At 45.0% G+C, this 124,403-nt stretch overlaps 6 protein-coding genes, 1 long non-coding RNA gene and 1 pseudogene across 11 annotated transcripts; 4 read left to right on the top strand and 4 right to left on the bottom strand.

Moving 5' to 3' along the window:
• Positions 1-19,547: 19,547 nt before the first annotated feature.
• On the bottom strand, positions 19,548-45,609 carry LOC142851290 (NXPE family member 3-like). Of its 3 annotated transcripts, XM_075975177.1 has the most exons (7): positions 45,367-45,446; positions 38,510-38,887; positions 37,536-38,278; positions 36,559-36,641; positions 31,663-31,728; positions 24,550-24,762; positions 19,548-21,266 (listed from the first exon to the last, which is right to left on the bottom strand). In XM_075975177.1, exons 2-7 carry the CDS (start codon positions 38,510-38,512, stop codon positions 20,734-20,736), a joined length of 1,641 nt encoding a protein of 546 aa, XP_075831292.1. In that variant the 5' UTR covers positions 38,513-38,887; positions 45,367-45,446; the 3' UTR covers positions 19,548-20,733. The 3 variants fall into 3 exon arrangements, with proteins under 3 accessions (XP_075831292.1, XP_075831286.1, XP_075831295.1); XM_075975171.1 differs by lacking the exon at positions 38,510-38,887 and having other exon boundaries at positions 45,367-45,609; XM_075975180.1 differs by lacking the exons at positions 31,663-31,728; positions 38,510-38,887 and having other exon boundaries at positions 45,367-45,608.
• Positions 45,610-52,124: 6,515 nt separating this feature from the next.
• Positions 52,125-56,128, top strand: LOC142840475 (tudor and KH domain-containing protein pseudogene; annotated as a pseudogene).
• Positions 56,129-62,768: 6,640 nt separating this feature from the next.
• Positions 62,769-66,690, top strand: Lamtor4 (late endosomal/lysosomal adaptor, MAPK and MTOR activator 4). Its single transcript, XM_075975162.1, has 4 exons — positions 62,769-62,865; positions 63,303-63,383; positions 65,977-66,094; positions 66,365-66,690. Exons 1-4 carry the CDS (start codon positions 62,863-62,865, stop codon positions 66,460-66,462), a joined length of 300 nt encoding a protein of 99 aa, XP_075831277.1. The 5' UTR covers positions 62,769-62,862; the 3' UTR covers positions 66,463-66,690.
• A 368-nt stretch (positions 66,691-67,058) lies between these two features.
• Positions 67,059-71,441, bottom strand: Trappc14 (trafficking protein particle complex subunit 14). Its single transcript, XM_075975152.1, has 11 exons — positions 70,855-71,441; positions 70,506-70,601; positions 70,277-70,406; positions 70,081-70,167; positions 69,815-69,935; positions 69,567-69,714; positions 69,155-69,237; positions 68,905-69,068; positions 68,252-68,406; positions 67,914-68,107; positions 67,059-67,785 (listed from the first exon to the last, which is right to left on the bottom strand). Exons 1-11 carry the CDS (start codon positions 71,263-71,265, stop codon positions 67,632-67,634), a joined length of 1,743 nt encoding a protein of 580 aa, XP_075831267.1. The 5' UTR covers positions 71,266-71,441; the 3' UTR covers positions 67,059-67,631.
• A 918-nt stretch (positions 71,442-72,359) lies between these two features.
• Gal3st4 (galactose-3-O-sulfotransferase 4) lies at positions 72,360-79,189 on the bottom strand. The gene is made up of 3 exons (XM_075975142.1): positions 79,062-79,189; positions 78,561-78,864; positions 72,360-73,692 (listed from the first exon to the last, which is right to left on the bottom strand). The coding sequence occupies exons 1-3, from the start codon at positions 79,184-79,186 to the stop codon at positions 72,691-72,693; spliced, it is 1,431 nt and encodes a 476-aa protein (XP_075831257.1). The 5' UTR covers positions 79,187-79,189; the 3' UTR covers positions 72,360-72,690.
• On the bottom strand, positions 72,360-87,992 carry Gpc2 (glypican 2). Of its 3 annotated transcripts, XR_012910755.1 has the most exons (12): positions 87,663-87,975; positions 86,844-87,002; positions 86,214-86,536; positions 85,416-85,496; positions 84,616-84,778; positions 84,236-84,366; positions 83,933-84,079; positions 83,713-83,852; positions 83,457-83,626; positions 79,062-79,376; positions 78,561-78,864; positions 72,360-73,692 (listed from the first exon to the last, which is right to left on the bottom strand). XR_012910755.1 is itself a non-coding variant. In XM_075975132.1 (10 exons), exons 1-10 carry the CDS (start codon positions 87,826-87,828, stop codon positions 82,285-82,287), a joined length of 1,740 nt encoding a protein of 579 aa, XP_075831247.1. In that variant the 5' UTR covers positions 87,829-87,992; the 3' UTR covers positions 81,614-82,284. The 3 variants fall into 3 exon arrangements, 2 of the variants coding, with proteins under 2 accessions (XP_075831247.1, XP_075831252.1); XM_075975132.1 differs by lacking the exons at positions 72,360-73,692; positions 78,561-78,864; positions 79,062-79,376 and adding an exon at positions 81,614-82,544 and having other exon boundaries at positions 87,663-87,992; XM_075975137.1 differs by lacking the exons at positions 72,360-73,692; positions 78,561-78,864; positions 79,062-79,376 and adding an exon at positions 81,630-82,544 and having other exon boundaries at positions 86,844-86,976; positions 87,663-87,734.
• LOC142851260 (uncharacterized) lies at positions 84,743-85,472 on the top strand. Its single transcript, XR_012910756.1, has 3 exons — positions 84,743-84,781; positions 84,883-84,998; positions 85,455-85,472. It is a non-coding gene; the product is annotated as an uncharacterized LOC142851260 (long non-coding RNA).
• On the top strand, positions 86,867-118,437 carry Stag3 (STAG3 cohesin complex component). The gene is made up of 34 exons (XM_075975122.1): positions 86,867-86,994; positions 89,506-89,658; positions 91,072-91,174; positions 92,555-92,674; positions 96,662-96,758; positions 97,663-97,739; positions 97,955-98,159; positions 98,564-98,715; positions 101,595-101,668; positions 102,473-102,596; positions 103,106-103,204; positions 103,403-103,482; positions 103,779-103,886; positions 104,097-104,211; positions 104,358-104,463; positions 104,648-104,751; positions 105,022-105,114; positions 105,232-105,321; positions 105,576-105,776; positions 106,086-106,156; positions 106,247-106,334; positions 106,937-107,014; positions 107,098-107,190; positions 107,313-107,481; positions 107,591-107,727; positions 108,480-108,581; positions 109,957-110,105; positions 110,294-110,422; positions 110,511-110,668; positions 113,763-113,943; positions 114,126-114,227; positions 114,488-114,569; positions 117,776-117,847; positions 118,049-118,437. The coding sequence occupies exons 2-34, from the start codon at positions 89,516-89,518 to the stop codon at positions 118,055-118,057; spliced, it is 3,711 nt and encodes a 1,236-aa protein (XP_075831237.1). The 5' UTR covers positions 86,867-86,994; positions 89,506-89,515; the 3' UTR covers positions 118,058-118,437.
• Positions 118,438-124,403: the final 5,966 nt, after the last annotated feature.

The raw sequence follows: 124,403 nt of genomic DNA, 5'->3' as shown, positions 1-124,403 counted from the left end.
TGTGTATGTCTGCTGGCCAGAAGAGGGTCACCAGATCTCATCATAGATGGTTGTGAGCCGCCATGTGGTTGCTGGGAATTGAACTCAGGACCTTTGGAAGAGCAGGCAATGCTCTTAACCACTGAGCCATCTCTCCAGCCCCATGCTGTAAGTTTTTACGTCCCAATAAACCTCTACGCCGACACAATAATCCAAATCAAACCAAATTAGAAAAAGCCCAGGTATAATGGATGCCGACGCTCCGGGGTGGCCTTCCAGGCCCCCCAGGGATGGAGATGGGAAGGAAGACAAAAAAAACCACTTGCTCGGTCTCTGGGAGACAGTTTAGCCCGTGGGAGTGGTCTTGACCCTCTCTGGGAAGGGGTCACCGTTTGGTGGGCTTTTTTGAAGGTGGAGTCTGGACTACAGGCAACTCCCAGGGGAGGGGCCTTGGGGCGGAGCTTTCTACTCAAGCATTCAAGACTTCTTGGATAGATGGGTGTCAGGGCTGGGATGAAGCCTTAACCTAAACACATACTAGCAGTCTGCAGTTTGAGTCTGCAGCCCACTGTCCCTCCCCAGCTCCTGTCCCATGTCACCCAGAAGCCCAAAGGGAGACTTCACTTGCCCCTTGTAGAGCTCTGCTTGTTGGCAGCCGACTTCGAGCTGCTTCGACCTGAAGCATGGTCACCTGAGGCTTTTTGTTCATCTCCTCCATCCTGCTGACTCCCATTCTAATCAGCTGACTTCCCTCAGCCGCCCTTACCACCATCAACCCATTTATGTCCTCATCTTCTGGGAAGAGAGAGGTGACAAGTTGGCTGGCTTGTCACCCCATGTCGCCCTTGGCTTCACTGAAGCAGCCTAGGTAACCCAGACAACACACGGGTCACTCCTTCACTCGCCTGTAGCATGAAGGCCGGCTTGTCGAAGTTTATGTCCTGCCCAGTTCTTGTAGCTTATATTAAACCATTATTCTTATCTTTGTTAGCCACATGGCTCGGTACCTTTCTCAGCAGGACAGTTCACATCTTGCTTCTTTGGTGGTCTGGGAGCTTCCTGTTTCCCAGAATCCTCCTGTTCTCATCACCCCGCCTCTATTTCCTGCCTGGCCAATCAGCGTTTATTTAAAACATGATTGACAGAATACAAACAATTCTCCCGCACCACTTCCCCCTCTTTTTTTTTTTTTTAAACAAAGGAAAATATCCATAGTCAATTTGTTGGGAATGTGGGCGTAGTATTCTAGGCTACTTCTGGCTGATTGGGGGCACTGATAATCTTATGGGGACCTAAAGAAAATTTAGAATTATCATCAAGTCCTGACTGGAGTATCCTGTGAGTCCTGATCATCTCAGGCAGCAGTCTTGAATCTGTTCTGGATGTAGAACTTAGACATCTGGGCCATCTGTTCCTACCAGAGATTTCTCAGGTGATCTTTCTTGATCAAACCTGATTTTTCTTAGCTCAGAATGAATCCACAGCCTCTCATTTCCTGTGGAAACAAAAGCAAATCCTTGTAGTAATATGGGTGGCAGGGCTGCATCCCCAACACCCCAGCCGCCTGCACGGCTAGCTTATGCTCCGAAATACCAACACACAAACTGTATTCATTTAAAAACTGCTTGGCCCTTTAGCTCTAGACCTTACAGGCTAATTCTCACATCCCAATCAACCCATCTCTAATAATCTGTGAGCACCGGTCTTACCAGGAACGATTCAGCATGTCTAACCTGGCTGCTTGCTTCATCGCGTGCGTCTGCCTCAGAGAGCAGAGCTCTCACGTCCGCCCAGGAGAGGGGAGCATGGCGTCTCTCCTGAGGCGTCTGCTCCCGAGAGGAGAGCTGTGGAGTCTGAGCTCACTTCCTCTTCCTCCCAGCGTTCTGTTCTGTTTACTCCTCCCACCTATCTTCTAACCAATGAGGACCAAGCAGTTTCTTTTTATTTAACCAATGACCTTCCTCCATCAAATCCTCTTCTCCCAAGTAACATACCTTTTGAATTCAATTTTGAAGCCAAGGTATTTTCAAAATACCTATCTTGGATTAATTCAGCAGCATTTATAAGCAAATATCTTTTAGCAGCTCTTGCTCCTTCCTCAGCATTCAAACAATTCAAAGAGAGCATACTAAGCATACAGTATCAAGATTCTCTGTGTATTTTCCATCTTTATGTGGCTTTACTTCAACCTGTATTTCTTTTACTTTTACTGTTAACTTTTGGCTTTAATCCCATTTCTGGGATTAAAGGTGTCTGCCACCACACCTTGAAGTTACAGAGGTCTGTCTTCCTCTTCCTTCTAAGCTTTGGGAGTAAAGGTGTGTGCTACCATACCTTGAACTCACAGAGATCTGTCTGCCTCTGCCTCCCAGGCATTGGGGTTAAAGGTATGTACTACCACACCCAACTTCTTTCTTTCTTTCTTTCTTTCTTTCTTTCTTTCTTTCTTTCTTTCTTTCCTTCTTTGGACTTTAACCTTTAGCCTGAATATATTTCTAACACATAGTAAACCATTTAGAGGTTCTTTTCATCTTTGAATCTATCTTTACTGTATATCTCTCTCTTTTTATGACCACGTGAGCCTTTAGTTTACTAAGCAATATGGGTAGGATTAAAGCTGTGGCTTTGAAGGCTGGATCCAGCCCATTCCTTAGCTTTATGAGATTCCAGCCTCGTAGCTGAGGTACCGGCCAGAGCCCTGTTTACTGCCACAACTCTACAGTACTTCAAGGTCCTTGCCAGCAAGCAAGATGCAATGCTCTCCTGCCTCAAAGAGTCAGAGTTTGCACTGGCAGGACAGCACAGAAAGCCAGCATTTTAAATGGCGCAGCTTTTTTTTTCCTGCTACCACTGTAAAACAGCTTTTATCAACACCATTTAAGTATTTTGTGGCAGGACCTCTTAAAAGATCTACAAGGTTTTGCAACTAAAGCTGAATGAGGAAGCCTCTCTTAAATGAGAGTGCTTGCTTGCCTCTAGCAAGCAGAGCAGACCTGAGAAATTGCTGCTACGAAGAAAACATGCTTTATTCTTTTCCAAGTTTTCTCAGGCTTTCTGTGGATGCAGTTATCCACGTGGGCACCATTCTGTAACACAAAGGCTGGCTTGTCGGGGTTTATGTCCTGCCCAGTTACCCACAGCCAGCAATCCCCAAAGAAAATCACACAGAGATCTCTATAAGTTATAAAACTGATTGGCCCATTAGCTCAGGCTACTTATTAGCTCTTGTAGATTATATTAACCCATTATTCTTAACTTTGTTAGCCACATGGCTCGGTACCTTTCTCAGTGGGGTAGTTCTTATCTTGCTTCTTCGGAGTTTGGGCAGAACTGCGGACAGAGCTTCCTGCTTCCCAGAATCCTCCTGTTCTTATCGCCCTGTCTCTACTTCCTGTCTGGTTGATCCACCTATACTTCCTGCCTGGCCAATCAGCATTTATTTAAAACATGATTGACAGGATACAGACAATTTCCCCTCACCACTTGCCCACCCCTATTTCACTTGGAGCCAAAGCTTGACATCTCTCTGACATGTTTGCCTCCCTTCTTGCCTCTCCCTACCCCTTATGTGGTAGCATGCTGTGTGCTGAAGATGGAGGTCCCAAGGACAAGTTGGTCTTTGCCTATGAATTCTGTCACAGAGGCAGTGAGTGGCCCCATAAAAATTGTTTTTCTTTCATCAAGTGTTGCTTCAAATTACTGTACTGTGCAAGGTCAGGTCATTTATAGAATGCCACAAACTGGCCAGGGTGCCTCAGTGTAGGGGGTCACAGGTGACCCTATCCAAGGTTCACAACATTGTGTACTGAAAACCTGAATCCCAGGTCTGCCCCAGAGCCCAGCTTAATATCTGAGTACTGTCTTGCCACTTCACCCTTGCCTCTCCAAGCATAAAAACCAGCCCTGATAGATGCCAACCAGAGTGGCCTCTAGGCCATTGCCCCCACAGTTCCCAGCCTGGCCAGCATTCTCTCCGTCCTTTGATCTAAGGCCCAGAGGACATTTCTGACAGAGGCCTGCTGTCATCAGTGAATGTGATAAAGCTGACTTACCTCAGAGAGGCCAAGCCATGTAGGCCACAGGACCTTTGAAAGTTCTCATAACAAAGTTAGAAAAGTTTTGAAAATTCCCAGCACCTTCCATTGACCGTCTGCAAGACTAATTAGATAATTAACTGGTTGGAACTTCTGAAACTGTCAAGCATCAGAATGTTTTAATGTTGTCTTTAGTCATCTTATTAGCTGTTAGGTTTCAGACCTGGGGCAAATGGCTGAGATGTCTGTCCATTGACCTATCAAAGTGGACCTAACCACTAGGTTCTCCCTGTGGCCCTCAGTCCCTATCTCTTATAGGGCTTTCCTGGCTAGCTTACCCTACCCTACCCTAAATTCTAGTGCAGTGGCTGAGCTGCCCTTCCCCAAGCTTCCCTTCCCTATATAATTAAACAATTTTATCTATCTAGTCCTTTTATTCTACTCTCTTTTGGGCCTTCTGGCTGCTGCACCTGGTTCCCCTCTTCCCTTTCTCGCTTCTCCTCCACCCTCCTCACATGACTCAGGATCATATCTACTCTGGGCTTTTCCATGTGTTCCTGCCTCTGGGCATGCTCTCATATATCTTCATTAAACCTTCTCCTCCACCACTATAATGTAGGAAAGAAATACACAAAATCTCTCAAGTTACCATCATGGTTAAGATGGCGTTCTCTTTCCTTGATGCTTTGTTAGCTATTCTTATCATTCTCTTATGCTTGCCTATATTAATTAGGCTAGCCATGCTGACAATGCATTCAGTCTTGGCCTCCATTATAGCCATTATTTCTTCTTTACAAGTTAGAAGAGAGGGGATATTGGGAGCACAAAAGGTCCTTGTGCTTGCAAGTAAGCACCAGGGAAACCAGGAATGTTAGACACCCAGGATTGCCTCTTCAATGGAATAGAGGTGTGATGACCCTCTGTATGCTGTGAATACCATTGGTTAATAAAGAAACTTGCTTGGCCTGATAGGGTCAGAGGTAGGTGGGGAAAAGTAAACTGAATACTGTGAGAAAGGAGGCAGAGTGAGGGAGATGCCTTGGAGCTGCCACCAGAGACAGATATGCCCAAACCTTGCCAGTATGCCACGAGCCTTGTGGTAAAATATAAAATAATGGAAATGGGTTAAATTAAGATGTAAAAGCTATCCAATAAGAAGTTAGAGCTAATAGGTCAAGCAGTGATTTAATACAGTTTCTGTGTGGTTATTTTGGGAGTCTGGGCAGTCGGGAAGTGAACAAGCAGCCTCTTAATTACAAATTAATGCACCAACGTGGCCAACTAAATTCACATAAAACCTGAAAAAGCTTAAAAAGTAATTTTAGACACAAAAGGAAAGAGTTAAGCATGGCTTCTTGGTAGCCAGCACTGTGCTGGAGGAATGCCACAGCTCCTTTAAGAGAGGTTTTCCTGATTCAGCAGAAAAAAAACCACGCTGTTTTGAAACAGTGGCTTCCTGGGCCATGCCACTGGCACAAACACTGGCTCTTTCAGGATACCAAGCATTTAAATGGGGTTTGTGAGCAGAGTGCTACAACTTGCTTAATGGCAACATAGACCTGCTGTGCGCCTGAAAATGGGGCTGTGAGCATGGCTCACACTAAACAGACCTGGACCTCACCATTTTGGACTAGGCGGAGCCAAAAGACAAAGCAACCTTAGTTGCTGCTTAGCATTTTAAAAAGCACTCCTGGACAGAAAAGAATTTCAGATATACAATAGGACAGATTCAGACATAAAAGGACTCTAAACGAGTCACAGTGTGCTTTAAAAATGTACTTAGGCTTGGGAGAGAGAAGAAAAAGAGTATAGAGAGTTAGAAAAAGAAAGAAATAATTATAAAAATAAAGAAAATTCTTTAAAGAGACAGAGTACAGTCACAGATTAAAGGAGAAAAGATAATAAAACATTAAAGTAATAGAATAAAAACAAATAAGCCATGTAAAGATAGAATATACACAGAAAATTTTGATTATATGTATTATTGGGTTTTCTTTGAATTTTTTGACTGTGAAGGAGCTAAGTAACCAACATATATACTTTAAAGGTTGTCAGGAGCCAATTTCCTCCTAAAATCATTACAGGAACCATCACCCTGGGGAGTCTGCAGAGAACCCCACACCCCTAATTGTGTTAAGAATGGTTCTAATGACAGAGCCTACCCCACACCCAAATTGGCTGTTAATGAGAGCTATCTGTTAGCGGAACCCACCCCACATTCCCAACTATCTAGGGAGCTAGGTGTGTCAACTTCCAGGCCTACAGTGACCTGACTGAAGATAACCTCCTGCCTACGTGACCAACGAGGACCATGTGACCAACGTGAACCACGCGGCAGGAGCCCAGAACCCTGTGCCCATCCCCCAACTCCTTGCCCTATAAAAGGTTGTATCTCTTCCCTAATAAACGGAGGCTTTGACAAACTTTGCATGGCCTTCTTCCTGTCTCCTAGCCCATATCTTCCAGGTAGTGCCTCTCCGTGACCCTGGAATAACTGAACCGCCAGGCGGGCTACTAACCCTAGACTAAGTAGCCCGCCAAGGCAATCAACAGTGGCGCCCGAACCAGCGACTCGGAGCATGGTCAACTATCGGACGACAACGCGCAGTCCCGGGACAACAAGAAGAAAACAGAAGGTTCTGCGGCTGTAGAACTCGGACAGATCTGCAGGACAAGGTAGGCGCAGGCTCACCGTCGTCCAAAAAGATATGGGACTTTCAAGGGAAGAGAAATTTATATAGGAATTTAATCAATCACTCAGGGAGAGAGGAGTAAGAGTCAAAAACAGAGATTCATGTGTTTGCTTGTGGACTCAAAAGGGAGTCCCTCGAGAAGTTAGGGTACAATCCACACAGCTACGCCTGCCAAGCAGGCTGGCTGCTAGGGCTAGAGAGCCTATGTCTTTAACCCCCTGCCACATGGAGCGAAAGCTGACAGGCAGGTTTGCTATACAGGAATCTAGACTCAAAAAGCTGCAGCTTCATTTAGGACAGTAAATATGCTTCTTTTCCATTTTAAAAATCTTGCTTCTTGGTCAAAAATCTTTAGTTTGTAGGTACATAAGTTTATATCTAAGGTAGATTAATTTCAGTACTGTGTTTCTGTAAAAAAGTTTTAAAATCAAAGATTGTGATATATTCAGAGGATTTTTAGAATTGTTTAGGCTATCCTGAGTTTTTATTTCTTTCGTATAAGGTTGGGGATTGTTCTTTTGAGTTCTATATTGTTCTTTTGAGTTCTGTGAAAAGTTTTGCTATAATTTTAATGAACATTTACATTAAATCTGTGAATTCTGTGAGGAATGTTGCTATAATTTTTAATGGACATTTACACTGAATCTGTAAACTGCTTTCAGTGAAATCGTCATTTTTGCTGTGTTTCTTCTGCTTTCGCAAGAAAGTAGGGGATCTTTCAAGATTTAAAGTTCTTATCCTACAAGTTTTTCCATTTGTACGGCCCACTCTTGGGTAGGAGTCGTATTGTTTCAGCTTGAGGTCCTTTCCTGCTGCCAGGTGTGGCTTCAAGGTGGAATGCTGAGACTCAGGCCTCTTAATTAAATTTATCAAGGGCCAAAGTTACACTCTAACAAACGATAATGGTTAAAAATAAAAAACATTTCTGCCTTCACAGGCAGAGATGACAGGACCCAAAACTTCTGTCCTGTATTCTGTATTTTGTGGTATTCATGAATATTAAAAAGGATGATGTCTCATTTATCCTAGATGTAAAAGAGGTACATCTGGGTTACTTTCAGATTCTAGGCTATGATAAAATGGTTCTGCTATGGGCATGGCTGAGCACGTGTCCTTGTGGTTTGGTCAAACATCTTTGTATTTAGGCCCAAAAGGGGTATTGCTAAGTTTTGAGGTAGATATTTGCCTAATTTAAAAAAATAGACAGAATGAGGGTCCCTCAATGCTGGGGAGACTCTCACTCAGGTCTTGGGATGGCGCAGCTGCCCCATAGCTCGCCAGAGACCATCCTTGCTGAGGTCGCACACGTGGCCTTGGTTGGTGGGGGAGGAGTTCGAACCCCAGTGACCGGGAGAAAGAATTTTTTGAGGAAAGGGGCCACACCCCAGTGGTCTGGGAGGGTCATAAATTCCAAAAATCCTGTGGTGGTTGCAGGAGGACAGCTCTCCTGCCTCGGGACCACTCCCAAGGTTGTAATCCCCTAGTTCCTAAAACAGTACTGTGATAATTGCAGCTGGAAAACCTGTTTTTCCAGGTTAAGGTCTGGCTTTGTCTTCAGCTGGTTCCTAGGGCAGTTCCTAGGGCTGAAGCGGCTAGCCCTGGATTTTTGGTTCTTTTCTTCCTGCTGGGAGAGTCTGGTTTGTTCAGGTTTTTCAATACTATGTGTGATCCAAAGGTGACTGTCAATATGCACTTCCAGCACCAGTTTACACTTCCAGCAATAAAAGTTTTTTCTTTACCCACATTTTCTTAAGCATAAATTGTTAATAATAATTTTTAATCTTGGTCATTTCTACAAGGATAAGATAAAGTCTCAGAGTTTTGGTTTGCATTTCTCTGATGGCTAAAGGTTGTTATGTTTGAGCATTTTTAAGTGTCTCAGTCATTTTTAAGTTCGTCTGAGAGTTTTCAGTTTAGGTCTATAACAAATATTTTTTGGGATTAAAATTTTTAATAACTAATTTCCTGAGTTCTTCATATATTTTTGGAATGGATTTATGATAAGTAAAGATCTTTTCCCACTTGTTATACAAAAAGTTTCTCAGTTCAGGAGATTTATGGTTTCTCCAAATGTTTATGTCACTGAGGCTGTGTTTGAGATGTGGCAAAATGTGCTTCAAAAATTTTTCTCTGTAAGGTTCAACATAATTTTTATATTCTGAGGCCTTTGGCTCATTTAAACTTAAGTTTTGTACATGGAGATGGATGTAGATCTATTTTCATTCTTCTACATGTTGGTGTCTAATGAGGCCAGCATTATTAGTCAAAAAATGCTTCACTTTTCCATTTTCCTATCTGCAAGGCAGAGTTAAAACTTAAGAGGGGGATTGCTTAAAAACTTTTAATTAGATATACAATGGTTAAAGCCCTAGTTATAATATTCTTATGGGAGACCTTGAGCCGCTAGGTAAAATTCTTACAAAAAAAAAGTTTCCAATAGAGAGCTTAAAGAAAGCTGCCTAACAGGTACTCAAGCAGGTAAAGTATACAATAATCAACAAATACAGTATATTAATTATAATTCACCTATGACAAATGTGTATATTAAATGTAAAACTTATTCTACAACAGTTTTATAAAAAAGGCTGTTTATGGCTAAACCTTCTCAGTTTTGCCAGTTAAGATATTAAACTCTTAATTTAAAACAGTAGCCTGTCTAATATAAAAGGGCAGGATAAAAGCTGAAAATTGGTCTGACAAAATATTGACTATGATCAATGTTTCTTATACTAAACAATAGATTCATTGATAATTTTAAGATTGATTCCTGGACAATTGTCTTTGCTCCATTCAAAAGCAAAAACAATAATATTTTCCCAGATCATTGCTACAATTCACACACCTGTATTTTGCTAATGTTATAGCAAAAAAATCCCTTAAAGGATTTTATGCTAAATTTTACAAATGGCTTTTCCAATGGAAGAGCTGCATATATGGCTAATAAAAAAGAAATTGTGGAGCGTAACAAGGCTCCTTGAAAGCAACTCATAAAAGGTTGCAAGCAGATCCTAACGCAAACGGATCTGGCGTGATAACACCAAGCTGACCTTTGCTAAGGCAAGGTGGAAAAGCCCTTGCAATGCATTATGAAAAAACCCGACCTATATATATTTGGGGTCGAGGATATGTTTATGCTTTTTTCACAGAAAGAAAATAAAAGCTGGATCTGATGTCGAGGCTGCAGATGCCCACAGAGGAGTTCCAGAGGAGACTGGGGAGAGGTCCTTGGTCCGGCCTTTCCTGCCCCCAAGGAGAGGAGTGCCTGATAACAGAACCTGCTACCCCACTCTGCAGGGTGTCAATTCTGCCCCTAGAGAGTCCAGGGAGACCCACCTGAGAAGTGCCAGGATGTGCTTCAGATAGCTGACTCCAGCTCACCTCACTCAGGAATCCCACCTGCCCTAAAGCACAAATGCTGAGCTGCTTCTGATGCGGGCTAAACATCAGACAGTTTTAATCTTTGGGACACAAAATTCATTTTAATTAAAATATTAACCTCTCTTCACTTAAGAAGGGGAAAGATTGAGGTTCCTGTCACTGTTGCTCAGAGACTGGAACTGGTGATATTTGATAACAACAATGTATGTCATTGTGCTCTTACTGCAATTGACCTGATACTTATAACTGCTTATAGATGTTGGGAAAAGTTTGACACACGCTGTAGAATGTTTGGGTTTAATGCATATGCTAAGAATTTTAGATTTTGATCCCTTTTACACTGCCCTAATTGTTGGCAGGCAGCACTCGTAATTTCATGTTGGAGTAGGCATTTTGGAAGGAGATATACCAAAAGCCAGACTTAAGGTGAATACTGGGTTTGGAAAATGCCCTTTCTTCTTGTCTGGAAGATGGAGTTATTGGTGCCCAAAATTATATCATTATATTTTGTTTGAGGAGCTACTCACAGCCTTTTCATTAGTGATAGACACAGGGGCCCAATGACGGGAGTTAGTGTGGATCCTCGCCTGAACAGCACACCATACAGAGGCTGTACTGGCCGGCTCAACAATGGCATGGTGCCAGGCACGAGGAATGCCCTCCACATAGCCTAAGACAGGACTCCCTGTGATCTGTTTATTTTAAATCTCGCTAGATACCTTTCATTTGAGGAGCTCCAAGGACGGGTGACTTGTGGCAGGACTTCCCCCAACCTAAGACAGGATACTGGGAATCCTAGGACGGGTAAGGGGGATAAAGACCTGGTCCCCACTCGACCTAAGAATTATAAGGCACCCCTCTGTTCCCAGGAGAGGTAAATTGCTTCACCATTCGAGAGGAGGGTCTCTCCTTGCCCCAGTCACTTCTCCTTTAGATCTGACACCTTGGTTGGACTCTGACCTGATGCCCTTCACTTAATAGCTGCCTGTCTTTATAAAAGAAAGGGGGATCTGTCAGGAGCCAATTTCCTCCTAAAATCATTACAGGAACCATCACCCTGGGGAGTCTGCAGAGAACCCCACACCCCTAATTGTGTTAAGAATGGTTCTAATGACAGAGCCTACCCCACACCCAAATTGGCTGTTAATGAGAGCTATCTGTTAGCGGAACCCACCCCACATTCCCAACTATCTAGGGAGCTAGGTGTGTCAACTTCCAGGCCTACAGTGACCTGACTGAAGATAACCTCCTGCCTACGTGACCAACGAGGACCATGTGACCAACGTGAACCACGCGGCAGGAGCCCAGAACCCTGTGCCCATCCCCCAACTCCTTGCCCTATAAAAGGTTGTATCTCTTCCCTAATAAACGGAGGCTTTGACAAACTTTGCATGGCCTTCTTCCTGTCTCCTAGCCCATATCTTCCAGGTAGTGCCTCTCCGTGACCCTGGAATAACTAAACTGCCCGGCGGGTTACTAACCCTAGACTAAGTAGCCCGCCAAGGCAATCGACAAAAGGTATCTTCAGATTTTGAGTCTAAGGCTATGTTGCTTTGGAAAAGAGGTTCTTCTTTTGTTTCTACAAAGGATGAGAACCTGTGGAATCCATCCAGACTAATGTGGTTTGGTGGACCAAGACTCCCGGAAGGTTGCTGTGAATACCCCCCAAAAATTACTTTGCTCAACAAAAAGCAGGAAGCAGTTTGGAGATAACTACACCCAAATTCCAAAATATTGTTTACAAATGTTTGTTTACATTTAAAGGGGGATATACTATAGAGATTTACATTGGTATGGATCTTGGTTTATTGATACAAATTTAAGGTCAATTTTATTATATGTGTATTTCTGTTTTTCATTAAAGTATTGTGTTTGTGCAGTTCATTTAAAAATGTAATGTATAATTAAGAAATATGTTAATAGAGAGTCATCTTTAATAGTCAAATTTGTATCATGTTAATTAGATTTTCTAGATATATAAAGACGTATTTCAGTTAGGTATTCTTCAAATCTTTCAGAGACCTTCAGAATATGGCATTTAAAGTATTTAAATTAGTTAGGACTATTCATGACATGAGACACATCTGCTCCCGGCAGCACCAATTACCTAAAGAGGAAGATGGGCATTGAAGAGGCTTCTTGTGGAGTTTGCTAGCCATTTGGGTAAGAAACTGCTCTTGACTGGACTGCTTGATATTATGTTGTGTGAACTGGACATGCAGGACCCACAGAGAAATGACTGCTAAACTTGCCTAAAGGTGAGATGATCCTTTGAGGTTCCTGCATCATGAAAGAGTCTGCTAGACATTCTGCAGGATACAGAAGAAAGTAACTGGTAAACTGCCAATATAGGCAGAACTGTCTTCAAAATTTTCTGCTTCATGGAAAAGTATACTGGATACTATGGGCTTGTAGGATGAAGATGGATGCCCCAATGCTATGCAAGAATTTTGGATGATTGTCCAGGCAGCAAGATGTCTCTGTCATTTCTAGAGTTTTGGAAGTTTCTTACAATGCAATTCCTGTTTACTTATGTAATATTACTTCTGGAGTCTTTGATGGGGTTGAAGAATTTATAGTTATAGTTTTCTTTAGTTATGATAAAATATAAAGTAGATATAAATATTTAACTATAATTCTTGTTTAATATCTGTCTTGTTATATGTAATTTTACTATGGTAAATTTAAAGCCTTCCTTTTTTATTTAAACAGAAAAGGGGAGGTGATGTGGGATTCCCCTCTGTATGCTGTGAATACCATTGGTTAATAAAGTAACTGGCTTGGCCTGATAGGGTAGAGTAGAGTTAGATGGGGAAAACTAAGTTAAATGCTGCAAGAGAGAAGGCAGAGTCAGGGTAGAAGCCATGGAGCTGCCAGACATGGTGAAACCTTGCTGATAGGCCACAAGGCTCATGGTAAAATATAAAATAATGGATATGGGTTAATTCTAGACATAAGAGCTAGCTAGCAATAGACTTAAATAGTTGGCCAAGCAGTGATTTAATTAATACAGTTTCTGTGTGGTTATTTCGGGAGTCTGGGCAGCCAGGAAATGAACAAGCAGCCTCCCTACAACAGATGTGTAACCTGTTTCCCTACTCAGAAGGCTGGGAATGGAGGTAGGTAATATTCGAGGTGATCCTTGTGCTATCTATATGACTGAGACCACACCAGATTCTCCCCTAAACTCTTACCATAACACATGTACCCTATCCAAAGAGTCCATCCTCATGGAAAACATGACACGTACTTTGAAAAAAGTTTGATGTAATTCTGCATCTTTGTGCACACAGAAAACTTTTCCCCAAATTGTACAGCACTTCAAGATGCCTAAAATCAACTGCCTGGTGTCAGACTGTGGAAGCTTAAAGGCACACAGGCAACTGAGTCTTGTCGAACTGGACTTCTTATTTGCCTCACCTGCAGAGTTACTCTAAGGACTCTGGTGTCTGCAGAGACCCTACAGAGTGTCCTGCAAAACCTGCTCAGAGAGTAAAAGAGAGACCTCGATTTTTACAACATTTCTCCATGGGGGCTCTAGTATAATACCTGTTCTAGCCGTAAGAGGGGTCCATAGGCAGGAAGTACGTCAGGATGTGTGCTCACCTCTGATTGGATGTGTAAGTCAGAATGTGTGCTCACCCCCAATTGGGGGAAGGCATGAGGTACATAGCTCTGTGGGTTTTGCCTTTATAAGCACCTGACTAAAGTAATTTGAGGCCATTCTGTGGGGATCCCAGGTATGGACCTGGCTAGTGTCCATCCTTCTGGCCAATATTTAATAAAGCTTGGCTTAAAAAATTCGTAGTGGTCTTATTCTCTCTCAGTGGAATTAACACTGGGGGAGGGTACAAGTACTTGCCGGTTTTTATAGATCCTCTCCAGTTGGGTAGAAGGCTGGGGGTCTTGGCCTGAAAAGAGAGTCACAGAAGAGTCTTCCTTGTGCCCCAAGGATTATGGTATCAGTTGGGTAGATTCTGAGAAATGCCTTGCTCAGCTCTGGATATAAGGTGTCACAAGTTTATCCACTGCCCTATGCTGGAGCCTTTACAGGGGGAATAAAAATGGTATGAGTTGATGGAAAAACAATGAGACACCAGGATATTCCTTTCTGGGAGTGTTTGAAAAGAACAGACCCTATTATAAAACTAAGAAACTGAGCCAGGCAGTGGTGGCACACTCCTTTAATCCCAGCACTGGGGAGGCAGAGGCAGGTGGGTCCCTGTGAGTTCGAGGCCAGCCCGATCTACTAGAGCTAGTTCCAGGACAGGCTCCAAAGCCACAGAGAAACCTTGTCTCAAGCCCCCAACCCCCAACCCTAAAGAACTGAAAAACATTATAAACAGCCAGTTAAATGCTTCTTATGAGATTTTGTAAAACTTGCATTTTAGAAGACATCAAATGATTCTACAGGTAACTTGGTTAAGGCAAAACTATTTGCAGACTGGCTAGCAAGTTGTAACTGCACGAACAGCCAGCCTAGAAATGGGCTGTAAAAACACAGGTCTATGCTTTGCAGACCCTAAAAATCTCGTGATTTCCTGATTTGACAGATGCTGTCCGAAGGCATTGTTTCAGATAAGACTGTCTGTTTTGTACTTTGCATTTTCACTTTGAACATTTAATGGGGAAGTGAGAAAGAGATCTGAGACTCTGAAACTTGCCAAATGACTTTTGTAGTCATTATGCTAGATAAATAAAGAGTCTCTCTGCTTGAGAGACACAGCTGCTGAACCCTCAGATTTGCATTCATCCCCTTTTTTCCCCAACACTCCACACCTCCTCTTTGGCACCTGAACACAGCTAAAGCTGGACTTTGGCAATGTACTGCTGGTTTACTAAATATGTTTCTATTGATGATTTATATAATGGGAAATACATTTATTTATTTATTTATTATGTATATAGTGTTCTGTCTACATGTATGCCTGCTGGTCAGAAGAGGGTGCCAAATCTCATTACAGATAGTTGTGAGTAACCATGTGGTCACTGGGAATTGAGCTCAGGATCTCTGGAAGAGCAAGCAGTGCTCTTAACCACTAAGCCAACTCTCTAGCCTTGGAAAATACATTTTAATAAGGACTATGGACTACAAGGAAAAGAGACAAAGACATAAATCAGATAACTGGTATGAATCTCTGTTTGTTTGTTTTTTTGTTCCCACTGGCTAACCACTCTGCTGTCAGCACTGGCTGGGTCTATAATTTTCATTCTGATGAAATTAACAGTGGGGATCTTGCTTCTTCAATTCTATGGCCAATTATGAAAAACAAAGGGTTAAGTCTAATTAATGGTTCTTAAGACCAACTAAACTTTAGAGCAGTGTGAGTCCACAATTTGGCTAACGTGACTGGGGACTGTAACAGGCCTCCAGGTCTCTGTAGGCTCCCAGATTTTATTACAACTGACTCCACGATGGAAGTAAGTTTAGCCCATAAAGCTCAGTTTATAGATAACACCACCTGTCAAAATGAAAACAAAGACCTAACTAATCAAACTTCTGGGAAAGTCTCTAAAAGTACTAACCTTGCTTTTATGGATTCTGTAGTTCTGCTTCTGGCTAACAGCTCCTGTCAACTGAAGTATACCAACCCAGAACATGTTTTGGTTTCTACGCTTAAAAGCTCACCCTTAGAAAGACTCAAGGCTACACCGGGATTTTCCATGAGGATGGACTCTTTGGATAGGGTACATGTGTTATGGTAAGAGTTTAGGGGAGAATCTGGTGTGGTCTCAGTCATACAGATAGCACAAGGATCACCTCGAATATTACCTACCTCCATTCCCAGCCTTCTGAGTAGGGAAACAAGCACATTCCCCAGTCAGCTAATAAAGACTTTCCATTGGCTTAAACCCGAGTCCATTTAGTCTTCTCGGTGGGTACCCAGCCCCAGATATGATAGCGCTGACCTGTAATTCCAACCTGCAAGAGAGGAAGAAGGAGGAGTCGAATCAAGAGTTCAAGGCCATGCTGGTTGTGCTGGCCCACAATTCCCCAACATGAAGCAATCCATTTCCACCCATTTTAATTATGGCTTCTATTCCTGTGATAAAACACCATGACTAAAAAGGAGTTTGGGGAGTGTGATGGCTATTTTTGCTTGTCAACTTCACTATCTCTGGAATTAATTGAAACCCCAAAATGAAGGGGCACACCTATGAGGGACTTTTGATTACTTAAATGGAAAGATGCACTTTTAATTCAGATCTTCGCAGTGGGAAGACATATCTTTAATACAGATCTTTTGAGGTGACGAGGCCCACCTCTATTCAGGTCCATGCCTTCTGCTGCAAGTCTATTTAAGAACATGGAAGAATGAAGCCTTTGCTCTTTGCTTGCTTGCTCCTGCCTCATTGGCAAGTCCATTTATTCCTTCACTGGCAGTAGAGCCTACTTCCTTACAAGTCCAGTGTTTACTGAAGACCATCTGAGACATCCAGCCTAGTGGACTGAACAGCTACTGGATTCTTGGACCTTCCATTCATCAGTAGCCATTGTAATTCACTACACTGTAAGTCACAGCTTGTAAGTCATTCTAATAAATTCCCTATGTGTATATATATATGCATCTAAATCACACACACATACATACATGTACATATATATATATATATATATACACACACATATACATACATGCACACACACATTAGATATAAACTGATTGGCCCATTAACTCAGGCTTTGTATTAGCTCTTATAACTTATATTAACCCATTATTCTTATCTATGTTAGCCACATGGCCAGTACCTCTTTCAGAGGGGCAGGTCACATCCTGCTTCTTCAGTGTCTGGACAGGACTGGGCAGGAATGGGTTTCCTCCTTCCCAGAATTCTCCTGTTCTCATTGACCTGCTTCTACTTCCTGTCTGGTGGTCCCACCTATACTTCCTGCCTGGTTACTGGCCAATCAGCATTTATTTAAAACATAATTTACAGAATATAGAATTGTCCCACACCAACACACATTCATTCTATAAGTTTTGTTACTTTACTCAAGAGAACCCTGAATAATATACTGGGTCTTACTTTTCTCTCTGCCACACATCTTTGACTCCTCCTCCTGTTCCTCCCTTTCTTTTTCCTCTTCTTATTCTTCTTTCTGTATGTTTTGAGACAGAGTATCTCTATGTACCCCTGATTTTCCTGAAACTGACTATGTAGACCAGGTTGACCTTGAACTCACTGAAGTCTACCTTCCTCTGCCTCCTTTGTGTTGGAATTTAAAGTGTGTACCACCACGCCTGTCTTATTTGTCCATTTCTTTTTCTATTTTTTCCTGTTTTTTTGAGACAGGGTTTCTCTGTAGCTGTGGAGCCTGTCCTAGAACTAGCTCTTGTAGATCAGGCTGGCCTCGAACTCACAGAGATCCGCCTGCCTCTGCCTTCCAAGTGCTGGGATTAAAGGTGTGCACTGCCACAACTAGCTTTATTTTTATTTTTTGTTCTTTTGTAGGTGTGTGTATCTATGTGAATGTATGCTATATGTGTGCAGGTGCTTATGCCAATGGAGGCCAGAAGAGGCCATTGTTTCCATTGGAACCGGAGTTACTAGGTGTTGTATAGTGCCCACCAAACTGGGGTCCTCTGCCAGAGAGAAGCAATCACTCAATCACTGAGCAATCTCTTCAGCCCCTAACCCACTTATTATAAGGATTTGTCATGACTTTGTCAAGTCTGCAGGCAAGCAGACATTGATAAATTTTTTTAAAATTAGATTTATTTAGTTGGCTGTGTGTGTATGAACATTTTGCCTGTATGTATGTGCACCACCTGTATGCAAGGCCTGTGGAGACAAGAAAAGGGTTTCAGGTCTCCTGGAACTGGAGATGGTTATTGTAAAATTTTTATGGCCGGATAAGCCTCTCTGCCAAAGCAATAATCAAAATTAGACCAAATCAAACTGAATTAGAAAAAGCCCAGGTTTAATGGATGCCAGCTTTCCCAGGGGTGGGGGAGTGAAGGGGTGGGGGGAGTGGAGGAGTGGAGGGGGATAGGGGTGGGGGCTGTAAGGCCCCCTTGGCAGAAAGATGGAGGGGGCATTGAGGGGGGAAAGGAGAACTGGAAAGACCACATGTTCGTCCTGTGGGAGACAGTTTAAATACCCTGTGAGAGTGGTCTATATCCTCTCTGGGGAGGGGTCACCATTTGGCAGGCTTTCTTGGAGGTGGATTCTGGACTGCGGCAACTCCCAGGGGAGGGGGCTGGGGTGGAGCATCCAACCAAACAGTTACGAGCCATCATGATGGTGCTGGGAATCAAATCTGGCCTGAAAGAGTAGCCAGTGCTCAAAACCACGGAGTCATCGCTCCTGCTCCAATAATTTACTTTTTTCCTTCTAACCCTTTAGTTTGTTGAGGGCTAGTTAGATTAGCACGTGCTAGCAGGGTCCTCGGGGTTCTGTTATCATTGTTGTCTGGACCTAAGCTGTCGCATGTCTCCTTTGGAAATGGACCATTCTTCTTTCTTACACACACAAGTGTCCACAGTGCAGCTACACTGGAGTCCAGGAAATGTTCTCATTTTATCTTTTGTGTGGCTTTGCTTGTCTTCCTAACTTTAGACATCGACACTCTAACCACTGACAGGACTGTGTTTGGAAATCCTGACATCGAGAAGGTAAAGTTAAATGAGATTTAACTTAAATCTTTTTGTTGTTAATTTTATGGTGTTTACATGTATCTGTGTGAGGGTGTCATACTACACTGAAATTACAGACAGTTGTGAACTGCCATGTGGGTGGTGGAAATTGAACCCAGGTCCTCTGGGAGAACACTCAATGCTCTTAACTTCTGAGCTCTTTCTCCAGCCCCTTATCTTAAATCTTAATTTAAGTTAAATGAGATACTTTGTTTTATTTTTCTTCTAATTTGGTCTTGAGTTCTTTTCAGAGAGTCACTAGTACTTTAACCCTGTTTTGAGGCAGCTCCTGTGTATTACATACCCATCACACTCTAGTGTGCAGCTGGGGTGTGGCTCTGTGGTAAAGTTTCTGCCTAGAATCCCCAGGGAGGGGCTAGGGTGTGGCTCAGTGGTAGAGCCCCTGCCTAGAATCCCCAGTGAGGGGCTAGGGTGTGACTCAGTGATAGAGCCCCTGCCTAGAATCCCCCAGGGAGGGGCTGGGGTGTGGCTCAGTGGTAGAGCCCCTACCTAGAATCCCCCAGGGAGGGACTGGGGTGTGGCTCAGTGGTAGAGCCCCTGCCTAGAATCCCACAGTGAGGGGCTGGGGTGTGGCTCAGTGATAGAGCGGTGTCTAACATGCACAGGCCCTGGGATCCAAGCTCAGATTCACAAAAATAAAACAAACAAACAAACAAACAACAAAGGAGCAAAAGCTCAAATAAAAGTTGTTGCGAATATTTCGTCATGGATGTGTGGGTTCACGCGTGTCCGTGAAATGAAGACTCAGAGACACATTGGGAATGAACTTAGCCTCTGTGGCTGCAGGGGCTCAGTCTTCGTGAACTGAGGAGCCTTCCCTTCACCTCCCAGCATCTTTATTTTTTCCTATATTTACACTTTAGCTTGTGGATTTCCATATCTCGAAACAAACTGATAGGAGCCTCTGACGACACAATGCCAGGTGCAAATACCTGATTCATGAGGTACCAAGGTGTTTGGGTTTCCTTTAAAGCAAGTTCTTGTATAGGCCTTGTATCCACGGGAAAAACTCAGTCAAGAGTTCACATAGGAGAACAAAAGGCATTTGTAACACAAAGGAAGTTCTAGGGGCGGTGTGAAAACTCCAGAGCCAGACCAGGTATAACCCAGCTGGATTTTATGGCCAGTGGAGGTTACTTGCTATTCCTCTGGCGCCAGGTCAGCTAGACAATATACCATGAAAAGTCGCAACATCAATTGGGCCGTGGTGGCTCATGCCTTCAATCCCAGCACTTGGAAGGCAGAGGCAAGTGGATCTCAGTGAGTTCAAAGCCAGATTGGTCTACAGAGAGAGTTCCAGAACAGGCTCCAAAGCTACACAAACAGACCCTGTCTTGGAAAACATAAACAAAAGTAGAAACATCTGGATAAGACTTTTAGTTTTTCCCCACATTCCCATCCTGGTTGTGATAGCTGACTACACACAGTTCTGCAAGCTGTTATCATTGGGAGAAGCTATAGGTGCAAGGTGCAAGGGATCTGCATTCTTGCTCATGGACTGCAAAATCTGTTATCAACCTAATTAAACATAAAACACAGGGTGGTTGTGTGGTTGTAATCACAGCACTCGGGAAGCTGGAACAAGGAAGCGAAGGTATGATTTGGGATAGTTCAGTGGCTAAGGGCACAAATATCAGGGTCTGAGTTTGAAGCCCCAACACCACATAAAAAAACCGATAAGAACTTGTGCTGTAAGCCCAGGACTGTGGGTGACAGACACAAAAGGATTAGTGGCTTCTAGCCTAGATCCGGGTTCACCATATACAACCACAACCCATCAAGTAGAAGACACTGTGTAAAATATCATCTCATTTATATAAAATTAGACTTATCTGTGTGGTCCATAGAAAGATGTATAAAATATGGTGACCCGAGTGTTACAGTGGGTGAGCCAGGGGTAGCCTCAGCTACCCATCATTTGCTGTCCACCATTTTGATGGCCCCCACTCAGACTCTGCCTCCATTCATTCTCAGGTCCCTCAGGAGCACTCAGGTGGGACAGATGAAGGACAGGAATAATTCCACTTCGTTGCGGACAATAAGCCTCTTTGGGTGGATGTCGTCCGGTACATCCAAGCTGGAGGTCATTTCCCATGCATCCACAAAGGCCACTTGGAGACCATCAAAGGCAGCGCGGAGGAACCTGTTCACCTGGATTGTGAGCCAGTCACTGCCATACACGGATTTGTAGCCAGTATTGGCCAGTTTGATAACCACCAGAGTACTGGGTTCCCTGTCCAGCAGGGCTTTCACAGCTTCCCGAATCCCTGCCAGTCTTCGAGCAAAGATGGATGGAGGGAAGGTGGTGAAGTGGGCTCCCATACCGAGCACCACCACTGTGTAGGGACCCCCGGCCAGGCCATGCAGAACTCTGGCCACAGAGTGCAAGGAGGCCACTGGAGTGCGATGAGAGCGTAGGGGCCAGCTGTGGGCCCTCCAGTGCAACACTGTCCCCCGAGTTGTGTCCACAGCCATCAGGGGACCTGCCTGGTATTGGACGTGTAGATCAACTGGCTTCAGAGCTGTCGGGAGGAGGAGAAAGAAAATATTAACATAGGGGATTAGGAAGATGTCTCAGATGACAGCCCTGGTGCCTTGAGTTTGAACCCCTAAGATTCATAGGGTGGGAGGAGAGAAACAGCTCTTGTACATTGACCTAGGATCCCCTCACACACATGGTAGCAATGATTGTTCATATAGACATCAAATAAATAAATAAATGTAGTAAAATTTTAATAATAAATTAACATAGGATTGTGAATCATCTTATACAAATAAATGCTCTTCTTCTTCTTCTTCTTGACACAAGGTCTCACGATGTGGTCCTGGCTGGCCTGAAACTCACTATGTAGACGACGGGTCCTCAGAGTCACAGATCTGCTTGCCTGTTTCCCAAGTGCTGGCCTTATAGGTGTGTAGCACTATACCCCGTCTATCTAAAAGTGTATATATATATTTTGAGACAAGTTCTTCTCATGTTGCAGCCCAGGCTGGGCTCACACTTTATACCAACGATGATCTTGCGCTCCTGATCCGACTGTGTCTACTTCTCCTTGCTGGAATTGCATGTGTATCACCCCACCCAGTTTCTACCTTAGTTTTTGAGACACGGTCTCCCTATGTAGCCTTGGCTGACCTGAACAGGCTAGACCAGGCTAGCTTCAAATTCACAGAGAGCTACCTGCTTCTGCCTCCCAGATCCTGGGAGATGTTCCCACACTTGGCTGTTTTGAATTTTTTAAATTATGTGTATGTTTGTGTGTGTCTGTCTGCCAATATGTGCAAGGAAGTGCAGCTACCCAAAGATTCTCTGGTGCTTGAGTAATGGGCAGCTGTGAGTCACTGTCTGTGACCATTTTGAAACAGATATACGGTTTATTCTTATTTTGTATTCATTGGTATTTTGCCGGCATGTATGTCTCCATGAGGGTGTCAGATCCCATGGAGCTGGAGTTTGCGAGCTGCCATGTGGGTGCTGGGAATTGAACCTGGGTCCTCTGGAAGAGCAGCCAGTGCCCTCAACCATGGAGTTACCTCTCTAGGCCCTGTATATGACCATTTTTAATTATCCTTGTACTCACGATCATGCTACTTCTTCCTTCTTTTCTTCTGAGGGTGAGGGGAGCGGAACCCAGGGCCTCTCAGGTGCTAGACAAGCACTCTACCACTGAGTTACACTCCCCTAGCACTTCCTGGATCTTCAGAAGCTAGTGCTCAACACTTGGGAGTGGCTGGTGCATGGCTCAGTGGTAGAGCTCCGGCCTAAAATCTCCCAACAGGCACCGGAAGAGGGGTGACAAGTGGTTGAGTACTATAGTCCTCTAGTGACACACTGGGGTGTTGCTCAGTTCTAGAGACTTGCTATACAAATATGAAGACCTGAGCGTGATCCCCAGATCCCATATTTTAAAAGAATCAGACACAGTGTCTTGCGGTTGTAAATCTAAAGCTGGCGAGGTATAGATAGGATTCTTGGGCTTGATGAGCAGTCAGCCTTGCCATTTGGAAACTTCTAGGCTAAAGAGAGAACTTGTCTCCAAATATATTCTCTTATAAAGTGTGTGTGTGTGAGAGAGAGAGACAGAGAGAGAGAGAGAGAGAGAGAGAGAGAGAGAGAGAGAGAGAGAGAGAGAATGAGCACACTAGCATTTAAGACAAAATCTTCTGTAGCTCGTGCTAGACTTTAACCTTCTTTGTAGCTGAGCATGACCTTGACTTCCTAAGTCCCTGCCTCTGTCTCCAGAGTGCTAGGACTATACGTGTGCACTGCCACACTCAGGTTGCAGAAGTATTTCTAGCTTCACTTATAGGTAGGGACACTGAGACCCTAGCATCTTCAGTATTTTACCATGATCCAATGATCATAGAATGCTTGCTCCTAGTGAGGCTAGGGCTAGTGAGATGACTCATGAGGTAAAGGTGCCTTCTGTGCAAGCCTGACCACCTGAGCTCCATCCCTGGGAGGAAAGAAGCGACTTCTGGAAGCTATTCTCCGACATCTACACATGTTCCATGACATGTACACAGCCTTGCACACACTTATTACAGACACATACAATAGTAATAAAAAAATAAAACATAGCAGGCTGTATCTAAGTATGACAGCAGAAATTGTTTTTGGTCCTCCTCATTCACACACAAACACATGTGGATTTACACAAATGGGCACATGCACACACGTGTGAACATACGCACACATTTTGAATATATACACACATATTCACATGCATACACACATATACACAAGAAGCTGTCTGATGATGCTAGGTAGAAACTCAAGATGACTCTTTTGGATCATCAACCACTGCATTGTTGAAAGGTTTGTTGCGCTGTCCTTTACCTATTTTCATGATCTCTGGCTAACTAAAAAGGAAGGCAATCCCTGGTTATAATGTCATTCTTGCAGGCTGGGATATAGTTTGGCTAGTAGCGAGCTTGCCTAGCATGCAATCCCCAAGTTATATCTGAAATAGTCCAATCTGGGTGTAGGTAGCATATGCCTGGAATTTCAACACGTGCGAGGTGGAGACAGAAGGATCAGAACTACAAGGTCATCCGAAGCATAATTCTAATTAGTCTTAATAATAAAAACCTGGAGTCATATATCAGGGTTAAAGCTGAATGATCAGAGAAGCAAAGGAACAGCCACAGTGACATCTAACCTCTCTAAATCCTCAGATAGAAAAAGGGCTGAGATCCTGTCTATGCCCTACCTTACCACTTTCTCTCTCCGCCCAGCCATATCACTTCCTGTTTCCTGCCTGTACAGATCTTCACACCTCTATTGTTAACCACTACCCTCTGATCTTCAGGCAAGTTTATTTCATCAGAACATGAACAAAATATCACAACAGTTATCTTTGGCTACATATGGAATTCCGGGACAGCCTGGGATACATGAGACTGCCTTAATACACACTTCACACACACTTCACACACACACACACACACACACACACACACACACACACACACACACACAGTTTTTATAACTAACCCCTAGCTGGGCTTGGTGGGGTATGCCTTTAATTCTAGCACTCAGGATGCTCAGGTAGGTGGATTTTCTGAGTTTGAAGCCAGACTGATAACCACAGTGGGTGCCAGGTCAACGAGGAGTACTTAGTAAGACCCTGTCTCATAGAACAAAGCAAAACATCCCACTCCTTCATTCACCCACCTGCCTTTCAGGAAAGTCCAGCATCCTGTCCTACCTCTCTACCAAAGGAGTCTCCTTCAATGTCAGTGTTGCCTGACTTTCCCATCATGAGTCCTCACAGGCCCTCCTCTGACCCCATGGTCACTCACAGGGTACGGTGTCTCGCAGATACTCCCACCACTGCCGAAGGGTGGAATCCCCCATCATGTAGACAATGCGGCCAGCCAGGCAGTTCAGGATGCTGTCCACAGTGGGGAAAGAGCGGCTAGAACAGAACGTTGAGTGCCATCTGTCTTGGTAGTAGAAGCCAGAGGGTTTTGGAGACAGGTGGCCAGGGCGGCATGGGGGCCGAGAGGGCAAGGCTATAGGAGGGAGAAAAGCAGGTTAAAAAACAAACAGAGCATAAACATCTTACAAAATATCAGGCATTCTTTACAATTTTTTTTTGTAAATTAATTTTCATTCACACTTGTTTGTGTGTGGGTGTACGCATGCCACAGCACACACGTAGCAGTCAGAGGGCAGCTTTTGGAAATCAGTTCTTTCCTTTCACTGTATATGTCCGAGGGTTTGAACTCAGGTCATCAGCCTTGGCTACAAGACCAGAGAAAACAAAGATACTTTGCGCATTGAGCCATTTCAATGGTCTAGTCAGGCATGCTTCTGCATACTCTATGTGTAGCTTATCAATGCACTCTTACAGAGCCTGTGAAGTTCTATTATGGTGTGCATGTGTGTGTATGCTCAGGAGCACACATGAGTGTTTCCAATGAGTGTAGCTCATGATTGCCTTAAACTTCCTAAGTACCAGAGAACGGCCTTGACTTCCTAAACCTCCTGCCTGGACCTCTAGAGTGCTGGGACTACAGGTGTGTGCCTCCACACTCAGGATGTAGCGCTATTTATGTCTTCACTTACAAATGGGGATGCTGAGATCCTAGAATGTTAAGTGATTTGCTGTGATTAAGAACAAGGATGATGGAGGCAGGAATAAGAGACCTGCAGGTCCTGGCATGAGTCTGTGACCTCCAAGGGAGTAGATTGGAGTCAGAGTCCTTTGCAGGACCAAGCCCAAGTCAGGGACCTTGGCAGGAGCAGACCCAGACCAGGGGGCATTTAAGGAAATAGGACTGAGCCAGCAACCTAGGCCTGAGCAGGACTGCAGCAAACTCCACAGGACCAGGTACAAGGGAGCAACCATTGAGGGAGTAGGCCAGAACCAGAAACCTCTGCAGATCCAGGCATAAGTCTGGGACCTCTGAAGGAGTAGACCGCAGCCAGAGACCTTTGAGGGATCAAGCCCAAGCCAGGGGCCTCAGCAGGAGTGGACCCAGACCAGGGACACTTAAAGAAAGAGGACTGAGCCAGAGACCTAGGTTGGCCCAGGCCTGAGATAGCGAACTTTACAGGAGCAGATTCAAGGGAGCAACCACTGAGGGAGTAGGCCTGAGCCAGGACCTCTGCTGATCCCTGTGTGAATCTGGAACCGCAGAGGAAGGAAGAGGTGCTGAGCCAGGACCTCTCCTGGAGCAGGCCTAAGGTAGCAACCTCAGCAGAAAAAGCCCCAAGCAAGTTATATCTGTGGGAGCATGCCCAGATGACCCCTTCTATTGCAGAGCAAACCCTGGGAGTGCCAAGCGACTTCTAGAAACACGGCTTGACCAATGGGTGACTGGAACTGTGGCCCTGACTGCACCACAAGGAGCAACCACCTGAGCCTTAGATCCACTGGCACCTGCAAGATTGATCATTGGAGTCACAAACAGCCTCAACTATACCAATCATAGGGCAACATGGGTAGACAAGGTAAGAACACACGCAACACCACAAAGAGAAATGCTACACCAGTAAAAACTAGTGACCCTACAATAGCAGGACTTGAATAACCAAATATAGATAAAACAGAGGAAAATAACCTGAAAAGTAACTTTAGAAGAATGTTTGAGGCCCTTAAAGAGGAAATGAAATATTTCCCCAAAGAAATGAAGGAAAAGACAAACAAAAAATTGGAACACATCAACAAATCCCTTAAAGAAAACCATGAAAAAGAAATCAAACATATGAAAAAAAAACTATTCAAGACGTGAAAACTGAAATAGAGACAATAAAGAAAATACAAGCTGAGGGAATTATAGAAACAAATCATTGGAAAACAATCAGGAACCACAAATACAAGCATAAACAGAAGAATACAAGAGATGGAAGACAGAATCTCAAGCACTGAAGATACAATAGACTCATCAGTCAAAGAAAACATTAAATCTAACAAAACTTAATACAAAATATCCAGGACACCTCAAACACCACAAAAAGACCAAATGTAAGAATAATAGGTAAAGACAAAGGAGAAGAAGTTCAACTAAAAGCACAGAAAATATGTTTAACAAAATCATAGAAGAAAACTTTCCTAACCTAAAGAAAGACGTGTCTATGAAGATACAAGAAGCTTACAGGACACCAAATAGACTGGATCAAAAAAAAAAGTCACCTCGCCACATAATAATCAAAACACTAAACATACAGAATAAAGGAAGGATATTAAGAGCTACAAAGGGGGGCTGGAGAGATGGCTCAGTGGTTAAGAGCATTGCCTGCTCTTCCAAAGGTCCTGAGTTCAATTCCCAGCAACCACATGGTGACTCACAACCATCTGTAATGAGGTCTGGTGCCCTCTTCTGGCCGACAGACATACACACAGACAGAATATTGTATGCATAATAAATAAATATTTTTAAAAAAAAGAGCTACAAAGGGAAAAGATCAAATAACTTATAAAAACAGACCTATCAGAATTACACCTGACTTTTCAATGGAAACAATGAAAGCCAGAAGGTCCTGGTCAAGCGTTATGAAAACATTAAGAGACCATGGATGCCAGCCCAGACTACTATACCCAGCAAAACTTTCAATTACCATAGAAGGACAAAACAAGATATTCCATGACAGAACCAGATATAACCAATACCTAGCCACAAACCTAGCCCTACACAAAGTACTAGAAGGAAAACTCCAATTCAAGGAAGTTGGCTACATCAACAAAACCACAGACAATAGATGATCTCACAGCAGCAAATCCCAAAGAAGGGAAAAACACAAAAAGTAAAATCACCAGCAACGAAAACTATAATAACAGGAGATAGCAATCACTGGTCATTAATATCAAATAATATAAATGAACTCAACTCACCTATAAAAAGACATAGGCTAACAGATTGGATATGAAAACTGAATCCATCCTTCTGCTGCATACAAGAAACACACCTCAACCTCAAAGACAGACATTGTCTCAGAGTAAAGGCTTGGGAAAAAATTTTCCAATTAAATGGACCTAAGAAACAAACTGGTGTAGCTATCCTAATATCTAATAAAATAGACTTCAAATTGAAATCAGTCAAAAGAGACAAAGAAGGACATTTCATATTAGTCACAGGAAAAATTCGTCGAGAGGAAATTTCAATATCGAACACCTATATCCCAAATACAAGGGTATCCTCATATGTAAAAGAGACACCTCTAAGCTTAAATCACACATTGAACCACACACACACACTAATAGTGGGAGACCTCAACACTCCCCTCTCACCACTGGACAGGTCAATCAGACAAAAATTTCACAGAAAAATAAGGGAACTAACAGATGTTATGACTCAAATGAACTTAACAGATATCTATAGAACATTCCATCTAAACATAAAAGAATATGCCTTCTTCTCAGCACCTCATGGAACATTCTCAAAAAACTGACCACATATTAGGTAACAACAACAACAAAAAACCTCAACAGATGCAAAAAAAAAATTGAAATAACCCCATGTATCTTACCGGATCACCATGGCTTAAAATTAAGATTCAACAACAACCCTAATTCCAGAAAGCTCACAAACACATGGAAATTAAACAATGCTCACCTGAATCATCAATGGGTCAAGGAAGAAATAAAGGGAGAAATTAAAGACTTCCTAAAATTCAATGAAAATGACCATACAACATACCCAAATTTATGGGACACAATGATAGCAGTGTTAAGAGGAAAGTTCACAGCACTAAATGCCTATATAAAGAAACTGAAAAAATCCCACACTAGTGAATTAATATAACATTTCAAACCTTTAGAACAAAAAGAGGCAAACTCAACCAGGAGAACTAGACAGTAGGAAATAATCAAATTGAGAGCTGAAATCAGCAAAATAGAAACAAAGAAAACAATACAAAGATTCAATGAGACAAAGAGTTGGTTCCTTGAGAAAATCAACAAAATAGACAAACCTTTATCCAAACTAAACACAAGACAGAGAGACAATACCCAAATTAACAAAATCAGAAATGAAAAGGGAGACATAACAACAGACATGGGGGAAATCCAGAGAATCATTAGATCATATTTCAAAAACCTGTACTCCACGGAAAACTTAAAGGAAATGGACAACTTTCTGGATAAACATCACTTACTAAAATTTAATTAAGATCAGATGAGCAAATAAAATAGACCTTTAACTGCTAAAGAATAGAAATAGTCATCAAAAGTCTCACAACCAAAAAAAAAAAAAAAAAGCCCAGGACCAAATGGCTTCAAGCACAGAATTCTACAAGATTTTCAAAGTAGAACTAATAACAGTATTCCTCAAATTATTCCACATAATAGAAAGAGAAGGAACATTGCCAAAGTCTTTTGAAATAAAATACTGGCAAATTGAATCCAAGAACACATCATCCACTATGATCAAGTCAGCTTCATCCCAGAGATACAGATGAAAATCTGTCAACGTAATCTACCATATAACAAACTGAAAAATAAAAACCACATGATCATCTCATCAGATGCTGAAAAAGCTTTCCACAAAATATAACATCCCTTCATCCTAAAGGTCTTGGAGAGAGCAGGGATACAAGGAATATACCCAAATATAATAAAAGCAATATACAGCAAACAAATATGTAACATCAAACTAAATGGAGAGAAACTCCACCAATCCCACTGAAATCAGGAACAAGACAAGGTTGTCCAGTCTTTCCTTATCTATTCAATATAGTTCTTGAGGTCCTAGCTAGAGCAACAAGATACCAGAAGGAGATCAAGGGGATACAAATTGGAAGAGAAGAAATCAAACTCTCACTATTTGCTGGTGATATGATAGTTTACATAAGCAACCCCAAAAATTCTACCAAGGAACTTCTACAACTCATAAACACCTTCAGTAATGTAGCAGGATACAAGATTAACTCAAAAAAATCAGTAGTCCTCCTTTATACAGATGATAAATTGACTGAGAAAGAAATCAAAGAAACATCACGCTTCATAAGAGCAACAAATAACATAAAATATCTTGGAGTAACTCTAACCAAAGAAGTGGAAGATTTGTATGACAAGAACTTTAAATCTTTGAAGAAAGAAATTGAAGAAGACACCAGAAAGTGAAAAGATCTCCCATGCTCTTGGGTAGGAAGAATTAACATAATAAAAATGGCAATCTTATCAAAAAGTAATCTACAGATTCAATGTAATTCCCATCATAATCCCAGCAAAATCCTTAACAGACTTTGAAAGAATGGTACTCAATTTCAAATGAAAAAGCAAAAAACCCAGTATAGCCAAAACAATACTGTACAATAAAGGAACTTCTGGAGGCATCACAATTCCTGACTTCAAACTCTACTACAGAGCTACAGTCCTGAAAACAGCCTGGTATTAGCATAAAAACAGACAGAAGGACCAATGGAACCGAATCGAAGACCCAGATATTAATCTATACACCTACAAATACCTGCTTTTTGACAAAGAAGCAAAAAATATCAAATGGAAAAAAGAAAGCATATTTAACAAGTGGTGCTGGCATAACTGGATATCAACATGTAGAAAAATGAAAATAGACCCATATCTATCACCATGCACAAAACTCAAGTCCAAATAGATCAAAGACCACAACATAAAGCTAGCCACATTGAACCTCACAGAAGAGAAAGTGGGAAGTATACTTAAACGCATTGGCACAGGAGACCTCTTCCTAAATACAACTTCAGACACTGAGAGAAATAATTAATGAATGGGATGTCCTGAAACTGAAAAGCTTCTGTAAAGCAAAGGACATGGTCAACCAGACAAAACAGCAGCCTACAGAATGGGAAAAGATCTTCACCAACCCTGCATCAGACGGAGGACTGATGTCTAAAATATACAAAGAACTAAAGAAATTGGTCATAAAAAGAACAAATAACCCAATAAAAAAATCAAGTACAGACCTAAACAGAAAACTCGCAACAGAGAAATCTAAAATTTCTAAAAGACACTTAAGGAAATGTTCAACATCATTAGTCATCAGAGAAATGCAAATCAAAACAACTCTGAGATTCCATCTTACACCTGTAAGAATGGCCAAGATCAAAAACACTGATGACAACTTATGCTGGAGAGGTTGTGGGGAAAAGGAAATACTTCTGTATTGCTGTTGGGAGTGCAAGCTGGTACAATCCCTTTGGATATCAACATGGCAATTTCTCAGAAAATTAGGAAACAAGCTTCCTCAAGACCCAGCACTACCACTTTTGGGTATATATTCAAAGGATGCTCAATCGTGCCACAAGGACATGTGCTCAACTATGTTCATAGCAGCATTGTTTGTCATAGCCAGAACCTGGAAACAACCTAAATGCTCCATGACAGAAGAATGGATAATAAAGATGTGGTACCTTTACACAATGGAGTACTATATAGCAGAAAAAAATAACATCTTGAATTTTACAGGCAAATGGATGGAGCTAGAAAACATCATTTTGAGTGAGGTAACCCAGACCCAGAAAGACAAATATCATATGTAATCACTCATAAGTGTTTTTTAGACATAAAGCAAAGGGAACCAGTCTACAAATCACAATTCCAGTGAACCTAGACAACAAAGAGGACCCTAAGAGAGACTTACACATATTTAATCTACATGGGAAGTAGAAAAAGAGAAGATCTCCTGAGTAAATTACGAGCAGGGGGACCATGGAAGAGGGTTGAAGGGAAGGGAAGATGAAGGTGGGGGAGCAAAGAAAAATATATAGCTCAATAAAATTAATTAAAAAAAAGAACAAGAATGATGGGCCATGCCTTTGGGAAGTAGAGTCAGATATCTATGAAGTCAAGTCCAGTCTGGTCTACATAGCAAGTTGCAGACCAGCCAAGGCTATGTAGTGAGACCCTGTCTCAAAAGAAAGAAACAAACAAACAAACAAAAGAAGAACACAGATGGCTGGAGATGCATCCATGTTTGTAGAATGCTTACCTAGTATGTTTGATGCTCTGGGTTCAAATCTCATCACTGAATAAAGCATTTCTTTCAGCTTCTGGCCTGTAACTCAGGAGGTGGAGGGAAAAGGATAAAAACTTTGAGGTGGTGTCTACAAGATGGCCCAGTGGGTGAAAGCATTTACTGTGCAAGCCTGGTGACTTCAGTTCAATTCCCAGGGCCCACACGAATGTGGAAAGTGAGAACTGCCTCCACGGAGTCCTCTGACCTCATACACACCCACCCTGGCACATGTGCACTCATATCCACATCACATATACACATACATAATAATCAGAAACAGATAAGTAATTTTTAAAAGCCATCAAGATGTCTCCATCTCCAAAGTTGATTGAGTTTGATCCTGGAACCCACATGGTGGAAGGAGAAAATCCAATTCTACAAGTTCCCCTCTGACCTCCACACCTTTGGTGTGCCATGCATGGCTACACACACACACACACACACACACACACACACACACACACACAGGTAAAAAATTTTTTCAATTAAAAATGTTCTAGTTCATCCTTGGCTACATAATAGGTTCAAGGCCAACCTGTGCTCCTCAAGCCTGTTTCAAAAGAAAGCAGCAAGTATGCTGGCATGCGCCTTTCATACCAGCACTCAAAAGGCAGAAGAGGGTGGATGCCTGTGAGTTCAAGGCCAGCCTTCTACACACACCACGTTCCAGGCCAGCTAGGGCGTCATCGTGAGACCCTATCTAAAATGACAAAATAACAAAAAGCTCAGTTGAATAATACAAAAATCCACTCAAAACTAACAATTGGAAACAGTGTGAAGAAGAGATGATAATGACCCCCACGCAGACAAAGGATGTGTACCAATTCATGCCTGCACTCAGTGCTTAGCTCCTGCTGTCTCCACTACACACCAAGAAAGGTTGAAGGGGAGCCAAAATGATACGGAGTCAAGGTGCAGGGGGAGCATTGAAAAGATCTACATGACTGTCTGTTCAACCTGTTCCTCCAAAGATAAAACCTGAATCCCAAGAGGTCCCTTCAAAGGAGAGAGAAGGTACCCAAAGAGAGAGGGGAAAAGCTGATGCTGGCAAGGATGAGTAGAACATGGAGGTGCCAGGGCTTGAGAATGCAGCTTAGCTGGTAGGTGCTTGATTGCCTAGTGTTCACAAAGCACTGGGTTTGAGTCTAAGTTTGAATTCAATATTAGGTGATGCTCTGGAATAATCCCTCTGTACACTGTGAAGATATGTTGCTCTCATTGTTAATAAAATGTTGATTGGCCTATGGTGAGGCAGACTTTTCAGGGCAGAGAGAGTGCTGGGGAGAAGAACGTCAGGGTCTGAGGAGCCGCCATGGGATGCAGAGCAAGCAGGACAGGAAGTATGTACGTGAGCTAAACACATCCTCTGGGCAGCACATACATTCATAGAAATGGGTTAAGCTAGCTAAGGATAAACTGAGCTACCGGCTGAGAATTTATAATTAATAATAAGTCTCTGTGTGGTTAATTGGGGAGCAGCTGGCAGGACGGAACTGATCGGTGGTCTAGACGGAAAACTCTGCCTACAAGATGAGGTCAGACTTGAACTCCTGATCCTCCTTATTTCCAGAATGCCAAAATAGCGGGTGTGCACCACACCGTCCCATAGAAGTTGAATTTACCGTTAGTGTTTCAAGAATCCAAGAATAAGAATATAGAAATGTAGATTCCAGAAATAAGACTGTCGAAATAAAGAAATATAAAGTTGTCAGCCTAGGAGAATGAGAGCTGACCGTCAGCAGCTGTCTCAGCAGTTTAAGGATTAACTATTAACCATGGGTTACTCCGCTTTACAACCCATAGTTCTATTTGCAAGGCTGAAGTGGCCCTCTGCAAACTTAGGGTCGCTCTGCAAACCGAGGATCAGCTTTTAGATACTCCCCCGCCCCCGGCCACTCATGACCAGAAATTGATGTGAGCTTTTAAATTATGAGTTAGCTTTTAAATTCTGGGATGTACGTGACTTTTGACTTTTGGGTTTTATATTGTCCCCTACCCTTCCCTGCTTTGTGAAACTGGCAGTCAGGGGAGGTGCAGAGCCTTGGTAAACACTATCAAGGAATGACAGGAAAAGCGAAGGGCTAAATATAAACACTAATTTAAATGAAAAACTCTGTTAATGGAAATTGCAAAGAAGGGTAATTTGTATCTGAGTTTTACCTTGAGATTGTAAAAATTCTTTTGTTATTACCCAATGCTTGCTATAAAAGGAGGAGTTCAAAAACCAGCCTTTGGCGGGGCGATGGTGGTGCACGCCTTTAATCCCAGCACTCGGGAGGCAGAGGCAGGCGGATCTCTGTGAGTTCGAGACCAGCCTGGTCTACAGAGCTAGTTCCAGGACAGGCTCCAAAGCCACAGAGAAACCCTGTCTCGAAAAACCAAAAAAACAACAAAACAAAACCAGCCGTTGCCACAGCCTTACCAATCCATCTCTGACTGTAGTCTCAGCTAGCTGATAAGCTTTTTGTGCTCCATGGAGATTTGTTTTTTAATTTTTTTTAAGATTTATTTATTATGTATACAGTATTCTGTCTGCATGTACGCCTGCAGGCCAGAAGAAGGCACCAGACCCCATTACAGATGGTTGTGAGCCACCATGTGGTTGCTGGGAATTGAACTCAGGACCTTTGGAAGAGCAGGCAATGCTCTTAACCTCTGAGCCATGTCGTCAGCACCTGTTTTTTAATTTTTAATTTTTTTCCTGGAATAAAGTTTGCTTCTGCTTTAGTAGATGTTGGTGGTCTGTCCTCATCTTTGTGTGACCCCTGTGGACCCAACAGTGTTCTTTTTTTTAATCTTAAATTTATGTGAATGTGTGTATGCCATCTGTGTTACAGTTACAGTGCCAGCTGGAGCCAGAAAAGGGGATTGAATTCCCGCAGGCTGAAGTCACGGGCAGTTGTGGGTTGCTCAACAGGAAGCCGGGCAAACACTCAGGTCTTTTGGAAGAGTAACAAGAGTTCCTAACCTTGGAGCCCTCTCTCCAGCCTCTTGCTGTCGCATTCATCAGTCCTGACATCCTTAAGCTTTAAAGTTTGGCTTCAAGGAGGTGAAGGATATGTTTCTATTGCGAATTGTGGAGTGGCTTCAAGAGTTGGTACTTGTAAATTCAGGACATTGTATATATTATATATATATATATATATATATATATATATATATATATATATATATATACAGCTGTTTGTATGTTTATTATAATGTCAATAAAATATTTTTCTTTATTATCAGTGCTAGGGATAGCATCCTGTGCTTTGCCCAAGCTAGGCAAGTACTGCTAGGCTAAAAGTATGCTGTTATAGCCCTAGTACTAACCACTGTACTACACTTCCCTGGCAGGAAAAAATTAAAAACTACAATAAAACCCATCTAAGGGCTGCGGAGCTGGTTCAGTGGGTGATGTACAGGAATGTGCAAGGGTGAAGGTCTAAGTTTGACTCCTAGAACACATATAAACACTGGGTGTGTTGTGCCTGGAACCTAAGCACCTGGGGAGGTGGAGACAACAGATCCCAGGGGCCTACTGCCCAGCCAGTCTAGCTGAAACAGCAAGCTCGGTAAGATTCTTTGTCTCAAAAAATAAAGAAGATCTTTATTTATGTGGCCTTTTGTTTACTTTTCTAGAAGATTGACCTGTTACCTGGGTTCTTCTTTCTACATACACCTGGAACCCTTCCTCCAGCCTGGCAACCAGCTCCTTCCCTGGCATGAGTGGTGACCCACACCTGGGAACAACTCAAACATCTCCGTCAGTGACCATCCATTTTGGGCTTAGAGGGTACTGGAAGCAAAATCAATCTATGCCTCAGCCCTCCAAGGGACTGGACACAGGGATCCCAAGGCTGCGTGGCTGGCCACTGTGTTCTTGTGCCTGAGGCTCTAGACGCCCCCCCCTGCCTCCTCTAGGGACACTGTATCTGGTATACTCCAGAAAGAGCATAAAGCAACTGTGCCCATTGTTCTTTTGTGACTGAGCAGAGTTTCTACAAAAACTTCACAGAGAGAGAGAGAGAGAGAGAGAGAGAGAGAGAGAGAGAGAGAGAGAGAGAGAGAGAGAGAGAACACGTTTTCATGTGAACTCTCAAGTGTCACCCTGAACCCAGCTGCTGGGAGGACCCTACAGATCTTTGTTTTCCCTTCAGACTCACCTTTGGGTTGGGCATATGATGGATATAAGGGTCCATTACTTCTTTGAGGGAGGCATCAATGCTTTCAATTTCTTCCTTTCTGAGGAAGTAGCAAGAGAGAGGCCGGCCCCTCTGAAGACTGTGAGTGCTTGGTGAATAAAGGCAACTCAGTTGGTCACTATGAACCATTGTCCTTAGAACCTCTATGGACAATAATATGTGCACTGACCCTCCCTTGCTTGCTGGCTGTGGCCCGAAAAATCAGAACTAGGTCTCTTCTACATGAGTTCTGTTCACAACCTACCCAGCCACCCTTGGGCTGGCAGAACCCCAGTTTTTCCTTCTCTAATCATTATCAGTTAACAATTCACTGCCAGTTGAAACCACTTGCCTTGCACAAGAATCATAATACAGCTTAAAGTACAATAAAACATGATAGAGAACAACTGGGGAGAACATTCTGACCTCTGCCTGGTCTCACGGACTTCACACAGGAGAGTGAACCCACACCCATACAGCACACACACACACATGCGCGTGCAAACACACATGATTTCAGGAATACACACATATACCATACACAACATACTCACATACTGATATATTTCACACACACCTATATACCACACACACACACACACACACACACATACATTACACACACACACCAAATCAAAAAGCTCACAACCCATCTCAGCTGATGACCATCCTTTCCCCACCCCCATATTCCAAACTCACTCACCCATATTCCTCATGTTCCCAATGGCTGCTGGTGTCACCAGGATGGGAGATATGCCTGAAGGGAGTGGCTGGTCAGTCACGCTCCTGAAGAAACACTGAGCATGAACTTTGACGGAGGTTGGCCAGGTGAAAATTTGATTTGCAAAGAACATACCATGAACGACTGGTTATCTCTCCTCTGCCTAATCCCAGGGCACTACACTAAAGGGAGCACTGATGGGCGACTGTAATAGTTAGGAGGAACACACACGCAAGAGAACAACCTTATCAGTTCTCCAACAGTCAAGATATTGAAAGGGTCATACAGTTCTCTTTTATAATAAACAGAATTTCACAGCAAATGAGAAACTACAGTTTCCTTGGGCACTAGAGCCTAGGAAGAACAATTCATTTTGTTATTGTCGTTACACAAACAGGCAGTAGGGACTACAACAATACCCCTTACCCCAACCCGCCCCACTTACCTTTCTGACACAGTCTGTAAAGCCCACGAGTCCCAGGCTGGACTTGTTTGTATTCACTGTGCAGCCAAGGATGGCCTTGAACTAGTTTTGTTTTGTTTTGCTTGTTTTTCAAGACAAGGTTTTTCTGTGTAGCCCTGGCTGTCCTGGAACTCACTCTGTAAACCAGGCTGACCTCAAACCCACAAAAATCTACCTGCCTCTGCCTCCCGAATGCTGGGGTTTTAAAGGCATATGCCACCACTGTCCGGTGTTCTTGAACTCTTGACTTTTCTGCCCCCATTATAATGCCACCCTCGACCACACTAAGAATACAAGATCACTCTGAGCTGCAGGAATCTCTAATAACAGTGAGATGCCTCCTCAAGTAAAGGGGCTTGGCTGCCAAACCTGACAAACTGGATTTGATACCTGGTCCCACACGGTGGAAGGACAGAACTGACTTCCTCAAGTTGTCTTCTGACCTCCACATAGCTATGGTGAGGACTGGGACGCATTCAGTATCTAGATGTCTTACCCAGCCATCAGTTCTTCATCATGCTGTGTGGTCACCTTCAGGTAACTTCCACTGGAGTGACCGACTAAAGCATCGCAGGGCAGAGTAGAGGGTTGAGCACAGAACCACAGCTCCCCAGAGACCACATCCCTGTACTGGCAGGTGGGCCCTTGGGCTCCAGTTGACTGGGGGTCCACGTTGCAGATCACAGCCTCCTGAGTGCCATTCCTGCCTTGAAAATACCCCCTAAAGTCAACGGTGGCCCGTTTTCCTTTCCAGACCCTCTGTAGGACCCCGACTGCCTCACTGGAGTGGATCAGCCTCACTTGCACCTGGGCCGGTCCAGCCCAGAGCAGGGGGAAGGACAAGAGGTATGTGCCATTCTCCAGATCCTTCACCTCCCCTGGGACTCCTGCTTTCAACTCCCGGCCCAGAAGCTGTGCCCGAAACAGATCTCCACCATGAGTCTTGGGCCTACCCTGGTGGTCCCTAGCCACAAGAATGGCCTCTAGATTACTTCCCAGAGTATAGGTGGCCTGAGCAGGACCCTTCAAGTGGTAGGTGGAGGTTTGGGGACTGGTAGAAGCCAAAAAGTCATCCTTGTCGCCACCAGTTGGAGGCCAGTACAGAAGGCTGGTCAGGTTGGTGAGTTTTTGAGAGAGAGAGTTCCAGTTGTTGGGCTCAGAGGCATGTTTAGAGGCACGATGGGGTAGTGGAATCCAATGGTTCATGGGCTCAGGCCAAGACATCATGAGATAGAACACCTGTGGGAAAAGAAAGAGGGATATGCCAGTGTGTTGTGTGTGCCATATTTTCTTCCTGGAAGGAGGTATTACAGTTGGCCAAGTAGCACCCAGCAGTCCTATCTACCTATGTTGTTCTATTTGTCATCCATAAGCCTGGCATTTGGGTCACCATGACCATTATTTGAAAGAAACAGTTCAGTACTGGGTTGATACTGTGCTCGAATTTCTGGGGAGTCCTACTGGACTCACCATATGTTACCAGGGAAATTGAAATTGGGCCCCACTCTGGAATAATTCTTCTTCTTCTTCCTCTTCTTCCTCTTCTTCCTCTTCTTCCTCTTCTTCCTCTTCCTCTTCCTCTTCCTATTCTTCTTCTTCTTCTTCTTCTTCTTCTTCTTCTTCTTCTTCTTCTTCTTCTTCTTCTTCTTCTTCTTCTTCTTCTTCTTCTTCTTCTCTTCCTCCTCCTTCTTCCTAATCCTCCTCCTCCTCTTCTTCTTCCTTCCTTTTTTCCCTCTTCCTCCTACTTCTTTAGACTTATATGCATGAGTGTTTTGCTTGCATGAATACATGTATACCACAGGCATCCTTGGTTCCCAAGAACAGAAGAGGGCATTGGATCACCTGGAACTAGAGTTACAAAAGGCTGTAAGCTGTCATATGGGTGCTGGGAGCAGAACCCTGATACTCTTTCTATAACAGACAGTGTTCTTAACCACTGAGCCACCTCTCTAGCTACAAATGCCTCTTAGTTTTTTTTCTTTTTAAACAATCTCTCTCTCTCTTTCTCTCTCTCTCTCTCTCTCTCTCTCTCTCTCTCTCTCTGTGTGTGTGTGTGTGTGTGTGTACACAGACAAACTATTGTACTTGCACACTATGGCCTGTATGTGAAGGTCAGAGGACAATTTGTAGGGTCATAGCTCTCCTTCTACCATTTCCGGGATATCAAATTCAGGCCATGACAACTAGCTTCCTTACCTGCTGAGCCATCTCGCTATTCCCAGTGTTGGCATTATCTGATGTGCTGGAGAACAGTAGCACTGATGCTTACAGACTCTGTAACTCAAGCACTCAGGATCTCATTGTGTACACTGCGCTTGGGAGGCAGAGTTAGGAGGAGCTCAGCCTGGTCTACAAAGCAAGCTCCAGGACAGCCAGAGCTGTTACACAGAAAAACCCTGTCTTGGAAAAAAAGAGAAAGAAACAAGGTTTATCTGAGTTTCTCTGACTGTCCTAAGACTCACTTTGTAGACGAGGTTGACCTCAAACTCAGAGATCAGCCAACCTACATCTCCTTAGTGCTGTAATTAAAAGTGTATGCCAGCATACACAGTACAGTAATTTTTCAATAAAAAAATTTAAATAACCAAGAAATCTATGACTAGATCCTCTACTGACTTATTAAGAAAACAAATAAAATCACTTTGGAATTGCTCTATGTATTCATAAAAATGATTTAAGTGACAATTGATAAGTAACAATATTGGTAAGAATAGAAAGCAACCGTATCTCTCAAGTTATATTAATGAAAGTTGGATAGCTATTATTTTCATCTTTTAATGTATGTGTATGTTAGGACAAAGCAATTTATCTCATAGGTAAATACTCAGTGCTAAGGTGTGGTATTCACTAAGATATATGGGATAGAAAGCTTACTGTAAGTTGGGCAGTGGGAGGAAGAGGCAGGCAGATCTCTGCGAGTTTGTGGCTAGCCTGATCTATGGAGTGAGTTCCAGGACAGCCAGGGATATACAGAGAAACCCCGTCTCAAAGAAAAGAAAGTTCACAGTAGCAGCATTGAAGACCCCTCCTGGCTATATCTCAGTTAATAGAGCGACTGTTTAATATGCACAAAGTTCTGAATTCTACTTCCTGGTGTGGTGGTGCCTGCTGCAATGGCATCCCCAGGGAGAAGAATTCAGAAGGATGAGAAGTTCAAGGTCAGTGGTAGAGGTCTAGTATACGTGAGGCTCTGGATTCCAAACTTAATACTGCCAAACGTTAATGATGGGGGGGGGAGCTGAAGTTGTTCTTATATAACTTGCTATATAACAAGTTTGAGACAAGCCTGAGAAACATGAAGCTCTTATCTCAAAAAAAGGGGGGGGGATCCCCAAACTGAAAGTAACACAAATTTCTTTCTTTTAATTTTCCTGCTTTCCTTTTCTAGTTTTCTTTTTCTTCCTTCCTTTCTTTTTTCAAATTTTCTTGTTTTTGTTTTTCTTTCTTTGTCTTGTGAGACAGTCTCTCTGCACAGTCCTGGCTGTCCTGGAACTCACAATGTAGTTCAAGATAACCACAAAAATCAGAGCTCTACCTGCCTCTACTTTCTGAATGCTAGGACTAAAGATGTGTTCTTCTATAACAAATTTCTACCAACAATACGGTGGTTAAGTGAATCATGGTATATCCATAAACTGGATTGAGGTCATGAGACAAAATTAACAAATAACAACTTCACATAGTAACATAGATGCAAAATGTATAAACCTCATAAAACATGGTGCTCATTAAAACATGGTTTCTTATGACTTTTCAAAATTAACAATACTATTATAAGTCGAAATGCTGGATACCTTGGTAAAAGAAAGAAATTCAAATCTGTTGATGATAGTAATTTTCTTAATTTTTATTTTTCTTTCCTCTTCCATCTCTCTTTTTTATTAAAAATTTATTTCATCTATTTATTTATGTGCATGTATGTGGCGGCACACATTTCACAGCACATATGTGGAGCTCTGGGGACAATGTTAGAGAGCCATTTCCCTCCTTCCGCCATGTGGGTCTCAAGAGACTGAACTCAGACCACCAGGCTTGGCAGCAAACACCTTTACCCCGAACCACCTCACCAGCCCTAAGATTTTTTTATTTTATTTTATTTTATTTTGTTTTTAGAAAAGGCTCACTATGTAACATTGCCTGACATGGGACTTATTTTCTAGACCAAGCTGGTCTCAAACTCAGAGATTCATTTGCCTTTGTCTCCCAAGTGTTAGGATTAAAGGCATGTGTCGCTATGCCCAATCCTCTAATGTTTTTGTTAAGATTTATTTTTATTATGTGTTTGGGTGCGTTCTGCCACATGTGTGAAGATGTCTATGGAGGTCAAAATTGGATGTCAGATCCCTTGGAACTGGAGTTATAGTCAGTGTGAGCGGGAAAACATGACCGCTGGTAATGAACTCAAGTCCTCTGGAAGAGCAGCAAGTATTTAAACCTCTGAGCTTCCACTCCCTCCTATTACTCTGTTATGTGTCCCCCTCCACTTCCAGTTGATCCTCCTTCTACTTTTCTCTGCGTGTGTGTGTGTGTGTGTGTGTGTGTGTGTGTGTGCGTGCTCGCGTGCCTCTGTGTGTCTGAATTAGTTTAATTAAGGTGAATAACAAGCGCATAGGCAAATTTCCCAGAGGCTCCACCACTGAAGGAAATCTCTCCTCACAGCTTCCCTTAACAGCCTGTAGATTCAGGGAGAGGAAAGCTCTTCTGAGCTGCGCTCCAGTGATTACACTCATGAGTGCTTCTCCTCCTACCTTGGGCGTTTTTGCTACAGATCTTAGGAACTGGCCTAGGGCTTGTTCCATAGGTCAGCCTCCAACTCATAATTCTCTTTCTCTGCCTCCCAGATGCTCAGACTCTACGTGGAGGGCCAGCTCTAGCTTGCCTGGGTTATAGTCACGTAGGCGCATGTCTTTGTTTTCTCTTTGGACACTAGATGTACGTTACAGCTTAACTCCTTTTAGTATGTGTAAAGGTTGAGGGGATGGCAAAGAAGTTGACATACACCTACAGAATGGAAAAAGATCTTCACTAACCTCACATCAGACAGAGGACTGATCTCCAAAATATATAAAGAACTAAAGAAACTAGACATCAAACTACCAAATAATACAATCAAAAAGTGGGGTGCAAGCCAGGCGGTGGTGGTGCACGCCTTTAATCCCAGCACTCAGGAGGCAGAGGCAGGCAGATCTCTGTGAGTTTGAGGCCAGCCTGGTCTACAAGAGCTAGTTCCAGGACAGGAACCAAAAGCTACGGAGAAACCCTGTCTCGAAAATCCAAAAAAAGAAAAAAAGAAAAAAAAGTGGGGTGCAGATCTAAACAGAAAATTATCAACAGTAATCTCAAATGACCAAAAGATACTTAAGGAGTTGTTCAACATCCTTAGCCATAAGGGAAATGCAAAAAATGACTCTGACCCAGGCAGCCCGGGTTCGACTCCCAGTGTGGGAACCAAAAAAAGAAAAAATGACTCTGAGATACCATCTTACACCAGTCAGAATGGCTAAGACCAAAAACACCAACAATAGCTTATGCTGGAGAGGATGCAAAGTTAAGAGGAACACTTCTCCATTGCTGGTGGAAGTGCAAACTTGTACAACCACTCTGGAAGTCAGTATGATGGTTTCTCAGAAAATTGGGAATCAATCTACCTCAAGACTCAGCAATACCACTCTTGGGCTTATACTCAAAAGATGCATACTCATTCCACAAGGACATTTTTGCAACTATGTTCATAGCAGCATTATTTGTAAAAGTCAGAAGCTGAAAGCAATCTAGGTGCCCCTCAATTGAAGAATGGATAGAGAAAATGTGGTACATTTACACAATGGAGTGCTACTCAGTGGTAAAAAAAAAAAAAAACAAAAAAACAATGACATCTTGAAATTTATATGCAAATGGATGGAACTAGAAAAAAAAACATCCTGAGTGAGGTAACCCAAACCCAGAAAGACAAACATGGTATGTACTCACTCATGAGTAAATAGTAGATGTAAAACAAAGGCTAACCAGCTTATAGTCCATGACCCCAGAGAAGCTAGGTTATAAAGAACTCTATGAGAGACATTCATGGATCCTCCTGGGAATAAAAATTAAACAAGATCTCCTGAGATAATTGGAAGGAGGGAGGGAGAAGGGAGGACAGAAGAAGAAGGGGAGGAGAGGAGGGGAGAAGTGAAGAGAGGGGGAAAACATGAGGGAATGGGACGGACAAGAAGGGGGAAGGACAGAAAGGACAAGCAAGGAAAGAGATAACTTGATTGAGGGAGCCATTATGGGGCTAGCGAGACACCTGGCACTAGAAAATTCCCAGAAATCTACAAGAATGACCCCAGCTAAGACCCTAAGCAATAGAGGACAAGGTGCCTTTACTGGCCTTCCCCTGTAATCAGACTGATAACTACCTTAATTGTTGTCATAGAACTTTCATCCAGCAACTGATGGAAGAGATCCACAGAGATCCACAGCTAAGCATTGGGTTGATCTTCCAGAGACCAGTCCAAGAGAGGGAGGAGTGAGAATATGAGCAAGGGGGTCATGGCCATAATGGGGATACCCACAGCAACAGCTGATCTGAGCTAGTGAGATCTCACTGACTCTGGATTGATAGCGGTTGAACCTGCTGAGTGTGGGGGACAGTTGTGTGACTTGGGCAGTTTGTGGGGCCACTGGCAGTGGGACCAACCAGGATTTATCCGTAGTGCTTGATCTGGCATCTTGGAGCCCATTCTTTTTGGAGGAAGACCTTGCTCAGCCTAGATATAGGGGGAAGGGTCTCGGTTCTGCCACAAAGTGATGTGTCAGATTTTGTTGACTCCCCATGGGAAGCCTTACCCTCTTTGAGGACTGGCTAGGGGCCTGTGTGGTGGTGGCGGGAGGGAAGGCAAAAGGAGGGGAGGAAGTGGAAACTGGGATAGGTGTGTAAAATGAGAAAAGATTATTATTTTTTTTAAAAAAATCAATTTTAAAAAAAAGAAAAAGAAAAAAAAGAAGCCTGCACTTTCACACAACACAAAGTTGCTATGGAAGTGAAACCAGAAATCAACATCTTTTGAAAGAAGGAATTCATCTTTTTTAAATCTCTTTCACTCTTTCATTGTTCCCAGAATCATGTCCGATTTGTCTTCTAATATTTTAAACCATTCATTTTCTAGGAAAGGTTAGAAATCTACATTTTCATGCAAAAAGGTCTTGCTGCTTAAATACCAGCAACACCCCATGAGTTAAAATTTCGGTTTTGACAGACAGACAGGAAGAGCCTCCTCCCAGTCTTGACTTTTTCTTGTACACAGCTTCAAAGAGGAAACACTGGGTCATGCTTCTTGCTTTTGCTCCAGGAAGGGTTTAATTTTTTTCTTATTTACGGAGTCAGTTTCATACACATCTACAATGCATATGAACCGTATTCACCCCCGTTCTTGCCACTCATTCTATCACCCTCACTAACCCCTTTACTCACCCAGTCCTGTGTGTGTGTGTGTGTGTGTGTGTACAAGACCTTTTCTGTTCCCTGACTTTATTTCCCTCCAGGCTAAAAACAGAAGCAGATACCAAAAGACTTTGTTCTCTTAAACTGGGACAGAGAGAACAACTTCTAAAGTCAAGAGAATTGAGAACTCGAATTGCTGATGTGGAACAGGGCCATGACCGTCTCCATCAGAGCCACTGTGATGACAGGCAAGCCAGCCTCAACAAGGGCCAGTCAGTCTCTAGACTTTTGCCGGTGGAAGAACGGCTGGGGGACAGTCATTAGATCCTCCCCTGGAATTCAGCTGCCCCCACCCTGAACCTTTTCCAGTTCTCTGCAGTTCTGCTCCAGCTTCTCACGGTGTCTGGAGGTGCTGGAACATAGAAGGTGGCAGCTGGAGCAGGGACAACTCCATTTATGCAGCTATAGGGAAGTTGTTTGTGGAGCCCATTTGTTGATGTGGTTGTTTGGAGATTATGTGTGCTCCTTAAGTAAGCCCAATAAGCTATCTAGACTTGAGTAGAATTGCTCTTTTGTCTGTTGGCACTGCCCTACCTAGGGGAAGCAAACATCTGGTCATTTCTTCCCAACCAAAGTCCATAGACTCACTCCTATTTTTTCTCCTTGGGGACTTCCTAAAAACTGCTGACTTTAGATTTTCTGATGACATCAACACACAGCTGCTCACACTGCTTCTTAGATGATGTTCTCCTCTGCAGCTGATGTTCCCAGATGTCTCTCAGGGGTGAGAGGAGGAAGAATGAGTGCTTCCCTCAGTTCACTCTCCAATGTTAAAGCACTTAAACAATCCAAACACAGAGAAGCAATAAGGATGCCAATAAGAGGCAAGAAAAGTACTCACCAAAATCAGAACGATTAACCCCACGGCCAGGATCTTGTAGCTCTTCAGTTGCCCCATGAATAGATCCACACAGCCTAGACTCTTGTTGCATTATAACTACAAATCCAGGTATCTCACACAGCATTGGAAGTTTAAGAGGCCCTCCCATCACAAAGGAGCTGATTCACTGCATAGACTTCCTGTGTTCTTGAAAACTGTCACCTGACATGTATACACACTGTCAGGTCTAGAGGGAAAAGGCAACGGCAGGAGCATCGGCGACAGCTGCAGAGGCTGAGCCGGCTGGCCGACTGAACTAGACACTGAGGCAGAATTCAGGTGGAAAAACAGGAACTTTACTCACATACGTGATTCTGTGTGGGCAGATTGCAGGCTCACAGTGAACCACCAGGAAGGTGTGCCCAATAGAGTGTCCTTTTCCCATAGACACCCTCAGGGAGCAAAGGGAAGACCTAAGTTTTACTTTTCTCCCTGGGGGCTCTGGCTTAGCCATAAGAAGCAGGGAAGGAACGGGGAGTCTGTTTCCATCCTTGTACACATCCAGTCTAGGAAGGGGCTAGTTGTTGGGAGCAGCACCCACGTTTGGAGCTTCTTATACTAGCATGCACCCTGCAGAGCAGTTAGTGGGGAGGCCGGGGAGGCTGAAGAACTACAGAGCAAGAGACAGCAAGAACAAACAGTGCTGAGGTGGAGGGAGAAAAGGTGAAAAGGTGATGGGGGTAGGGAAACCATGTCAGAGAGAGAGAGAGAGAGAGAGAGAGAGAGAGAGAGAGAGAGAGAGAGAGAGAGAGAGAGAGAGAGAGAGAGAGAGCGCAAGCTGTTCTGGTTAGAATGTCTCATTTAGATAGGGGTTTGATGTGTTTTGAAAGAATAGAAAATTTCTGTATGCGTCCAGATAATAGGATGAGGCGGTATTGGAAAGAGCAGGTAACCTTTTACAGGTTTCCTTTGTTTGTTTGTTTGAGTGCATGAAAGTCTCTGTGTAACTCTATGACACACGTGTGAAGGTGCCTGTAAAAGGCTGATGTGAGCCCTCCGACAGGGGTCCTGGGCACTGAACTCAGTCCCTCTACTACAGCAAAGCTACTCTTGTTGTTGTTGTTTTCGAGATAGGGTTTCTCTGTGTAACAGTCCTGGCTGTCCTGGAACTCGCTTTGTAGATCAGGCTGGCCTGCATCTGCCTCCTGAGTGCTGGGATTTCAGGCATGCACCACCACCGCCTGGCCAGCAGAGTCGTTCTTAACTGCTGAGCCATCTCTCCAGTCCCAAAGATCTTTTTAATGAAGTCTTCTGAAGGATTTGTTGCCAATTTGTGGAGCGTCCTCTTAATATCTGAGGAAGATCAGGGTATAACCATTATTATCACCTGCCAGAGTAGGACTCAGCCATCAATAAATTTATTGGAGGCCTGACTCTCAGTAGTCTACCCTGAAGCAATGGTTACAGGAAAGATTATAAACTAAGATTACCTGAGCACCACTCAAGACCAGATCATCCAAAGGAAATGCCGAACGTTCCAACCGCTGTAGATAGGATCACCTGCCAGCACACTCACCAGGACACCCCTAGACAAATGTCAGCCAATCAGGAGTTCTGAACCTCAGAAACCCCTCACCCCCACCTTTACTACTATAAAAACCCAACTCTAACTGAGCCTGGGGCTCTTAGTTTATTCCAATACGGTACACTGTGGAGAGACTGAGTTTGCAAACTTGCGTAAAATAAAGGCTCTTTGCTTTTACATACAGGACTCAGTCTCCTTGTTGGCTTTTGGGGGACTTTGTGGATTTAGGCATAACATTGGATAAGACACATGTTAAAGCTAATAAAGCTACTATTGCTAGGACAAGAGCAACGCCTGCTAGGATAAGAATTCTATTACAGTAATTCATAGGGTTGAATGATGCTATAGTATGCTATAGGCCTTCTATAATATCCATTCCTGTCGTATCAGGTAACTTTTTCGCAAAAGTTTCTTTAATTTCTTTCTGTAAAGCATAAACCATTTGAGAAGAATTAGGGCAACCCATTAAATGCATCTTTTTAAAAAAATATTTTATTGATATTTATTTAGCTATATATTTTTCTCTGCTCCCCTCCCTGCCTCTCCCCTCCTCCCTCAATCCTCTCTCAAGGTCCCCGTGCTCCCAATTTACTCAGGAGATCTTCTCTTTTTCTACTTTCTACTTCCCATGTAGATTATATCTATATAAGTCTCTCTTAGTGTCCGCATTGTTGTCTAAGTTCTCTGGGATTGTGGTTTGTAGGCTAGCTTTCTTTACTTTATGTTTAAAAACCACCTATGAGTGAGTACATGTGATAATTGTCTTTCTGGGTCTGGGTTACCTCACTCAAAATAATGTTTTCTAGCTCCATTCATTTTCCTGCAAAATTCAAGATGTCGTTATTTTTTTTCTGCTATACAGTACTCCATTGTATAAATGTACCACATTTTTCTTATCCATTCTTTGATCGAGGGGCATTTAGGTTGTTTCCAGGTTCTGGCTATGACAAACAAAGCTGCTATGAACATAGTTGAGCATATGCCCTTGTGGCACGGTTGAGTATCCTTTGGATATATATTCAAAAGTTGTATTACTGTGTATTGAGGAAGGTTGTTTTCTAATTTCCTAAGAAATCACCATACTGACATCCAAAGAGGTTGTACCAGCTTGCATTCCCACCAGCAATGCAGAAGTGTTCCTTTTTCTCACAACCTCTCCAGCATAAGTTGTCATCACTGTTTTTGATCTTGGCCATTCTTACAGGTGTAAGATGGAATCTCAGAGTTGTTTTGATTTGCATTTCTCTGATGACTAATGATGTTGAACATTTCCTTAAGTGTCTTTCAGCCATTTTAGATTCCTCTGTTGAGAGTTCTGTTTAGGTCTGTACTCCATTTTTTTATTGGATTATGTGATCTTTTGGTGTTCAATTTCTTGAGTTTTTTGTATATTTTGGAGATCAGACCTCTGTCTGATGTGGGGTTAGTGAAGATCTTTTCCCATTCTGTAGGCTGCCGTTTTCTCTTGTTGACCATGTCCTTTGCATTACAGAAGCTTTTCTGTTTCAGGAAGTCCCATTTATTAATTGTTTCTCTCAGTGTCTGTGCTGCTGGGGTTATATTTAGGAAGTGGTTTCCTGTGCCAATGCATTCCCATGTAGTAATAAGAGTGGCGGGGCTGCGTCCCCAGCACCCTGGCCGCCTGGCTAGCTTATGCCCCGAAACAACAACACACAAACTGTATTTATTTAAACACTGCTTGGCCCGTTTCTATCTAGCCTCTTCTAGGCTAACTCTCGCACTTGGACTAGCCCATTTCTAGTGTAGCCCACGAGGTGGCTTACCAGGGAGATTCTAGCCTACGTCCATCCTGGGTCGGAGCTTCATCGCCTGTGCCTCAGAGAGCAGAGCTCTCGCTTCTGCCCTGGAGATGGGAGCATGGTGTCTCTCTCCAGAGAGCAGAGCTGTCGAGTCTGAGCTCACTTCCTCTTTCTCCCAGCATTCTGTTCTGTTTACTCCACCCACCTATGTCTTAACCTATGAGGGCCAAGCAGTTTCTTTATTGCTTAACCAATGAAATCAACAGATTGATATATGACACTCCCACATTCCCACTTTCTCTTCTATGAGGTTTAGTGTGGCTGGCTTTATGTTGAGGTCTTTGATCCATTTGGACTTGAGTTTTGTGCATGGTGATAGATATGGGTCTATTTTCATTTTTCTACATGTTGATATCCAGTTCTGCCAGCACCACTTATTAAATATGCTTTCTTTTTTCCATTTGATATTTTTTGCTTCTTTATCAAATATCAGGTGTTTGAAAATGTGTGGATTGATATCCGGATCTTTTATTTGGTTCCGTTGGTCCTCCTGTCTGTCCTTATGCCAGTACCAGGCTGTTTTCAGCACTGTAGCTCTGTAGTAGAGTTTGAAGTCAGGAATTGTGATGCCTCCAGAATTTCTTTTATTGTACAGGATTGTTTTGGCTATCCTGGGTTTTTTACTTTTCCAAATGAAGTTGAGTACCATTCTTTCAAGGTCTTTGAAGAATTTTGCTGGTATTTTGATGGGCATTGTGTTGAATCTGTAAATTGCTTTCAGTAAGATTGCCATTTTTACTATATTAATTCTGCCAACCTAAGAGCATAGGAGATCTCTCCCCTTTCTGGTATCTTCTTCAATTTCTTTCTTCAAAGATTTAAAGTTCTTGTCATACAAGTCTTCCACTTGTTTTGTTAGAGTTACTCCAAGATATTTTATGCTATTTGTGGCTATTGTGAAGGGTTTTGATTCTCTGATTTCTTCCCCAGCCCTTTTATCATCTGTGTACAGGAAGGATACTGCTTTTTTTGAGTTAATCTTGTATCCTGCTACATTGCTGAAAGTGTTTATTAGTTGTAAAAGTTCCTTGGTAGAATTTTTGGGATCACTTATGTAAACTATCATATCATCAGCAAACAGTGAGAGTTTGACTTCTTCTTTTCCAATTTGTATCCCCTTGATCTCCCTTTGGTGTCTTATTGCTCTAGCTAGGACTTCAAGAACTATATTGAATAGATACGAAGAGAGTGGACAGCCTCATCAAATGCATCTTAACCTTATCCCAATCATACTTGCTTTCATTAAATCTTAAGGGTGTAGTACAGTAGGAAGAGACATTCCAATCACATTTTAATTTTATCTGTTTTTCAAAATTTCTAACTGATCCCCTAACAATATGGCAACTTGCCTTAACTCAGTTAATTCACTCACTGTCTCATTATCAATCTTGTTTTGTTCAGTCCAAAGTTCTGTTGAATGTTCTTGCCACTCTAACGAATTCAGCAGTTTGGTTTCCTTATGAAGCGTCACTGCAGCTATTGCTGCTGTAGCCGTCAATGCAATGATTCCCATAATAACTGCAATAACCAGTCCAACCATTTGACCTGTTCTTTTCAATGTTCTCTCAGTGAGCTTCTGCAGCAGGACCATCGCAGGGAGAGCCTTGCATGGCTTTTGACAACCTCACTGGTATCCAGATTGCTGGTCTTGCTCTAAGAATATATAAACTTTCAAAGGATAAATTTTAAAGCATACTAGAATTAACACAGGTATGAAGGGCACAGAGTTCGCAAGTGATGCTGTGACTATTAGGGTGTCACTGTGCAGGCACTTTTAGTAGCGAGTAAAGAAATGGTACAATGCCATAAATGGATGGCTTTGATTTAGTCTAAAAGACAAAGTATAGTTATCATCCTTAATGTTTAATTTTCCTTCCCATGCCTTAAGAGGGTAGAAGGCACTTGGCAATTTCCACAAGTTAGTCTGAATTGAAGAGCCAGATTGTAGGACAGGACTTGACAGCCCAACTCCATCAGATAAGTTCATTAACAGAAGCACTAATTTCCACAGTACCATTCAAATTATACTGTTTCCATATTAACTCTAAGTGAAAATATCTTCCTTGAGGTGATCCAAAATGGCTCCAGTCTACGACATCTCCTTGGGAGATATTAATTAGCACTTGAGGCCTCTTACTCTGACATTGTTGCCGATGCATCAAGTCAGATTCTTTGTTGCTGACCCGCATCTCACAGAACAGTAGATTTCTGGAACTAATATCATTAATCTCCTGCCCTTTAAAACCAGATGCTTGAAGCATATAAAACTTGTTATGATAATCTTAGGTAGCACTGACTATGGAAAGTCATACATGATAGGTTATCTTTAGGCATTGAATTTCATTTCCCATGCAAAAAGAAATTCCCTGTACGCCCTCAGTGTAGTGTTCATCCACTCTATCCTCCTCCATCCGCTGAGAAGGACCTCTGTTGTCGTATGGACCAAGTAGCCATGAAGATTCATTAGCCACTACAGGAATATCCATATCTCCCCAACTTATTGCTGTGTTAATTGGAGAGCTGGGGATAAAAGCCTGATATGTATAGTTTGCCCCTGTTACCGGTATAACTACCACAAATAAGCATGCAAGGAACAGATCTATAGCATTCAGGCTTCTGAGTCATGTCATTCCCCTCCCCTTTGTCACAAATTCTTTTTTTTTTTTTTTTTTTTTTTTTGGTTTTTCGAGACAGGGTTTCTCTGTGGCTTTGGAGCCTGTCCTGGAACTAGCTCTGTAGACCAGGCTGGTCTCGAACTCACACAGATCCACCTGCCTCTGCCTCCCGAGTGCTGGGATTAAAGGCCTGCGCCACCACCGCCCGGCTTTATACATTTTTTCTTTTTTTTGGTTTTGTCACAAATTCTTAAACTGTCCCCAGGTGAGAGGCTTTGTTATCTGCTCCAGAGGTCTTTTGTTTCCCAGGGGCATCTCAACAGCTGCAGCGTCTGGGAGATGTCTCAAGCTCATGCTGGATTTTTTAAAATCAATTCTGATGGGATCCACAATCCTTTATCTCCTGTGGAAACATAAGCATAACCTCGGCCCTAACTTAATATTTTCGCTGGACTATTTTCATGTTAAAACATTTAAAACTGACAATCCTGGAGTCCCTTTGTCCTGAGGGAACTTGTCCTTCCAGTTCTTAAAGTGGTCAGCTTCTTTGTCCTTCTTCAGCGGATCCTTTATCCTTCTTCAAGCCACACGTTGGGCACCAAAATGTCGTGAATGTCAACACAGGTGTTGGGTTCATGCTAGTCCCTTGAAAGTGCTTGCTCACATAGGGAGCCACGGGCGGCGACGCGGGTGACGTGCAAGGCGAAGCGTGTGGCGTGCGCCTCGGAGGAGCGGATGTTAGTCAGAGTACAGCAGAAAATGTCCACTGAACGAACTTCATGGACAAGCTTGTCCACTATTCAAAAAATAGCCCTGGGCCTTGGGATCCCAGCAAGTGCAACAGTTGCCTACATCCTATACCTCCGATACAGGGAAAGCAGAGAAGAGCGATTGACATTTGTTGGCGAAGATGACATCAAGATAGAGATGCGGGTTCCCCAGGAGGCTGAGAAGCTCACTATTGGTCGACAAGGAGCCAATATTAAACAGCTGCCGAAGCAGACAGGCGCTCGGATTGATGTGGACACAGAGGATGTAGGTGATGAGCGAGAGCTGCTGATCAGCGGGTTTCCTGTTCAGGTGTGCAGGGCTAAGGCGGCATCCGTCAGATCCAGACAGAGAACACCCCAGTGTCTGAGCAACTCTCACTGCCCCCAGAGATTTGTGGGCAGAATCACGGGGAGAGGTGGCGAGACGATTCGCTCTATCTGTAAGGCCTCTGGAGCCAAAATCACTTGTGACAAAGAATCAGAGGGAACGTTACTACTGTCAAGACTTATAAAAATCTCAGGGACACAGAAGGAAGTGGCAGCAGCTAAGCATTTGATATTGGAGAAAGTTTTGGAAGATGAAGAGCTTCGGAAAAGAATTGTCCATTCTTCAGAAACCAGAGTCCCACGAAAGCAGGCGATCAGTGTGCGAGGAGAGGCAGGGACAGAGCCAGGTGGAGCTGACGAAGCAGCTTGATGGAAGAATACCAAGTCTAGCATGGGGCCAGCTGCACCCCCGGAGGTTCCTCTCTGCAAAGGAGGTGGTGATATGGTTGATCCTGGACCAAAAGAAGGTTCCTGTGAGAAACCTAAAGATGACGGCTTTCAGAATTCGGGTACCCAGACCAGTCCAGGGACTGTTTGAAGGTATGTAATGAAGAGGAGTCTATTAACCATGCGAAAGATGGGAATGCTGGATTAACTGACCTAAAATAAGAAACAATTAAAAATTCTGTTTTTGTGATTTCCATCTCTGCCCCCCCGCTGCCATGCTCCCGGCCACCCAAGAGTGCTGCATTTAATAAAGCCCGGACATTTTATTCGATTTGATTTGCCTGATTGGATTTCCTTGTGTCAGTGGAGTGGCTCGTTTTAGGCTTTTTCCTAACAATAAGGCCAAGTGCAAATTCTCGACTCACTAGGTGCCACGGTTTTCTTGGTTTTCAGCTTTCCTCCTTCCACACTTTAGTTTAAGGCAGTTGGGAAATAGAATTTTGGCTTTCTTTGAGTATCAGCATTTTTGGAAGCTGTCAGATGCTTACGGATTCTTATCTCTATGAGCTATTGTCTTTTTCCCTGGGCTGTCTTCTGTGGTTGCACTGGTTAGACTTTCGATTCATTCTGTTTGTAATTGTGAAAGCACCTGGGGATTCAAGGCCACGTGAGAACCACCCGTCCTTCTAGGCTATGCTTTTCCTGCTGTATTTCCACCCTACCAGTTTAGTTTGATGATGCATGATCTAGATAACTCTCCCGATTTAGAATCATAGAACCTTCACAGATCCGAGTGGGTGTTCTGATAATACATGAGGGTACCCCCTCTACAGTGTGCATGTGCAAGGTAGTTTCGAGATGGGGTACAGTGGGGAGTCATGGCGGAAGTCATGTTTTTGAGCCAAGGTTCACAGATGGAGAGATTTGCCTGAAAACATCCAGTTGGGAGAGAAGAATGCAATGTTTGGTGCAACCATGTAAGTCTTTCCTGCAATACTGAAGGTCAGTGTGTGAGGGAGAAGAAAACAATCTATGTGAGAAGGGCGAGAGAGGGAGAGTCCTGCAGGAACCTTCAGTGGGCCTGCATTTGGAATATGAAGCAGGTAGGGATTAAATTCTGAAGCCAGAGAGGTGAGAAACCAAATCATCCTCTTGTATAAAGACAATGATGAATAATTTACCTGGTGTCAATCTGGAGAGCCACTGAAGTGCTCGGCAGGGGCTTGACTAGAATATAGTTACATTGTGAAGTTTTGCATAGGCTTTATATCTTTGGGGAATTCTCAGAAAAGATTCACATTGGGTGATAAAAGGTATCTGCTAAAAACAAAAGATGGATTAGGAGTAGGTGCTAATTCCCCAAAGCTAGGCCCAGTGTAGCCCAGCAGGAATTCTGCCACGCGTCTGTCTGCTCTCCCTCTCTAAATATCCTGTCTGTTTGCTGCAATGTTGGATGGAGGAGTTGAGCACACACCAATTCTCCCTGTCTTTTTCTTTACTCCTGTTTAATTCTGCATGTATGTGTATGTAACTTGGATTCAACTCTGTGTGTGTGTGCATGTAACCACTGTTTAAAAAAATATGTTTTAAATGGCAACCATGAGGCTCTTTTCTATCTTGGCTGGTGACCTCATCATGATGTAAGCAGCTACATGGCTGGCAGCCATCTTTTACTGAGGTTAAAGAGCAAACTTGTTAGTCCCAGTGAGCTAGCTCTATGTCCATTTTATCTCCCTTTAGAGTTGGGGGCTTCACTCCAGACCCCTGGCATCCATTTTGGAATGTTGGGCAGAAAACTCCATTTCAAGCCACCTCCCCTGGGAGTTGCCTCAATCCAAACTGCACCTCTAAGAAAGCCCGCCAAACAGTGACCCCTCCCCAGTGAGGGTCAAGACAGCTACCACAAGCTATATAAACTGCAGCCCAGAGAATGAACATGTGATCTCTCTTTTTTCCTCTCCGGCGTTCATTCTAGTTCTCCTTTCCCCCACCCCTTGCCCCCAGGAGTGCTGGTACCCATTAAACCTGGGTTCCTTCTAATTTGGTCTGATCTTGTTTGATTTGGATTATTGGCTTGTTGGTCAGAAAAATACTTAACACTAAGTACCTATGTCTTTGCCAAGTTTTCAACGCCAAATGTTTGGGTTAAGGCTTCACCTCAGCCCCTGGCATCCATATACCCAAAGAGTCTGGAATGTTTGATTGGAAAGCTCCATCCCAAGCCCCCTCCCCTGGGAGTTGCCTCAGTCCAGACTCCATCTCTGAGAAAGCCCACCAAACAATGACCCTTCTCCTCAGAGATGCTCAAGACCCCTCTCACAGGGTATTTAAGCAGCAACCCAGAGAACAAACACGTGGTTTCCCTGTCTTCCTTCCCCATCTGCTCTCTAAGGACCTGGAAGGCCACCCAGGAGTCTTGGTATCCATTAAGCCTGTTTTTTTCTTTTCCTAATTCGGTTTGATTTGGTCTGATTTGGATCATTGCATTGGTGGAGACATTTTTTGGACCACAAAAATTTTTCACCAAGCCTCTAGAGAATTTAAATAAATAAGTGGTGGCCTATGGTTGATAAATAAAGTACTTGATAAATAAAATATACATTCTGTAGTGGAGTTTCTGGTCCCCCAAAGTGTCCTTTTCCCAGAGTTGGGCATTTGGGCAGAGGCTTCAATGGCTTGCCAAGGGCAATGCTGGCCTCTGTGCTCCTTCAGTACCTGCTCACAGTCCCCTCTTCTCTGTTTCCATTTGGCCCTGGTGATCTTTTTCATATCACGTTTCCTTGCCTTCTCTGGAAACAGCAATGAAAGTTTGATACATATTTGTTCTGTTTCATTTTTTATTATTGACTTCCCACCGGTATCTCCTGGTGAATTGGATAGAAGAGGGGGTCAGGGTAACGCTGTGGTGATGGGCAAGGACCAGGTGCTTTAAGGTTGGTTTATGTGAAGACAGGAAAGTGTAAGTGTTGATAAGGAGAAAGCCATCTGAGATGTAGAAAAGAATGAAACGTGTTCCCGAGTTCTCCCTCCCTCTCTCTCTCTCTCTCTCTCTCTCTCTCTCATTCTGTTACTGTTCCCAATCTTGACATTGATTGATTGGTCTGATAAGCTATTAGTCTAGCTCTGGCAGAGTACTAAACACTATACTCTACCACTACAGTATCATAGCCACAAGGTCAGGATTTTAAATTCTCTTTGGTTGCTTTCTAATGTGTCTAAAATGGATCTCTTTTTGTAGACTCCAAGTTCTTGTGAGCTGCAGGGAGTTGACTTGGATCCACCTGGAACAGCATCTTGCCAGATCCAAGCGGTGCCCGAATTTCCACAGAGCCTGGACAGTGAAGTGAACCAGCCAGATACTCCAGGATGGGGCCAGCACCCCAGAATTCTCAGGTCTCAATGGTTACAATGCCCCCGGGTCAGTAGAACGCAGTCTTGAGAACACAGCATCCTCGTTCCTGTCTCACCGCCCCCCCCTTCTAACTCCTCACCTTTTTATGGTAAACAAAAGGGAAGGATGTCAGTCTGCAGGCATCTGTACTGGCCCGCCCTGTGTCCTACAGGGCACCTCCTCCCCTGCAGCCACTAAGAGCGCCTCTGTGCACTTTATTTACTGCCCCCCTCTAAAAGGCAGGCCTTGCCCACCTCCCTCTCTCTCTCATTTTCTCTTTTGCCACTTTTGTCCCCAGGACTGGTCTCTGGCCCCTCTCTGCCCCCTTTCTGTCCCTTATCTGCCCCTTCTCTCTTCTCTTCCAATAAACCTCCCATGTGGGTCCTGTTGTATGGCGTGACTCCTTCTGGCCATTTTAAAATAAATTATGACAGCTTGAATTTTTTTATTTATTTTAAATTGACAGGCCATCACCAAACACATGTCATATCTGACACAGAAAACCAATAATAGCATTAATGTCTCAGGTCAATTGTATCAGTCACCTTTTCCCCCTATGAATGACTTGATCCATAGGCAGCAGGCAGAGAGAGAGAGAGAGAGAGAGAGAGATTTGGCATGATCTTTCAAAACCTCAAAGCCCACCCATGTGACACACTTCTTCCAACAAGGTCACAACTACACAACTATTCCAACAAGACCACCGTACCTAACTGTTCAAATTCAGTCGTTCTCAACCTTCCTAATGCTGTGACCCTTTACTATAGTTCCTCATGTCGTGGTGACCCCCAACCATAAAATTATGGTTGCCCCTGAACAGAACATTTAAAGATCAAAGAGGAACACATACCTTTAGTCCCAGCACTTGGGAGACAGAAGCAGAGGGATCTTTGAGGTCAAGGCCAGCCTGGTCTGCAGAGTTCATTCCAGGACAGTCAGAGCTAAACAAAGACACCCGGCCTCAAAAGAACAAAACAAAACAAAACAAGATAAAGCAAAAGGACACGAAGTTGGAAAGAGGTGGAAATGGACCTGGAGGAGAAGAGTAGAGGGGTGAGAAATGTCAAAATATGTTACAGGTGTGTATGAAATTACCAATAATTAATAAAAATACTCCCTATGCATGCCTATACGGAAAGAAGTAAATATGTTTCAAAAAAGAAAAGAAATAGTGCCTCAAAAGGCAAAATAAAACAGCAAAGGAAGTAGCAATTGAATCTTAGTGCCACTACCACCTAGCCATACTCAAATGGCAGCAGTTTTCTCCACAGGGCTCAAACTTGTGTAAAAACTAAATGACGTCCTTGATCACTGTGGGACAATGGTCTTTTATCTTGTCACTTGTATTATTTTAATAAAATTTTAATTCGCCAATAGCCAGGCAGGAAGTAGAGGTGGGGCGATGAGAACAGGAGAATTCTGGGAAGAGGAAAGAGTTCAGTCTGCAATCGTCACCCAGACACAGAGGAAGCAAGATGAGAACACCTTGCTAATAGACGGTACCAAGCCACACGGCTAACACAGACAAGAATTATGGGCTAATATAAGATGTAAGAGTTAATAAGAAGCCTGGGCTGATAGGCCAACCCGTTTATAATTGATGCAGACCTCGGTGTGTTTCTTTGGGACTGAATAGCTGCAGGACCGGGAAGGACAGCAAAGCTCTGTCAACACTTGATTGCTCTCCCGTCCATCTGTCAGATGATTATGATGTTTGTGATTTTCATATAAGCTTTATATTATCCTTAAAGTGCAATCATGATACACACCTGGATACACACACACACTCATACTCACACACACACACACACACACCCTCCGCCTTCCTAGATCTCAGCAGATAAATGGGTGAAGTCAGACCGGGTAGCTTTCCTTCTGCAACTTGCTTTAAATATAATAATAATAATAATTATTATAATTACTTATGTGAATGTGTATATCTACCACAGCATGTATGTGATGACAGAAGATGACTTTGGGGAGTCAGTTTATCTTTTTCATTTTGTCGAGGCCCCGACTCTCTTATTTTTCTACAGGCTAGTTGGCCTGTGAACTTGGACGATTGACCTCTGCCTCTCCACCTCTCTGTAAGAGTACTGGATGGCAGGTGTGGGTTCTGGTTATTGTCAGGCTTGCCTAGCAAGTACTTTCAGCAACTGATCTGGAACTCGGAGATCCGCCTGCCTCTGCCTCCTGGGTGCCGGGATTAAAGGCGTGCGCCACCACTGTCCAGCTTGTTTTCATTCTTTCTTTCCCTGTTGTGGACATGTAGGTTGATTCTATATTTTAGCTGTTATAAGTAGTATTTCAATAAACACGTCAATACAGATATCTATTCAGCATATTGATCTTGTTTCCTTTTGTTATATGCATAGTATTGGGATGGCTGAATCACAAGGTAGCTTCTTAAAATTAAAACATCTTATTAATCTAGATTAAGTACACCTGTGCACATCTGAGTCTTGAGTTTGCTCATGTTTAAGTGTAATGCACATGGAGGCCAGAAGAGGGCACCAGATCCCGCCTGCAGCCGCAGTTACGGGCAGTTGGAAATCATCTGATGTAGGTGCCAGGAACTGAACTCCAGTCTTCAGTAAGAGCAGCAAGCACTCTTAACTATGGGGCCATCTCTCCGGACCCATGTGGTAGTTCTGTTTTTAATTCTTTGAGGAAACGTCATACTGCTTTCCATAATGGTTGTACTAATTTACATTGTCTCCAGCAGGCACAAGGATTCCTTTTCTTTGGGTCTTACCAACACTCACTACTTTTATTTTATAATAACTGTCCCAGGAGCTGGTGCGATGGCTGAGAGCACTGGCTGCTTTTCTGGAGGAACTAGGGGTTCAGTTCCTAGCACCCATATGGATCTGACACCCTTTTCTGGCCTCAGGTAGCACTGTACTATGCGTGGAACATAGACACGCAGGCAAAACACCCCAACACATAAAATAATAAACCTACAGAAATACCCATTCTAGCAGGTAGGGGGTAGTTTTGGTATGCATTTCCCTAGTCGTTAGTGATGTGGAACGCCCTTGATAGCTGGTGTCACGGACACTCATTGTCAGTTGTCATATGCCATATAAATGCACTGGGTAGCTGGCTCTGGAAGCAGAGCTGCAACCCTCATCCCCAACTCCACCTCCATTTCAGGCATAAACGTGCTTGTCTCAAGGGGTCTTCCAAGGTCTAGGGATGGGCTGGCCCCCTAACTCCGAGAGAAAGGGAACAAACATCAAAAGAGCCCAAGAGTGACGATACTGGCCTGTCAGTACACAGCGATACACATCTTTAATCACGGAACTCTGGAGGCAAAGGCAGGAGCATCTCTGTGAGCACCAGGCCAGCCGAGTCTACAGTGTGAGACTCTGTCTCAAACCCAGCCAACCAAGCAAAGTGCCCTGTGAATGACTGGCAGGTGACCCGTTTCCTAGAGGTCCTAGTGTTGGTCTGAAGGGGCCTGCAGCGGGAGAGAGGCTGAAAGCTCAGCCATGGGGTGAAAACCCAGGTCAGTTTTCGCTGGATGTCTGTAAGCTCCCAGTTTGATGGTTTTTATTCTTCACTTAGAAGCCTTCCACAAGGAGACATTCTACTCTGCCCAGGACTGTCTGTCTGTTGGTTTCTGTCTTTCTGTCTGTCTGTCTGTCTTAAAGAGGGGTTTCCCAAATTAGTGTCTGCTAGATACTTGAGTACCCAATTCAATTGCTTTGTGCTCTCTCTCTCTCTCTCTCCCTCTCTTTCTCTCTCTCTCTCCTTCTTAATAAAGTCACTCGTTAAAAACCAAAATTTTGGTCACAGTAAATCAGCCTCTGAACTGTACAAACCAGAGATTGATATTTGTGTATCCACCTCAGAAAAAACTCTCGACATTTCCCACCCGTTAATGAATTACACGGTTCCTCAAGCTGTTGTCTGAATGACAGATATTTAGGTATTGACTTCACACCAGTTATATGGTTTCAGGTATTTTCTCCCATCCTTTATATTGTCCCGCTTTTATTTCATTGGTCATTTCCTTTGCTCAGCAGAACTTTTTCAATCTGATGCGGTCTTGTGTGTTAGTTAATTTTCTGGTGGTTGTGACAAAGTCCTGTACTTGAAGACTCGTGGTTTCGGGCGGGGGGGGAGGAGTTCATCTTGGTGGTGGGAAGGCCTGGCGGTGGGAGCACCAGGCAGCTGCCTGGTCACATGGCGTCCACAGTCAGCAAGCAGAGAGATGGCCGCTGGGACTCAGCTAGCTTTCTCATTAGTCAGTCTGGGATGCCAGTCCACTAGGTGGCGCTGCTCACATTCGGGTGCTGCCCGCTCTTCAGTGAAACTTTTCTGAGACTTGTCACAGAGAGACCTTAATTTCAGTTCCATTAACAGTGACATCCCACTTGTTTGGGGGCAATTTGTTGCTTATGGTTTTGTTGTTATATTAAAAACTCATTGCCAAGGCCGGTTTCAACGTAGAATTCTATGCTTGCTTTTAGGAGTATTAGTTTCGCGCCTACAAGAGATCCTGTCTCAGAGAAAAGACACAGGGGTACCCGCCAATTTTAACGAGTGTTTGGAACGCAGGAGATACCCAGTACACACTCGGTGACGGAACAAGAAACATCGATGTCGACATGAGTTGTGTGAGTCACATTATGGCCAAAGGAAACAGTACTGGGTGAAGAATAGGCCTTGCAAAGAGTTCATCCGTACTAATAAAAACGTCAGGAGGAAGTTTTTAAATGCAGTTTATGTCATTACATGGGCTGTCTGTTGTCAAAAATCAGCATTTTCTGTGTTTTTAATAGTTTCTGTGTTAATAACCATGTCTGACTCTATGCCTGAAAGGAAATGAAAAATTGCCTTCTGACTTTATGCCCTTAAAAAAATTCTTACTTTTAAAATTGTGTGTGTGCATGCGTGTGCACATGCATGTATGTGCCCACAGAGGCCTGAAGAGAGAAAACATCAGATTCCCTAGAGCCGGAGCTTGTGGGTTGACTAACATGGATGCTGGGAACCAAATGCAGGTCCTCTGGAAGAACAGCACATGTTCTTAACCTCCAAGCAATCTCTCTAGACCCTCATTTCCTTCTTGATTACTGAATGCCAAGCGTTCTTGGATGGTTTACTCAACTGCTATAAAAAAAAGGTAAAATGTAGTTTTAAAAACCTGCATAATTTGCCCATAGGGCAAAGGAAAAAGCTTTGGACTTGGCATCAGAAAATCGAGACTAGAAACTGACCCTGCCACCGGCCAGTTGTAGGCCTGGAAACGAGGTTCAACCTCTGCACTTCCCCCATCTGCAACATGGAGCTATCACCGGGAAGTTAAGGGGGCGCTATTACAGGGTTAGGAATGAGAGTTTTTGATAAATGTGTATAGATGAAAATGATCTGAGTAATAAATGGAAAAACAAATAAATAAAAGCTGCCCCTAGCCAGCTGTGGCAGCACACAGCTGTGGCCTCTGCACTTGGGAGGTGGAAACAGGACCTTCAGGAACTCAAGACCATCTACATGAAGTCCTATATCAAAACAAAACAAAACAAACAAAACTCCAAATATGCCTAAGCATCACAAGTACCTAAGGTCAGGGAATGGCTTGTATATTTAGCATCTCTGAACAACTTTCTCTTGCTAATATCTACTAATTTAAAACGCTTTAGAGACAGTCTCACTATTAAGCGTAAAGTAGCCTCGAACTCAAGATCTGCCCACTGAAAAGAGGGGTGGGGGATAATTCACACATCTTAAAATTCTCTATTTCAAAGTGTATGGTTCAGTGACCTCGGCACAATCACAATGATGTGCAGTCTTCAACGCAATTCCAAAAAGCTTAAATTACCCTGTCCCTCCCCCCAACAAAAAAAAACCAGTAACAGTCACTTTCCCCACTACAACCACTAACATGCTTCCGGTTTTTCTGGGTTTGCCAGAAGTTTACATGTATTGGTCAGGGTCTCGGTAGGTAGGTAGCTCATGCTCAGACTGGCTTTGAACTCGCTATTTAGTTGAGGGGCCTCTGAAGTCATCTCTCAGCCGACATCTTGTTTTCGAGATTCTCATGCTTCATTGTGTCAGGACCTTATTCCCTTGTATTGATCATATGCTATTGTGTGTGTGCATCAAATCTGATGTACCCATTCAGAGTTATATTTGGGTTGCTTCACCCTTAAACGTCCTCAAGACAGAAGAGTAACATTGTGAACATCTTTTCATATGCAAACCTTCGTCTTTCACGTTAGTTTCTCATTTCAGGTTCAGGTTGAAGCCGGGCACTCAGTGCCAGAGGTGTCCCGTACTCTCCTTACACCGCTAGATTGCGCTAGCTCCAGCTAGGAAGCCCCGGGTGCACATGCGCACATTCGTAGAGTGGGCGGTGGGGGGTGTGTCCCGCCCCCGCCCACTAGCCCGCTGATTCTTCCGACACTCTGGCCGGGTCGGGGAACTGCAACCAATCCACGAGTGTGTCCGGGAGCGGCGCTTCGCAGTGGTTGATGAAGTCTGATGACGTACAGCGCCCTCCAATCGGCGCGCGGAGGGCTGGGCTAGCGTCAGCTGGTGGGACCACGTGACCCGAGCCTGGCTCCGGAAGCTACCTATCCGGTAGAGAGCTCCCCCGGCACCTACGGCAGCGATGGTGAGTGAGGACGCATGCGCGGGCGTGCACGCCTAGGGTTCCGCGTCCCCGTTCCCCAAGCTTCAGTTGCCCCCTATGGCCTGCCCTAGGCTCTTACCTTCATTCCACCCTGGGAACGAGAGGGAACGGAGATGGGAGGGAGGCGACAGGGAGGGCTGGAGAAAGCTCTGCCACCGGGTGTTCTGCGGCTGGGGAATAGTCTAGATGGCACAAGGGGCGGGGCACAAGGGGGCTGGAGTGAGGAGGGCTGCGAGGAGGGGCTAGGAAGGTCTCCAGGGTCGTCTACACGACAGTGGATGAGCTCGGGGGTCCAGTAGTGGCCGCAGATAGAGACTCCGTCTTACAAGCCACTTAGAGGGTCTGGAAGGGCCAATTCAGGAGGAAGATGGGTCTGCAAGGCTGTCATGCTTCTCACCCCTTGCCTCTTTACCCACTAGACTTCCGCACTGACCCAGGGGCTGGAGCGAATCCCAGACCAGCTTGGCTACCTGGTACTGAGCGAAGGTGCAGTGCTGGCGGTGCGTTGTGGGAAAGTGAGGCGTGCGAGCAGGGCGTGGGCGGGACTGAGTGTGTATGTGTGTTGGCGAGGTCCTTTTGGGATACACAACCCAGAAATACCATCAGATATTGCCCAGTTTCTCCCAGTTGTCTATTTTTTGTCCTCTGGCTCCCTGCCATATATTGAGCTTTTAGTAATTAACGTCTGGAATCCAAGTCTTTTGTTTTATGGTATAAAAGAGGTTTGTATCCAAAGGGCTGGGGATGTAGCTCAGTTCAGAGAGTTAATTTGCTTAGCGCGCTCGAAGCCTTGGGTTCAGTCCCCCGCACTACATAAACCAGGTGGGACATAACCTGTCATCCCAGCACTTGGAAGGAGTTCAGGGTTATCCTTGGCTACGTAGTGAATTCATCCCAGCCTGGACTACATGTAACCTTGCCTCAAAAAAAAGGGGGGGGGGAGTTTACCAGCTTTCTAAAGTCATACAACTAGTTTGATGATAACTAATAACTTATAGTGTGTTTTTATTTAGTATAGCTTTAAAACTCAATGGGACATGGGAGTGCATATAGGTGCCACAGCCAGTGAATGTCAGAGAACAACCCTCAGGAGTGAGTTCTTCCAACACGTGGGTCCTGAGGATTGAACTCGGGTCATCGGCATTGAGACAAGCACTCATATGTTTGAACCATTTCACCTGCACCTAGCTCGCAAGACTTCTTTAGAGGCAGGAATGAGCTGAGCTGCAAGGGCAGAAGGCTGTGAACGAGGCAAGAACTCAGGGCTGGGAGCTGGGCTTAACTGCCTGAGTGTCAGTGCCTGTCTGGGTGAGTTGTGGGTTTGTGTTGAAACGGTTTGAGCAGGAAGGATGATGTGGTAAGAATCTGATAGTGGAGGACTTCCTATGGCTAGCCTCGACATCTTTGGAGGAATCCTGAGGGCTATTTAAAACACAAACATGGCTCACTGCAATGGTTTAACATGGCTGTTACAGGAGTCATCTAGGTAGGAAATTAGACTGGTAGCAAGAAGGAACAAGGTATCTATTCTTCCCGCCCCCTTAGGAGAACCAGCTATGGTGGCGAACACCTTTTTTTTTAAAATAAAGATTTTATTTACTTTATGTATATGAGTGCTTTATCTGCATGATGCCTTTCTCCCAGAAGAGGGTATCAGGTTGCACAGATGGTTGTGAGCCATCATGCGGTTGCTGGGAATTGAACTCAAGACCTCTGCCAGAGCAGCCAGTGCTCTTAACTGCTGAGTCATCTCTCCAGCTCAGTTGTATCTATTTTGTAGAGTGCCTGCACATGTGTGTACAGGTATGTGTGCCCACGCACATGCAGAGGCCAGTGCAGGACAGTACAGTCCTGCTCTAACACTCTCTGCCTTATTTCTTGGGCCAGGGTCTCAGTAAACCTGGAGCTAGGCTTACAAGCCCTGAGTAAGCCCCAGCAGTCCACTTGTCCTGTGCCCCCTACGGTGCTGCAGTTGCAAGTGTGGCCAAGCCTGGCTGGGGATTTGAACTCAGGTCCTCTTGCTTGTACAGCAAGCGCTCTTATTCACTAAGCCATCTCTAGAGCCCAGCAGTGTTAGAGGTGTTCTGTATGTTGGTACTAACTATAGAAGATAAAAGTACTTCTGCATGTACATTACCTTTCTGAAGTACTCATCCAGTAGCGCTTTAAACTGGGAAAACCAGAAAAATACTATCGTGCCTGAACAAATGACTCAGGAAAGGAAGCTGACCAAGAAAGTGGCTAAGAATGTTGATGGCCTGACTGTAGATACTGAGTTTGAGGTGTACTGATAACAGGTATGTACAACATTTATTATGCAGGTACATAGTGCTCTCGTCTTCACAAGCCCATAAAATAGGTCCTGCTGAGCCCAACATACAGATAGGGAAACAGAGCAAAAGGAACTAAGCCTAGTAATATAGGCCCACTTAGAAGCAGTGAGGAGAGGAAGTTGAGACAGTCTGTACTACTGTCTAGAGGAAGTCTGGACTACTGTCCTAGCTAGAGGGAAAGCTTCAAAGACGAAGTGGGTGTTTCTGCTTCATAGCCTACAGACAGGACAAGTGGGAAGACTGGGAACAGGTGGAACCTTTAAAGACTGAGCAATTAGCTCAGTAGTGGAACATCTGCCTAGAATCCCCCAGTGAGGGGTTGGGTGTGGCTCAGTGGTAGAGCACCTGCCTAGAATCCCCCAGTGAGGGGCTGGGGTGTGGCTCAGTGGTAGAGCCCCTGCCTAGAATCCCCCAGTGAGGGGCTGGGGTGTGGCTCAGTGGTAGAGCACCTGCCTAGAATCCCCCAGTGAGGGGTTGGGAGTGTGGTAGATCATTTGATAAACACACTCGAGGTTTTGATCGCCAGCATGGATATCAGTAGAGCTGCAAATAAAGCCTGGTATTTCAGGATGAGAAACAGGATGGTACAAGGGATGGCAACACCATCATAAAGAAGCTTTAGGCAGAATTTTTCCAACGCTAGGCAACTTGAGACTATGGGAGACCATAACAAGTATGAGACCAGTGGTCCTGTGTCTTGAATTTGTTCCTAACTCTGGGCTCTCACTTTTTGCCCCCACTCTCCTCCATCCACATGCAGTCATCTGGGAACCTTGAGAACGATGAGCAGGCAGCCAGCACCATCTCAGAGCTGGTCAGCACAGCCTGTGGCTTCCGGCTGCACCATGGCACGAACGTCCCTTTCAAGCGCCTGTCTGGTGAGCTCCTGCCTTTGGTGGTGGGGTTTTTTTCTAGAGGCTTCTCTGTTTAGGGAAGGAGTATCTAGCTCCATTCCATTGACTCTCAATTCCTCCTGGGGTCCCTGGTTCAACTCCTGCCTTCAGTTTGAGATCCCTCTAGTATGAGAACCGAGTAATGAGGACGAGAAGGGTTTTCACAGCCGCCTCTCCTTTGTCTCATCCCAGCCAGTTCTGCTGTGACCTCACGGAGGCCACTGCACTCTTAACTGTGCTCCCTTCCCTCTCCAGTGGTCTTTGGTGAACACACGCTGCTGGTGACCGTGTCCGGACAGAGGGTGTTTGTGGTAAAGAGGCAGAACCGCGGTCGGGAACCTATTGATGTCTGAGCTGCAGAAGGCTCTGGCTGGACTGTGGACTGCTGCTGAGGCCTGTGACGGGGGACACTGTCCTCTGTCTTTCTCACTGCTGGAACTGGGCCTGTGCTCACCACCTCCTCACCCCATCCAAGTCACAAAGGCTAAGTGACTTCTGCGCTAAGGGAAACTGGCAAAAAGATCCCTCTTTTCTGCCTTCTGCACAATAAACAGCGATGCAGCCCTTCTTAGTGCTCACAATATGTGCACAGAATGATTTGTCTGCGTGGGGGTGGGGCTGAGGCCATCGCACCTTGTGCCTGTCTTTGACCCTCTAGGGCGATAGCTGTACCTCGGACCATCAGTGGGACAAGACCACCTCCAGGCATCACAGAACTGGGAAGTTGAGACAGGTGTGATGGTGCACATCTGTAATCCCAGCACTTGAGAGGCAGGTCAGGAGCATCAAGTTCAGACAGGCTGGGCTGCTGCAATAGTGGTTTCCGACCAGTCTAGGGCGTTCCGAAAAGCCAAAGTAAAACTAGCAATTGGAGACTCATGGACAGGAAGACAGCTGTTTGTACACTGAAGGCGATCTCTCCTGTGGCCGACACAGACAAGACTCAGACTCCCTCCTGAAGAGCGTTTAATAGTTTACTTCAGTTGGAGATGGAGTCAGAGAATAAGTTACAGGAACAGACAAAAAAACCAAGAAAACAGAACTTAAAGTGCTTCAGGCTGCCAACGTAAACATGAGGGGCAGAAAGAGGCCACCTAGCTATGTCCCCAACCCCTGAGACAGGAGAGTCATTGTCATTGTTGGGGTCCCTTTACCACTCCCACCCTCTAATCTCAGCCCTGCGGGTGGGTGGAAGGGAATTTCAGAGGCAGAGAGGATTGAACAGGAAGGAGAATACTCTGTAAACTCGGGACAAGTGAAGGGCTGGGGCAAGGGAGCGCCTGCAGCCCTTGCCCTGCTGGGGTGGGGCCAGCCCCCCCACGAGAACTCGGGGAATACTGTTGGCTGAGCTGCAGCCATGCTGCCCATTTCCCAGCTTCTGCCCTTATCCCTCACCAGCAGACACAGACAGCCAGCCCTGCAGGGCCTCTCTGCCTACAGTGGGAGGCGCAGCCTGGGAACAAGGAGCCCTCCGGGGGCGTAGGGTTTCTGGAGTGTCCAGAGCTGAGTGAGCAGACTGGTGCTACTTGACGGGCTCCACCACCAGGACTTTACACTCGCGCTTGGCAATCTTGTCTAGAGAAAGCACAGCCTTGTCCGGGGGCAGGTAGAGGGGACGACCGACGGGGGAGGCCACAGGGGGTGTGATGGCCCTGCGCTCCATCACGCTGCCAGACCTGGGAGAAGACAGGGGCTGTGGGCTCCGTGAGGGTGCAGCATCCCCACCTCCCAACCCCTCTGGCATCCTGTTCCTAGACTCCCAACTCCCCTCCGGGTCACACTGACAGCCACCCAGGTCCCTTACCTCATGAGGTGGCTACGGGAAGGCTGCTGGTGGGAGAAGGACTGAGAGCGGCCTAGGCTAGCCTGGTGTCTTTCCACCAGGTCACGGACGGCAGGGCTGCTGGGGCTGCTCTTGCGGGACAGGGGCCGGGCCTCGGGCGGAGGGTGGGACACACTGGCAGTGAACTGCAGCTTCAGTTTCATGTGCTGGCTCAGCTGGGTAGGAAGACGCAGACCTTCACACAGACCCAGGTTGGACTGGACCTCCAGCTTCCCTGTGCCCAGCCTTCTAGGCTCCCTAAGGCATTTCCCCTCCAGAAGCTAGGAAGCCCTGACTGTCCCACCCAACACTGGGCCCACCTCAAAGAGCCCCGTCCTCAGAGCCTGGAAGGCCACACTGAAGGTAAGCGCGCTGCCCTTCCGGGAGAAGCCAAGGTTATTGAGGGGTGTGTGGCAGACGATGGAGTCCAGGGCTGCTTGCATGGCCCGGCGCTCCTCTTCACACAGCTGCTTTCCTGGGGACAGAAACAGCTTTCCTCAGCCCCCACAGGTCTTTACCAGCAAGGGGGGGGGTGTTTAATTCGCAAGGTGCTCTGTGGGGTACACTGAGTAAATGTTATCTTTTGCTGAGGGTTATAGACAGCGATGGTTAATGCCATGTGCCGAGGTCTGTTCTCATCAGTATCGTGCACTAACTCATTAATACGCGTAACAAGCCATGAGATGTTATTTACTCAGTTTTAGAGAGGATAGAAGCCCAGAGATGCAGCAACTTACCAAGGTCACACAGCTGGTAAATGAGCGGGGTAGAATCTGTACCAGAACGCACAGAGCCAAGGCCACTGCCCACTGCCTATCTTAACTCCCCATCTGTGACCCTGGATGACTAGCCAGGTACTCGGCAGAGCCGTTAGGCTGCTGCAGGCACCCACTGAGGGCTCCTCTCACTATCCCATCTCTTCCTTTCCCTGCCCCTCCCAGGGGACGAGGTCTCAGCCTGGTTGGGGACCCACCAGCCTGTGCGTGTTCCGGGGTCCACACAAGCCTCACAGCAAGGAAGTCTTGGAGGTTGTTGAGCAGCGTGTAGGTGACAGTGAAACGCTCGTAGGTCCGAACAGGGGATTCACAAGAAGCGGTCATCACAAAGCAGGGGCGGTCTAGGCGGACACTGGGCAGGCTGGGAGCAGTGGAAGAGGAAGCTGGGTGTATGTGTTAGGCAGAGGTGAGCAGGAGGAGAGCCTGGTGGGTCTCCCACATACTCACCGGTAGTGGGTGTAGATGCTCTGGGTGAAGGGCAGTTTTGGGGTGGACCACTGAACCACGGCAATCAAGGGGACTTCAAGACCCTGCAGAGAGGACAAAGGGAGACTTCCCATGTTCAGAGTTTTCGTCTCTTAAGCCCACACCTTTCCTGTCAGTTGTCTTTCCTTTGAGACAGGTCTCAGCCTAGACACGTCTACATCTCCTTACTTAGCTGGGGATGACCTTGAACTTCTGATTCTCCTGCTGTCCAGAGAATGCTAGAATCCCAGGCCCCAGGCACATGCCACTACTGATTTATGCAATGCTGAGGGCAGAACCCAGGGTTCTGTGCTTGGAAGGCAAGCACTCTACCAACTGAACTGTATTTCCAGTTCCCGCTGTTCTCATCACTTATGTGAACACACCAGCTCACCTCCTTGGCCCCAGGAGGGGGCTGCTCACCCCCTCTCAGCTGAAACAGGAAGTTGTGTTCCTCCAGGGCACTAAGGGGACAAGGGAAGTAGCCAGAGGTACCAGGAAGCCGACAGAAGGAGCCCATGGAGACTTCCCCAGACTGGTGACTAGTACAGAAGAAAGGAAGGCAGTGAAGAGTTTGCCATGTCCCATCTCTGCCCCACCGCTCGAAGCCCCGCCCCTCCCCTCCCCTCGCCAGGACCTCACCAGACATTGTCCACCAGCAGTACAGAGCCATCAGGCATGACAGGGAGATAACTGGCATTGAAGTTGGGGAGGATTCGGATATCCCAGATGGAGATCTCCTCCTGGGAGGAGCTGTTCAGCACTGTGTGGGGGAACCGGCCAAGTTCAGAGAAGTGAGACCCCCCCCCTTTCACCCAGCCCTACCTTTACCAGCATAATAGACCCAACACTGCCCTCCACGCCATTCCCTTGGACTATTCAAGCCTTGAGCCAAAAGATTTGCTCACCCTTGAGCACGGTCAAGTGTTTTCCAGCCACAGTGAACTGCCGGCATTTCAGAACTGGAGGGGGAAGCAGCGTCAGCAGGGTGCTCACTGCAGAGAGGGGATGAGGCAAGAAATCAGACCTCTGCTTCTCAGTTCTTCCCTGTCACCCTCTAAATCTACCCCTCTTCCGGGTTCCAGTTTTTCCCTTCTCCCCCACCTTGGGCCTTGAAGGCGCTCTGTTCTCCTCGGAAAGTCTCTCCAGGAGATCGAGTCTGTAGCAAGCGCAGGTAGCCTTGATCTCTGACTTCCGGTGCCTCGACCTCGCGCTTCCACACGGTTACTACAATCTAGATTACCGGAGGCATCGGACCATGATCAGGACTGACGGGTGGGTCTTGAAACGCCGCCTGAATTATAGGGCAACAGCTCCAGCTTTGTCATCCTACCTTGGCCTTGGGTGTCCCTGGGGGCAGTCTATCCAGTGAAACAGTGAGTGGGAAAATGACCTCATCTGTGGACACGATCGGTTCTTCCACAGGCAGCTGGGGATTGTAAAGGGGTGAAGAAGTCAGGAGGGTATCAAAGACGCAGGATCCTTCAACCTCTCCGCAAGACAGGGCAAGTCTTTATGCCCTCCCCTCGCTGTCATCTGCCTCCTGTCTTAGGTCCCTCTGCAAGGCAGAACAATGCTGTCATCTGCCTCCTGCGTCAAGTCCCTAAAGAGTCCATGCCCCAAACTTCCCCTGTTACCCCCAACGAACCTCCCCTCTGCCTTTGTCACCCAGAGATCCTCACCGTGGTCGCTCCCCCTGAGGTAGCAGGGCCCGGGCCGTGGGTGAGAAGGGGGCTGCAGCCTCGAAACAAGCCTCCGCCCCCTGGGTCCCCTCCCCCCGGGGGCTCGGCATCCTGGTCGCCGGCGCCGCCGCCCCCCGGGATCCCCCCTCCGGCGCTGACCGAGGCCAGGGCGGCCAGGGCTGTCGCCAGCTCGGTCCAGGCCCCTCGGGATGCCAAGCCCGCGCCTCCCCCGACGCCGGGCCCCGCGCCGCCCCGGCAGCGCAGCACCAGCAGGAAGCGGACCGTCTCCCCCAGGTATAGATGGTTGCGCCGGGGCAGCGCCCGGTACCGGCCCGGGTCCCCAGCCAGCTCGGCTCGTGGCGGCAGCGGCACGGCCGGGAAATACATCGAGTAGTCGCACTGGGACTCCATTGGGCGGGGGAGGCGACGCGACCCGAGACCGGGCCGGCGGGGAGCCACGGGACCGGCGGGAGCTCGGCCGGCGAGTCCCGACACCCGAGGGCCGCCGCTCCGCCCGGCAGCGGGAGACACCAGCCCGGCCCGGAAACCAGGGAAACGAACCCGGAACCCAGACCCGGCGGCGCCGGAACTGGGGTGCAGGGCTGAATGACTGGAGAAAGACCGGAAGCGGAAGGAAAGGGGCGTAGCCTCTGAGGTTGCACGGAGCTGGTCTGGTTTGCGGTCGTGAATGTCGGCTGCTGAGGAATTTGTGGGAGGCTAGACAAGCTTCTTTGGGTAGAATTTATTTTTATTTGCCCCTCTTCCTCCTCCCTTCCTTCTTTCTTTTTATTCCCTTTCTCTCTTGCTGTCTTCCCTGGTTTTCTCTTTCTGTTCCCCCTCTCTCACGCTTTTTTCCTTTTATGACAGGGCTTCTCGAAGCCCAAGCTGGTCTTAAACTCTCCCTCTGCCTGGCTGAGGATGAGCTCAGACTTTTGATTCTCTTGCCTCTGCCCTTCTCCGGAGTGCTGGCATTACAGGTATGTGTCATCAGGTCTGATTATGCAGTGCTGAGGATTGACCACACGGCTTCATGCATGCTGGCAAACACTCTACCAACTGAGCTACCCGTCTTGTTCTTGGATTTTTGTGGTGGTGGCGGCGGTTGGTTTTGGTGGTATGTGTCTGTATTATTGCATCACAAGCCTCAGCCTGAGGCTAGTCAGTTGTTTTATCAACGGGCTGTATTCCCAGCCTTGAGGAAATACTGAAAGGAAAGAACGCTTTCCAGTCCAATTTCTATCCAACAAAAGAGTCTCCATCCCTCCCCCTTTGAGAGCCCTACATAAAACACAACTGGGGCCTGGAGAGATGGCTTGAGGTTGAGAGCACTTGCTGATCTTGCAGAAGACCAGGGTTTGGGTCCCATCACCCACATGGTGACTCACAGTCATTGGTAACTCCAGTTCCAGGAGACCTGTGGGCACCAGGCATGTTGTGTGGTACACATTTATACATGCAGGCAAATTACTTGTACACAAAAAAATAATTTTTTAAAAAAATACATGAATGTTTCATAGCATTTATTCATCCAACAAATATCTTCACAGTGAAATCAACACAGCTCCATAACAATTTTTTCATAGAGAACTGGATGTATCATGCCCCAACTTTCTCTGGCTCACTCTTCTTTTGCCCCTCCAGGGGAGCTTTGGGGGAACTGCTAGATGTTCATCTTGGGACTTGAAGAGACCAAGTGAGCAGCTGGGGGTGGGAGGCAGCTGTTGCTGGAATTCCTACTGAAAAACCAGGCAGCTCAAGTCTCGCCTTAGAGCAAACTTCCTGTTCCTTCCAAGGGAAGGGAAGGTGCGTCGTGTGTCCTCATGTGTCATCCCATGCCTATGGGGGCAGCAGCCTTGAGGTCTTGAGAGGCAGGGAGACTGTAGGGGGAAACTGCTTGGCATCGAGTTTGTCCTTGTACTGCAGCTCAGGAGTAGCCAAGCGTTCACATTCCTCTTGGTCTTTCGGGCTCAGTCCGCTCTGAAGTACGTACCCCAAAACTTTAGCTGAACCGAACTGAAAAGGACGGAGCTTTACATCGGTGATGTATTTGGGGTCTAAAGCCTCACCTCCCATCAGGCAACGTTTAGCCAGAGCTTCTCTTCGAGCCCGGAGCTCAGCCACAGCACGTTGCAGCCGGCTGCGGCCATATTGCTCTATCCGTGACCACAGACTACGGTTGAAGTGAGTATAAAGAGCCCAGTCTAGGTTATTCCAAGCTCGGGCCCGTGCAGTCAGCTGCTGATCTTCACTATTCAACACACTCTTGTTGGCAGCCCCGAGCCTCTGCTCACCTCCAGCCTGGGCATTGTGCATGAAGCCCACCACGTCATCTAGACCCCAGCACAGGGCATCTGCCAACAGAACCAATGACTCGTCAAAGTACTCGGCCACCATGACCAAGTCAAAGACCGAATCCAGCCAGGCCAGACCCCACTGGATAAAAGATGAGGGCCGGAAATCTGAAGAGGCAAAGCCGGCTGGCTGCTGGTGACTATTAGCAGCTGTGGTCACAGGCTGGAAAAGAGTTCCAGGGCCAGCAGCAGAAGGCATAATATGTAGCTGGAGGGGGCTGGGGTCCCTGGGTAGATGAGGACTCACTCTCGTCTCTGGGGGGAAGGGCAACCCAAAGTCAAACCATAGTAAGTTGCGGGCGTAGTGGTTGCCACGGCCCCCGGGTCTGTAGAAGGCTCGAGGATTGGACAGGAAGGCAGCCAAAGAAGGTGCCTTTCGGAAGGCTGATGAGGTTGACTTGTAGTAGGAGAAGGCAGAGCGGGCTAGAGCCGCTGGATCTCGGACAATGGAAAAGAAGAAGCTGTCAGAAGGCATGACCTGAAGTACCTGCAGAGGAAAGAAAGCAGACATAGAGAATGCTTGACTGAGTAAAAAACAAGGACAAGCTAAGGCTCTGGTGAGCCCCCTCGGAACACTGCCCCCCCGGAACACTGCCCCCCCCCAGCTAAGCTTCCCTAACTAGCTGGGTGTTCTTGGGGGGAAGTTATGTAACACCTCTAAGACTCAATTTGCTTCTCTGCAAAAAGGAAGTCAGGGGTTCCCAGGTGAGACGAATACATGAGATAACAGCTAGTCAGAAATCCGGAACCCACAAAGCTCTAGGTCATTCATTTCCTTGGGCCTTTGTGTCTTCTTTAGTTGATAAAAACTCTCAAACCTGGGGCTGGGGAAATGGCTCAGTCAGTAAAGTGTTTGCCACACAGGCATGAGGACCCCAGTCCATACTCCCATAAAAGCCTGGCACAGTGGTGCTCACCCGTAAGTCCTGTGCCAAGGAGGCAGAGACAGGGCCATAAGCCCTGGGAGCTGGCTGGCACACACCTAAAACCTCTAAGGACCAGACTTGGTGTTTACTTCTGCAATAAAATTCCATTTGTATTCAGTTTTTGCATGTGCATATGTGTGAGTGTTCTTGTGTGCGCACTTGTTCGTGTGACTCTGGGAGAGAACCTCAATTTCTCAGGTGTCATCCACCTTTGTTTTCAAGACAGGATCTCTCACTGGCGCTCAACCAGGCAAGGCTGACTAGTCAGGGAGCCCCAGGGACTCTCCTATCTGCCTCCTCCGAGCTGGGAACACAGAGTCTGCTACCAAGCCCAGCTCTCTTCCATCAGTTCTGGAAGTCAAATTCAGGTTCTAAAATTGCTTGCATGGTAAGCATTTTACTGTACCTCCCCAGCTCTATCCCTTTTTGAGATAGGGTCACACTTACACAGCCCAGGGTGGCCTTAAATTTAAGCTGAGCATTGTAATTACAGACAGGTGCCAACATGGCCAGTACACACACACACACACACACACACACACACACACACACACACACACACACACACAACACACTCTGGGACTCTTAATCACAACTTCAAGAAAGCAATTGGCCTGAGGCTCCTCAAAATGGAAGGAGGGAGACATCAGTGGCAGGAGCTGTGTTCTCAGGCCAGTCTAAGATGACTGCCACACAAGGCACAAGGCTCTTCTGTAACTCCAAAGATCTTGGAGAACCAGACACTCCTGAAGTATGGCACTGGCGGGAGGTGGGGGGAGGGCAGGACAGTGCTGGAAAATGGGTAAGGCTGAAGTCTGGGATGTGTCTATTACTCGACAGGTACCTTGAGAATCAGGCTTAGTTGTGCTATAGCATAGCCCTGCAGACTGACTGATGTGTTATGTTAATAGCTCCCACACTCCCTGGAGGAATCTACCCTGAAAATGACTTTTATCATGGAATCTAACCTTTCTGTATCACAGTGGCAATTGGTAATAAGTCTGTCCTTAAGGAAGTTTTTAAAAATGAGGATCAGGGGCTGGGCAGATGGCTCAGTGGTTAAGACCTTGTATCCTGCAGTTGTGAGAATCGGTGTTCAGATCCCAGCACCCAGGTAATGAGCCAGGTATCTCTACAAATGCCCATAAGCCTGCCTCCAATGGGGGCAGAGACAGGAGGATCACTGGGCTAGCTGGCTTCCAACCTAGCTGAGAACCTAGCCCCATGTTCAGGGAGGGACCCTCCCTCAAAGGAACAGGCAGAGAATGATAGCCGAGAACTCCCTGCTACCCTTTCTAAATGGCCTTGAACATGCACAGGCACACATTGTCTCTCTCACACACAAACAAATCTTCAGATGAATAAAATACAATTGGGTCAATCTCCAAAATGATAATAGGAACTTATTTGGAATTTATGCTGTTATGCTACGCATCTGGAAACTATATGAACAAGGCCCCAAATCAACAACAAGGCATTCCTCAGTCTTTAACCATCCCTCCTAAAAGAGAACAAATGGTTACATTTCTCATATCATCAAGAAATTTCATTCCCCAAACTCCTATACCACCCCCCTCAACTCTGCAGGAGACAGCCAGAGAACAAATGACCATTTGTGAATGACCATTTTTAGATTTGAGAGTGGGGTTACATAGCAAAACAGACTGAAAATTTACTGAGAAAAAAAATGATTTTTTTTAAAGGCTCAGTGGCTAAACAGCTGCTGCACAGGTGTGAGGACCTGAGTTCGGATCCCCAGCACCCATGTAGGTAAAGCTAGATGTGGGGGGCACGCCTCTGTTATCTCCAACGGTGAGGAGGGAGGTGGAGACAGGTGAGTCCTCAGAAACCCACAGACCGGCTACCCTGGAGCACAGAGCCACAAAGTGCAGAGAAGATCCTGTCTCGAATGAGGTGGAATGTGAGAACTGACACAAGGCTGCCCTCTGACTCTGCCTGCCACACATGCACTATGCTACGCACACACTGGGATCAGTTATGGGCACATCCTACAAAGGTTTTTTTTTTTTTTTAAGAGTTATGCCTTTCTTTAACTGAATGTTTTTCATTTTCTTCCTTAATATGGCAACGCCCAGAGGGCAGAGCCTTTAAACTCTGGCTTTTTTTTGGAAAGCAGGTGGTAGTTAATTGTCCCTGGCATCAAAAATAACCGTTCCCAGTTCTGCCATTTGCTACTTGTGTGATTTTGGCATTTCACCGATGTCATCAGAGCCTTTGTGTCTTCAGGTATAAATCTGGATTAGTATAGGTGGAAGAATGTGGAAGGGCCTGGAACACGGTAGGTAGAATGGCATTGACCATGACGGTCATCTCTCAGCCATCAGAGGATCCCCAGTGCAGTGGTCTCTGGCCCACTCTTTTTTTTTTTTTCTGAAGCTGAGGACCGAACCCAGGGCCTTGCGCTTGCTAGGCAAGCGCTCTACCACTGAGCTAAATCCCCAACCCCTCTGGCCCACTCTTAACGGTAGCCCCTTGTTATACAACAGTGGCTCCTTGCTGCCCCTGACATCACCTTCATGGTCCTCAGCTGTCTCCTCTTCTGCCTTCAACAAGGGTGTTCCGGGTGTGGTGGCTCATATATGAAATCCTAGCCCTTGGAAGGCTGAGGAAGGAGGATAGCCAAGAATTCAAGGAAAGCCTAGGGTACACAGCAAGAGACTGTTCCAAAACAAAGTGTTTGGGCAGTCTCTGCTATTCTATAAACTGCACACACTCTCCTGATACACACATGTCTACATAAATCATCATGTCTTTGTGATGGTTTGCTTCCTCTAAGAATGCCCAATCTGGGCTGGGGATATAGCTCAGTGGGAAAAATGCTTGCTTAGCGTAAGTGGGGAATCCCTTAGCGCACTAGGGTTCAATCCCTAGTACTTCATTAAAAAGCAAACAAAAACAAAACACCAAGAATATCTGATGTTTACTGGACACTACTAGCTCACACCTATAATTCTGGCACTCTGAGAGACTGAGATACAAGTACTGCCATGAGTTCTAGGTCATTCTGGGCTAATGTTGAGTATCACACACACACACACACACACACACACACACACACACACACACACAGTTCCCCTGGAAGAATGTCTGAGCTGGAGATCTAACTCACTTTATAGAGTGCTTGCCTAGCGTTCACAAAGTGCTGGGTTCCATCCCCACCACTATATAAACTGATAGTGGTTTGTGCCACCTGTACCCAACACTCGGGAGATGGAGGCGGGAGAATCAGGAGTTCAGTATCATCCTCAGCTACTGAGTTAGAAGCTAGTCAGAGCTACATGAGATCCAGTATCAAATACAGATGGACAGACAGACAGATCCAGTATCAAATATAGACAGACAGACAGACAGACAGACAGACACACACACACACACAAGAAAGCAGGAAACATAATGAGCCTTTTCTCGAAAACCCCTTCTGATCTTTCTTTTAAGTTCCTTGCCCACCACATGAACCTCTCTGTTCTCCTGCCAGGTGCTCCTTATCCCTCATGGTGCTAGAATTACCGTGTGAGCCACCACGCCCAGTGCCCGTGTGCTTTCTGTTTCTCCCGACAAGCATTCACTGGTTTAAGCACGTGAGACAACGTGTTCATCTCTCCGATAAGATGCCTCCTTCAGGGTCAGAGCTGGGGTCTCTCTTGTTGTTTCTTTTTGAGATAGAGGTATAGTTATGCAGCTCAGGTTGACCTTCAGCTATTTTTTTTAACTTTTTGAGATTGGATTCTTCTGGTTCCATCTCCCAAGTGCTAGGATTACAGGTGTGCACCTCCACACCTGGTTTATATGCTGCTAGGAATTGAATCCAGGGCCGTATACATGCTAGACAAGCAGTCTATCAGCTGGGCTACATCCCTAGTCTGACCTCCAGGAGCCTCCTGTCTCAACTTCCCAAGTTCCGGAATTACAGGTATATGCCATCACACTTTCAAAATGTCCAACTCTTCTTTCTGTTGAGGGCTTAACACAGAACTGACATGAAGTTTCAAACCATGGTTTTTATCCATAACCCCAGCGCTAGGGAGATGGAAACAGGATGATCCTGGGGCTCTCTGGCCAGACAGTTTAGCTGAATCATTAAGTTCCAGGTTCAGTAAAACACCCTGCCGGTCTCCAAAGCTAAGGTAGAAAGTAAGATATATATCTGGAGTTGATATCTGGCCTGACATCTGGCCCCCACAAGCACACACATCCTCCACACACAGATCCCACAGGAGAGAGGGAATACTTTAGCTCTGCCCCAGGCGGAGGACACTCAGAGAAAGAGCAACAGGAAACCTCACCTTTATATCCTAGGGCCCAGTTTGTGGGTGAACCCCCATACCAAGGATGAACCCCTCTTACATGTCTTGACCACAAGCCTGAGATTTCTTGTCCATTCGTCTCCACCCTCCCTGCACCTCCTCACCTCTTTCAGGTTGAATCTCATGTGGTGACAGAGGATATGGAAAGGCTTCTTGGTGTCTGAATTCTGGGGGTGGTAGCCTTTGACCTTAGAGGCCTGGAAAAGCTTTGGGTAGCCAAACTGGTAGTGGGCAGGCAGGGCAAAGCGTAGCCCCTGCTGGTCCCCATAGCGATGAAGGAGATTGAGCACAGAACTGCTCCCAGATTTGTGTGTCTTCAAGAACACAAGCCGCTGTCGGGGGAGGCAAGACTTAACAGTTGGTCCCAGTGAAGGGATCCAGGACTGTCGGAGCTGCAGCCCCGGTAACCTGGAAAGAGAAAGGAAGCGGAGTGTCCTGTCCCTTGCCATTATGTGGAACAGGTGGGTCCTTGTGTTGAATGGGCAGCAGGAATGCCCCCCACCCCAGCATTTGCCCCCTAGAGTCACACATCCCCAGGTGGGATTAAGAAAGAGTAGGTTGGGGGTGGGGTATAGTCGGAGAGGTAAGGCAGGATGGGTACTCACCTCCTCTGGAATGGTCCCCCTAAGAGCTGGAGGCCAAATCCAATGGTCATGAAGACTCCCAGAGCCACCCCTAGGCTCCGAGGCCTCCAGAGCCTCATGGTCCTGACAGGAGACAGTGGACCCATGTGCCACAAGGCAGGTGACACTAGGCAGGGACAGAGCCTGGGCCAAGAGCCATGGGTGGCAGAGACAGCTGGAGTTGGCTGCGCAATCGTGGAAGACACCTTTTGGAGATCAGGGGCTCATTCCCCAGGCCTGCTCGCAGCCCTGGTTGAGTCTGCCCCTGAGTTAGCAGATTTTTGCCTCTGTCAGCGTCTAGAAGGGAAATGAGGGGGGAAGGAGAGGAGTCTAAAGAGAAGGGCAGAACCTTTTCTTCTTCTGCCACTAAGACCTGAAGCGGGGATGGTGAGTGGCCCAGGGTGTGTGTGTGTGTGTGTGTGTGTGTGTGTGTGTGTGTGTGTGTGTGCGGGCCCTTTACACCAGACCCTTATAGATGACCTGACATCTATTCCCTGTTCTGCCAAACTTGTTTGTCTTCAGCCACCCCTCCCCAAACTCTCCGACTGTACCCCTCTCCCAAACTTTGGATATTTGAAAGGGAAGGAGAGAAAGTCAGGACCCAGATCTCAAATGAAACAGACACCAAAAGAGATAGAATCTGTTCATGACCTTCTTTCCATCAGGGCATTGTCAAGCCAGGTCCTGGCTGCCTTCCGAGTCCCTCCGTCAATCACAAATAGGAATGAAGAACCTCCCTCCTTCTTGAGCTAGTTTAGGGGGAAACCTTAGAAGGGATGGAGTCGGGGGAACCAGAAAGGAAAAGGTTGGGTAACCTGGAGGAGGAAAGGGGGCGGGTGGACATAGAGGAGTGATGTGAGTCACTGCTCCTGCTGGCAAGGCTGTTTTTCACTCCACCAAGGCAGACCCCAAGTTCTAAAAGGGGCTGGTGGAAACGTGGGATGACAGAGCCCCTGGATGCACCCCATTCTGCTTCTTAATCCTATCTTGCACGGGGGGGGGGGGGAGAGAGAGAGAGAGAGAGAGAGAGAGAGAGAGAGAGAGAGAGAGAGAGAGAGAGAGAGAGAGAGAGAGAGATATTTTGATTGATTTTCTTCCCAGGACCTAAGCTTCCTGATGAATTTGGATTTAGCTCCACATTTTCAGATCATGCCATACAATCAAAGATCAAGGTCCTTCCAGCAAGCGTTGACAGCCTCCTTCCCTGAATTGCCAGGGTGACCCCAAGCGAAAAGAATCCAAGCTTGCTATCCAGGGACTCGCCTCCTTCTGGCATTATCCCCAACTCCCTCCCCCACCACAGCCCCCAGAATTCAGCCAGCAAACTCCTGTATCCCCGAGCTAAACTTTATTTCCTCCCATCCACCTCAAGCTCTTCGCATTGCCCTCATCCCGGCTCACAGTCCCCTCTGCAGCTTTGGTGACTGCTTCATCTGTCGTCAGCCCTTTGTTAAGGGTCTTCTGAGAACCCTTCAGGTCTCCTTCCATAAATTCAAAGGTCCCTCCACTGGTCCCAGCCTCAGCTTCTCTAGCCACTCACCAGGCCACAAGGAGAGCAGGGGAAAAATCAGGTCGGGCTGTCCCAGCCACCGCCCGGCTCCTCGGATCAACTTTCTCTACAAACTTTTCTCAGCACCCAGACTCCTCCCCCTCCCCTCCCTTTGTCCCGCCAGCCCAAGTAGCTGCTAACTTGCTTGCTTGGGCATTGATCCGTTCTCTCTGGGTCTCTCCCCTCCCTGCCCCTTTATGCCGCTTTACCAATCTACTGGGGAAAAGATACCCTAGCCTGCCTTTGAAATGGCACTTCTACCCTCCTTTCAAGAAGGAATCAATTACTTTTTTTTGACTTTCCACAAAACAAAAGATTTATTCAGGTGTGTGTAAGAGAGAAAGAGACAGACAGACACACACACAGAGACAGAGAAGATAGCCAAAGTCTGTCAAGAATTCCCACTCTTACCCCGAAGGCAAAGGCAGTGGTGTGTTAACATAAATAGACCTGGTGTTCTGCACATTTTACAACTACTTCCTCATGTGATTCCTGTTTGATCTTCACAATTCTTTTTTAATAGGCTAAGATATTTAGACCTCAGGCTTGGGAAATCTGGGGTTGTTCCTTAGGGCTGCTTGCTCCCAGGGAACATACTTCAAGAGGCAAGAAGCAGGTAGAAAATGAGCCAGTTACATATGCCCAGGAGGGAAATTAAAGAGTATGGAAACAGACTGCAGGAAAAGCACCTGCTCCACATGCACAAGAACCCAAGTTCAAATCCCCTGCACCCATGTGAAGAAGCTCGGCATGGCCACAAGTGCATCTGCCTGTAACTCCAGTGATATGGGATGGGCGGGGCATAAGAGGCACACTGGGGCTTGCTGGCTGACAGCCTAGCTCCAGATTCAGTGAGAATGCCTTCTCAAGGGGTTAATGCCTATACAGAGTGAAACAGCAGGACAGATTTCCTCCTCTGGCGTCTGGGTGTGCACATGCACACACCACACATACACGCACATGTATAAAAAGCCACACGTATGGTCCAATAAATTATTTATTTACCTATAAACAGACTTTAACGCTGAAATATGAAATGGATGCTTGTGAAGGATGTGGATGGCAAAGGTCATAGGATGAGCCCCCCTCCCCCACTTAAGAAACAGATGCTTTTAAAGAGTCAACAGAACCCAGGTCATCTCCCCCATCCCCATCCTCTGTCCCACTGTCAACACCTAGCTTTTTGTGTGTGTGTGAGTTGTGTCCCCAACTCTCAATCCTCCTGCCTCAACCTCCCAAATAATGGGTTTACAGGCATGTGACATCACTCCCAGCTAGGTTTATTTGTCCATCTTCAATACCAGGTATCCCCCATGCCAACAGTCCCCCCTCCCACTTCCAAGTTCCTTCAACCCGTTCCCCAACAGCCCACCCCCTGCCTTTTGCATCAGTGAGCCCCACACCTTAAAAGAGCTGAACCACACTCCCTTCCTAAATAAATATCCCCAGTTCCCAAATGAAAAAATAAATATTATGAATACCCATCTGCCTCCAGCCCAACAATGGGAAACTCCTGGATCTGGGGCCCCAGCCATTCACCCACCAAGTCCCTTTCTACTTCTCTGTAGCCCCCGTCCACGCTTCCTCATGCTCAGCTGAGAAAGGTGGAGAGGAAAGGGCCATTAACCCTTCTGATGCTAGGGCACCCCTCCCTGGTTATCGAAGTCCAAGCAGGGTCAGGGCTGAGGGAAAGAGGATGAGGATGAGTGGAACGTGAGGACCAACAGACGATCCCAGATTCCTGCTCCTGCCCTGGTTATATCTGGCACTGCCACTTCCTCCTTTGACCCCAAGGCCATCCCTTCGAGGAGGGCGAGGTGGCCTTGCAGGCCTGGCTGGGGGAACCACAGGCGCTGCCCCAGCTTTCCAGTCATCTGCGTACTGTTGTCCCCCTCCGGAGCCGCTGGCGTCTTCATCTGTGCAGATGGAGAGGAACAGAGGTCGATGCAGAAAGGAAGAGGAAGAGAGGTAGGAATGATGCATATGGGAGGGAAATTGAGGCAAGACACAAAGAACACGTTTGTGTATATAGGCACGCACGAAAATGTCAAAACGAACCCCATTATTTTGCATAATTAATATACAAAAAAAGAGAGATAAAGAGAGGCAAGAGAAGGACACACATAAGAGTGATAGACAGGAACGCCGGGGGAGGGAACGCACAATCAGAAATCAGAAGCCAGACATGGAGATGGGATAAGGTAATGAGATGGGAAAGCCAGCGTCAGAAAAAGGACAGAAGTGGGTACATCTGGAGAGCAGACAAGAAGTCACAAAGAACAAAAGCAGAGAAACGGGCGGGGGCGGGGGGAAGGAGCAGGGAGTGTGACCAAGACAAAGAATAAACCATGAATGTTTGTTTCTCTTTTTGGCTAATCTGGCGGTGGAGGGCAGCCCAGTGGTACCACAGCTAGCTTCCCTGTCCCCCCCCCCCCCCACTACTGCTCTTTACAGTACATTTCCTCAGTGTTCTCTGTAGGAATGTTTGTCTTCGCTGCAATCAAGGATGGAGACATTTGCGAGGGGGCGGGGCTAACGGGGCAATGAGTGGGACTCAAAGGGAGCCGGGCGGGAGCAGAGGCGCAGTGGGGGGTGATGGTGTCTGGGGCCACCAGGAGTTCCAAGAGCGGGTACTTGAGAGGGCCATAAACGGGCAGGGAGGTAGTGGGCTGGGCTCCAGAGCAGTGAGCTGGCTCTCAGCAGAGGTAAAAGTTAGAGGGCAGTGGGCGGGACTTGAGAAGCAATGGGCAGGCCCCTAGGGGAGACTCGCTGGACGCTGTCCCTAGGCGGGGGCAAGGGGCGGTGCCGAGTGGGTTTCTGAGTCTCACCAGCGTCGTGCATGTCAAGGTCCTGACCCAGGGCAGCTGCCTTCATCCGAGCCGTAGCTGCTCTGAGATGTAGCCTCCGCCGCCGCGTCGGGACGTCGGGGTCAGAGGGATCCAGCTCCGGGTTGCGGAGCTGCTCGTTCAAGGAGCCCACGACCACAGGCGACAGATACCTAGGAACACACCACCGCGAAGGCTCCCGCTGCCTTCCTTCCCTCTATCTGCTGCCCAACTCCCGCCACCACCGCCAGAAACTCACCGGCCTCTTCCAACGCCAGTCCAGCAGGGTGCCGCCTCCTGCGAGAGGTCTGCAGCCATGCGGGAGTCCCCGCACACGGTCACGGGCAATCCGGCCCAGAAGCCCCGCACGCGACCAACTCTCTCTCGGAGCTCCCCTACCTGCACGACGGACAACAAAGCTGCAGCGCGTCCAGCGCGGTCGTGCCACACCCACCTGCACCCGCAGTTCCTCTACACACCAGGCGGTGCAGATTAGTGCCCGCCGCCGTTGTCGGCCGTTCTTCCTCAGCTGCTACCCTCCACGGGCGGCTAGCCTCTTCTCGGGGCGCTGGTGCTCGGCGGTTACGAGACTGCACTGGATGTGGGGTCCCGCATTCCTGAAATACCTGTGCAGAGGAAAAGACCCCAACACAGCCACTCTGAAGAAAACCACACTGTGCCCCACCCCCGAGTCTACAGTCTCCCCACATGACCTATTGTCTCCGATATTCACACCGAAAGCCACACCTCACCCCTACCCTTCTACCCTTCCCTCTCTATACCTTGGCTGACACCTTTACACTGTTTTCCTGCAGGTGCATCAAACCTTCTGAGATCTTCACCCCAATGGACTCAGCAGCCAGCTCAAAGGAAAAGGGTCCCTGGAGTTTCTCAGCCAACAGCAGGAGACCATCTGAGGGAAGGAGGGAAAAGAGAACGTAGAGGGTATGCACTGAACCAGGGCATTCCCACAAATCTCACTACGGACTTAGGAAAGAGCAATTTGCTTGCGTGGAGATGGTGTGTGTGTGATTAAATGAAAAGCCCCCTCCCTTTTACCCCCTTCCCAGTTTGGTTTTAGGCCACCCTCTCCTTACACAAATGGTCCCCAACCTTACTCAGGACCCTCCTCCAATACTCAGGCTTTCTTGAGCCCCCTCACCCAGATATCCGCCCCATTCAGGCTCCAGTCCCCTGCTGCTGAGGCAGCCATGGGCCACATTGAGGCAGAAGCCCCGGCAGGGCATAAGCGAGGGGACTCCCCGACAAAGTGGGCAGCCGATCAGACGCATCAGGGCCTGCCTGCAGCCTTCCAACACGGGCACCTGGTGGGTAGAGAAAGGGTCTGGGCATCCATGAACACCTAAGCTGCCTTAGCAAGCCTGGTGCTGGGCATAGAGAGACCAGAGATCCTGACCCACCTCCCCAGGCTATCTGTTGGAAGCTGGATGTGAGCAACTGTGGCTGGTGACCCCATATGGCATTCGGTGACACCACCAGACTGCTACAAGGCTGGGCTGCGAAGGGGAGTACCCAGTGGCAAAGGTTTCTGATTCTATTTCATGAGAAGTGTTTGACTAGGGTGTTACTGGGGAGGAGGTGGTAAGGAGAGATTCAGGCCCAAGATGACTGAGGAGAGACGAGGGAGGCAGGAGGTGAGGTTAGGACGGGACCAGGGATGCAGCGAGGCCTTCAGCTGCAGGGAGGAGGGAGGGGGCACCGAGGGGACCACCACAATCTTGAACCGCTATGGAAATGAACAAGCCCTCCAAGACCGGTAGAAGGTGTCATCAGAAGGGAGGGTCAGAGACCCAGTGGAGGCCTGACTCTGGCCTGCCTTCCTGATATACCCTGGAACACCAGAGCCCAGGAGCAGACAAGGGACAGCTCTAGGCCCCTCCCGCCAGCTGGTGCCTGTCTTCTTCACTCCCTGAGCTTTGTCCATTTCAGGTCCCCGCTAACCTTAAGGGCTTCGCTGACCACATTTCTTCCGGTCTCCAGACCCTGGACCAAGGCCCGGGCTGCCACCAGTGCCCGGGTTATCTGGGAAAAAGAAGGTGAGGGAAAAAAAAGCCACAAAAATTATTATGAGTTAGGCAAGACTGGAGCTGAGAGACAACAGGAGGTTGGGTCTGTGGGGTTAACTTGGGGTGGGTACACTGTTGGGTGATGTAAGAGGGAGGTTCAATAGCTCCAAAGGAATTATCGTCTAGAAATATTGGGTGTTTGGGAAGAGCTGGTAGGGTTGTATGGAACAAGGTTTAGAGTTAGACTGTGTATCAGAACACTGAACTTAGAAGGAGGTGTGGAGTCCAGCATTACTCCTCACTGGCTATGGGACTTCCTTGGGAGCCCCATTTTTCTTCTTCATAAAGTAAGGATGCTCTTATCTACCTCAAACAATTATGGTGACAATCCAATGTGATACCATGGACTGCCCAGCTTATGTTTAACTGGATCACAGGAAGTCACTGTGTGAGACATAGAGACGACTAGCTGGGGACGGAGGGCCAAGTGAGTATATAAAGTAGGGCAAAGAATGAGGGTGGGCATGTAGTTAGAGGAGACCAAGGGACACTGGTCAGGCACAGGTGATCAAGACTTGAGAAAGGATCACCAAGCCAGAGAAAGGCTGAGGTGCAGGGCATAAGGTCAGAGGTGACATGTGCACAAAACGGGAGACTGTCTTGGAGATGATGGCTCATAAATTAGGACACTAGGTCAGAAGCTGCTGAAGCTCAGGTTGGGGGACCCCCTCACCTGTAGGCGGAGGCGGCGAGGTGAGTCCCCGAAGGGCTGCAGAGAGCCATCAGCAGTAGAGGTGAGCCGAGTAAGGCAGAGCAGGAAGTCAGGAGGAAAGCTGTACTGGGGGTGCAGCAAAGGGAAGGCTCTCTCCAGAAGCTGTGCCCAGAAATCCGCCAAGGTGTCATCTAACCCCTCACCGGACTTCTCATAGTAGTCCCGTAGGCCAGAGAACAGGCTATTGAAGATGGTGGCGTGCTGGGAATACAGGCGACCATAGGAATGCGAGAAGAGCTGGGCCAAAGAATGCTGGGATATGGACAGCATCTCCCGAAAAAACTCTGGCAAAGGTGGAGGGATGAGAAGAGGGAATAGGGAGGGGGAGAGCAGAGACAGGGCAGAGACCGGAGGGAGTGAGGAAAAGAGGAGGCAAAAGAGTTAGAAAACTGAGCAAGTCAGAGATCCAGCAGACTAGGAATGAGCAGGGCAGGGGCCTGGAGAGAATGCAGAGTGGGAATTGGAGCCAGGCAGGACCGGGCAGTTGCAGGGAGCTCTGGGGTGACTGCAAGAGGTGGGGACAGGGGCTGGGCGGGAATCATCAACATAAAGAGGCGTGGAACCCATTTGGAGACCCCCAAAGGTCCTCACCATTAAACTTTCTATGCCGGGCGGCGAGTGTGTGAGTCAGGAAGGAGCCACTGTCCTCCACCAGGCCACGGAAGGTGACCTCAGCATCCCTGATCAACTTCTGCTCCGTCTCACTGGAACAGCAGGTGTACTCCTGAGGACAGATCTGAAGGTGCTCACCTGGGCAGAGGAAACGGGGAGGAACAGTGGACAGCAAGGCGGGATATTAGGATTTTCCCTCCATCTCCCACCTGTCTCAGGAGGCTGGTCATTCTCTTCGACCTGCCTGGCCGCCTTTTTCTTTGTCTGCCCCTTAAGCCCTACCTGAACCCTCTTTACTGTCCCTCGCCCACCCCAGTTCACCCCTATTTGTCATGGGATCATCTATTTGACAGCTGCCTCGAGCGCCAAATTGGTGACCAGGGTGTCTTCAGGTGACTCTTCCCAACACGGCAGACGCCACGCCTCCAAGGATTAATGGGACATCTACAGGGTGAAGAATGGGGTTTGTAGGGGTGGGGCTACTCGGTGAGCAAAAGTATTATTATAAAAAAAGCTCACAGAAATTGCAAGGGAATTCCTGGCTGCTAAGAAAGCCACTAACGGGTATGCTAATTACAGAGAGGGAATTCCTTGGGTGGGGATTGAGCAAGCGCTATTATGTGAGCAGCGGGGTTCTTGTGATCCTGGTAAGGAAGTTACAGGAGGAGAAGAAAGATGCCTACGAGATGAGACAATTATCACAATGGTCACTGAAAGGAAAGAGTCATCGTGAGACGGGGAGGACCCGTCCCCGCCCCCTCCCACCCCTGACTTTTTAGTCTTCCTCTTTCTTCTCACCTGAGATGAGGGAGGGAGGGATGAGAGTTAAGCTATATCCCCGGGCTCCCAGCACCTGCCGAGTCTCTGCACAACTCCGGACGACCTTTGCCTCACTCCCAGGTCCCGGACCAGGACCGGGACACAGAGGGAGCAGCAAAAGCAGGAGAGGACGCAGCGCGGACATAGCTGCTGTCCTCCCTGGGACGGGGCAAAGTGGGTCCTAAGGAGGAAAGGAGAGTCCACGGAACTCTAAAATTCCTTTCTCGGCCGCGGGACGTCTCGAAGAACAGAGAAAGAGCGTGCACCCCAAAACTGAGCAACCCCAGCACGGTAGCTGGACCAGGCGGCATCTGCGGAGACAATGGGAGCCAGGGAGCGGGACAGGGGGCGGGGCCCGAAGCGGGGGCCCGCCAATGATGAGAAGAAACCGGCCTCGGGGGCGGGGTCAGGGGAGAATTGAAGCCAATGTGGAAGGGTAGCTCGGCAGGGGGCGGAACGCGGGCACAGCGGAGGTTGCAGAGGTGGAGGGGGCGGGGGATGTGGGATGTGGCCCTGAGGAGGGGCGTGGCTTTCTCGCTCGAAAGGCGGGGCTTGCGTGAAACTGAGCCTATTGCAGTTGAGAAGCCGGGCTGAAGGCAGTAGCAGAACTCTCAGCCAATGGAGGGGGGCAGAGGCGCAAAGGAGGCGTGGCTAGGGTGGAGCGAGCCGCTGGCGCTCGAGCCCACGTGACAGGAATGCATGCCTCACGCCTGGTGGCTGCTCGAAGCCGAGCGCGCCATGTGACCGGAACGTGTTCAGCACGAGCTTGCGCTCCCCTGAATCTCGCGACACTTCTCAGCCGCGCGAAGGACAGTTAATCTCGCGCCTGCGCACAGCGGATCTCGTGCCTTCCCGCGTCTTTCGAGACCCGCCCGCCTCCTGAGGCAGAAAAGCCGCCGCGGTGGGCGTCTCTGTCAGAGGCGGGATGTCCACTGAGGCCTGAAAGGACCCCGGAGGTGGTGGCCTTCCTTCACGCGTGTGCATCCATCGCCAACAGTGAGGTTGACCCTTTGAACCTACAATTAGGCCGCGTTCCGACCCTCCTGCCCCTCCGTCCTCTGCACCTCTGTGGGGTCCACTATGGAAGTCCCGGAGAGACGAGTCGTCTCCCCAAGGGAAGCCCCCCAAGCTCGAACCAGCTTCCTAGGGTCGGCCTTAGACGGCGCTTTCTGGAAACGGAATGCGCACTTCCTTTACCCTTCGTAATGTTTCCGGCCTAATTCAAAGGGCACCTCTATCTATCTCCGAATCATCCAGAGCTCCAGGAGGCGATTTCCAGAAATGGAAATCAGAGGGGCAGTGCTGAGGGCTGCAAGTGTCAGCTAAGCCTCATTCTCTTACTCCAGCCAGTTTATGGCCGCCCCCTCCAGTGAAAGGGATTCACGCCTAAAGCTATTTATTTATTTATTTATTTGCCTGTACTGAAGATTGGACCCCAAGTCTTAAATGTGTTAGCCTAGCCTTCTACCTATAATGCCCAGGACACACACACACACACACACACACACACACACACACACACACACACACGTTTATTTTGAGATAAGGGCCTACTAAATTGCTCGGGCTAGTCTGAAATTGATTCCATAATCCAGGCTGGCTTTGAATTTGGTGACCTTCCTGCCTCAGTCTCCCAATTAGCCTGCAGCATCACCGCCATCCCATTCAGGTTTCTGTATGCCAACCCTTGATGCAGTCGTGACCTGAGTACCTCTCTGTATTGTTTTTGGGGCCCCAGCCCCACACCCTGTCCTAGGTGAGAAAGTGGTTGGGGCAGGGCTGGAGTGGGGGTGGTAAAAACACTCTTTCTTTTTCCCTGCAGCTGGATTAACATGCCCAGTCTGTGGTCACCCTCCTCAGACAGTGTGTCTTCCCCAAGTCAGAAGTCTGTGGGAAGTGCACAGAAGGCCCTGTCTCCTTGTTCCCCCACCAGTCTATCCTGTGATGATGGGAGCTCACAGGATACTGCACAGCGGTGAGCAGCTGGGAGAGAGAGGTTTCTGCATTTTGGGGCCCCTTCTATATCCTCATCAGCTTTCCGCTCTTTGTTCTCCTCTCTTGGTGATAGTATGTGTGGGACTCTAAAAATATCAGAAACGCTGTATGAAGCTGGATGTTATGAAACACACCTGTGATCCCAGAACTTAGGCTGTGGAGGCAGGTGGATCAAGAGATTAAGGACAGCTGTGTAGTGAGTTTAAGCTAGCCTGGACTGCATGAGACTCTGTGTTCAAACAATAAATAAAAATAAACCAACCAAACAAAAAAATGGGTGGCCAGAAAGGGAGAAGAGAGAAAGGGAAGAAATGCTATACTGGTTCACACTGGAGACTCCTCCTAGCGCTGCTGTTTCTTGGCTGTCTTACATCTTACAAACATCAAGAATAGCAAACCTTAGTTGTAAATTGAAAGGGCCAGCCCTGGGGCTACATAGCAAGACCCTGAAAAAGAATAAAGTACATGTCTAGTTTTTTTTTACACGTCTAGTTTTGAATTCATCTTGTTAGCCAAACCTATGTTGGACATGTAGCAGTGCTTAGCATATAGCCATTGCTAGTGTGCTAGTGGACTCAGGGACTGAGAACTGTATAAATAAAGAGTGCTTTATTTGTTGCTTGAAAATGTGTTTTTAGTTGGTGTCCTGTAGTTCTGTGATCTATGATTCTTACAGCTTTATGAGTTTATTCTGTGAAGATTATAATAGCATGTTGTATTTTGTAATCTTTTTAGAGAAAAAAATCCATCTCATACACCATTATCTTTATTCCATTTGTATTAATTGGGCTTCTCTGATTCATTTCTGTTTCTGCCAGTGCTATTATCGAGGACTAGATTATATTAGCGCTATGAACTTGAATCACTAAGGTTATGTTTCAAGGATAAACTATAACCCCAAGTATACACTCATCTATTTATGTATGAGTGATAAGTTATTCCTCAGCCATGTAGATTTTTCTGCACACAGAGTGGTAGTCTGAACATTCTCTGAATACCACCTGTCTCATCCACCTGTTTCAGTTCCTCATTCTAAAAAAAAAGTACATTTATTTAGGTGTATATGTGCATATGTGCATGCCACAAACATATACATGGAGGTCAGAGGGCAACTTTCAGGAGTCAGTTTTCAGTCACCGAGGGGCCCCAGGAGTTGAACTCCAAGGTCAACAGACTTTGGTCGTAAGTGCTCTTACTTGCTGAGCCCTCTCACCAGCTTTCAGTTGCTCATTTTTCATCTCTACTGCTTTGAAGTGTTTTTTTTTGCTCCATATCTCTTAAAATTTAAATATTTTTCTCATGTAGATGTGGCACAGTTAGAGATTAATAGGAATTACAGTTCTTTATGTGGAAGGAATGGGATGATACAAGAAAAACCATACTCTCTTAATAGGAACAGTCCCTCTGTGTCAACTAGTGAAGACAGTGACTTTGAAGACCACTCAAGACGCAATGCGAGGAAGAGAGCAGCGAAACGACCACTCAAAACTTCTCCAGTGAGTCCACTTTATTTTTTTCTTTTATTGATTTTTTTTTTTAGGTCTACATTTTTCTCTGCTCCCCTCCCTGCCTCTCCCCTTCCCTTCAACCCTCTCCTGAGATCACTCTGCTCCCAATTTACTCAGGAGATCTTGTCTTTCTACTTCTCATGTAGATTAGATCTATGTATGTCTCTCTTAGGGTCCTCGTTGTTGTCTAGGTTCACTGGGATTGTGATTTGTTGGCTGGTTTTCTTTTATGTTTGAAAACCACTTATGAGTGAGTACATGTGATAATTGTCTTTCTGGCTCTGGGTTACCCCATTCAAAATGATGTTTTCTAGCTCCATCCATTTGCCTGCAAAATTCAAGATGTTATTTTTTTCTGCTGTGTAGTACTCCATTGTGTAAATGTGCCACATTTTCCTTATCCATTCTTCACTCGAGGGGCATTTAGGTTGTTTCCAGGTTCTGGCTATGACAAACAATGCTGCTATGAACATAGTTGAGCACATGTCCTTGTGGCATGGTTGAGCATCCTTTGAATATATATCCAAAAGTGGTATTGCTGGGTCTTGAGGAAGGTTGTTTCCTAATTTTCTGAGAAATTGCCACACTGACATCTAAAGGGGCTGTACCAGCTTGCATTCCCACCAGCAATGAAGGAGTGTTCCCTTTACCCCACAACCTCTCCAGCATAAGTTGTCATCAGTGTTTTTGATCTTGGCCATTCTTACAGGTGTAAGATGGAATCTCAGAGTTCTTTTGATTTGCATTTCTCTGATGACTAAGGATGTTGAACATTTTAGACATTTTAGATTACTCTTTTGAGAGTTCTATGTTTAGGTCTGTCCATCATTTTTTTTATTGGATTATTTGTTCTTTTGATGACCAATTTCTGGAGTCCTTTGTATATTTTGGAGAGCAGCCCTCTGATGTGGGGTTAGTGAAGATCTTTTCCCATTCTGTAGGCTGTCGTTTTGTCTTGTTGACTGGGTGTTTTGCTTTACAGAAGCTTTCAGTTTTAGGAGGTCCCATTTATTAATTGTTTCTCTCAGTGTCTGTGCTGCTGGGGTTATTTTTAGGAAGTATGAGTCTACTTTATTTAACTTAGAATCTAGTCGGGCAATCAGCAAAGAAAAATCTGGAAGGGACTCAGGTGATGGGATGGAAGAAAAGAGAACATTAGGATGGAGAGGTGCCAGAATTCTTTAAATAGAGAAAAGGTTAGTAGTAACAAATTTCACAACAATAAAATAATTACTAAATATCTGAAACAATAAGGGAAGCATAGCTGTGGAATTGGCAGCTTCAGGCTACTTAAGGTCATAATGATGAAATTAAATGTTAGCATCATTCTTACAGCTTTTGTATGCCTAATATTTCTATACTTACTAGGTGGCAAAACATCAGAAGAAGCGGTCCCGAATAATACTTAGTGGGAATGACAAGACTGAATCAGCGCCTCCAACCAATGATCTCTTTGATGCTGTGAAAGCTGCCAAAAGTGACATGCAGGTAAAGAAGTGACTCACCTCTGTTCCTCTTCCTCTTAGTATCAATAAGAAATTTAATTATAATTTTAAAAATGGTGTTGTCTAGAAAAAGTTATGCAAGTATTTTTATAATTATAAAAGTTCAACTGTTGAAACTTGTTATCTGAAATGTGTTGACTTGCATTAATGATTTACAATTTGCATTTATATTAAGAATTCACATAAAATGAAAATGGAAACCAACTACCAATACCTGATTTCTGTCCCTTATTTTTCTGCTAGCAATCATATACTTTTTGATCACATAGGAAAAAATATGTAGCATAGAACTATTGATAAGAGGAAGAAGACAGGGAATTGCTTTTTGGGAATGAAATGTTTCCCTTCATAGTGGTTTTGTAGGTGTTTTTTATGTATTAGTCATGCTGCTGGATATTTTTAGGTATAATTGTTACACATTTGGCATAGATAGCACACAAGTTGGTATCTTCAAAAATGACAACCGTATAGGTCTCTTTCAAAGCATCGATAGCTATACTCTGGTTTGAAATCCTGAGCAACTTTTTACATCAGACACTTGAAGGGGAGTTTTTGCGAATCCGAAATTCAGTGGACTTGTGATAGGGTCAGCTTTCATAGGGAGCCTGTAATAATGAGCTTTCTTCACCCTGCCAGTAGAGGTCAGACTCTGGCTAACAGTGTCTAAAACTGGTTAAGGGCTGCTTTACCATTTGTGGAGTTTCAGCTGGTCTGCTTTCTACAGGCCATACTAATGAGACCTTGTTTACCCTCCTTCAGATTTATTTAGTTCAGTGAGCAAGAGGCTGTGCTGACTTTAGAGAGTGACAACTGCAAACTTCGTCTCTGTGTTGTTTGTTTGAGACAGGATTTTTTCATGTATTCCTGGCTGGCCTGGAACTCAGTATGCAGGTCAGGCTGGTCTCAATTCACAGGGATGGGCCTGTTTCTGACTCATAACTGCTGGGATTAAAGGAGCGTGCCACAATACCAGACTCACCTGTTCCCTAATACTATCAGATTCTTTGTAGAATGAGACAATAAGGAGCAGAATCTACAAATTTAATTTGTTGTTGGCATTTTATTTAGCATACCTAAACCAAAAAAGATAAGACAGTGGAGTATGAGTCCCTACAGTGATAAGAGAGCCCCCAGAGGAGAATTTTTTTTTTTGAGATAGGGTTTCTCTGCAGCTTTGGAGCCTGTCCTGACCAGGCTGGCCTCGAACTCACAGAGATCCACCTGCCTCTGCCTCCTGAGTGCTGGGATTAAAGGTGTGCACCATCACTACCCAGCTGTATGTTCCTTTTCTAAGTATCACAGGACAGGAGCAATTCTGCCTTTCTAGAAGACAAAGACATCTAATGTCTTATGGGCTGTTTAAAGGTTAAGTCTCTTTTTATTTGTTATGCTAGAGATCCACTAGCTTCTTGAATTTTAGAATTGATGTCATTCAACAAGCATGGAAAATTCTTTTCGCGTACTGCCCTTTATTCATTTTATTATATTCTAGAATTCAATTAGATCTTAGAACTTTTCAGTCTCTTTTCTGATCCTTTTAATACTTTGATAATCTGCCAGCCTCTCTGATTTGCATTTTGGATACTTTCATTGATTCAGCTCAGCATCTGTTCTTCTCTGTAGCCCATCCAGTGTTTTTTTTTTAAAGAAAACAATCTTTTTTTTTCATTTTACATACCAATCTCAGTTCCCACTCCTTCCCCTCCCCCCCCATCCACTCCTCAGAGTGGGTAAGGCACATTGCTTTGGGGAAGGTCTAAGGCCCTCCCTACTTTTGCTAGGCTGAGCAAAGTATCCTTCCAAAGAGAAAAGGTTCCAAAAAAGCCAGTACAAGCAGTAGAGATAAATTCTGGTGCCACTGTCAGAGGCCCCTCAGTCTGCCCCAGCCATACAACTGTCACCCACATTCAGAGGGACTAGTTTGTACCTATGCTGTTTCCTTCCCTGTATGGCTGGGCTCGAACTCACAGAGATCCACCTGCCTCTGCCTCCCGAGTGCTGGGATTAAAGAGTTGGTGAGCTCCTATTAGCTCAGGTAAGCTGTTTCAGTGGGTGTACCCATCATGGTCTAGACTTTTGTTATTTGCAGATGATAGTAAACATAAGTGACCCCAAAACTCTACTAGGGAACTCCTACAGCTGATAAATACCTTCCGTATAGTAGCCCTCCTATATACTAATGATAAAGAAGCTGAGAAAGAAATCAGAGAAACATCACTGTTTACAATAGCCAAAAATAACATAAAATACCTTGGGGTAACACTAACCAAAGAAGTGAAAGACCTGTTCGACAAGAACTTTGAAGCCTTTGAAGAAATTGAAGAAGATACCAGAAAATGGAAAGATCTCCCATGTTCTTGGTTAGGTAGGATCAACATAATAAAAATGGCAATCCTACCAAAAGCACCTATAAATTCAATGCAGTCCCCATCAAAATCCCAACACAATTCTTCACAGACCTTGAAAGAACAATACACAACTTCATATGGAAAAACAAAAAACCCAGGATAGCCAAAGCAATCCTGTACAATAGAGTAATTTCTGGAAGAAGTTTGTGTTTTCGTTGTTTTATGTTTATGAGTGTGTTTGCACCATGAATGTGTAATGCCCTGAAAATCCAGAAGAAGGCACCAGATCCACTGGAACTGGAGTTACAGGTGGTTGTGAGCCGCTGTGTGGTGCTGGGAACCAAATCCGGGCAACAAGTGTTCTTACTGCTGAACCATTTTTCTAGACATATGCAGTAAACTTATACATTTTATTATATATCTCACCTCTGCAAAGTTAACTTATTTTTAAATTTAATTGTATTTTTCTGCATTTATATGTATATTTCTTGAATCATATGAAACAGCCATTTAATAATTGGTGACACCTTCATTCCCATAAGTGAATGCTTGTAATTCTGCTGTCTGTTTTTAAAAAAATATTTATTTATTTTGTATACAATATTCTTGGTATTCTGTCTGCATGTATGCCTGCAGGCCAGAAGAGGGCACCAGATCTCATTACAGATGGTTGTGAACAGCCATGTGGTTGCTAGGAACTGAATCAGGACCTTCGGAGGGCAGGCAGTGCTCTTAATTACTGAGCCATCTTTCCAGCCCCTGCTGTCTGTTTTTATAACTATTTCTTTCAATGCTTTCTTTCCTCCTGTGTTTTACTAGGTTTTTTTTCTATGATTCACTCATTTTTCTTCAAATCCCTGAGTTGGAACCCTTTGGGTCAGGATCAAAGATGTGCTTATAAGAGAGGAACCTGAATTTGTTTCTAACATGGGAACACTTCTGAATACTTTTGCTGTTGTTGTGTTGAGACAGAGTATCGTGTAGCTCAGACTTGACTTCAAATTCACTATGAAGCTGGGGATGACTTTGAACTTCTGATCCGCCTGCCTCCACCTCCCAAATACTGCAATTAGAGATGTTCACCACCATACCCAGCCGAGAATCACTTTTAATCTCTACCTGAGATTATTCTGGTCATATAGGTAGTAAGAATCTGGGTGGTAAATTCAGTCCTAAGGGCTATGTATGGTTATAATGTTTTGTAGAGATTTAGTTTTTCTCTCCAACTACGCTATAGAGTACATTCTCATGCTGTTTCCAATGGCCCTGTAAATTCATCTCCCATTCTTCATTTTCATAAGAATACAGCTCTGTAGGACTCAACCTTTTATGGGAGCCTTTTCTTGGACCACTCTTGGAATGATTCTTTGGCTCTATTTCCTATGCTCTGCATTCTAAATATTTATCTTGTTTAGTGAAACCCTTCCATCAAAAGCCAGCTTCCTACTTCCAGAATTGCTGCTTTCTCATTTTTGACCTATGTGGGGTTCTGCCTTCCATACTAGTTCAGCCATACATTTGAAAAGATGTTTGTAATTTTAATAAGATATTTGCATATTTCGGTTGGGAAGATCAAATAGGACAATCTGTTGGAATTGAAATCATCCACACTTTTCTCCTAGTCTTTGGTGGATGAATGGCTAGAAAACTACAAGCAAGATGAAAATGCAGGATTCTTGGAGCTCGTTAATTTTTTCATCCGATCCTGTGGATGTAAAAGTGAGGAAACTTCCCTGTCTCTTTCTGATCCCTACCCTTTATGTTTAAAATTTTTCTTCTGTTTATGAGTACAGTTGAAATTATGTAAGTAAAGAAGGTAAGACAAGAGCTGCATTATTTAATTATAATTTTGGTGTGTAAGTATTAGAATTAATTTTATAGGGAACTATGTTGATTTTTGAGACACAACCTTTTGGTGGAAAAGAATCTTGCTTCGGCTATGATAGTGATAGGCACAGATTTGAAACTGGACTGTCATGCCCATGGAGGCTTTTTTGTTTTGTGTTTTTGAGCTAGGGTTTCACTGTGTATCCCAGACTGGTCTTGATCCTGAAGCAATCTTCCTGCCTCACTCAATCTTCTGAGTATTGTAATTACGGGCGTGCACATGGCATCCAGTACATTTAGTCTTTGTATATGAGTCAATCTATTACTTGTTTCTATTTATTAACCATTTCACCTATATTTTTCCTCAGCCTCCAGAGTGCTGGATTTGCAGGTGTGCATAAAACATCTAGTGCCTTTTAGTCTTTGTAGATGAGATAGTCTATTATTCTTATTTCCCAGCCACTGTGTTTTCTATCTGATGCTGTGGAGCCCCCAAACTCCATATGCCAAGGTTTAGTTTATTGGGCCAGGGAGTATCAACTTGTTTTAAAAAATTTTATCATCTGGCCTAGTCTTGTTTTTGTTTTGTTTTTTTTTTCCTGTTTGCATAGTTCATTTGCATTTTTCAGAAGTTATTTCAAAGCACATGTACAAATGAATGGTGACAGGCTTATGACTAGGAAGGATTCAAGTTGTCTGATGCTCCCTAAGCTCTTCTTAATGTTTCCTCTCGTTCATCCTCAGATGTATCTGTGTCTTATTATTTTCTTTTTATGTCTCTTGTCTCAATTTCCAGGCACTGTAACTCCTGAGATGTTCAGGATGATGTCCAACTCAGAGATCATCCAGCACCTAACAGAACAGTTTAATGAGGTGAAAGAAGCTGATTGAAATGATCTTGTTCCTCTTATTCTGATTTCAAAACACAAGGCTTATTGCCCTTGGGAAATAACTTCTATAAGGAAGAGTTAAATCTTTTTTTTTTTTTAAATAAAAGGAACTTACAGAAATTAGCGGCATGTCTCTGGGATTGAGTGATAATGTAAAGTGAAGTATATAGAGTTACATTTCATAAACCCTTTTTGTAGGACTCAGGGGACTATCCCCTGACAGCTCCAGGCCCATCCTGGAAGAAGTTCCAGGGAAGCTTCTGTGAGTTTGTGAAGACATTGGTCTATCAGTGCCAGTATGGCCTCCTCTATGATGGCTTTCCTATGGATGACCTTATTTCTCTACTCATTGGCCTCTCAGATTCCCAGGTCCGCGCCTTCCGTCATACTAGTACCCTGGCTGGTGAGCACTTGCACAACTCAGTGGGCTTTCCTGAGATTAATGAATTAATTAATAAGTTAACATTTATTCTGTGTTTTGGGTTTTCTTTCTCACCTGCATCAATGTTAGCCATTGTTGCTTTTATCCTACAGCTCCTTCCTGCTTCCTACTAGTGGACATAGGATAGGGGTAGACCACCATAATGATTCCCAGTTTTCAGATCTTCTCAGAGCATACCCCTGGCAATAGATTGGTGCATAAAAGGCCAGAAAAGTTACAGGGGAGGGCCACTCCAGGATAGGAAACCTTAGGACTTGAGGGTCACCCTGCTTTTTATTGACTTTATCCTTCCCCCCCTTTGCTTTTGCACTCATGCTCTGTCCTCTGGTTTGAACAATGGCTTCCTTGTTTCCTCTGACTCAAAGCCATGAAGCTAATGACTTCTCTAGTAAGAGTTGCACTCCAATTGAGTCTGCACAAAGAGAACAATCAGCGTCAGTATGAAGCTGAACGAAACAAGGGTCCAGAGCAGAGAGCACTGGAGCGACTGGAGAGTCTGCTGGAGAAACAAAAAGAGGTGAGGAAGGTTCCTGGCCCCACCCTACCCTTTCTTCCAGCTTTTATCTTCTACAGCTGAGACCTTATCAGGCTCCGTCACTTCTCTCAGTAAACATAGGCCTCTAGCAGCCTTTCAGATAAAGAATAGGGACTGGCAACAGTTTTCCTCTAATATATCCCATTTAAAGTCATTGTGTGTTCTTGTTTCTGGGACATAGGCTCACAGGTATTTAATTTGAAGAAACGTTAGTTTTCTGTATTTCACTTTCATTCAGTTTCCATTGGTTTGCAAGCATTATCAGCAGTGTTTAAATGCCAAGTAAAACTTGAATTTCATGTTAAATGTGCAGTGCAGGTTATCATAGAGTGCTGAGAAACAATAAATGACACGGGAGGCCAAATTATTGGGAAATGAAAAGAGCATATACCTTCCAGCCACCCCTGAAAATAAATTTTGTTCTGATAGTTGTTGCTATGGAAGGCCTTATGTAACTTCTAAAACTTTCTTTTCTTTAAAAGAATAATCCTACTGGGAGGATTATTCCTAACTAAACTAAAAGTTTATTATTCCTAACTAAACTAAAAGTTTCCTTTTCTTTAAAAAGAACAATCCTACTGGGAGGAATTGGGAGAAGGGAAAGAATATGACCAAAATGTATTGTATGAAAAGTATTAAAAAATTAAAAATAATTACAAGGGTAATTCTACCTTTTAATCAATTTAAATGAGATAATCATCTAATTGGCTACCTAGCCACACAGTAAGTTTTGTTTTGTTTTCCTTGTGGTAGACTTTTCATCACTCTGACAGATACCTGAGAGAAATAGTTCAAAGAGGAAAGGTTTTATCCTGGCTCAGAGTTTGAGAGGTTTCAGTCAATGTTACAGGTGGTTCCATGACTTTGTGCCTGTGGTGAGGCTGACTATTAGAGCCTAGAGGTTATGATGGGGCTGGGCCATTCACCTCATATTAGAAGCAGAGAGAGGAGGGAAGGGACTGGGGATAAGCTCTTTCCTTCAAAGACATGACCCCAGTGACCTACATCGTCCAACCAAGCCCTACCGCCTCATAAGTCCATTTAGCTATGGGACTCATCTGTGGGTTAATCCATTAGGACCTCTTAAAAGTCTATCAGCAGGCAGCCAAGCTTTTATATGTGTGTGTGTGTGTGTGTGTGTATACACTAATCTTTTGAGGAGGTATTTTTTAAACTATAATACTTTTGGCATATATAAGCCCTGGGAAAATCTTTTAGACTGATTAAATTTCAAGTAGCAGTGTTTTAGTCAAACACTGCTGCTATACCTGTCTTCTACTCCTTGCTAGTATCTGACTCTTCACCTTGAGGTTGGTAGGACATATCATGTCTGACTGTATCTATTGATGATTTTCCCAATCCTCATAAAAAACAGTTGCTTCTCTGCTATGCTAAAAGAGAAGGAAATTATTATTGTGTGCGTCTGTCTCTCTTCCTTGTTCTCTTTTTCTGTGGCACTGAGAATTGAATCCAAGGCCTTATATCTGCCAGGTAGGCACTGTCACTGAGCTGTATGAGTCTGAGAAGCAAACTTTGTGTAACTTCATTTTCATTTGCTGTTTTTCATTGTCAGGATGATATTAAAGGCCTACTATATATACTAGTAGATCTGTCTAGGATTTAAAATTGTGTGTGATAGACCCACGTTAGATCTGCAGACCCACATTATATGACCTTTTCTGTGGTTTCAGTTTCCCACAGTCAACAAAGGTTCAAAAATCTCCAAAGTAGTTGGCCATGGTGGCATATACCTTTAATCCTAGCACTCAGGAGGCAGAGGCAGGAGGAGCTCACTGAGCTTCAGGTCAGCCAGGCCTATCTCAAAAGCAAAGAGAACCCCAAAGTGTACAATATGACTATTTTGAAAGAAAAGAAGGGAGGGAATGAGAAAGAGAGACACCAAAGCTCACATAACATTATTCCAACATTATTTTTGTTACTCTGTAATTTACAAATGGTTTCTCATAGGTGTACATATACATACATAAATACATAATACAGTTTGAACATCCTTAATCTAAACATTTCTAAACATAATCTAAACATAAATTCTGAAATGCTCCATAAAGCTTTTTAAGCATCAATATGACATGCAGAAATTCTTTTCATTTTGGAGTTTATTTCAGATTTGGATTTGGAAATTGTGTTTCCAATGAGTAAGGTCTATGTAAATATTCCAAAATCTAAAAACTGTAAAAGCTAGAACACTGCTGGTCCCAAGAATTTTATAGAAAGATGTTTCAACCTATGTGGATGGTATTTGATACTTTCTGTAGTTTAAGCATTGCTTGAGAGTCTTGGTGTGCATTCTCTATGAAAAGGGAGCTGCACAAGTGTGAGTCTTTTCTTATTTTCAGTTGTCATTCTCCCACTTTAGTCTCTTTACCATACTGTTTTCTTCTGTCCATTTGTGAATGTGTATCAACCCTTTAGTCCACTTCTCTGTAATATACTTTCATTTTTCTTTACAGTATTTCCTTACTTTCCTGATTTTTCACTGATTGGGACAGTATTTTAGCTCCATTTTGTCAAAACTTCTCTCCAAACAAGTGTATCTTGTCACCAGTGGTCTTTTCTCAATTTCTGTTTTATAGACTTCTGTAAAATTTGGTACTGATGATCTTAGAAATGTGAAAAACTTACGACATTATAATTATTATTATTATATATCAAACACAAAGCAACTTTTGAGGCATTAGACTTCACTGCTTCTTCTGTAACTAGGAGGGAATATAGAATACCTGATGGTTCATACTCTGTCCTTCAATAATAGGAACTGGGTAGATGTTGGATTTTCTATAATTGTGATGTTATATTGTTGAGGTACAAGAGGGATAGACTGACCTTGTTCCTTCCTCCAGTTCCAAGAGAATCAAGAAGAGATAGAGGGGATGATGAATGCTATCTTCAGAGGTATTTTTGTCCATCGGTACAGGTGAGTCAGTTACAGGCTCTTACTGAAACTGCTGTCCTTGGTGGTAGCATGGGGAATGACAAGGCCCTTTCCAGTGTTGAGTTATTTAGTTAGTTCCAGGATATTGCAGCTGGAGTGGAAACTGACAGATACGACGAATTAGCTAAGATCTGGTTTATCCCTATCTGCAAATGATTTTGTGAGTTCTGGTAAGGAAATTCAGAAATCAAGATAATCACTGAGTATTTTCCTCCTCTTGACCTTGCCCAAGTCCTGGCCCTGTCTCTGTCTTTCTGGAGTTGGAGACTTGAGCACACAAGGGCAGAGACCTGAAAGGTTCCTATACTGAGGCATGTCTGGCTGAGCAAGCCTTTTCTTAGCCTAACCTGTGATTTCACTATGCTGAGGCTAGGGGAGATTCATAGAAGAACTGATAGCATTAAATTTTACCTGTTTTAGAATTAGAGTATTTGTAGTAGTGTCTCACATTTGTCTAGATTTCAACTTCTGATTCTCCAGAACTTTAATAATTTCTTGAAATAAAATTGAAAAAACAGTGCATTTTAGTCAACACTTAAGTGAACTTTCAGAATTGGCTTTTAAAGGAGTATAGAGGTATAGTTGTACAAGGTTAAACTGTCTCAAATGCTGGTTATAGAAAGAAGCATTTAATTTCACATATTTCATGTGTTTATGTTAGAATGAGGAAATAAAGGCCTAGTACCTGTGTTTTGTCACAAACATAACTTCTTTGAGAGTGCTATGTGGTAGGCCAAAAGGTAACTTTTGAGATAAGGTAATATGTCAGTTTGTCTCTTTGTCTAGGGATGTCCTTCCTGAGATCCGTGCTATCTGCATCGAGGAGATTGGGTATTGGATGCAAAGCTACAGCACCTCCTTTCTTAATGACAGCTACCTAAAATACATTGGCTGGACCCTGCATGATAAGGTCAGGTTAAGTCAGCCTCCCCGTTACCCTCTTCTTCTAACCTGTCCTGAGACATTTCACTTTTTCTTAGTCTGCCATTCAAACATTTCACATAGTGAGATCATTTCACAGTGATCTCCCAATCAAGGCATTAAACCTTGAGATTACTGCAGTGCTGAGGAGGGTAGGATAAAGCAGAAAGGAGAAAAGCATTCACGAGTCAGAATACCTTTGAAACTTTATATGTCATGGAGGAAGAAAGTATTTCCTATGAAATAGCAAATTGGTTATGGTAGCACAAATGCCAGAATGCCAGTCAAGGGGATTCTTTTCACTGTGGTTGTCTAGTGCTTCTATGAGCCTTTTCTGTTTTCAGTGAGACGTCAACTCTTTACTGTTTCTTATATCCAAGAGTCCTCAGTGTAGAGATCACTCATGCCCAGAATGAAGAATAGTGAAGGGGCACATGGGGGCTCTGTAGGGATCCTTGGTTAGTCATGTTTCCCTTCTTCTGTCTCCTTCCTCAACAGCACAAGGAAGTCCGCCTAAAGTGTGTGAAGGCTCTGGAAGGGCTGTACAGCAACCAGGAGCTGAGCACACGCATGGAGCTCTTTACCAACCGTTTCAAGGTAAGATGGGGACAACATTCCCAGGTTTGGCTCTGTGATGTTGTTCCCATTTCCTCACCCCAGGTCTTTCACCAGTTTCTCTGGCAAGCTGATAGCTATTCTGAAGAGAGTTCCTGCTCCTTTTGTGTTAGGAGTTTCAAATAGAGATTGTGATGTTTCGGAATGGGTGAGAGAGATTGGATAATGTTCTTTGCACAGGACCGGATGGTTTCCATGGTCATGGACAAAGAGTGTGAAGTGGCAGTGGAGGCCATCAGGTTGCTGACCCTTATACTGAAGTGAGTTGTGGGAAGTGGGGAGGCAGCCTCACAGACTTGCCTTTGTAGCCTCAAACAAGCCCCTCCAGGGCTCTGTCCCTGACCTATCACAATCAGCCTTCCTTGTGTGCAGAATGGAAGACAGAGGACTTCCTGAGTTGTAGGATAGAAGGGTACTTCCCTATCTTTAACTCTTCTTCTCTTCACTTAAATATTTTCTATGAGTCATGTCCTTGTACGTATTGCCTTGTTTTGTTCCACCCTTGGCTGTACGAGAGAACTTTCTCACACACACTGTTTCTCCTTTTCTCTTGAAGGAACATGGAGGGAGTACTGACCAATGCAGACTGTGAGAAAATCTACTCCATTGTGTACATTTCTAACCGTGCTATGGCCTCTTCTGCAGGGGAGTTTGTGTACTGGAAGTGAGTGGTGTGTGTATGTCATACTACCCTCTGCCTGCCTTCCTGCCGTCCCCCCCCCCCCCCCCGCTCTACCTAGGGACTTAATCAAAATTATTGAAGTCTCTCTTGTCCCTTTCCTTTTTTAGACTTATAGAATTTCCTTGTCTCTCCACTTGTCCATTTGTCCTTACTTCCTCCCATGCTATATTCTTTCCATATCTATCCTACCAGGATCTTCTATCCTGAGTGTGAGGCAAAAGCAGTGGGTGGCAGGGAGCGACGCCGGAGTTCACAAGCCCAGAGGACTTTCATCCACCTTCTACTGGCCTTCTTTATGGAGAGTGAGGTAATGTAGGAAGGGGATGTTATGCCTAAGACCTATAAGCAGACAAGTTAGGCAGTGGGTAGGAGGGTCCTGCTTACCAATAGCCACTTGTTGGAACAATTCGATGTGCTGTCAGTGGATAACTTACTAGGAACTTTTTTTCACAGCATCACAACCATGCTGCTTATTTGGTAGATAGCTTATGGGACTGTGCACAGTCTTATCTGAAGGACTGGGAGAGTCTGACAAGCCTGCTACTGCGGAAGGACCAGAGTGCGTGCCACATGGTAGCTGGGGGTTGGGTATCTTGAATTTTCTAGTGTGAAACTGAGAGGTGTGGGGTTTTGTTTTGTTTTTGCCTGACTTGGAAAAAGCAACAGAGGTGTCCTGGGGAGGGAATATGGAGATGGAGAATGGCTAATCTGTGGTTTTATTTTTGATCCTCTTTCTATCACAGATCTGGGTGATATGCAAGAGAGAATGCTGATAGAAATCCTTGTGTCCAGTGCTCGGCAAGCTGCAGAGGGTCACCCACCAGTGGGGCGCATCACAGGGAAGAAGGTAGGCATGAGTGGTGGGTTGTAACTGGTCAGTAATATTGGAGCCAGATGGCTATTTGTCCTATTTACCTCTACTTTCTGGGTTAGGGCCCAGGCCCTCCTTCTTTCCCTCTAAGAATCCCATCTCCAGATAAAAAAAAATATCTGAAGGGATATACTGAGTTTTTCCTCCTCAGATGGAAAGTTCATGGAACAGAAGTGTGTACAGATACACTTACCCTCCGTACCCAGTGTTTCTTCACAATTTCCCACTTCCGATTACTAATATCAGGGTCTGACTGCCAAAGAACGCAAACTTCAAGCTTATGACAAGGTGAAGCTGGCTGAGCACCTCATCCCCCTCTTACCCCAGCTCCTGGCCAAGGTAAGAGAACCTCTCATACAGTTTGGGGTATAAGTGGATGAGGGACCGACCCCAAGGTAGGATGGGGAAAGATTTGCCCCTTGTTCCTTAATTAACAAGACACACTCTCTATTACAGTTCTCAGCAGATGCAGAGAATGTTGCTCCCCTGCTCCGACTGCTTAGTTACTTTGACCTCAGCATTTATTGCACTCAGCGCTTGGAGAAGGTGAGGAGGCAGCTCATTTCCTAGACCTTTCTACTTCCCTGCTTAAGTTAAGGGTTCTTCCAGTGGTTGGTTTGTTTATGTAAGGTTCAGGAAGAATCTTATCGGTCCACATATATACATACATACATACACACACACACACACACACACACACACACACACACACACACACATCTTATCCCTAAACATCACTCCTTTCATCCTCCCGTGTCACTCTTCAGCCTATACTCCACCCTATCTTGTCTCCCTTTTAGCACTTGGAGCTGCTTCTGCAACAACTCCAGGAGGTGGTGGTGAAGCATGTGGAGCCTGAGGTGCTTGAGGCTGCAGCACGTGGCCTCTATCTGCTGTGTAAGCCAGAGTTCACCTTCTTCAGCAGAGTGGACTTTGCCCGAAGCCAGCTAGTGGATCTTCTTACAGATAGATTCCAGCAGGAGCTTGATGACCTAATGCAGGTGGTGCTAAATTTAAAATATTGATGGTTAATAATGCCTTTTACAGTTGTAGATGGCGGGGAGACTTCTCCCCTTTTTTGTTTTATAAGGACCTCTTTGAGATATTGGTGATGTCTTTTGACAATCGCTTGACCCTGAGGGTTGTACGGGATCCCAGTGATATGGGATGTATTCCATCTCTTGAAAATTTTTTTAATGTTTTACTTATAAAACATTAAAAAATGCAGGGCATCCCAGGGAGGGTAAGAGAGGGCCAGGATTAATGATGAGGTTTTGAGAAACTTTGCTGTGAGTGTCTTTGTTTCTTAGTCATCCTTCCTAGATGAGGATGAGGTGTACAGTCTGACAGCCACTCTGAAGCGTCTCTCTGCGTTTTACAAGTGAGCATCTCTCCTGCCCCCTTCCCTTTCTTCTAGTGTTGATTGCCTTGGATGTGTCCCAATATAACCTTCCCTTCTGTCTCCTTACAGTGCTCATGACTTGACTCGCTGGGATATCTCTGAACCATGTTCTCGACTCCTCCAGAGAGCTGTGGACACAGGAGAAGTTCCTCACCAGGCAGGTGATGGGCTGGACACACAGAGGCAGGGCAGATGACTCTCAGAACCTGTGTCCTGGAGGCCACTTTGCCTAGGCGGTCCCAGTCTTGGGTGTGCAGTGCTCTAGGGAGGAAGGTCGGGCAGGTTATCATTTCTGTTCTTCTCTGAGGTGGACTGGGGGCTTCAGTGCCTGGAAATGGCCTTTCACTTGGGGTTCCTGGGAGCCAAGGAAAATGTTGAGGAATTCTAGGAGACTGAATAAACCAGAAAGATGGGACATTTCTGTCTAGGCTAGAAGCCTCTAGACATTGCCCAAAATAATCCTTTTACCATCAGAAAGGAATTCTGTTTCCTGGGTCTGTCTTTTCTTTTTGGGATGAGGTTTGTTACTGTTTTGTTTCTTTGAGACAGGGTATCTCTGGGTAGCCTTGTTTGTTGTAGAATTTGCTTTGTTGACCAGGGTGGCCTCAGACTCACAGAGATCCTCCTGACCCTGCCTTCTGAGTGTTAGGATTAAAGGCGTGCACCACCTCACTCCAGCTTCTTTCTTCTTACTGGTTATGCTGTTGACACGCCTCACTCTTGCTCTCTAGCCACCTGATCTAACATTTCGTGTTACAGGTGGTTTTGCCAGCCTTGAGTCTTGTATATTTTTCCATTCTATGGATGGTAACCCACATTTCAGAGTCTACTTCCCAAGTGAGTGTGGGTTTGAGGAGGAGAGTGGGAATGGAGGAGCCTGAGCCTTCATTCCTCTGTAAATTAATCTGCTCTTTTTACAGAAGCAGCTGATGAGTTTGAAGAAAAGAATGGTAGCCTTCTGTGAACTTTGCCAGAGTTGCCTCTCAGATGTAGACCCAGAGATTCAGGAGCAGGTGAGCATGTGTGTCCTGCAGTTTGAGGAGACTGTTCTCCACAGAAATGAGCTATGCAAGTATAGTCTTTGTAAATATTCTGGTTTTTGTAATCATTCTTTCTTTTTTTCTCTCCCCAACAGGCTTTTGTCTTACTGAGTGACTTGCTTCTCATCTTCAGCCCTCAGATGATTGCAGGGGGACGGGATTTCCTTAGGCCCCTTGTCTTTTTTCCGGAAGCTACTCTCCAGTCGGAACTAGCCAGTTTCCTCATGGATCACGTCTTTCTCCAGCCTGGAGAACTGGGCAGTGGTACAAGAACTCTAGGCCCAGAGCTCAGGAAGGGTTTGGGGCTTAGCCTGGCGACAGTATCTTGGGTGGGAAGTCTAAACCTGTGGTTGGTTTTATTTTTGCTGCACAGGGCAGTCCCAAGAGGATCATGTCCAGATAGAGCTCCTGCACCAGCGGCGCCGTCTGCTTGCCGGGTTTTGCAAACTGCTGCTCTATGGGGTACTAGAGCTAGACGCAGCCTCAGACGTTTTCAAACACTATAGCAAGGTAATCACGTCCCCGACATGAAAGAGAGGGACCAAGTTGAACACTGCAGCATCTAAGGAAGGAAATCAGTCAGCGGTTGAGGACAGTCTGAGAGTATCAGGCTTAAAAGAGAAGTAGGAGAGAACAGCAGTAGGAGTTCAGGAAAAAGGACAAAGAAAAGAGATATGGGGTGAATACTTACATAGAAAAAGCTATTGACTGGGAAATAACTTATTTTTCCAATTAAGAAATCTGTTTTCCTGCTTTAAACCAAATCTACAGGATGGGTATTAGAGAAAGAAAACAGTGGGGAAAGTCAGACCTCACAAGATAACCTATGTGTATAACTAGCTCCATTTCCTCAACCTGCCATTGTATCCCTCTCTGTCTACTGAACATCAAACATGCCAGGTACTAAGGGCAAAGCAGTGAGCAGCACAGACGCTCTTGTTCCTCAGAACTCTAGACTGGTGGGAGGGATGTGTGGGAACTAGTGTTGTCTCAGGGTAGGTACTGGTGCTCCACTCCTTTTCTCCAGTCATTGGGTTCAACTAGTTTCTGCCCTTAGTTTTTTTTCCCCCATTAAGTTTGGTTCCTTTTGGACACTGCACTATTAGAGAAGAGGTTTCATCTCTGAGTTATTTATGCTCATATTACTGTTTTCCTACTTATGGCGTTTTGGGAAGCAATTGTGATTAGGGATGTGAATGAAGAAACCAAAGAGATTTTTTTTCCTGTAGTTAATGTTACCTTCTTTACCTCCTCTCCCTTAGTTCTATGAAGACTATGGTGACATTATTAAGGAAACATTAACTCGAGCAAGACAAATTGACCGATGTCAGTGCTCTCGGATCCTGCTCCTGAGCCTAAAGCAGGTGATCTTTTCTGGACACTTCACAAATGTGGCATGCTCTTCCTAGATTCTCACCTCATTGTCCGGCCCCAGCATCTTAGGGATGATCCTGCAAGATCTTTAAGGACAGAAACTTTCTTTACTCATTTCTTGTGATAGGTTCTTCACATGTCATAGACCCTGTCTTACTCATTGTTTTATTGCTGTGCAGAGAAACCATGACCAAGGCAACTCTTATAAAGTATTTTTAATTGGGGCCTTGCTTGCAGTTTCAGAGGTTTTAGTCCTTTATCATCTTGGTAGGGAGCATGGTGGCATGCAGGCAGTCGCTGGAGCAGTAGCTAAAAGCTACATTCTGATTCTTAGGGCAGAAAGAGAGTAACACTGGGCTTGGCTTGGCCTTTGAAACCTTAGAGCCCACCCTAGTGATACACTTTCTCCAGCAAGGCCACACCTATGAATCCTTTTAATCAGTCTAATCCTCTAGCAAGGCCACACGACCTATTTTTTCTAATCTCTGATGACTAAGCATTCAAATATATGAGCCCATGGGGGCTGTTCTTATTTAAATCACCAGAAACCCTAATCTAACTCACCAGTCAGTTTCCTCCTTCCCCAAGCTCCATAGAAATCAGTTATTAACACCAATTCTAAAGTGATAGGGAATTTTCAAAAACAATTATTGTTTATTTTTATGTAAGTAGGTGTTTTACCTGTGTGATTGTCTGTACATCATGTGCCTGTGGAGCCAGAAGAGGGAGTCAGATCCCCTGGGACTGGAATTATAGATGGTTGCAGGCCACCATGTGGGTGCTAAGAATTGAATCCAGGTGCTCTGAAGAGCAGCAAATGCTCTCAGCCACTGAGCCAGCTCTCCGGCCTCTAGGGAATTCTTGATTACTTTTTAGTCTGTTTTCTTACAACCTCCTTTATTTATTACAGACTTCTAATTTTTAAAAAATTATTTATTTTATGTGTGTTGCTGTGGTGGGAGGGAAGCAGTTTTCAGTGTGGAGATCAGAGGAAAATGTGGAAATTAGTTCTCTCCTTCTACCATGTGGATTCTGGGGATTGAATTCAGGTTGTCAACTTTGGTAGCAAGCACCTTTACCTGCTGAGAGATGACGTTTTTACTCATCACCGCAGAGGTAGAATGCTGAGGGTGGTGCTCAGTGGTAAAGTACTTACCCGTCAAGTGTAAGGCTGAGTTTGATCCTCAGGAGCATATTTTAAAAACCCTCACCACAGAGCAGGGCTGATTTGCTCTGCTGTAGGGGATCAGGTGTGGATATATCTAGGGAGGAAAGTTAGCCTTGTGGAGTCTTGAGTAGAGAAGAGAGTGCTTTTCTAGAACTCCTTGTCACCTTTTTCAAATGTGCCTTGTCTCCTGAACACAGCTGTACACAGAACTGATGCAGGAGCAGGGGCCCCAGGGCCTGACGGAACTGCCTGCCTTCATCGAGATGAGGGACCTGGCCCGGAGATTTGCCTTGAGCTTTGGACCCCAGCAGCTTCACAACCGAGACCTTGTGGTCATGCTGCACAAGTGAGGAAGTGCTGGTTGGAGGCTGGGCACTGGGAGGGCAGGTGATCATGTCTTGGTGGGGAGAGTAACCATGTGCAGAAGCAGCAGGCAGGCTGGTGGTGAGTGTGGCCTGGGCAGCAAAGGTGTGGTGATGGCATACTTGGTTAGGATGTTTCAGACTCCAGCTGAAATAATTCTACCCAATCAAGGGAAGGCATCAAGTTCTCATTGTCTGAGCTTCCTCCTGCTGACTCTTCTCGTGAGCCGCCAAATCTTGCATTCCTGGAGCTCCTTTCAGAGTTCTCCCCCCGCCTCTTCCATCAGGACAAGCAGTTATTGTAAGTTAGTGGTTGAGTAGAGATTTGGATTTACAGAAGAGTCTGGGCAGGGCTAAGTTCATTTATTCTCTGTACCATCCCTTCTTAGACTGTCCTACCTGGAAAAGTGTCTTCAGCGTGTCTCCAAGGCACGTAGCCATTCCTGGGGTCCAGTTACCACCTACTACCACTCCCTCAACCCTGTAGAGAACACAGCAGAGGCCAGCCCTCAGGGACCCTCCCACTCCAAGAAGAAGCGTGTTGAAGGTAAGGGTCAGGGTTGGGTAGGTAGGCATCAGTGTGTTCTGCACTACATCCTACTTGCCTTTGCCTAAACAAGAGATAAGTTTTAGTCTCCTTCAAACTTAGACTTTGTTGAAGATTTCATCAGGCACCAACTGTCATTCATTTTCTTTATCCATTTATCTAGCCAACTTAAAATAGCAAAGTTGGAAAAATGACATAGAAACTAATGATAAGCCAAAGATTGAACCAAGCAGTCTTTTTAGGATGTACTCCCTTGGCAGCAAACAATACACTGATTTCTCAAGTAACTTTCAGATCACCACTTGTCTTAACATTTACTTAATGCCTTTAATTTGCTTTTTTAAAAGACTGTCTTAAGTAATATTCTAATAAATTTGATATGATAATGTACATTTGCTATCATGCACTTTAAAATGTAAGTTTAAAACTGTTATCAATTTTAATGAAATGTAATTTACATACTATAAAAGTAAGACCATCTTTTTTTGTTTTGTTTTGTTTTTGCTTGTTTGTTTTTCGAGACAGGGTTTCCCTGTGTAACACCCCTAACTGTCCTGGAACTAGCTCTTGTAGATCAGGCTGGCCTCGAACTCACAGGGATTCACCTGCCTCTCTGCCTCCCGAGTGCTGGGATTAAAGGCATGTGCCACCACGGCCCGGCTAGGCCATCTTTTTAAAGTGTGCACTTTGGTGACTTTTATGTTACCTTAAGTTTTGTGTGTGTGTGTGTGTGTGTGTGAATGTCAATGTCCATGTGAGCATGAGCACAGATACCTGTGAACTGAACTTGGATCTTTTTTTTTTCCCCCTGAGACAGAGTTTCTCTGTGTTGGCCTGGCTGTCCTAGAACTCACTTTGTAGACCAGGCTGGCCTTGAACTCACAGAGATACACCTCTCTCTACCTCCTGAGTGCTGGAATTTAAAATTGTGTTGTCTTTTTATTATTGAGTTGTTGAGGGTTCTTTACACATTCTAGATAGATCTTTATTAGGTAAAGAGATACAAGAATGTTCTCAAATCTGTGGATTACCTTTTTATGCTGTTAATATTACCTTTTTTTGGCATTCTTTTTATTTTATTTTATTTTGAGAAGGGTTACTCTGTGTAGCCCTGACTGTCCTGGAACTCTTTTTAGACCAGGCTGGCCTCTAACTCACAGAGATCTGCCTGCCTCTGCCTCCCGAGTGCTGGGATTAAAGGCATGCCCAGCATTGTTGATATTCTTTTTTTTTTTTAAGATTTATTTATTTATTATGTGTACAGTATTCTCAGTATTCTGTCTGCATGTATGCCTGCAGGCCAGAAGAGGGCACCAGATCTCATTACAGATGGTTGTGAGCTGCCATTTGGTTGATGGGAATTGAACTCAGGACCTATGGAAGAGCAGGAAGTGCTCTTAACCACTGAGCCATATCTCCAGCCCCATTGTTGATATTCTTAATTAGGATGAATTCTACCTTACCTATTTTTTTAAATTTTTATTTTTTTAAAAACAATCTTTTCTCATTTTACATAGCAATTTCAGTCCCTTTTCCCTCTCCTCCTTCCACCCCCACCCCTTTCCATCCACCCTACCCCCCATCCACTCCTTAGAGAGGTTAAGGGTTCCCAAGGGGAGTCAACAAAGTCTGACACATCACTTGGAGTCAGGACCAAGGCCCTCCCCCTATATCTAGGCCGAGCAAGATGTCCCCCTAAAGAGAATGGGTTTCAAAAAGTCAGTTCAATCACCAGGGATAAATTCTGGTCCCACTGCCACTGACACCACAGACTGCCCAAGCCTCACAACTGTTACCCACATTCAGAGGGCCTAGTTTGGGCCTATGCAGGTTTTCCCACTGTCAATCCAGAGTCAGTGAGCTCCCACTAGCTTAGGCCAGCTGTTTCTGTGGGTATCCCCATCATGATCATGACCCCTTTGCTCATATTATCACTCCTCCCTTTGATTGGACTCTGGGAACTTGGCCCAATGTTAGCTGTTGATCTCTGTATCTGATTCCATCAGTTAGTTGCTGGATGAAGTTTCTATGATGACAATTAAGGTAGTCATTAATCTGATTACAAGGGGAGGCCAGTTTCAGGGACCCTCTCCACTATTGCTTAATACCTTACATATTTTTATTTTTAACGTGTACTTTTTGTATGTAATGCTTAACTGACTAATCGTTGACTAATCCAAGTTCACAGAGATTTACTTATGGCTACAGTCCCTGCTGTCTATAGTCCTTCTTATAGGTTAATGGTGGCGACTTGGGTTTTTGGTTTCTGTGTACATACATGGTTGCAACGGAGGAAGAGAGTCAATAGAGTGCTCATCCCTGGCAAATGGTGATAGACATTTGACTAATGTTTTAAAATCACATCACCACTTGGGTTTTCTCGGGGAAGGAGAGCCTCTGGTGTGGACACCTCGGTGGCATCGTTCTTCTTTACCCTCTGTAGAAAGTACTGGGCCTCCCTGGTAAGATGACATTAGCATTTATCATCCTTTTGTCTTCTATCTTAAGAAAACCCTGTCTCCCTGGCCCTGTTCAAGCCTCTGGTTCCATAATGATTACCATTAATCTAGAATGGATAGGACTTCAGAATTCATGGCCTAACTGCTTAATTTTAGGGAGTCAGTCATCTCCCACATTCATCATCAAATGTTTATGCCCTCTGTGAAATAAATATTTTTCTCTTTCTGCCTTGTTTTCTAGATAGATAGTATTTGCTAGGATAGAAGCTAAACATAATGATACATCATAACTCATACACAGGTACATTGTTATGTATGGCTCTGCTCATTGAGGTAGAATAAAATAAGGCTACATAGATTTTTCATTTTTTCTTTAGTTTTTTTCAAGACAGGGTTTCTCTGTAGCTTTGGAGCCTGTCCTGGAACTAGCTTTGTAGACCAGGCTAGCCTCGAACTCACAGAGATCCATTGCCTCTGCCTCCCGAGTGCTGGGATTAAAGGCATGCACCACCACCGCCTGGCGATTTTTCAATTTCTTTTCTGCTTAACTTTCCATTAAGAAATTCTGGACAGGTTTTGTAAAAGTAACCCATGGCAGGTTCCTGATCTGTTTGACATGTATATCTACTTTGTAGGCTCTTGTAGGCCTCAGAGAGAAGAGCTCTCATCCCAAGAAGAAAGCCTTCAACTGAACAGTAGCTACCCAAAACCTACCCTCACCTCCACGGCAATAAAGAGAAGACAGTCCCTGAGGCCAGTGGGCAAGAGGCAAAAAGCTAGACCAGGACCAGGACCAGGACCAGAGCTGATCTGCAGGTGAGGCCAGGGAAACCTTGGTGTTTCTGTTCTTTCCCCCACAGCACACTAGATCTTTGTGTGCTTTTCCATTGTTTTTATAGATGCAAAATGTCTCTTCCACACTCCATGCTATTCTCTACTCTTTTTATCCTTTGTTTTTTTCTCAAACCCTGTCACCGACCCTGCTTTATTCTCAACAGTCAGCAACTCTCAGGCACCCAGAGGTTGAAGATGTCGAGTGCACAGTATTTCCAGATTCAGTGTGATCCTTCAGGCTCTGGTTTGGGCAAACAACTGACCCGGTTAGGTTTCCCCTTTCCATGTTGATTTACTCACTCTGACTTCTCACCTTAACCAGTGCTCCCTGAGTTGTCTTGGTCCCAAAACATTCCTCACATGTCTCTCTAGTGTGTAAAGGGCGGCTCTCCTCAGAAGCAGGAGTGGGAACTAGAGTCCTAATTCCTGCTCCACCTCTGCCAGTCCCTCTTTCCCTGTGCCTGTGAAACACTCAGGGGGCCTGGAAAGACCATCTAAAAACCAGTACTCTTTGCTACTACCATAGACTCAGCCTTATGGAAGAGGATGAGGAAGAAGAGCTAGGACTTCTGGATGGATCATGTGAAGAATGGCAAGGTGGAGACAAGGTGTGGACCCAACAGTCCCCTTTTCCAGCACTAGAGGCTGAGATGCCTGTTGTCAGTCAATGATGCCCTTGTTTCTGAAACTGCTGAAGGTTATTTGAAAGAATCATAGAGGGAAGTAGGAAAGGTTGCAGACTTAGTTTATACTTTTCTTAAATAAGAGCCCAGGAATGACCAGAGTTGGTCATTCACACTTATAATATCAGCACTTGGGAGACTGAGGCAAGAGGATTACTGAGTTTAAGGCTACCCTGAGCTACAAAGTGGCTTCTAGGCCCAGCTTTGAAAACTGAAAGGAATAGAAATTAGAAATGCAAAGGCCAGCAAGATAGTTGAGCAGATAAAGTACCTCCTACTAAGCCTGAAGACTTGAGTTCAGTTCTCAGAACCCACCTGGTAGAAGGAGAAAAATGTCTTCCAAAACTTGCCCTGTAGCTGGGCTGTGGTGGCACACACCTTTAATCCCAGCATTTGGGATGCAGAGGCAAGAGGATCTTTGTGAGTTCAAGGCCAGCCTGGTCTACAAGAGCTAGTTTCAGGACAGGTTCCAAAAACTACAGAGAAACCCTGTCTTGAAAAACCAAAAAAAAAAAAACCCTTGCCCTGTGACCTATGCACAGTGCGCACACTCACACATACACATGTACATGCACACATGCAAATAAATAAATGTTTTTAAAAAGGAAAAGACTTGGAATAGCACATTTCTTCACAGTTTCCAGATAAGTATTGTTGCCACTGAATTTCCCAGTAATTGGAAGAATTGACTAGAACCAGAGACACATCCCTCAGTTCACCCCAGCCACACCCTTCTTTCCTGACAAGGCTGCCTGTCCCTGTCCTTCCACTTTCCCCTTTCTCTTTCCTGACTACCTGGTTTCTTTCTTCCTTTCTTTCTTTCTTTCTTTCTTTCTTTCTTTCTTTCTTTCTTTCTTTCTGTTATAAACTGATTGGCCCATTAGCTCAGGCTTCTTATTAACTTTTATATTAACCCATTATTCTTGTCTGTGCTAGCCATATGGCTCAGTACCTTTTGCAGTGAGGCAGACACATCTTACTTCTTCTGTGACTGGGCCAGGACTGCAGACTAGGACTTCCTTCTTCCCAGAATTCTCCTGTTCTCATTGACTTGCCTCTACTTCCTGTCTGGTTGTCCCACCTATACTTCCTGCCTGGCTACTGGCCAATCAGTGTTTATTTAAACTATAATTGACAGAATACAGACCATGGTCCCACACCATTTCCCATTAAAAAAAAAATAAACCCAAGAAATCTGAATCTAATGTCCTTTGTTTAGCTTTTCTCCTGATTATTATCCATAGTCCATTTTTTGGGGGAATGTGGGTATAGTTTTCCAGGCTATTTCCTGCTTGTTGGGGGCACTGATAATCTTATGGGGACCTGAAGAAAATTTAGAATTATGATCAAGTCCCTACTGGAGTATCCTGTGAGTCTTGATCATCTTAGGCAGCAGTCTTGAATCTGTTCTGGATGTAGAACTCAGACATCTGGGCCATCTGTTCCTACTGGAGATTTCTCAGGTAGTCTTCCTTGAACAAACCTGGTTTTTCTTAACTCAGAATGAATCCACAGCCTCTCATTTCCTGTGGAAACAAAAGCAAAACCTCTTCTCCAAAGTGACATATCTTTTGTCTTCAATTTTGAAGTCAAGGGATTTTCAAAATACCTATCTTGGATTAATTTAGCAGCATTTATAAACAAATATCTTCTGGCAGCTTTCCTCAGCATTCAAACAATTCAAAGAGAACATAATAACATACAGTATTCAGACTCTCTGTATATTTTTCATCTTTACATGACTTTATTTTAACCTCTATTTCTTTTATTTTTACTTTTAATTTTTGGCTTTTTGAAACAGGTTCTCTGTGTATCTTTGGCTTTCCTGGAACTCCCTCTGTAGACCAGGCTGTTCTTGAACTCATAGAGATCCTGCCTACCTCTGCCTCCCAAGTGCTGGGTTTAAAGGTGTATGCTACCTCACCTTGAATTCACAGAGGTCTGTCTACCTCTGCCTTTCAAGTGTTGGGATTAAAGGTGTGTACCCCCACACCCAACTACTCTTTTTTTTCTTTTTTTCTCCCAAGTCTACATATATTTTTAAAAACAGTAAACCATTTAGAGGTTTTTTATTTTGTCTTTGAGTCTATCTTTACAGTATCTTTTTTTGACATGTGTCTTTAATTTGCTAAGCAATATGGGTAGGATTAAAGCCGTGGCTTTGATGGCTGGATCCAGCCCATTCCTTAGCTTTCTGAGATTCCAGTCTCATGGCAGTGGTACTGGCTGTAGCCATGTTTATTGCCACAACTCTATGGCGTTTCAAGGTCCCTGCCACCACCAAAAAGCATGCCTACCTGGTTTCTTTGGTGGATGATCTGACCTAGTAAGCAAAACAGAGAGCTTGAAGTGAGGTCAACTGAATGTGAGTCCTTAGTTTCATATCAAGTTATCTGTTGCTTGTCTCCGTCTCATTTCTCCATCCTTACAATGGAGTATTTATACATAGTGTAGAGTACAAAGCCTTGCCTCATAAACTGCAAAGGTCTGTGCCTTAGCTCAGAAAAGCATGGATTCTAGGTTTATAAGTAGTGGACATCTATTCCTTCAGCTCTGAAAGCTAGAAGTCTTGAGTTCTGGTAAGCACAGATGGGTTCTGGTAAGGTCTCAGTGCTAGTTGCGGGCTGTCTCATGAAAGCAAGAGCAAACACTGGCCTCTTGTAAAGGCACTAACATAGTTTTAAGGGCTCCATGCTCTCACAAAAACATATTTCAAAGGTCACCTCTTACTTCTATGGGCCCCAAAAGTTAAGATTTCAACAAACATATCAAGTAGGTCTTACAGGAGGTAGAGGGGAGGAGAGCCCCCCTTAGATAGCCAATCCACACTAAGCTAATATTGTGTGCTATTATTGTATTGTCTTCTCTGTGGAGGAGAGAGAATGGAGACTTTGTTCTCAGAGGAAAATCTAAACAACACCTTCATATCTCTGTTCAAATAACACGGCTAGAATGCTAGGACAATTCTATTCTCTAGCTTCATAGCTGAATGCATGGGAAGGATTCAACCAGCAGGTCAAGAGAAGGGTCGGTTCTATGACTTATCCCTTGAGACTTCAGAAGGAACTGTGTTTCTGTTGGTGGTTAGAATTTAGAACAACCTTTCTAACTTTTGGCTCTGTTTGTTCTAGCTACTTCGTAGCCCTTCTTCTCCCAGTGAGCATGGGCTGGACCTATTAGATACTACAGAGCTTAATGTGGAGGTGAGCATTCCAGAGCTAGTGTGTGTGTCCTTGGATATGATGATGCTCAGCTGTCTGTTCATCTAGATGGAAAGATCAGAACCTGTGGGCTCCTTTATGTGGTCTTTGGGAACTCTCGTGGGGAACTAGAACAGCAGCCTTCTGTTTAATATTTGGTCTCTTTTCATGACTCCATGTTTTCCATTCTCCTTTTCATTTCAGGATTTCTGATGGAACTTTGGCCCCCTCCCCTTCTCCACTTCCCACTTTAAGGTCATGAGTGAGCAAGAAGGAAGGAGTAAAATGAAGCATTCCTTTGGGCCCCAGCCAAGTACTTTAAAAGAAAGAGAAATGGCCTTGTATTTCAAACCTCCATTTCTTTCTGAATTGGTGCCTGTATAGAGAAGCCATGAGTCCTGTCATCTTAATGCACCAGAGTGCTATGCTTCTTTCTGCCTGTTTTTCAGGGTTAGAGTTGGATAAGGGACTTCACCTCAGCACTGGAGTTTTTTTTTTTTTTAAAACATTTGGTTTTCTATGTGGTACTTCTTCCCTGAGACTCTGCCAGGCGTAGATACAAGCTCTCAATAAACATGTTCAAATTAGCTGTTTTCAGGTATGACTTGAGATTGTAATGCTGATGGATATTAGTTTTTTTGGCTTCCGGACACTGTGGCCCCTTATTTAAGTGCCTCCATACATACCCTCAGATATTTTGTGTATGGGTCCTCAAGGATGGATGGATCAGTCAGTGAAATAAGTGGGACAGATGGCTGAAGAGAGTTTAGCTGTCTCTGAGCAGTTACACTAAATGTGATAGTGTAGGCCAAAGTGAGAGAAGATGGCACTGATAGGCAAGTAAGGTAGAGACCTCTCTCTTGAAATGTGTTCCATCCACCTAGCCCAGAGTGCATGGACTGGTGGCTGTCACCCAGTGGCTCTTTTCAGGTAGTTTCTTACCCTTATCCCAAAGATGTAGTTTTCATACTCAAGATAGCTGAGAAAACAAAGATACAGAAATTACCAAACCTAAGAACTGGAGAAAAGTGACTATCTTTCCCTAGCCAGGTCCTACAAGTCCTCTTGCACTGTTCTCTAACATGTATCTCTGGTTAGTTCTCTACTGTATCTCTCACCCAACTGCCACAAAATTGCCTCAGGAGACCTGACTTCTGGAAACTGCCCTTTTTAATTCTTTCTCTGCCTCCTGCAGCAGCATTGGACCTCTGTACTGTTACCAGATAGGAAGTCACAAACATGAAGACAACTGGGGTGACTTTCTGATGTCACTACTTTTTCATGTGACTTAAGGAGCTCTTCAGCCTTTCTGTGGAGATATGATTCAAGTTCTTTTCTCGCCCCTTATTATGGGTCCCTTCTGAGCACCACCATCCAGACAGTGGTTGTGTGGAAAGAAGTCTTCCAAGTGATCAGGCCACCCAGCTCAAACCATTTCTTGCAAGACCTTTCTGGTCTTGCCCCACTTCCTCTTTCCTTCCAGGTAAAAGAAGAAGTTGGAGTGTGAGTCTCTTTAGAAGGCAGCTTCATGCATCAGATTCAGGGATCCAAGGAATCTGTAAACAGTTGGAACACTGAGGTGAAAATATACAAAAAATATGAGGTAGAAGAATAAAGCAGGGGAAAGATCCCTGAGGTATTTATATACCAGCTAAGTTAAAGATACTTCAGAAATGAAAAGAGAAACTTGGAGAATTTGTAAATGTGGACAGCAAGATAGCAATGTGATAGGTTGATCCCTGGTCTCAGAATCTGCAGATGGGTTAGACCTTTCACCCCTTAGATCCTAATTTATTGATGCAGCGTTGGGAGACTGGGTCATCTTTCCTTTGAATATGGGCTCTCTCTCAGGGTTTCTTATTGCTGTAAAGCAATAGAGGAGAGGAAAGGGTTTATTTTACTTAGACTTACTACTAATTGTAGTTCATTGAATGAAGTCAGGAAAGGAACTCAAATAGGGCCAGAACCTAGAGACAGGAGTTGATATAGAGGCCACAGAAGGGTGTTGCTTACTGGCTTGCTCATCATGGGTTGCTTGGTCTGCTTTAGAACCCAGGACCACCAACCCAGGCATAGTACTACCTATGGGGCCCCTCCCCTCACCGGTCACTAATTAAGAAAATGCTCTTTAGTTGAATCTTATGGAGGCATTTTCTCTCAACTGAGGTTTCCTCCTTTCAGATGATTCTAGCTTGTATCAAGTTGACATAAAACTAGGCAGGATAGGCTCTGAGTGCTCAGCTAATAAATATGGTAGAAATGATGCCAAACCAGTTTATGGGCTTAGATTTTAAGGAAACTGCCCAATTTTGCTTACAGTTTCTTAAACTGGGCAGTTCTGGAGTCAGGTACCCCACTGTGAAAAAGCCTAAGCAGCCACATGGACAGACTGTGTGCAGCTACTCCAGCCAACAACCCTTTCAGAGGTTTCAGCCAGCATCCAGCAACATCCAGCCAGAACTTGCTGCCAAATGTGGTCTAGACAGGAATTAGATGATCCCAGCCCCAGCTTGTAAATTTTCCCAGAGAAGGCCCAGACACTGGGAAGCTGAGATGAGCCATCAGTTCTGTACTCACGTTTTCCAAAGCCCCAACTATAGAATCCTTGAGTATAAGAGGTGGTTCTTTTTACACTATGGAATTTAGAGAGGGTTGTTGTGTTACCATGATAACTAGGCCATCCCTAGAGAGGCATCAGTCCAAAAGTTTGGGGATCTTTTTGTCATTTTTTTCCTTATAAGCCAGGTGTGGTGGCACATACTTGTAATTCTAGGACTGGGAAGGCTGAGTTGGCAGACCACAAGTTTGAGGTTGGCCTGGGCTATATGGTTTTTTAAACACATTGTTTCAAAAATAGCTACTTGTAAATGATGTAATTATAATTTCATAATAAAATTATAAATATTTGTAAGTTATATCGATATTTCTTCATTTTGTATGTTATAATGCACATTTAAATTGACAAGTGTATCTGGATCAGTTAATTTTATGTGATAAAGTACCATAAGCAAGAGCAGCTTATAGAAGGAAGAGATTATTTTGCTTATTGTTTCAGAGGGATAAAGAGTCCATCATGGCAGGGAGGAATGGCTACTAGAGTTAAGCAGAGAGTGACTAGAAGTGACAGGCTTTGAATGTTCAAAGTCTGCTTCCAGTGAAAAGCACTTCCCCCTCCCAAACAGTGCCATCAACCAGGACCAAGTGTTCATATCCTATACAGTGGGGCATTCTCATTCAAACCACCATGTATTTAAATAGTTGGTAGTTAGAGGTATAACATACCTTTTGGTGTTAAAAAAAAAGATTTAGAACAAAGAAACATATAGTTCTAACAACCTCTTTAACTACAAAAAGGATTTCAGCGTTAATCCAAATGGCATAGATGACCTTCTACATTTAGTGCTTCAGTAGATAAGTTTAACCTCCCCCCACCACAGATAAAGTCTCCATTTTAGGTAGCATCAGAAAATGATTTCCAAGGACAGATAGCATACTCTTTACGGGACAGGTCAGAACTGATTTCCATTGTGAATGGCAGTCTGGGAGACGCTCTGGGAACTGAAACCCTGTAGCACCTCAGCCACTCAGTGGTGACGCCTTGTGTGTTTGGCTTGCTTTTCTTCCCTTAGAAATGCTAGTCTTGTTAGAGATGATCTGTGGCATTTGAGTGCCACTGAAAGCACCAGAAGAACAGCTTTGTAGTTTGTGCATGCATGCACTTTCACTTTCACTTTCTCTCTCTCTCTCTCTCTCTCTCTCTCTCTCTCTCTCTCTCTCTCTCTCTCTCTCTCCCTTACCTCCCCCTTTCTCTCTCACTCACATAAATTGTGTGTGTGTGTGTGTGTGTGTGTGTGTGTGTGTGTGTGTGTTTCTGTGTGTACCTACATGCATGTGGAAGCCAAACGTTGATATCAGGCATCTTCTTCACTGCTCACATTATCTTCTGAGTCAGGGTCTCATTGTACCTGGAACTCATCAATTCTTTTAGACTGGCTCCAGCCCTCAGAGATTCTCCTATCTCTTCTCCAACATTGGTTTTGTATGCATGTGTCCAGCTTTTTTTTTTCATATACATGGTTCCTAGGGATTGAACTCAGGTCTGCCTGCATACATACTAGGCATTACAAACTAACCTATCTCCCCACCCCTTGTATATCTTTTCCATTTTCATTTTATGCATATAGTTGTTTTTCCTGCATGTATGTACCAGCCAGATTGAGAAGTGCTCAAAGAGGCCAGAAAAGGGGACTGGGTCCCATAGACCTGAAGTTACAGACAGTTGTTAATTGCCATGTGGGTGCTGGGACTCAAACCCAGGAGCTCTGAAGAGCAGCCAGTGCTCTTAACCACTGAGCCATCTTTTCAATCCCAAGATTTAATTTTAAGTATTTGTGTGTCTGTGTTTTGCATGTGTGCAGGTGTACTCAGAGGCCAGAAGAGGGCATTGGATGCCTTGGAGTTATAGGTGGTTGTGAGTACTTGAAATGGATGTTGAGAACTAAACATGCTGAGAGCCAAGCTCAGGCCCTCTATAAGAGCAACAAATGCTCTTAACCACTGAGCCACCTCTTTAGCATACTCTCTATGTTAATTTAAAAGTTAGAAATGATCTTCATTTCTCCTGAACATCTGTGGGTGGCTTAGATACCACTGGGTCTTCACTGTCCTTCTTAGCTCAGCTCTGCCCATGTTGGCTAAGGCATGATAGGAATCTCAGCAATATTTCAGACTGGCCAGGTTGGGCCCTTAGCTAAGGCCAGCTTGAGAAGCAGATATGGAAGCTTTTCGTGGATTTATAAGTAATAGTAAACAATGCTTTTTAGGGCTCTAATTCTATTCTTTTAGCTCAATATTGAATAATTATTTTTAAATCATTTAATATTCAGAAAGGCCTGTGTATGGTTGTGTGTGTGTCAGGGGTGGGGGTGAGGTGAGTGGTACCAGGACCTGACCCATTCCAGGAAAATTTTCTGCCACTGAGATATGTCCCAGCCCCTTTAATTTCATTTTTGTTGAGACACAGTCTTGCACTATGTATCCCAGGCTGGCCTTGAACTACAACCCTTTTGCCTTTACTTTGGTGCTATGATTACACGTTTATAATCATCATTTCTGGCAAACTCCCCCACCCACCCCATAATACAAAGTTCATTTAGTTTCTCCTGTAAGAGCCTCCAATATCTGAATAGTTTATTCTCTTTAGAAATCCAAGACATTTTTTCTCTGTAAACTTGTAAACAGGTATAAAACCAAGAAACAATTTATTGGCTAGAGGGACATGAGTTAGGATCCACAGAACCCAGGAAACTGGAATATGGTAGCATGTATCCATAGTCCCAGCATTCTGAAGGCAAGCTGAAAGGCAGAGACAAGGGCTCCCTTGACGCCTGGAATACACAGGGACAAACAACATGAGACTCTGCCTCAAACAAGCTGAGAGGTGAGAACAGACACTCAAAACTGTCTTCTGAATTCCATATGAATGCCATGGTACCTGCATACTCATGCTCACAGAATGATTTTAAAAACATAAATAGCACAAAGTAAATATTTTATTCCAAAATGGACAAATGTGGGTATAGCAAAATAAAGATAGGAACAGAAGAAGACCAAAGCCTAGTAAATAGCATGTCTAACATTTCAGACGTGTGAAAGAATCACAGTGAATGTCCTCACTCCTGGTACCTCTTTTCTGAATTGACAGTTCTTTTCACTAACCAACTTTCTAACAAAGAGGGGAGGGTACAATTTTGCTCACAGTTCAGAGAAATTCAGTCCATCATGGTGGGGAAGGCAAGGTAGTGAGAGAGGTTTGGTCTGTTGCACTGCTCGGGAAGCAGACACATTGAATGCCTGTGTTCATCTCAAGCTGTATCTTTTATCTCGGTGGATAAGAGTGCAAGAATGAGAACCTCAGTTCTGACACCTGTACCCAAATGAAATGCCTGGTATGGGCCACACATTGGTGGCCGTATCAGAGAAACTAGTCAGCAATGGAGCTCATGAAGTTCAATTTACTGAATAGCAAAGCTAAAGCCTGGGTGGGGGCAGTGGACTGTCTCCAGAATGCCCCTTGTTTCTGCTGTCCTCCCTCCTGCTTGCTGCTGCATTTGGCATGGTGTGATTATTATGTGAAAGGATCCCCTATATCTAGTATAGTGTGATTGCTTCATGGGAAAATCCTACTCCTCCCTGGATACCGTACTTGCAGATCAAAATGAAGATGATTCTTATAAGAACAATGATGCTTAGTTAGATCTATGGACTTTTTGAGTCAGCCTAAAAGATATAGGTGGTTAAGACAGTAAAGATGATTAAGGAAACAGTTTAGGTGATTTTGCCAATTTAGTAAGAGATACAAAAAAAGGCAAAAAATAGGTTAGAAGTCACTTTCCCCTTTGTTAGATGTGAGATTTACAGAGGATAAAAAATAAGGACAAGGAAGTCTCATGAATTCTGCCTGGGGAAAACAGGCTGATGATCAAAGAAAACAATTATTGTCTCTACACCCAGGGTTAGGCCTGATTTCCTTGGTCATGCAGCTTACAGAATTAATCTC

This window comes from Microtus pennsylvanicus, chromosome 1, assembly GCF_037038515.1.
Source record: "Microtus pennsylvanicus isolate mMicPen1 chromosome 1, mMicPen1.hap1, whole genome shotgun sequence".
Lineage (NCBI taxonomy): Eukaryota > Metazoa > Chordata > Mammalia > Rodentia > Cricetidae > Microtus > Microtus pennsylvanicus.
This window is presented reverse-complemented; position numbering and strand designations above follow the sequence as displayed.

Coding starts and splice junctions, on each gene's coding strand:
- Gal3st4 (XM_075975142.1), bottom strand. CDS start 79,186: ATGGGTCCACTGTCTCCTGTCAGGACCATGAGGCTCTGGAGGCCTCGG. Junction 78,865..79,061: donor GGGGGACCATTCCAGAGGAG/GTGAGTACCCAT, acceptor TTCTCTTTCCAG/GTTACCGGGGCTGCAGCTCC. Junction 73,693..78,560: donor TGAGATTCAACCTGAAAGAG/GTGAGGAGGTGC, acceptor TTTCCTCTGCAG/GTACTTCAGGTCATGCCTTC.
- LOC142851290 (XM_075975171.1), bottom strand. CDS start 45,423: ATGGGGCAACTGAAGAGCTACAAGATCCTGGCCGTGGGGTTAATCGTT. Junction 31,729..36,558: donor TGGGAACATGAGGAATATGG/GTGAGTGAGTTT, acceptor CCTGAGTTACAG/GCCAGAAGCTGAAAGAAATG. Junction 24,763..31,662: donor CAGAGCATCAAACATACTAG/GTAAGCATTCTA, acceptor TCCCTCCTATAG/CCTTGCCCTCTCGGCCCCCA.
- Trappc14 (XM_075975152.1), bottom strand. CDS start 71,265: ATGGAGTCCCAGTGCGACTACTCGATGTATTTCCCGGCCGTGCCGCTG. Junction 69,936..70,080: donor ACACTTGACCGTGCTCAAGG/GTGAGCAAATCT, acceptor TCCCCCACACAG/TGCTGAACAGCTCCTCCCAG. Junction 69,238..69,566: donor CCCCTCCTGGGGCCAAGGAG/GTGAGCTGGTGT, acceptor TCCTCTCTGCAG/GGTCTTGAAGTCCCCTTGAT.
- Stag3 (XM_075975122.1), top strand. CDS start 89,516: ATGCCCAGTCTGTGGTCACCCTCCTCAGACAGTGTGTCTTCCCCAAGT. Junction 98,160..98,563: donor TCATACTAGTACCCTGGCTG/GTGAGCACTTGC, acceptor TCTGACTCAAAG/CCATGAAGCTAATGACTTCT. Junction 107,191..107,312: donor ACCCAGAGATTCAGGAGCAG/GTGAGCATGTGT, acceptor TCTCCCCAACAG/GCTTTTGTCTTACTGAGTGA.
- Gpc2 (XM_075975132.1), bottom strand. CDS start 87,828: ATGTCCGCGCTGCGTCCTCTCCTGCTTTTGCTGCTCCCTCTGTGTCCC. Junction 87,003..87,662: donor CCCTCCCTCCCTCATCTCAG/GTGAGAAGAAAG, acceptor TCCTCTGCCCAG/GTGAGCACCTTCAGATCTGT. Junction 82,545..83,456: donor CCTTGACATGCACGACGCTG/GTGAGACTCAGA, acceptor CCATCTGCACAG/ATGAAGACGCCAGCGGCTCC.
- Lamtor4 (XM_075975162.1), top strand. Junction 63,384..65,976: donor GCGAAGGTGCAGTGCTGGCG/GTGCGTTGTGGG, acceptor ATCCACATGCAG/TCATCTGGGAACCTTGAGAA. Junction 66,095..66,364: donor CCCTTTCAAGCGCCTGTCTG/GTGAGCTCCTGC, acceptor TTCCCTCTCCAG/TGGTCTTTGGTGAACACACG.